At 39.0% G+C, this 144,179-nt stretch overlaps 6 protein-coding genes and 1 long non-coding RNA gene across 13 annotated transcripts; 3 read left to right on the forward strand and 4 right to left on the reverse strand.

Annotated features, from left to right (window-relative positions):
• The first annotated feature begins 3,013 nt into the window (after positions 1-3,013).
• LOC136264043 (uncharacterized) lies at positions 3,014-6,268 on the forward strand. Its single transcript, XM_066058724.1, has 18 exons — positions 3,014-3,117; positions 3,169-3,224; positions 3,279-3,397; positions 3,571-3,689; positions 4,078-4,222; positions 4,269-4,453; positions 4,503-4,582; positions 4,629-4,700; positions 4,748-5,101; positions 5,164-5,223; positions 5,286-5,345; positions 5,408-5,467; positions 5,530-5,589; positions 5,652-5,711; positions 5,774-5,833; positions 5,896-5,962; positions 6,021-6,111; positions 6,174-6,268. The coding sequence occupies exons 9-16, from the start codon at positions 5,085-5,087 to the stop codon at positions 5,954-5,956; spliced, it is 438 nt and encodes a 145-aa protein (XP_065914796.1). The 5' UTR covers positions 3,014-3,117; positions 3,169-3,224; positions 3,279-3,397; positions 3,571-3,689; positions 4,078-4,222; positions 4,269-4,453; positions 4,503-4,582; positions 4,629-4,700; positions 4,748-5,084; the 3' UTR covers positions 5,957-5,962; positions 6,021-6,111; positions 6,174-6,268.
• A 6,741-nt stretch (positions 6,269-13,009) lies between these two features.
• LOC136264309 (uncharacterized) lies at positions 13,010-101,933 on the reverse strand. 4 transcript variants are annotated; one of them, XM_066059025.1, is made up of 5 exons: positions 101,723-101,933; positions 70,426-70,498; positions 70,271-70,380; positions 51,090-51,211; positions 13,010-14,495 (listed from the first exon to the last, which is right to left on the reverse strand). In XM_066059025.1, exons 1-5 carry the CDS (start codon positions 101,921-101,923, stop codon positions 13,094-13,096), a joined length of 1,908 nt encoding a protein of 635 aa, XP_065915097.1. In that variant the 5' UTR covers positions 101,924-101,933; the 3' UTR covers positions 13,010-13,093. The 4 variants fall into 4 exon arrangements, with proteins under 4 accessions (XP_065915097.1, XP_065915099.1, XP_065915096.1 ...); XM_066059027.1 differs by lacking the exon at positions 101,723-101,933 and adding an exon at positions 87,094-87,244; XM_066059024.1 differs by having other exon boundaries at positions 70,271-70,498.
• On the forward strand, positions 30,222-32,878 carry LOC136263771 (uncharacterized). The gene is made up of 3 exons (XR_010704782.1): positions 30,222-30,715; positions 31,992-32,063; positions 32,575-32,878. It is a non-coding gene; the product is annotated as an uncharacterized lncRNA (long non-coding RNA).
• Positions 42,941-45,212, reverse strand: LOC136262708 (uncharacterized). Its single transcript, XM_066057070.1, has 5 exons — positions 44,823-45,212; positions 44,401-44,601; positions 43,516-43,700; positions 43,365-43,466; positions 42,941-43,311 (listed from the first exon to the last, which is right to left on the reverse strand). Exons 1-4 carry the CDS (start codon positions 45,006-45,008, stop codon positions 43,418-43,420), a joined length of 621 nt encoding a protein of 206 aa, XP_065913142.1. The 5' UTR covers positions 45,009-45,212; the 3' UTR covers positions 42,941-43,311; positions 43,365-43,417.
• On the reverse strand, positions 63,068-68,005 carry LOC136263778 (uncharacterized). 4 transcript variants are annotated; one of them, XR_010704786.1, is made up of 10 exons: positions 64,448-68,005; positions 64,309-64,398; positions 64,127-64,266; positions 63,902-64,072; positions 63,807-63,846; positions 63,607-63,764; positions 63,497-63,557; positions 63,377-63,443; positions 63,254-63,322; positions 63,068-63,197 (listed from the first exon to the last, which is right to left on the reverse strand). XR_010704786.1 is itself a non-coding variant. In XM_066058407.1 (10 exons), the coding sequence occupies exons 4-9, from the start codon at positions 63,902-63,904 to the stop codon at positions 63,290-63,292; spliced, it is 336 nt and encodes a 111-aa protein (XP_065914479.1). In that variant the 5' UTR covers positions 63,905-64,072; positions 64,127-64,266; positions 64,309-64,398; positions 64,448-65,495; the 3' UTR covers positions 63,068-63,197; positions 63,254-63,289. The 4 variants fall into 4 exon arrangements, 2 of the variants coding, with proteins under 2 accessions (XP_065914479.1, XP_065914480.1); XM_066058407.1 differs by having other exon boundaries at positions 63,497-63,552; positions 63,607-63,743; positions 64,448-65,495; XM_066058408.1 differs by having other exon boundaries at positions 63,497-63,552; positions 63,607-63,743; positions 64,119-64,266; positions 64,448-65,495.
• Positions 101,934-112,160: 10,227 nt separating the features above from the next.
• Positions 112,161-122,782, reverse strand: LOC136264940 (uncharacterized). The gene is made up of 10 exons (XM_066059707.1): positions 122,564-122,782; positions 120,832-121,221; positions 120,338-120,660; positions 119,959-119,962; positions 115,758-118,232; positions 114,967-115,552; positions 114,034-114,882; positions 113,340-113,929; positions 112,590-112,631; positions 112,161-112,292 (listed from the first exon to the last, which is right to left on the reverse strand). The coding sequence occupies exons 1-10, from the start codon at positions 122,780-122,782 to the stop codon at positions 112,161-112,163; spliced, it is 5,610 nt and encodes a 1,869-aa protein (XP_065915779.1).
• Positions 122,783-131,277: 8,495 nt separating this feature from the next.
• On the forward strand, positions 131,278-131,658 carry LOC136264941 (THAP domain-containing protein 2-like). The gene has a single exon (XM_066059708.1). It carries the CDS (start codon positions 131,278-131,280, stop codon positions 131,656-131,658), a length of 381 nt encoding a protein of 126 aa, XP_065915780.1.
• The last annotated feature ends 12,521 nt before the right edge of the window (positions 131,659-144,179 follow it).

Genomic DNA, 144,179 nt, shown 5'->3' on the forward strand with positions numbered 1-144,179 from the left:
AATGAGTTTGAAATACCATCAACTCCTACACATACTGATATATAGCTTAGTCTGTTATACACACTGTCAGTTACAATAGTACAGTAGTAGTAATGGCTGCTACCAACAAGGATGTTGCGTTGGTAGCTAGTTTAGTACTATCACTAGTTAGTCTAGTTCTACTGTTTGGTGTGACTTGGTATACTTCCAGTCATCACTGGATCTACTACAACAACAAGTAGAGTATGACAGGGAACTGTTGTTGAAGTTACAGGAACAAGTCAATGTGAGTCTAATGGGAAATGTGTATGAAGTATACAACTTGTAATATGTGTGAATAGTACAGTATAGCTACCTAGGCTTTGAGGATGAATCAACATACACAACTAATTTAAAATATACCAACCAAGTGTTTCAGTTTTACATTTTACACAATAAAGATTGCTTTCCATTAACAATAAGTCACAAAGCCATACAGGTTAACATTTCATATTCATTATTATATTGCATTCCTTATTCAGTCACAGACAATAGTCAACTATGATAACATCATTAATACTCATCATGATGTGAAGGGCAGTCAGGAAATGATTGTCAGTGTAAAGATGGTGCACCAGGTCCCATTGGTCCTCCTGGTGAAAAAGGAGATCAGGGAATACCTGGAGTATCAGGATTGAAAGGAGATGCTGAACTAAGAGGAGAACCTGGTGATGAGGGACAAAAAGGTTAGATTAGATTAGATTATCTATTTTTGTCAAAAGACAAGGGTACACAAAAGTCTAAGCCTGTAAACGTGCTCCCCTTCACAAAAAGCACATACAAAACAACACACACACATGTACACTGAATAAAAACAAACAAACAAACAAAAACACTAAACAGATGTATTAAAAGCTTATACAAAACTGAAGACATATAGTTGATGCTACACAAAAAGAAATCGACGAAGAGCAGAGTGAAAAGCAACACGATTCGACAGTTGAAGAATACTGTGAGGTATTGAGTTCCACAGAAAAGGAGTGTTGGCAAAGAAAGAGTGACGATAAGGGTTGATGGTCGATGAGGGAATGGAAAGTGATTGAGGGTGAGATCTTGTGTTTGTAAAAGAAAATTGGAAAATCTTGTTAAATGGGATTGAAATTCGATTGTGTAAAATATCATGAGCTATGCTAATAGAACTGAAGGATCTCCTAGAGTGGAGGGTAGGCCACTTAAGCTGATGCAAACATGAGTCAGAGGATTTAGTCCAGTTTCTAGTAGCAGAATTCCACCTGCTACCACAGACCCAGCGTGCAGCACGTCTTTGAATTGATTCCAGCTGCGAAATATCTTTAGAAGAATGAACACACCAAACTGGAGAGGCATATTCAAGGATTGGCCTGACCAAACATTTATATGCTACTGCTTTAACATGTGATGGATATGAAAACAAAGTGTGTCGTAGGTAATTAAGTGAATGAGTTGCCTTAGCTGTCAGATGTCGAACATGATGGTCCCACTTAAGGTGGGAGTTGATGAATACTCCAAGGTAGCGTACCACTGGCTTCAATGGAATGGTTTGACCAGCTAGGGTATAGTCATGTGTAAGCGGATGATGCTTATACGAAATACAAAGATATTCACACTTGACTGGATTCATGTTCAACTGCCACAGTTAGCACCATTCATAGATTGAAGTTAGATCTTCTTGAAGAAGAGACTGGTCATGAGGAGATATAATTTCTCTGTAAAGTGCAATATCATCAGCAAAAAGTTTGATGGTGCTGTGATGGATAACTTTGTTCAACTCATCAACATAAAGTAAAAATAAGAGGGGTCCAAGGACAGAGCCTTGCGGTACCCCTGATCTTACAGGAAGCCAGTCAGAGAGACAATCGTTGACTACAACTCTTTGGTAGCGCTTAGTTAAAAAGAAGTTAAGCCACGATAAAAGGTTTCCATGTATGCCAAGGCTTTCAAGTCTAAGCAGTAGACGACAGTGGGGAATTTAGTCAAATGCTTAAGCTAGGTCTAGCAGCAAACAATGAACAGAGTTGCGCCTTTCAAGAATTGAAGCCCAATCATTAACTGATGAGAGAAGAAGAGAAACAGTGGAATGTTTATTTCGAAAGCCATGTTGTGCTTCACTGATTAGATTTTTGCTCTCTAGGGCTGTTATAAGTTGACGATGAATAATTCTTTCCATCACTTTCACTATGATAGAGGTGAGACTGATTGGCCGATAGTTAGAGGACAGATGTTTATCACCTTTTTTATGTACCGGAACAATATTAGCGGTGATCCAATCCCTGGGCAGGGAACCAGAATTAATTGAAAGCTGGAAAATTCTTGATAGAGGAGTGCAAATAAAATCAGCAGTAACTTTTATCAATTGTGCTGGAATATTGTCAGGTCCACAAGCCTTATCACTTTGCAAATCAATGAGTTCCTCATACACATCTTGGGCGTGAATTTAATAGTATCAATTAGCTTTGGATGGAAATGAATAGAATCACGTAATGAATTAAAGTTCGAACAATTCTCACTAGTAAAGACGGAATTAAAATACTGGTTAAATATGGACGCTTTTTCAAAGTCGTCAGAGATGAATTCTCCTTTATGATTAAGTGGAGGTGGGGGTTGATGATGGCCTTTAACTGATTTGATAAAATTCCAGAATCTTTTGGAGTTGATTGAGGAAGACGCAGACAAGCTAGAAATATAATCAATTGTGTCCTGCCTGGTCCTGGAACGAACCAGGTTACTGATAGCTTTGTATTTCAACTTGATAGTTTCAGAGTTGGTGCGCTTCTGTATAACTGAGATTATACAGGTTTTTGCAATTGAATTCGTCGCCTTTGCAATTGACTTCCTCCTGTTTGCAGTAGAGTTCGTCACCTCTGCAGTAGAATTCGTCCTGTTTGCAATTGAATTCGTCAGTTTTGCATTTGATTTTGTCCCTTTTGTAATTGATTTAGTCACTTTTGCATTAGAATTCATCATGTTTGCACAAGAATTCATCCGTAACAAGATTGGCAGCTGCTGTAAACATGAAAACAAGATTTAGCAGCTGCTCCAGTGGAAACTTTGAAGGATGAAAAAGAACAGGAAAATAAGGAACCACCTAAAAAGAGGGCAAAGTTGCCAAGAGACCTGAGTGTAAGTGTAGTTCATAGTTTTGCACTGGACTCTTCTTTCTCTATTGTGTAGACCTTATTTAAAGAGATACATGATACCCTGGATGTGAAATTTGATGGGTCACTAAAGTTAGTGATAGTGTAAACCTATACAATACTTGAAGTTCATACACTTACGACTAGGTTTAAAGATTCTCACAACCTTGAAGTTTGCCAGCTGATAAAAGAGCGGGTTGAAAGTGACCAAGAAGCTGCTGGGACTAGTTCTTCCAAACCAATCTACACTGACCACCTGATTAGCCGTATGTTTTTATTTCCTTGTTAAGTGATGTACAGGATTCTACATAGACACAAGTATAATTATTATGATAGTGTCTATGTATAAAAAACTGGGAATTGGGAAATGTTATGTACCTGTAGAATTACATGTATGCATTGGAACAATATACATAATCACTACTATGTGTTTTTATAGGTGCTCTTTATAGATATTGGGAGTCATGGAGGTGAACTTTTAATGATAGCCAGCCTGATCGTGCAGAGGCTGTGGACCAGAATAAAAAGAACTCGAAGAGAAAATCATATCAAAGCCGAGTATGTTATCACACTGTTCATACAGTATACTACTATTGAGTATGGATCGTAATAGGTAAAAAAGTTTGTCAGTTGGGACCAGTGACAAGGCTAAAGTTACCTTTTACATCAACTTAGCAGTATTAGCTAGGTATAATAAAGGCAATTTATCACAGAAATGAGGTTCTTATGGGTGCATAAGTGCTACATAAGAGTGCTAGCATCTCTTATATAGCAAGCTGAATTTTTGTTTTATATGTATAAGTTAAAATGCCTAATAGCATCCATATAATGACCTTAATAAGTTACATTAGAACCTGAGGTGATGATTTACTTCTTTGTTAGTGTTCCACTAATTGCCAAGTATTTTTTATACTTGTTATAAGATTAAATGAATGGTGCTTATTAGTTGTATGAACGAAAAGAACGAGCTCTTCTCACTGAAAAGGAGAGAAGTCACTGGGGTTCGATAGATTTTTGGTATATGACAGAGGAGGAGACTGATGATGAGGGAGAAACTGTAATTCGCCATCCTCTACAATGGTGTTCAAATGGTATATAGTAATTTTTTTATTCATAATGTATGATTTGTCAACACAGCTCTACAGTCACTGAAAGCACTGCTGGACAGCCGGTTAAAAACTGCCGATTATGTTAGTGGCAAGTTCATGGCTAAACCAAGAATTAATGGAGCACCCTCTTCCTTACCACCTGTGCCTGGTGCTTCATCATGGGCCATAAAGAGGGGTTGCCAGACAACCCCAACATCTTCCAAGACTACTCGGGTGAGAATTGGGCATTAAATTTTGTATGTTTAGATCTGCATGTCAGCAGCAACCTATCAGGAGAGCCTTGCCAAATTCAAGGAATGTGGCAAATACATCATCCCCTATAAGTGTACCCACAACTATGAGGTAATTGTACCCTGAATAAACTTATATAAATGAGCATTGCTTAAAGATCCAACGAACAGTACCCTAGTGCAAGCGGTACTCCTTCCCAAAGAAGTACCCATTCTGCTAACCAGGACAAGTAAGCCACATTAGTTTTAATGTGTTTTGTGTTATCACTCTTTACAGTGCTTGTGATATTCCAACTTTGAGTCAAGAGTATGGTAGTCTCCAGTCTGATTCTGAAGAAGAGGAAGAATGGGAGCACCTTCTAAACTGTTAACTTATGACTGCTGACATAAATCTTTAGGATTAAACTTCAAGCTAGCTGCAATGAATCATTTCTAAAAAAAATGTTTGCACACTTTTCCTTTCGTTGAGATTCTTAAAAATCTTCATTTTGTGTGCTTCTTGGCTACAGCTACAAATGTAAAGTTGCATTTTTAGGTTGTTCTGTACTAGAATGTGATCTTTCTGTTAATGCCTCTAAGTTGACACTATGAAATAGTGAGTGAAGACACCTCAAATGGCGGCTGATAAATGGTGAGCATTATTTACATGTGTATTAACCAGTCAATAAATGTATTCTATCTGTTAATACCTAGTCAAGTTGATGACACTTTGAAGTACTTCCAGATGGGACCTCAACAGTTGGCTGACAAATGGTGAGAATTATTTACATTTGTATTAACCATTCAATAAATGTATTCTATCTTTTAATACCTAGTCAAGTTGATGACACTTTGAAGTACTTCCAGATGGGACCTCAACAGGTGGCTGACAAATGGTGAGAATTATTTACATTTGTATTAACCATTCAATAAATGTATTCTATCTTTTAATACCTAGTCAAGTTGATGACACTTTGAAGTACTTCCAGATAGGACCTCAACAGGCGGCTGGCAAATGGTGAGAATTATTTACATTTGTATTAACCAGTCAATAAATGTATTCTATCTTTTAATACCTAGTCAAGTTGATGACACTTTGAAGTACTTCCAGATGGGACCTCAACAGGTGGCTGACAAATGGTGAGAATTATTTACATTTGTATTAACCAGTCAATAAATGTATTCTTTCTGTTAATACCTAGTCAAGTTGATGACACTTTGAAGTACTTCCAGATAGGACCTCAACAGGTGGCTGACAAATGGTGAGAATTATTTACATTTGTATTAACCATACAATAAATGTATTCTATCTGTTAATACCTAGTCAAGTTGATGACACTTTGAAGTACTTCCAGATGGTACCTCAACAGGCGGCTGACAAATGGTGAGCATTATTTACATTTGTATTAACCAGTCAATAAATGTATTCTGTCTGTTAATACCTAGTCAAGTTGATGACACTTTTGAAGTACATGTACTTCCAGATGGGAGGTCTACAAGTGACTGACAAATTGTGAGAATTATTTACATTTGTATTAACCAGTCAATAAATGTGTTCTATCAATACCTAGTCAAGTTGATGACACTTTGAAGTACTTCCAGATGGGACCTCAACAGGCGGCTAACAAATGGTGAGCACCAGGAACAGGTGGCTGACAAATGGTGAGCATTATTTACATTTGTATTAACCAGTCAATAAATGTATTCTATCTGTTAATACCTAGTCAAGTTGATTACACTTTGAAGTACTTCCAGATGGTACATCAACAAGTGACTGACAAATTGTGAACATTTGTATTAACCTGTCAATAAATGTATTCTATCTGTTAATACCTATAGTCAAGTTGATGACACTTTGAAGTACTTCCAGATGGGACCTCAACAGGTGGCTGACAAATGGTGAGCACCAGGAACAGGCGGCTGACAAATGGTGAGCATTATTTACATTTGTATGAACCAGTCAATAAATGTATTCTATCTGTTAATACCTAGTCAAGTTGACACTATGAAGTATTTCCAGATGGGATCTCAACAGGCGGCTGACAAATGGTGAGCTTTATTTACATTTGTGTTAACCAGTCAATAGATGTATTCTATCTGTTCCTAGTACTGACGGATAGGACCTCAACAGGTGGCTGACAAGATTCTACAGTCAAGTTGACAAATGATATACTGTCTAGCCAGCTATTAATCCGTTTCACACTGTATTAAAATTAATTAATTTTGTAAAACTAGGATTTCGTTCATCCGCCATACAGGATAGGGATATAAGGGGCAGGGCCAACAGCAGGCGAGAGCACAGACCGTCGCGATATGACGGAGAGTATCGGACGCAGTTACGGATCAGAGCGAACGTAGAATGATGAGCAAAAGGCCAGTGAAACGCTACACCCCGTTGTTAATTAGTCCCACGACGGCGCAAACGGTCACAACACGAATCGAATGCACGGTTTCCGCGTATGTGCCCGTTTCAATGGAGTTGACGGCGAGTCACAGTCGCGCAAACGGTAGCGTTTACCTGACGCTGTTTTCCTGTGAATTTGTTTAGAACAAAACGAGCAGCCCGATGCTGGATCATTTCAAGTTTGTATATACTTGTGTTGTGGTAGGGATCCCAGGTAGCAGTAGTTGTTTGTATAGATGGTCTTTAATTTCTATTGGTGCAGTGTGCAAGGTCCTTTTTAGGAAGCCAAGAAGTTGGTTAGCCTTGCTGAAAATATAGTTGATATGGGGGTTCCAGGATAATCTGTGATGAAGACGGATACCTATGTTTCGATACTGTATTGAGCGGGATGTTGGACATTTTGTATGTAAAGCTGCTTTTGTTGTGATGTAATGTTATTTGTAAAATGTTACATTTAGGAATATTGAACTCCATCAGCCAGTCGCTTGCCCATTTGGTTAAAGAATTTAGATCATTCTGCAGAATGTGATGGTCATTTGGTGTTGCTATAACTTTGTAGAGTGATACATCATCTGCAAAAAAACTATTAGTTTTCACGCCTACTAGGCAAACCGCTTAGAGCAATGAGCTGAAAATCGGTGTGTAGCTGGAATAATCATCATAGAAAGTCCTTGCAGTAGTACAGAAGAATCGGATTACAAACCACTGAGTCATGATTCGAAAGCCAACTATGTGTTGCAAATGCGAGATCGAGATACTCTAATAGAACAGTCACCCTAATAGAGCATTCGGTTACGTTTATAACTTACTCCATCAAAGAATTATATTACATTGTAAGTTATTCTGTAGGGAATTCAGCTACAACCAGTTAATCTGATAGACAATTCAGCTACAGGCAAGTCACCTTGTAGAGAGTTCACCTAGAAACAAATCACCCTGTAGAGAGATCAGCTAGAAGAAGTCACCTTGTAGAGAGTTCAGTTACAAATAAATCACCTTGTAGAGAATTCAGCTACAAACAAACTGCCCTGTAGAAAGATCAGCTAGAAGAAGTTACCTTGTAGAGAGTTCAGTTACAAATAAACCATCATGTAGAGAGTTCAGCTGCAAAGAAATCACCCTGTAGAACGTTTAAATCACTCTGCAGAGAGTTCGGCTGCAAACAGTTCACTCTGTAGAGAGATCAGCTAGAAGAGGTTACCTTGTAGAGTGTTCAGTTACAAAGAAACCATCATGTAGAGAGGTCAGCTGCAAAAAAATCACTCTGTAGAGAGATCATCTACAAAAAGATCACCATGTAAAGAATTCAGCTAGAAGAAGTAACCTTGTAGAGAGTTCAGCTACAAAGAAACCACTATGTGCAGAGTTCAGCTGCAAACAAATCATCCTGTAGAGAAATCAGCTACAAACAAATTGCTGTGTAGAAAGATCAGCTAGAAGAAGTTACCTTGTAGAGAGTTCAGCTACAAAGAAACCACTATGTACAGAGTTCAGCTGCAAACAAATCATCCTGTAGAGAAATCAGCTACAAACAAATTGCTGTGTAGAAAGATCAGCTAGAAGAAGTTACCTTGTAGAGAGTTCAACTACAAAGAAACTATCATGTAGAGAGATCAGCTACAAACTATTCACCCTGTAGAGAGTTTAGCAAGACGAAGTCACCTTGTAGAGAGTTCATCTACAAAGAATCCATCATGTAGAGAGTTCAGCTGCAAACAAATCACCCTGTAGAGAGTTTCAGCTACGAAAAGATTACTCTGTAGAGAGTTCAGCTAGAAGAAGTCACCTTGTAGAGAGCTCAGCTACAAAGAAACCACCATGTAGAGAGTTCAGCTGCAAACAAATCATCCTGTAGAGAAATCAGCTACAAACAAATTGCTGTGTAGAAAGATCAGCTAGAAGAAGTTACCTTGTAGAGAGTTCAACTACAAAGAAACTATCATGTAGAGAGATCAGCTACAAACAATTCACCCTGTAGAGAGTTCAGCAAGAAGAAGTCACCTTGTAGAGAGTTCAGCTACAAAGAATCCATCATGTAGAGAGTTCAGCTGCAAACAAATCACCCTGTAGAGAGTTCAGCTAGAAGAAGTCACCTTGTAGAGAGCTCAGCTACAAGAAATCACCATGTAGAGAGTTCAGTTGCAACCAAATTACCTTGTGGAGAATTCAGCTACAAACAAATCGCCCTGTAGAAAGATCAGCTAGGAGAAGTTACTTTTTAGAGAATTCAGCTACAAAGAAATCATCATGTAGAGAGTTCAGCTACAAACAAGTCACTCTGTATAGAGATCAGCTAGAAGAAGTTACCTTGTAGAGAGTTCAACTACAAACAATTCATCCTATACAGAGATCAGTTTGAAGAAGTTCTTTGTAGAGAGTTCAGTTACAAACAAATCACCCTGTAGAAAGATCAGCTAGAAGAAGTCACCTTGTAGAGAGTTCAGTTACAAAGAAACCACCATGTAGAGAGTTCAGCTACAATCAAATCACTCTGTAGAGAGAAGATCAGCTAGAAGAGGTCACTTGTAGAGAGCTCAGCTACAAACAAATCACTCTGTAGAGAGATCAGCTAGAAGAGGTCACTTGTAGAGAGCTCAGCTACAAACAATTCACCCTGTGCAGAGATCAGCTAAAGAAGTTACCTTGCAGAGAGTTCAGCTGCAAAGAAACCATCATGTAGAGAGTTCAACTATAAACAAATCACCTTGTAGAAAGATCAGCTAAAAGAAGTCACCTTGTAGAGAGTTCAGTTACAAAGAAACCACCATGTAGAGAGTTCAGCTACAATCAAATCACTCTGTAGAGAGAAGATCAGCTAGAAGAGGTCACTTGTAGAGAGCTCAGCTACAAACAAATCACTCTGTAGAGAGATCAGCTAGAAGAGGTCACTTGTAGAGAGCTCAGCTACAAACAATTCACCCTGTGCAGAGATCAGCTAAAGAAGTTACCTTGCAGAGAGTTCAGCTGCAAAGAAACCATCATGTAGAGAGTTCAACTATAAACAAATCACCTTGTAGAAAGATCAGCTAAAAGAAGTCACCTTGTAGAGAGTTCAGTTACAAAGAAACCACCATGTAGAGAGTTCAGCTACAAACTAGTGACTCTGTAGAAACATCAGCTAGAAGAAGTTACTTTGTAGAGAGTTCAGCTACAAAGAAACCATCATGTAGAGAGTTCAACTACAAACAAGTGACCCTGTAGAGACATCAGCTAGAAGAAGTTACCTTGTAGAGAGTTCAGCTGCAAAGAATCCATCATGGAGAAAGTTCAGCTACAGTACAAACAAATCCTGTAGAAATATCAGCTAGAAGAAGCCACCTTGTAGAGAGTTCAGTTGTAAAGAAACCACCATGTAGAGAGTTCAGCTGACCCTGTAGAGACATCAACTAGAAGAAGTTACTTTGTAGAGAGTTCAGCTACAAAGAAACCATAATGTAGAGAGTTCAACTACAAACAAGTGACCCTGTAGAGACATCAGCTAGAAGAAGCCACCTTGTAGAGAGTTCAGTTGCAAAGAAACCACCATGTAGAGAGTTCAGCTGCAAAGAAACCATCATGTAGAGAGTTCAGCTACAAACAAATCACCCTGTAGAAATATCAGCTACAAGAAGTCACTTTGTAGAGTGTTCAGTTATAAAGAAACCACCATGTAGAGTGTTCTGTAATAAATATATGTATTATGTATATATGTAATTTATACATTTACTGATAAAATATTTAAAGTATTTAACACCTGCTTCATCTTTTCTTCTTCCTGTGGTAAAGATAGAAAATCCCCAAAGCCGGCCTATGGCCGGCTTTGGGGTATATAAACACAAAAAGAAGTGAAATCTAATCAAAAAACAGCTAAGCTGTAAAAAAAGGTGTGGCCCCAAAAAGGCCATGGTGAAAAAAGATGTGAAATCCAAGGTGGCAGCCAAGAAATGGCTGTGATGGTAGGTTAATGGTAAAAATTTTAATAACGACAATTCAGGCGAATTTTGTGCTAAGACCATATTCACCTGAATTGTTGTTATTAAAATTTTTACCATTAACCTACCATCACAGCCATTTCTTGGCCGCCACCTTGGATTTCACATCTTTTTTCACCATGGCCTTTTTGGGGCCGCACCTTTTTTACAGCTTAGCTGTTTTTGATTAGATTTGACATTTACATGAGATGTCCTAAGATTTCCTAAGTAAAGGACACATGGCATGCAGTGAAATTTCTTACACTATTCAGAAATTTCACATTTACATAAATTTCCTTATTCAAGGACCCATGGTATGCAGTGACATTTCCTACACTATTCAGAAATTTGACATTTACATAAATTTCCTTATTCAAGGACACATGGCATGCAGTGCACTATTCAGAAATTTGACATTTACATGAGATTTCCTAAGTCAAGGACACATGGCATGCAGTGAGATATCCTACACTATTCTTAAATTTGACATTTACATGAGATTTCGAATTCCTTATTCAAGGACACATGGGATGCAGTGAGATTTCCTATTATACTATTCAGAAATTTCAAATTTACATGAGATTTCTTAAGTCAATGAAACATAGCATGTAGTGACATTTTAGTCTGAGATTGTCACTCCAGCTGCTGTCATACTTGACTACTGTATCACTTTATTGATTAGGATAAGGTCTCTGTGTAACCTGTGTATTTGGAAATGCAATATATACAGTACATTATAGAGGCCAAGAACACGTCATGTAAATTTCAAGAAATATCATATTTTACTGGACATTTCCTACATTAACAGGAAATGTGATAACCCAAACCCACAATGAAATAATACCTTGGTAATATAGGTTTCTTATACATTTTGCAAACTCTATTAAAGTAGGTAAGCTAGCTAGTTCTAATGCACTAATGCTGTCTGTTTCTTGCCATTTAGGAAATGTCCATAAATGTCATGAAATGTCATGTGTCCTGAACTGGTTGAGAGGATAATGCACATTGGTACCATACTGTCCCCCATCTATACTGTGTTTAGGAAACGTGTTGACACATGACATTTCCTAGACAGGAAATTTGCATTTTGACAATACCTATCCTGAATGCAGGAAATGTCAAGAAATTTATGGAAATTTGATATTTCCTGTGTTTCAGAAATGTCAGTAAATTTCATCTATCCTGCATTAGGAAATGTCAAGAAATACCATCAATCCTGCTATTAGGAAATGTCATGGAAATTGTGCCCTATACTACTTCAGGAAATGTCAAGGAAATGTACAAATTTCATGAACACCTGAAATGTACAGAAATACATTTACTGGGGATTTCCGAATACCTGAAATGCAGCTTTTCTTCCTGTAATATTACATAATATTAAACTCATAACAAGTAACTGTATTACTTAGGTAACGCGTTACATTTGTAAGTAAGGTAATTTGACTGTTTTTATAGCGTATTTCATTTTATTACTTAGTTACTGCAAAAGTATTAATTATTATGTAACGCATTACATAAGTAACGTGTTACCCCCAACACTGCCAATGGTTATCAGAAATTAACTACACATAATTATATTTTCAAGTGACAGTTTTACTTTCTTGACTATGATGTAGCTATAGGCTGTATAGAAAGTAACAATAACCACTGAATAGCAAGCAAGATTGAAGAAAATTACCATGTAAAAATTTTTCATGATAAACATTTTCATGTAAAAATTTTTCGTATGATTTACGTAAATGACTGCTCAATTATTAAAGTAGTTCGATCTTGTATAAAAATTTTTGTGCAAGAAAGTTTCATACAAATTTTGCATGCAAAAATTATTTTACAACGAAAAAAAGCAAATTACGGTAATTCAACAAACACTTTCTAGCACCCAGGTTAGGAAATTGTGATCACAAAGAATGTCTATATAAACTGAAGTTATACCTTCTATAACTTCAGTTATGACATTATTGTACACTGTAAAAAAAACACATTTATGGGACTAATTAAGAAAACAAATGTGTATATACTGTAACTGGCATAAGAAACATCATTAAAACACACAACCATATTCTGTATTTTGTTTGGAACAAAATATGTGCAATGGTTGATGAGATAATCACCTGTTGTTAAAGGAATGTAGAAAAAAAATTAATGACAGATGGCTTTTCAGCTAATTAGATAGATTAATATACATACGTAATTTACGTATGCATGTGTGCTTGTGTTTGTACTATTACAATAATATCTATGTATGCATATTGCTTGAACAGTAAAAGTGTATAGTGTCTATTCAAGATCTTTATTGTGCAACCTCTTGTGGAATTTCAAAATATTTAACCCAGCTACAATCCAGGCTTACATCTTCTGAGTTCATTTGAATTTTCCTAATTATTTCATTGTCTTCCAAACATGTGTTTCCTTCTTCAATCACTTTAGAAATCTTAGCTTTTAGCTCTTCAGTGAGATTAGACCATTTATCTAGAGAGGAAAATGTGTGTGTAATGTTATCTTGGAAAGCCTCTTTAAGAAGTTGTGATATGCTCTTATTTTCATTGTTTTGATTAGATGTACTCATAACAATTGTTAGTTTTTGAAGGTTTTTGGTAAGATCATCTATAGTTTTTTGAAGAGTATCTATATAGCGTTCTAAAGCACTATCCATGTATTCACGTGTTAACACTTTGTAGGTATCTTCTATTACAATCTTTCTTTTATCTTGCAATATTTGATCAACACTCTTTTTTAAATTCTCATGTACCTTATATGCATGTTCTTTAATGCAGAAGCCCTCTTTAGGATGAAGTGTTTGTACGCTTCCATCATCGCTATCATATATTTGAAGCAAATGTTCATCTTGAGGAGGTAAAACAGCAATAATAGAATGTTTCCCTGCTTCAACAGGACTCAGATATTTATTTGCACTGTGTTTGCTACTTTTGATACCACTACCAACGCCATCTGGATGTGATGAAACTTTACTATCACCATCGTTTTTAGGAGACATCAAATTCATTGGTTGAAAAGTTACATCGTTACCACAATTGAAGCTTTCTGGATCATATTCCATTAAATGGAATTCTGGTACATGTACTTCGAATTTAGTGCCAAATTCAAATTTGAACTTTAAAGTTGGTTTACGAGTTATAACTTTATTTTTGTCATATAAAATTGTAACAGTACTAACAAAGATACTCTTTTCCAACAGATGACTGACATATCCCTGAATTCCCATTACTGAATTAATTAAGATTTTTGAACTGCAGGTTGGAATATGTGGAGGCACTGCAGTGGATCTTTTCCAATCAAAGCAAGGATTTTCACCATCCTGACACCAACCACAAGGAGGCTCTGTAATTAGCAAGTGAAATTCAACACCCTCCTTTAACTTAAACCTTTCATGTGGAAGATGAGTAAATATGGAATCCTTGCCACTTAAGCATTTGAGCATTTCCATTTGAAAAAATACTGGTGCTGTATCATAGCAAAGACTTTCTGCATGCATACTGCAGGGGGTCTGGTAACATTTTTTTTTACTATTCCAGTGAGTTCCTGTACAAATGGTAGCAACAAAAGCCCTTTTATCTTTGTCACATATTAATGCTGCAACACATTTGTGAAATACTGGGGGTTTAGATTTCCTCTGAAAAGAAAGAACATTTCCTACTTCATTGATATAGGCATTTTTCATCGTTGTAATATATCTGTAAAATAAAACACAAATATGAAAGGAATTGACTTTTTTTTTACCCCAGGCTAGATGGTTTGCCCTTTCCACCACCCCCAGCACCAGTTGGCATGTGCTACTTTCACAGGTAAAAATATCATATCAGGGCAGAGGAAATGGTCCGGTTGGTCAGACCCAAGCCGGACTAATAGAATGGATGACCATATTTACAAACATATTTTATAGATGTTGTTGAAAATGCATATTATGAGTATAGTTTCTCAGCATAATTAACTAAAGCACAAAACTACATGTATATAGTACTGTGTTTACAATTACCTTACAGCACAATATGTGACCTAATTTTAGAAAACCGTCAATATCCGCACAATTTTCAAAATGCATTTTATTTGTTCTTTGTTTTCTACAGGGACAGAGGAATGGACTAGCCAAGTTTCAGCTTTCTAAGTTAAGCAGCGTTGGAAATACAGCACTAGACAGCCGGACGAGCAAATAATTTGATATGTACAGAAGCTATAAAGAAAAGAATCTACAGGTGTTTCCATAAACCATCATAACTTACTGATACAATGACGTACGGAATTGCATCTTGACTCATAGTGTTCGCCATGAATTTGTGCATCCACCAAGGTATAGTTTTTTCTCCAGGCATGCTTCTTTGTTTGAGAAGGAAGGAAAATTCACTGAAAAACGATTGTCAGTAAATGCTTTCATCACTGCAACGTAAACAAACATCTGTAACTTTGGAATATTTTCATGTATGGAGATGAAACAACGATTTTTGTACTCCCTATGGACAGACGAACACAATGATGCCCAGGATTTATTCATTGGCGGCTTTATTCGACCACCAGCAAGGCGATGAAAACTTACATTTTTTTTTCTGGAGCTTGCATTTTTTACCCATAGTTTTTAAATACGTTTTATTACAAAAGTACTGTTGTGCGTATATCGACGGTTTTCCAAAATTCGGTCACATATAGTATTCTCACTGGTTTGAACACTAAGAAAATATCTCATCCAAAACAACTTATAGGTGTAAAAAAGTCTGTGTCCAAGTAAAGCAGAGTTAACTGCGACAAAAAGTAGTGATATACCAGGGTGCAGCCATATATGAGGTATACAAGTTGTGAATATTAATCAGATAGCACAATTGTTAAAGTATTAATGAGAACGAAGTGATTCTGCTAGTTTTTAAGTCCTGTGAGCATCTTCATAAATGCCATGAACTCAAATGTGATTCTCAATAAAGCAAAGTGCATAGATTCTATGATAGCAATAGATAGTTTGAGTTAGGCCATCTTTTCCTTGTTCATAGCATTGCTGTACACAGGAAAGGTGGCCAAACTCAGACTATTTATTGCTATCAGCTACACTTTCCTTCATTGAGAACTTAAGTGCATGGTATTTATGAAGATGCTTACAGGACTTTAAAACTAGCAGCATCACTTCGTTCTCATTACTACTTTAACAATTGTACTATCTGATTAATATTCACAACTTGTATATCTCACATGTGGCTGCACTCTGGTATATCACAACTTTTTGTCACAGTTAACTCTGCTTTACTTGGAGCACACTTTTCACAACTATAAGCTGGATGGAATTTCAAATTTTTTGTTAGAATAAACATATTCTCTATGTTCAAAACAGTAGCAGATCGAGGTTGGTTTCCTTGGTTTTGTTATAATATAGATTATAGTGACAGAATATTGCTGTATTGACAATTTATCATTGTGCAACACTGATCTTCTTCAAGCATTGACTAATTCAAGTAGAGGAGCTACAGTATGAGCTTTTGTGGAGAATTAAAGGGTACAGAATGGCGAGTATGTCCAGAGATAATAGAGAGGTGCGTAATCATCTCTGTCTTAATGTCTTAAATAAATCCCTTTAAAAATCAAGACACACAGTAGTGTTTCATGTGGCTAAAAAAGCTGGTGTGCCATACCATGAGTATATTTACAGGAAGAAACTAAATGCAATCTTCACGCATACATAGCTCTGTGCCCCCTTCTTGAATTGGAATCATTTTTATACTGCAAATGCCCTCCACCTTCAGCACCTCACGTACCAAATTTGAGTAAGATTGCCTAACGCAGTCATGAAAATATCAGTCTTCAAAGAGTGGCTTAATTCCTTCATTTTTTTTTCTTGTTTAGGGGCTTAGATTCTACTTTTCACACACTTTACAAAAACCATTATAAAATGCAAATGCGCTGCTCAATTGTGTTGAGCTTTGGTTCATTTTAAGAACATATTTTGGCACAATCATGTACCAAGTCCATTGCCAGCTGAATTTCTGATGACTACTAACTGAATCACTAAAATGCATCATATTACCCTTACCATACACAGAACTACTTAGCAACCATACATCTAAATACTCGCTATGAAATAAGGAACTTAATTGTGTTGTTTTTGTTTACATAATAATAACCACAATAAAGTTATTACTTGGCAAAGTCTAAACATTGGTAAAAACCAGCCCGAACAAACAACAGAATCCCAACTAACTATCTACAAAGGTGCCTTATATTCTAAAGAATTATTCCATACAGTTTACTTACAGTACAATCCATTCCACAGCTGGTTTCTTTGTGATTTGTCCCATTTTGCTGTTGCGCATGTGTATCTGCACTCGTGACCACCATGCATGCCATGTCTGGGATAAAGCAGCCGACTGTTGATATTACCTGTCTCCATTGATGTATAACACTTTCTTTGTAACAACTTGTTTTCAACACAAAGAACAATTTAATTCGCCTATGCCTATTTAATTTACCCATTATTACACTTTACGCTATTACATAACAAATGCGCACAAGTCCGGTAAGGATCCGGTTATTCCAGAAACGGGATGCCTATGGGCGTATCCGCTTTAGCACTAGCAAATTTCACTATTACATGCACAAAACAGTTTATAGCAAAGCTAGATTTTATTTCCTACGTGATTTATAATGCCATGCCGCCATATGGCGGCTACTGTCGTTAATGGGTAATAGTACTGTAGTAGAGCTATGATTAATTATTTGCATTAAAAAGGCCGAATTTATGTCATGCCTACAGGGTAAACCACTTATCAAACGGTATGGTAGTACCATTTAAGTAGGGATCCTCTTGAAAATTTCATGTGCCGAAAAAAATTTCCACCTTTAAATATCGTCCTAGAGACATTTTACACCACGCAAATCTTTATGGAATAGTAATAATTAATATCAAGACACACGATAATGTGTCGTGCGGCCCAAGAAGCCGGCGCGCCACACCGTGAGTATATTTACAGGAAGAAAGTAAACACGATTTTCACACCTTTGTAGCTCCGTGATTCCTTATCCGATTGAAACCAAAGTTGCTACAGAAGTGCCGGCTAGGTAGGGGAGTCCACATTCCAAATTTGAAGAAAATCGCTCCTTCCATTTCCGAGATACGATCAGCCAAATTTTGGGGTTTTTTCTTCGTTTTTTTTTTTCTTCTACTTCTTTTCGCACACTTTGCAAAATCCGCCATAAAACACGAATTCGTGCTCCAATTGGGCTGAAATTTGGCACACTTAAAGGGCTCTCAGTACTAGGTTTGGTAGGAATCCGATGTACATTCACCGAGTTATGGCCGATTATGTGCGTTAAAAAGGTCGAAGGTCTGTCACGCCCACAAGGTAAACCGCTTGAAGGAATGAGCTGAAAATTGCTATGTAGATGGAGTAACTATCGTAGGAGTGCCTTTTGGTGGTTTGAAAGGAATCCAGTTAAGGACCATCGAGATATGACACAAAACCCAACCTGTGTCACAATTACGCGATCGATTTTTATGAATAAAAAAACTATTAGTTTTCACGCCTACTAGGCAAACCGCTTAGAGCAGTGAGCTGAAAATTGGTGTGTAGCTGGAATTATCATCATAGAAAGTCCTTGCAGTAGTACAGAAGAATCGGATTGCAAATCACTGAGTCACCCCAATCAAGTCACCCTAATAGAGCATTCAGCTAATTTATTTACTCCATTATAGAATTCTATTACATTGCAAGTTATTCTGTAGGGAGTTCAACTGCAAACAGTTAATCTTATAGACAGTTCAGCAAGAAGCAAGTCACCCTATGGAGAGTTCAGCTACAGATATATCGCTGTAGTGATTCAGAAGAATCAGAACATTACAAGTCACACTGAAGAGAGTTCAGCTATAAACAAGTCATGCACCCTGTGGAGAGTTTGGCTACACTCTCTAGAGAGTTCAGCTACAAACAAGTCACTGTGGAGAGAGTTCAGCTACAAAGAAACTACCCTGTAGAGAGTTCATCTATACAAACAAGTTAACCTATAGAGACCAGCTGCAGACAGGTAACCCTGTATAGATTTCAGCTACAGACAAGTCACTTTATAGTTTATACAATGTTTAGCTACAAGTAAGTCACGCTGTAAAGAATTCAGCTACATACAAGTCACTCTGTAGAGAATTTTGCTACAAACAAGTCACAGTGTAGAGAGTTCAGCAACCAAAAAACCACCTGTAAAGAGTTCAGCTATACAAACAAGTTACTCTGTAGGGAGAACAGCTAGAAACAAGAGAGAGCTCAGTTAGAAGAAGTTGCCCTGTAGAGATCTCAGCTGCAAAGAAACCCTGTAGAGAGATCAACTACAAACAAATCACCTTGCAGAGTGTTCAGCTATAAACAAATCACCCTGTAGAAAGTTCAGGTACATACAAATCACCCTATATAGAGTTCAGCTACAAAAAAATCACTGTAGAGAGTTCAGCTACAAAGAAACCATCCTGTAGAAAGTTCAGCTACAAACAAGTTACCCTACAGTGAAATCAGTTTGAAACAAGAGATTTCAGCTACAAACAAATCAACCTGTAGAGAGTTCAGCTATGAACAGATCACCCTGTGGAGAGTTCAGCTATACAAGTCACCAGAGAGATCAGCTAGAAGAAGTCACCGTCTACAGAGATCAGCTAGAAACAAGTCACCTTGTAGAGAGTTCAGTGACAAAGAAACAATCCTGTAGAGAGTTCAGCTACAAACCAATCACCCTGTAGAGAGTTCAGCTACAAATAAATCAACCTGTAGAGAGATCAGCTAGAAACTAGACATAATATGAGAATTCGGTTACAAGCAAATCACCTTGTAAAGAGATCATCTACAAACAAATCACCTTGCAGTGAGTTCAGCTACAAACAAATTACCCTGTAGAGAGATCAGCTACAAACAAAACACTGTGTAGAGACTTCAGTTACAAACAAATCAACCTGTAGAGATTTCAGTTACAAACAAATCACCCACTGTAGAGAGATCAGCTACAACCAAATCACCCTGTAGAGAGATCAGATACAAACAATCACCCTGTAGAGAGATCAGCTACAAACAAATCACCCTGTAGAGAGTTCAGTTACAAACACATCACTCTGTAAAGAGATCAGCTACAAACAAATCACCTTGCAGTGAGTTCAGCCAGGGGCGGATACAGGGGGGGTCAAAGGGGGCTCTTGACCCCCCTCCAAAAATTTTTAGTATACCAAGATCGAGATACTCTAATAGAGCAGTCACTCTAATAAAGCAGTCACAGTATTAGAAGAGTGTGTAGTGAGCTATTTAAGGATTTTTATGTACTTTATCAGCTATAAATGCGTGGTTGGTGAGGTGGGCAGCTATTGTCAGCTGGCCGTGACCTTTTTTTTTTTTTGGTCTCACCTTATCAAACCAGAGACAGTGTAGTGCCTCAGTTCATTTTTGACCCCCCTTTTCTATAAGTCTGGATCCGCCCCTGAGTTCAGCTACAAACAAATAACCCTGTAGAGAGATCAGCTACAAACAAAACACTGTGTAGAGACTTCAGCTACAAACAAATCAACCTGTAGAGATTTCAGTTACAAACAAATCACCCACTGTAGAGAGATCAGCTACAACCAATTCAACCTGTAGAGAGATCAGCTACAAACAATCACCCTAACAGATCAGCTACAAACAAATCACCCTGTAGAGAGTTCAGCTACAAAAAAATCACCCTGTAGAGAGTTCAGCTGCAAACAAATCACCCTGTAGAGAGTTCAGCTACAAACAAATCAACCTGTAGAGATTTCAGTTACAAACAAATCACCCACTGTAGAGAGATCAGCTACAACCAAATCAACCTGTAGAGAGATCAGCTACAAACAATCACCCTGACAGATCAGCTACAAACAAATCACCCTGTAGAGAGTTCAGCTACAAAAAAATCAACCTGTAGAGAGATCAGCTATATAGACACTAGACACAATATAGGGAATTCAGTTACAAGCAAATCACCCTGTAGAGACTTCAGTTACAAACACATCACCCTGTAGAGAGATCAGCTACAAACAAATCACCTTGTAGAGAGATCAGCTACAAACAAATCACCTTGCAGTGAGTTCAGCTACAAACAAATTACCCTGTAGAGAGATCAGCTACAAACAAAATACGGTGTAGAGACTTCAGTTACAAACAAATCAACCTGCAGAGATTTCAGTTACAAACAAATCACCCACTGTAGAGAGATCAGCTACAACCAAATCACCCTGTAGAGAGATCAGCTACAAACAATCACCCCGTAGAGAGATCAGCCACAAACAAATCACCCTGTAGAGAGTTCAGCTACAAACACATCACCCTGTAGAGAGATCAGCTACAAGCACATCACCCTGTAGAGAGATCAGCTACAAACAAATCACCTTGCAGTGAGTTCAGCTACAAACAAATTACCCTGTAGAGAGATCAGCTACAAACAAAATACGGTGTAGAGACTTCAGTTACAAACAAATCAACCTGTAGAGATTTCAGTTACAAACAAATCACCCACTGTAGAGAGATCAGCTACAACCAAATCACCCTGTAGAGAGATCAGCTACAAACAATCACCCCGTAGAGAGATCAGCCACAAACAAATCACCCTGTAGAGAGTTCAGCTACAAACAAATCAACCTGTAGAGAGATCAGCTATATAGACACTAGACACAATATAGGGAATTCGGTTACAAGCAAATCACCCTGTAGAGAGTTCAGCTACAAACACATCACCCTGTAGAGAGATCAGCTACAAACAAATCACCTTGCAGTGAGTTCAGCTACAAACAAATTGCCCTGTAGAGAGATCAGCTACAAACAAAATACGGTGCAGAGACTTCAGTTACAAACAAATCAACCTGTAGAGATTTCAGTTACAAACAAATCACCCACTGTAGAGAGAGCAGCTACAACCTAAATCACCCTGTAGAGAGATCAGCTACAAACAAATCACCCTGTAGAGAGTTCAGCTACAAAAAAAATCACCCTGTAGAGAGATCAGCTAGAAACACATCACCCTGTAGAGAGTTCAGCTACAAACAAATCACCTTGTAGAGAGTTAAGCTACAAACAAATTACCCTGTAGAGAAATCAGCTACAAACAAATCACTTTGTAGAGAGTTCACTTACAAACAAATCTACCCGTAGAGATATCAGTTACAAACAAATCACCCCCCTGTAGAGAGATCAGATCACCCTGTAGAGAGTTCAGCTACAAACAAATCACCCTGTTTTCAGAAAGTTCAGGTATAAAAAAATCACCCTATAGATAGTTTTGATACAAACAAATCACCCTGTAGAGTGTTCAGCAAGATAACAGTCACCCTGCAGAGACATCAGGTTACCCTATAGAGAGGTCAGCTAGAAGAAGTCACCATGTAGAGAGTTCAGCAACAAAGAACCCACTCTGTAGAGAGTTCAACTAGAAACTAGTTACCCTATACAGAAATCAGCTATATGTAGAAACAAGTCATCCTGTAGAGAATTCAGCTACAAACAAATCACCCTGTAGAGATTTCAGCTACAAACAGATCATCATCCTGTAGATAGTTCAGCTACAGATACAAGTCACCCTGTAGTAGGAGAAGTCACCTTGTAGAGAGATCAGCTAGAAACAAGTCACCTTGTAGAGACCAGCTACAAACAAATCAACCTGTAGAGAGTTTAGCTACATTTCAAGTCCCTTAGTAGAAAGATCAGCTGCGAACAAGTTATCCAGTAAGGAATAATAGACATGTAATAAATATATTTATATAATTACTGATAAAATCAAAAACAGTTTAAGTATTAAAAATCTACTCTGTCTTTTTATTCTTTCTGTGGTAAAGAAATAGGATAGGTTTAAAAAGCCCCAAAACTAGCCTATGGCCAGCTTTGGTGTATACTAATACAAAAAGAAGTGATATCTAATCAAAAACAGCCAAGCTGTAAAAAAAGGTGTGGCCCCTAAAACGGCCAAGGTGAAAAAAGATGTGAAATCCAAGGTGGTGGCCAAGAAATGGCTGTGATGGTAGGTTAATGGTAAAAATTTTAATAACGACAATTCAGGTGAATTTGGTGGCATTTGGTCTTGGCACAAAATTCACCTGAATTGTCGATATTAAAATTTTTACCATTAACCTACCATCACAGCCATTTCTTGGCCGCCACCTTGGATTTCACATCTTTTTTCACCTTGGCCGTTTTAGGGGCCACACCTTTTTTTACAGCTTGGCTGTTTTTGATTAGATAATATATATTAAATACAGCATTAAATATATCAAAATACTTACAGGTGGCCGGATATAGAATTTTTAAAACAATTGCCAAAATTTGAGTTTCAGTCTACCTCACTGCTTGCTTTATCACAGTCGCAATGTTAGACGTCAAACAAAGCAGCGCACAGCCATCATATATGCCACAATAACAAACTCACTGGTGGGATGTGCCTTTTGGGGTTCCGACAAGTGTAGACCCTCTACGCCTTTTCTTTTCTTTTATCTTCAATCAGGCTGCTTGTCTTTTTCATCCAATGAATCCATATCGAAGTATTAATTTTCCATATCAACACTTCCTTTCAGCAGCATATTTAGATGCTGCAGATTTATTTCAGAGCTGCATTTCAGAAGCACTTCAGTTCTGGTGCTACTAAAGCACAAAGAGATATGCTAGCTAGATATCTGCTTGCAACTCCGTGATTGGTTACTTATCAGTAAACAAGATGACCTCACCCCAGCCTTTATTGGTCTAGCTAGCTGCACACCCCTTGGCTGACTTCTGATATACTTCTAATACAACAGTCACTCTAGTCATGTAAGATATTCTAATAGAACAATCACAAGTTACATTGTAGCTAGCTGTGCTACAACAAAAACTAAAATAAACTAGTATTTTAAATAAAAATTGTTTATTTAAAAATGAAGTAGGAATCTATACAATAAATAGTAGTGAAACAAGAGATGAATGATGCATCCTATATATTACAGCATAGCTTGATGGGAAAGTCACTACTTTGGCACATTAGCTATAACACAATTTCATTTTGTTCAGTTCCCATCGAGGTATGCTGTAATAGCATACATCATTCATCTCTTTTTTCACTACTTTTACTGCATAGAACCCTACTTCATTATTAAATTAACAAGTTTTAAAAATACTAGTGGGAATAACTTAAAAATCAGTATGTGTATAGGTTAACCATCACAGCTCAAACCTTTTATGGTTTAAAAGAAATCGCATTGACAGCTATAGAGTTACAAGGGAAAACCAAAAAACTGTAAATGGCAGGGTCAAAATACTCTAACAGAACAGTCACCGTGGGATAAAAAGGTACATGAAAAATGTCAAAAAAAGTTACTGACCAGCATTCGAACCAGGGACCTCCACACTGAACACCCAAATCCTTAACCACTGAGCCATTGCTATCACAGCTGATCACCTAACTTATTTTCTACTTTATAAATGCTAAAATCTACTCAATAGTGACAATTTCATAAGTTCGTACATCTAGCTAGCTCCCAATGGAAAATTTATATTGTTCTAGACATTCTATGTATGTTCTATTAGAAATCCTCAAAAAAATACACTCTATTAGAGCATTACAATAGTAATTTTAATAAACTCTGTAATACTGCACTATTACAACTTCTCGATGATTTCATCAAATCAAAGTCAATTGTCATTTTGGTACATGCAGATTGAGGTGGGGCAATACACTACTACTAAGACCTACTCGTGCCAATCATCATCATAATAAATGTTATGCTAATAAAACATTTGACAACAGGCTGCAAATTGTATTTTAGCATAAAAGATGCAGGATTTGCTTTGTAAAAAATGAGTAACTGCATCTTATCACGTTTTGCATGAAAAATTGAGATACTCTAATAGAACAGTCACTGAAAAATCTTAATTGACAAATACCATATATACCTAATTAACTTGGAAGGAATTTACTTTGTAACACTGTATATTTCAAATAAATATAGGCACTACATATGTTTTACAACTTTATAATAGTCATGAACAGGCAAGCACAAAATTATATCAAAACTTCTGACTCTGCATCACTTTTACACTTGCATTGTAATTAGATAATTGGTTTGTGTATTGTAATTCTTTTTTTCCTGAGCATGCCAACAGGGCTGACTGCTCAGCATAAATCATAAATGAATTAACATCAGTAGCTATAAATTGTCTTCAGTAGGTCTTTTTCTGTATTGGTAGAGCACTAGGTTTGATCACATCATCTTCATTGCATCTGTAGATAAGAACAATGATTTGTGTAAAAAAATTAAACTTCAAAGCTACTTTATGGTTGGAGGTGTCTGGAGATGATACTGTAATATCCTCTTGGCCTTTGCTAGGTTAATAGTACAATGAAAACATGTCATTGTAGGGACAAAATTTTCTTCTGACCTTCTTAAGGAGCTGGCTGCAATATGCAACCACTTTTTACACAGTTGGCACATGAGGGAATTTTTACAATGGCCAATTTAGAAGACCTTATTAAACTGGTTTCACTTTGTTTACACCTTACTTAAAGGACATATGAAGCTAGAACCATATAACAAGCAATTTAACTATGCAAAATTTATATTGTGCAACATTGCCTTACTTGGAACACCACAAACCCTCAAGCCAATTGGTAAGAAACATCTGCAGTGCAGCTGTTCTTGTACTAGACAGATTTAGTGATGGATTTTTAGTGTGTGACAGCTTATGAGACTGGCAGCAAAAGGGCAAGTGTTGCTTAGTAAATGCTAAAAAATGTAGGCTATTGCATCACAGATGAACATTTCAAGTTGGCTGGCAGCCCAAAGTGTAACACCTCCAGTACTTAGAAGCTGCTCCTGATGAACCAAATGATGACGATGTTATGTACAGGATATCCAGAAAGATATTTTTCAGGATATCCATTTCAGCTCTACGTATATGTGACCATCTCAGTGAAAACCCATCTATAGTATGTTCACGTTGAGCTGAATCCTCAAAAACATTTAATAACTCACAGATGCAGTTATACACGATCTTGAAATTTGGCTCATTTGTAGTACTGCTTGACCCGCTAAAAATATTTTAAAATCTTGTTGTTCAAATGTTTTACATAATATTTACGGCCAATCAAAAGTTTCACAATACATTTCCTATGGGGAAGCCATATAAGTACAGTGTCCATTATAGCCCTTTCCTGAACTTGTAATGGATCCAAACTGTACGTGTCTGTTGTTGACACCTTTGCTGTTACTAATAATCATCTAGTTGGTTGAAATGTTAAATCTTTTGAGAAAAAATCCACTTTTAATTTTTAGCTGTTTTTCAGGATTCAGCTCAACGTGAACATACTATAGTTTGTGCAACCTCCAAATATTTTTTTATTTTCTCAGCATTATCTGCATTTTCCAAGGAATAGTTCACCAAAGTTTCAGGTGAGTAGTTTTGGAATTACGGCACTAGACAGTACAAGGAAATCGATTTGTACAGTGACTATACTAAAAATAAACTACAGGCACTTACAATTGCAGCCATAACTTCAGTTTGGATTAGTCTACAATGTTGAAATTTGGCTTACAATGCTCACCATGGATTGGCAGATCAACAAAGGTATAGTTTTAGCCCTGGCAGACACTTGCACATAGGTGTATGAAGGTGGTTGTGTTGAAGAAATGGTGATGATTTTATTTATGTCTACAGCATCATAAACAAATGTACGTGACACACAAACCACTGAGGCTACAGAAATGAAACAAAGATTTTCGATCTCCCCAAGAGTAGGCTAATACGATGGTGTATATGTTTAATCAATTCAAGACTTTCTTTCCTGAGTTATGGCTTGATTAAACGTGTGTAATGTTTTTTCTGTAACACACATAATTTCACCAATTTCCTTTAAATTTCTTTTTTTCTCAAAACGCATGCTTTTGCAAACTAGACAGGTTTTCACTGGGACAGTCACATATATAGTAGCCAAGCATAAGACAAAAATAATATCATTCACCAGTGGTTCATTAGTGACCACAGCATTTCATGAGTAAACTGTGGTGGGTTTTCAGACAACCTGGAACATGAAATGCCAAAAATATCTAATGCCTGGCTTCCATCCTAAGTCAACTTGCTTTGGTGGCCACTTGTATAGAAGTCCACCTCTCTAAGAAGGCCAAATTTTAAATCGCCATGAGACATCTATATGGTTAAATCAGTGCCGTGCTAAAGCAACTACCTGTTTGAGAAATTTTGATCCAAAAGTAACTATCTTAAACAGGTCCACTGCACCTATACTTAGCTAATTTACTACTCAGGTATATAATGCTCTGCATAGGCGGATCTACTGTAGGAGACACTGCTAGGGGAGCTGAGGGAAGGGGGGGGGGGGGGGGGGGGGCAAGAAGTTACAGTGTTTTCTTTCCACTAAGAGGAGAAAAATGGAACTTTATACAAGTTATATTCATTTGCATAACTTTGTTTGGCATATAGCTAGCTGAATGAATGAAAGGCATACACTTCTAAGACTATATAGTTGGATTTCTGAGAACATTTTTAAAATTAGACCTCCTAGGTTTGAATTTGGGAACATTTTTGATAGCTGTTGGCTAACAAAATGCATGCTTTGCAAAGCATATCGGTTAGCTAAACCTGTTTGATGGTACAGTGTACTGTTATAATTTCTGAAAATTGTCAGTAAATGACATTAGAATTGTGACTGTTCTATTAGAGTAGTGACTGCTCTATTACAGTATATCTCAATCTTTAACACAAAATTCAAACTTATTTGTGACTGGCTCTGGGAAAACCGTTCTTATCGCCCATTTAAAAGTATCGAGAAATGTTGGTTTTAAATATTCAGAGTGTTGTAGCTGGCCAGTGGTGGTAGCTACGCATACCAAATTTTCTTATGTTTCACAGCAATTTCTTACCTTCCAGATCATCCACTGATGAAGTAGCCAACAGCCAAGTTTCCCGCCATTTTAGATAGGTTTTAAACCGAGGTTGTTTGTATCAGGCGAACTCCAGAAGGGTGGGAGGCGGGGGCCTGGGAGGCGGGCAAGATGATGTTCAAAAATTGAAAAGGAACTTGTTGGGATGAATTAGGCCAACTCATGGGTCATTCAGGGCTCAGAACTGGCTAAAATGAAAGGAAATTTACAGCACAGGTCATTGTCCAACACCACGGAGGTGTACAGCCACACACAGCCATCTCCTGATTGGCCAGGGCTCCATCAAGACTCCAGACCACTCGTACGACTCGCCACTGTGCTTGAAAGAAGCGGCCAGCAAAAGCAGACCACTTTACTCTGGTCGACTGTGACAGTGAAATTTTGATAGTACATTCATTAAGCTTTGTGTTTGTGTAAAAAAATCAAACTTTCTGTCTTGGGTGATAAGAACGGTTTTCGCAGATCCAGTCACATTTGTCTCATTTTCACAGTGTATAGTTTATAACTGTAAAGTGCATTTATAACTGTTGTCTTCTATTTGCCTGTTACCTTTCTGTAATTCTAAATACAGTGTGAATGCATGATTCCTGTTTCTGAAGCCACTATAATCCTGCAAGTCCAAGGGGGAAAGAGAAAGGCCAGGGGGTGCATAGCTCCCTTTTGCCCATCCTCAGATCTGCCTATTATGCTTAGTATGGTAAACTGCCTAGCGTTGACACTTTGTATATTTCATAGTATTTATGTTACAATACATCTAATCAAGCCACCTTGTCATCTGTCTAAACACAATCCCGAATGTGTCATATACTGTATGTACAGCAATCCGTCACCTGCTCAATGCAGTTGGCTGTAAAGTGACCAGGTAATGCTTTAATGTATATTGTTACTATTGATATTGCTTACCATTTTTCACTGTATATGCACTTTTACATTTATCTCTTCAATTTACTGATGGGTGCTGTGCAGTTTGTAGACTGGTCTGTGCATAATATGGTGATTTAGAATACTAAAACTACACAGTGTTTCTTGCACATGCTGTAATGTGTCCACACATCTTAGACATATGTATTGTCCCCTATAAATACTACTCAGTTTTATTTTTCCACTGGGTTGTAATTGGTTTGAGTAAGACATTTGAGTCGCATTTTGTCCTGGCCAAGTGGATCTCATCCACTCACAGAATGTACAGGATCAGATCATGTGTAAAAATGAATCCCATCCAAAAACAGCTTATAGCTGTAAAAAAAGTGCGCGTCCAAGTAAAGCAGAGTTAACTGCGACAAAAAGTAATGATATCATAATGCGGCCATGTGCGAGGTGTGCAAGTTGTAATATTAGCTAATCAGATAATACAATGTTATTGTTAAAGTGTTAATGAGAACTATGTGATGCTGCTAGTTTTGAAGTGTGTGAGCATCTTCATAAATGCCACATAAATTTAATTCTCAATAAAGCAATGTGTATAGATTCTCTGATAGTAATAAATAGTTTGAGTTTGGCCACCTTTCCTTTGTTCGTAGCATTGCTGTATACAGGAAAGGCGGCCAAACTCAAACTATTTATTACTATCAGAGAATCTATACACATTGCTTTATTGAGAATTAAATTTATGTGGCATTTATGAAGATGCTCACACACTTCAAAACTAGCAGCATCACATAGTTCTCATTAACACTTTAACAATAACATTGTATTATCTGATTAGCTAATATTACAACTTGCACACCTCGCACATGGCCGCATTATGATATCATTACTTTTTGTCGCAGTTAACTCTGCTTTACTTGGACGCGCACTTTTTTTACAGCTATAAGCTGTTTTTGGATGGGATTTCAATACTTTTTGTTAGAATAAGCAATGCACTGTTGATAACAGTAGGTGAGTCAGTAGTTTCCATGGTTTTGACAGAAACCCCAGATTACAGTGACAGAATATTAAAATATAACTGTAATTTTAGTGGCCAGGGCCGCCCACATTGGGGGTAACTGGGGTATTTTTCCCCCTACCACAGCCTGAAAGGGGCCACTTGAATACCTGTTTAAAGAAAGATCGATATACTCTAATAGAGCAGTCAGGATCTAGACCCTTCCTTGCCCCTGGGCCCCTCTTTAACTCTTTTCCCTGGGCCCTCTAATTTCTCTGGACGGCCCTGTTAGTGGCATGCAACTGCAGTCAACTAACACCCATTTTAACTAGTAAACCCTTAACAACACTTTGCCTTTCATCTTGTACTGCATTGAAACGATCAAGATACTCTATTAGAGCAGTCACAAAACAGCTGTAACACAGCCATAGGCGGCGGAAAGGGGGGGGGGGCTTAGCCCCCCCTCAGAATGATATCACACCGAAATTATCTTTCTTGGAGTGGGGCTGAAAACCGTGATAAAGATCGAGATACTCTAATAGAGCAGTCACTCTAATAAAGTATTCAGTGTGTAGCGAGCTATGTAAGGATTTTTATGTAGTTTATCAGCTAGAAATGGTAGCTGGTGAGGTGGAAGCTCTTGTCAGTTGGTTGCGACGTTTTTTTTTTTTTTTTTTTGGTCTCACCTTACTAAACTATAGAAATAAGTCTGGGTCAGCCCAGCCCCCCTCATATCAACTACTTGCTCCACCGCTGAACACAGCAATCAATATTTAGCATAGTTACAACTTCTGCTTAGCATCGGATTGTATAGTTTAAATTACTAGCTACTTACAGACTTTACAATATAAAAATATGGCACTTGTAGAAATGTGACTGTTTTATTAGAGTATCTCGATCTACTTCAAGCATTGACTAATTCAAGTGAAGAAGCTACGCCCCTGCCAAGAGATCTTGTGAAATGAAATGAGAATAGTAAAGAAAAGGCAAGTATGTACAGAGACAATAGAGGGGCGCGTAATTATGTCCTGTTGTAAATAAACGCCTTTAAAATTTATATTACTACTAAATAAACGCACCAGAATAGGCTTGTGTGGCTGTTGTCTCCAAGGTTGTCTCATTATTTGTCTTTTCGTGTTGAAGGGATTTAGTCGCAATTGGTGAGTTTAACTATACATGTATTTGTGTTGTAAAACTTAATTGTAAAAAGGCGATTAGCACATATCATGATAAACATGTATTTGTCACAGTAGAGTCTCTCACGAAGTCACGATTATTATGAGACATTGGACCAGGGTAAAAAATTTACTGCTATATTTAGAGGTTGTAGCGTTTGTATATCTTAGTATCTTAATAAATAATCCCCCATGATCACTAATCACTAATAGTACAGTGAAAACTGGTCATTATTCAGGCCGTAGGGACAAAATTTTCTAACCTTGCCTTTTAAAGAGGTGGCTGCATTATGCGGCCTTAAAAAAAGGTAAGAAGCATGCTGTTCTAACTGGCTATAGAGATGGATTTAGTGTATGACAGCGTATGAGACAGTGAGTGCTGGCAGCAAGGGGGCAGCCAATCTGTTAGAGCACCAAAAGCACTGCTTCAGACATAGGCAGTTGACTGTCAGCCCCAAGTGTAAAAAGTTTCACTGTTGGTCCTTATAAGCTCCTGATGAAGAAAGTGATGAAGTCATTATCCATAGGATATATTTTTCAGAGTATCCATTTCAGTTCTACAATATAGTAGCCAAGCATAAGATGAACATAACACAGCATTCCAGTAGTTTAGTGGTGACCACAACACTGCCTGAGTTAAACTGTGGTGAGATTTGAGACTACCAGAAGCCCTGGAATGTCTTCAACACATGAAATACCAAATATCTAATGCCTGGCTTTCATCCACAGTGGACCTGTCTTGGTGGCCACTTGTACAGAAGGGAAACAGCTAGTTGCCACACCCCTTAATTATCAATTTGTAAAATCGTTAGCAAAATTGTGTGTGCGAGCAAGTGCGATGTGGCAGTGCCGTGTATATGGTTGCTGCCTAGCAGTGACACATCACGAGTATTGAAGTCACAATGCGTTACTGTATCATCCATCTAAATACAATCTCTGAATGTGTCATTTTGTGTAGAGAGCAATCTTCCACAAGAAGTGACCTGCAGGTTTCAGTGTATATTGTTAACCATTAATATTGTTCACAATATTGTGAACTATATGTACAGTGAAACCTCACTTAGTGGCCACCTCTTTAATAAGACCACCTCATTATATTGGCCACCTCTAGTAGGTCCCAAATATAGCTAAGCATTACTTATGACCTCATTAATAAGGCCACCTTGTTATTCAGGCCAAATTTTTTGGTCCCACAGCCTGCCATATTAATGAGGTTTCATTGTACTTATGTGAATTTTTATTTTTCGTAACTTTTCTTCAGGTTTACTGATGGGCACTATGAAGCATTGTTGACTGGTACGTGTATAATGTGGTGACTTGAAATGCTAAAACAGTACGTAGCGTGTCTTGTATGTACATGTAATGTGTTGTAATGTGTCCACACATCCACACATCTTAGAAATAAATATTGTATTCTCTATAAATAGTCAGTTCCATTGTGCCACTGGGTCATAAGTTGGTTGAGTATGGATCATCCAGGGCACTTGAGTCACATTTTGTCCTGGCCAAGTGGATCTCATCCACTGACAGAATATACAGGATCAGATCACGTGTATAAATTACGGTGGAACTTGTTTATTGCCACCTTCACTCATTCAGCAGGTAACAGTGTATAAATTCTCAATTGGAATTGGCTTTTCAAGAGTGGTTGTCTTTCTATACTAGTGGCCATTAAGATAGGTTGTACTGATAGAGTGTACATACTAGAGATGCAACAATATCCTCCACTTAGTGTCGTTTGATAGTGATGCAATGGAGACTATGTATTATTGCATTTAAATACTATACTATTATATTGCAACTCTAGCACGTATTTATAACAGGAATGTTTGTTAACCGTTTAGACATACTGGAGCCACACCCACTCATCTGGATTCTACAAATGGAGTCATACCAACTTGTTGTCATCATACTCACTCGTTACTCCCATTGTGTTTGGATGAATATACATGCCGTCATGTGAGACTTGCTACCATGGCGGGCCACTGGAAAACATTTGCATAGCAGTTATATTACAGTCATTATTGTACAATTCTTACATTATTGTTGTGAAAAGTGTTTGGTATTCATGTGTCTCCTCTGTATGTTGTAATTACATGTGTAATTTTGTGTGGGGGTGCTATAAAATGCAATAATGCATGGTGACAATTGTATTAGGCGATTTTGCACACTTCCTTTTAAGCTAGCTACATGTGCTAATTACTCACAGCTTGTGTCAACAACTGGTAACCGCAGTTGTACTCTTGTGTCATTCTTTAAGCCGCGCCCTTAGAGGACAAATTATGTGGGGGCGACTAATTTCAAAACGAAGGATGGTATGCAGCACCATAGATTAGCTATATCTATGGACTATAATCTATGGCAGCACACTTCTTGGTGGCTATATGTACTGATTAACTACATAGAGCGCCAGTTCATCAATACCCAGAGACCGCAGTTGTGCTCTACGTCATTCTTTAAATTCCGAGTAAAATTCTTAGAGAGCAAATGACGTGGGGGCGACTAAATTCAAATTTCAAACTAGCCATTCTCGAAAACAAATGTTTCAATCTGAACGAAACTTTCAGAACAGTTTAAAGACACATTGCCCTACATGCCAAGCGAGTATTGCGGAAAACAACAATCTGGGATTTGTATTTGGCCTCTAGGTCGACTGAGGACGACTGAAACTTCGTTTGGTGCTGAAATCACGACTGTAGGGTAATCATGTATGGTGAAATCGATGATGTGAATCTTGAGGTGATTGAGTGAATACTGAAGCGATAACAGGGCGATCAATGTTCGGAATGCACAAAGGAACGCAAGGCATACACCTGCGGTTGCGTCTAACCGCATGCGATAAAAATAAAAAATAAAAAAAAAATGAAACGTCCCCTTTCATGTCGGCAATCTCGATCACGAAACAATCGGCATGGATTTGCTTCACTGCTTGTGTGGTAGTTACTAGTGACACGATGAGTTCAACTCCAGAGTTTCAGAGGGATAGCGTAAGTGACGGGTGGATTACAGGAAGGCCAAATTTGAGAACGTTCGTTCTTGTAAAATCCTCACGTAGTGGTCGCGTCATTTATTGTCTGCGGCGCGCGTTTCTGCTTTACTGGCCGCGCGACTCACTACCGTGAGTCTTGATTATAGTGGAACCCACCTTTGCTCAATAGTAGCAGTGTAAAATTTATCTCAATAAAGTGATTTGGAATTGGCCTTTTTAGAGAGGTTGCCCTTCTATACTGGTGGTCATTGAGACAGCAGCAAGCTTGGTTGTACTGATGGAGTGTACGTATTAGAGATGCAACAATAATATTATGCTGCTGTTAGTATCGTTTGATATATTGCTGTATCGTGATGTAATGGAGACTATGTATCAATGTACTTAAATGCTATACTGTTGCAACTCTAGTGCATACTTATGTGAACCACACCTAGTTATCAAGAATGTGTGTTAACTGTCTAGACATACTGGAACCACACCCACTCATCTGGATTCTGCTATTGTAGCTACACCAACTTGACATTGTCAGTAGTAGATTTACTCCCAGTTACTCATCTGTGTTTGGAAATGTATATACCATGAATACACCATCATATGAGACTTGCTACTGTGGTAGAATCTGCAGGGAAGTGAAGATATTGTTATCATAGCAGTTATATCACAGTCATACAATTCCTCCATTATTATTATGTACCTTTAATCTGTTGGGTATGCATGTGTCCTGTGTATGTTGTAACTGCATGTGTGTACGTACATGCTTGTACTCATATCAAATTTGTGTGTGGATAGGCATGAGGCTATTATGTTCCAAAAATTGAGCATTATGCTTTTGAACAGTGCTCAAAAAATCATCTATTATGCTTTTGAGAATTGCCCATTATTCCCAAAATTATGAGACTATAATTGGCTAATTATGCTGTATCAGACCATTTTCATTGATGTTTAAGCTTCAGATAATCTTGAATTCTTTAGCTGGTTGTTGTATTAGAGCATTTTATTTCAATGTGACTGCTTTATTAGAGTAAATAATTCCCAAAATTATGCCACCATAATTGGTGGCTAATAATGCCAGTTTATTGTTGTATCAGACCGTTGTCGTTGATGTTTAAGCTTTAGATAATCTTGAATTCTTTAGCTGGTTGTTGTATTAGAGTATTTCATTTCAATGTGACTGCTTTAGAGTAAATAATATTCACTGACTCTTCTATTGGGGTTTCTGACTGCTCTATTAGAGTATTACAATATTTTTCAATGGAATCGTGGAATCCACACATTTTCCTACTATTAAAGCTTTATGATCACCTCAAAGTGCTAGCATAATTGCTGATTCCCACACATACCTATTATGCCTGAAATTATGCTGTCATAATCGCCACATCCCTATTTGTGGATGCGGTATAAAATGATATGCATTGTGAGAATTATAAATAGTTGGTGTACAATGGCATAGTTTTTTTTGCGCACTTCTTTTATGGCTACATGCACTGATTAACTACACTTACATACTATTCACAGTCCATTTCAATAACTGGTGACCACAGTTGTACTCTGTGTCATTTTTAGCTGCACCAATAGAGACTGAGCAAATTATTAGTCCAGTCATTTTATGAGAAAATTTAAACTAATTGCAACACAAATGGTTTCAACAGTTCTGGCTCAGAAAATGTGCTCTATAACATATCAAAAGTCCCAGCAAATCCCATAAGGGGTAGTGACCTTTTGTGTGACCTCTTATAACACTTCTCATTGTTTTACTGTGATGTAATATCGTCCACTACTCCAGCTTGTTTCAGTACTTTTTATCAATGTGTTATGATCCCTACTCTAGTTGCACAGTAGGGATATAACACTTCTTATTGTTTTACAGTGATTTAATATCGTTGACTACTCCAGCTTGTATCAGTACTTTTTATCGATGTACTATGGTCCCTACTCTAGTTAAAAATTCCAAATTTTTCTGTGTACTTGTTTGTAATCTTTTTTTGTAAATATTATTATGACTGATGAACCCATTCATCTGAAATGGCACCGCGCGCCCCAGCTATATCAATTATCATCTAAAAAGTGAAGTATCCATTACGCTTCGTTGTCAGCTACATATGTTCAACCTGTTACACAGCATTTCAGATCTAGAACTGTTCGAAAAGCACCTCTGCAATTCATGCATACTGAAAAAAATGGTGCCAGCGCCCCAGTTATATCAATTATTGTCTGAAAAGTGAAGTATCCATTACGCTTTGTTGTTGGCTGTGTTCACCATTACACAACAGTACAAATTGAGAACTGTTCGAAAAGCACCTCTGCAATCAAAACAGCCACTATTAAAAATATGGATGATTTCCATTACGAATGGAAGTCATCATGTGCTACTGCCAAATTGACACCTTTCACTGTCAGCAAAGATGAATGGGACACAAAGGAGGACACTGGTAAGTCCATGAAGAATGCATTGTATGTACTGCGGCATGCCAAAAGGTACCTCTCGGGCTGAAGTGATGTCAAATAGTGAAAAAATTAAGCCCGAAGTCTTAGCTGGTTTCGAGGTACACTTGTCTGAAGGCATCAGTCAGTCAGTTAGGCAGTCAGTCTGTAGGAAATTCCTTTAAATGAATTATTTTTTAAATTCCGTAGTAACTTGTTGAAAGCATTTCAGGCTGATCTGAAAGCTTCTTTGGGCTTAGTTTTACCTAACCAGTACCGCCTCATCGTCATCAAGGAAAATTGAGGCTCGTTTTTGGGTGATGTTATTTTGTGGGCCACACCTACTCCTTTGTGGTCCCTACTATACAGTATGATAGTACTGTATGATATAGTTTGAGATTTTGTACTTTTTGTGAGAAAAGTATAAAATTTGGCACATAAACTGTACTTCCAGTGACATTAATTTTATTTTTGGATATATTGCCATGACCTTTGGCAATCTTTATGGCCATTTTTACATTAAAAATTCATCATTATTTGTCTTAATCTCCCTAAGGAATTGCTAATTTTTACACCCTTAAACATAGCTTAAAATTACAGTGGAATCTCCATAAATGGACACTCTCTACTGTATGGATCCAAATTTTCGTACTTTAAAATTTTTGTAAAATTCTTGATTTTTGACAAAAGAGTGTAAAAGCTATTTTCATAACCTTAAAAAAGTACGATAAATCGATCAATTTTTGCATTTTCAAATTGAAGCCCAAGCAGTGTGACTCGCGATCATGCAGCTTTATGTGTTTACCAGAACAGCATAGCAGCCATCACAGACCTCTTTAAACACAGTTTTTAGCACTTGTGTCAGGGAATACTGTGTCTACCAAGATGTATGGGTATCAGCAAGAGTTGAAACCCTCTTGTGTGTTCACAAGGAAGGAAATTCTCACAACGCTTTCACAGTTACGGTCATAAAGGCTGGGACATTTGTCCCGAAAGATCAGTTCTACTTGTTCTTTGTTTATTTTCAATGGAGGGTTGATATCCCTGAAGGTCAGAGATCCACACAGAAGGTATTTGAGTAATTTAGCGCAAGGTGGCCTTGAAATGCCATGCATTATTACACTACAAGAGACAATAGACAAGACCAAGAAATTGCTAGTTATTAGTAGCAAAAGCAATGACGAGAAGAAAGGCACATCGAAAGAAATTGATCTGTCAAAGTCATTATGTGCCCCAACATAATCTGAAGCAAAGAAATTAGAGACAGAAAATAATCAAATTGTGTGGGCTGTATTTTCAGGAACAAGAGTACAGCTTTATTGTGAAGATAAATATTGATGATCAAAGAACAACGCAGATTGAATGACTGGCATATCAACTTTTTCTCAAGCCATGTTGTTGTTGTTGAGGTCCAGTTTCCTCAGTGTAATGGATTAAGGAGCACACGTTTGCAAAATCAAGTATAGCTAGCAAATTTGTCCAGATTTTACACACCCGTAGTGATCACTGGGTAGTAATTTCTAATAAATTTTGCTCTGTGGATGAACTCACCTTGTATGACACTGTATAATGATATTAATGACTCCACCATGACATTGACACTCAGTGTTTGAAGAAGATGTGTTTGAGGAAGACATCACTGCAAGGTGATGTTGCATTAAATGTTAAAGAAGAGTTGTGTAAGTGCCTGTTTTGCTACATCAATATCTCAACAACAAAGCCTGTCTCAGCGAATCATTATGGTACCACTACAATTCATCTCAGATTTTACACTCCATTACGAGAAACGCACTTTGGCAATTTCTACACAATTTTCTCCACTTAATGATTCTAGTTTTGATGTTGTGTAGAATCAAGACTCACGGTAGTGTGTTGTGTGGCCCAAGAAGCCAGCGCACCACACCGTGAGTATATTAACAGGAAAAAAGAAAACACAATTTTCATACCTATGTAGCTCTGTGATCCCTTATCCGATTAGAACCAAATTTGCTACAGAAGTGCCAGCCAGGAAAGGGAATCTACATACCAAATTTGAAGAAATCATTCCAGACATTTCTGAGATACCCTGTACAAACGACCAAAATTTCATTTTAATGTCTTCATTTTTATTTTTCATTTTGCACACTTTGCAAAATCCACCATAAAACATAAGTGCATGCTCCAATTGGGCTGAACTTTGGCACACTTAACGGGCTCACTACAGCGGATGTCAGTTTCAAGTTTGGCAGGAATCAGATGAACATTCAGAGTTATGACCAATTGTTTATGTGAAATAAGGTTGAAGGTCATTCACGCCCACAGGGTAAACCCCTTGAAGGAATGAGCTGAAAATTGCTATATAGATGGAGTACCTATCGTAGTAGTGCCTTTTGGTGGTTTGAAATGAATCCAGATAAAAGTCATCGAGATATGATACAAAACCCAACCTGTGACAGTGTCACAGTTACGCGATTGATTTTTATGAATAAAAAAATTAGTTGTCATGCCTACTAGGCAAACCTCTTAGAGCAATGGGCTGAAAATTGATATGTAGCTGGAATAATCATCATAAAACGTCCTTGCAGTAGCACAGAATAATCGGATTACAAACCACTTAGTTATGATTCGAAAGCAAACTACTTGCAGCAGAAGCAAGATCGAGATACTTTAATAGAACATTCAGCTGCCAAGATTCTATAAAAGAACAATCACCAAGCAACTATAAATAAATTACTCTATCGATTCAGACCATTACAAGTCACCCTGCAGGGAGATAAGCTTGAAACCAATTCATCCTGTTGAGCGTTCAGCCACAAACAAACCACCTTGTACAGAGTTAAGTTACAAGCAAATAAGTGACCCTGTGGAGAGCTCAGCTAGAAACAAGTCACTCTGTAGAGAGATCAGCTAAAAACAAATCACCCTGTAGAGAGCTCAGCTAGAAAAACTCACCCTGTAGAGAGTTCAGCTACAAATAAAATACCCTGTAGAAAATTCAGCTACAAACACATCACTCTGTAGATAGATCAACTAGACACAAGTCACCCTGTAGAGGTACCCTGCATGCAGAGAGATGAGCTAGAACCAAGTCACCATGTAGAGAGTTCAGCAACAAACAAATCACCCTGTTAGATCAGCTAGAAACAAGTCACCCTGTAGAGTGATCAGCTACAAACATATCACACTGTAGAGAGATCAGTTAGAAAAAGTTACCCTGTAGTGTGGAGAGTTCACCTACAAATAAATTACTCTGTAGAGAGTTCAAGTTACCCTACAGAGAGATTAGCTAAAAAAAAGGTTACATACCTTGTAGAGTCAGCTACAAACAAATAACCCTGTAGAGAGTTCAGCTATAAATAAGCCACCGTGTAGAGGGTTCAGCTACAAACTTGAGAGTTCAGCTAGAAACAAGTGACTCTGTAGAAAGATCAGCTAGAAACTAGTCACCATGTAGAGAATTCAGCTACAAATAAATTATCCTATTAGATCAGCTAGAAACAAGTCACCCTGTAGAGAGATCAGCTAGAAACAAGTTACCCAGCTAGAGATCAGCTACAAACAAGTCACACTGTAGAGAGATCAACAAGAAAAAGTTACCCTGAAGAGACATCAGCTAGAAATAAGTCACCCTGTAGAGAGATCAGCTAGAACCAAGTCACCTTGTAGCGAGTTCAGCTAGAAGAAGTCACCTTGTAGAGAGTTCAGCTACAAAGAAACCACCCTTTAGAGAGTTCAGCTGCAAACAAGTCACTACCCTATAGTGATCAGCTACAAACATGTCAAGTAACCCTGTAAACTAGAACCAAGTCACCCTGTAGAGAGCTCAGCTACAAGCAATCACACTGCAGAGAGTTCAGCTACAAGCATTCACACTGCAGAGAGTTCAGCTACAAACAAATAACCCTGTATAGAGTTTAGCTAGAAACAAGTACTTTATAGAGAGAACAGCTAGAAATAAGTTACCCTGTATAGAGATCAGATAAAAGAAGTCACCTTGTAGAGAGTTAACCTACAAAGAAACCACCCTGTAGAGAGTTCAGCTACTGTGTAAACAAGTTACCCTGTGGAGAGATCGGCTCAAAACAAGTCACCTTATAGAGAGATCAGCTAGAAACAAATCACCGTGTAGAGAGTTCGGCTACAAACAAAATCACCTTCTAGAGAGTTTTGTTACAAACAAATCACCCACCCTGTAGAGACTTCATCTACAAACAAATCACCCTGTAGAGAGTTCAACTACAAACCGGAGACGTAGCCAAGGGGGGCAAGGGGAGGAATTTCCCCACCCCTCCATCACCGTAGTGTTTTTTTTTTTAAACCTCCGTCACGAGCTTACCAGTATTAAACTGACATGCAAATGACTATAAATTATGTGCTCTACGACGCAGTATCACCAGGGGTTGCTAGTGAATGCGCACACAACATTCAAGTTCAACTCATTCATGAATCCACCGAATGAAAATGTTAGAGACACACCTCTATATTTAGCCTAGATTACTCACGTGATAGAGCATTTCGAATCTAGAGAGTGACCCGCTCTAAGTGACCTTGTCACGGTAGGAGTTGCAATTCACAAGTGACAAAGGAGACCAGATGACGCTACGAACCTACTACCTACGAGGTGACAAAGTATGAAATGTACCAAGTTTATTTTCTGGAGTCGATCACACTGGATCTCTGTACGGTAGTGCAGTCTATTTTTTTACTTTGTCAGTCCGTCAGGCAGATCAGTCACAAGCTTACAAGTTCTGCTAGCAAGAAAGACTGGTGGGATTTCATGCAATACGTGGCATTTCAATTTCGCCAATCGAGTGAAGTGAGTGAACACGTCATCCTGTCCGTAGTGTGCTAGAACTGCAGCACAGGCTATGGCTAATGTAAAGTAACTTGTATTTGCACTAAAATATTAACAATATAGCTCTACCGGACTGTGGACGAATTTGTTGGAGTACAGTTGTGGCACGTACGATGATGCTCGACGAATATACCTCCATTGAATCATTGATAAGTGATAAGCAATCAGTACTGTAATAGTTACATAGCTAGTTGTGTAAGCTATAATAATAGAACACCGTATGTTGGCTAGCCCACCATCGGGTCATTAGCCTTTTTTGCAATCATGAATGATTTAGAGAGTTTCTTGGGGGCATGTCTGCCCCTCCGTCACCTTCTGGCTAGCTACGCCCCTGCTACAAACAAATAACCCTGCAGAGAGTTCAGCTAGAAACAAGTCACATTGATTTCAAGTCATCCAGTAGAGAGATCAGCTGCAAAGAAGTTATCCTGTAGGGAATAATTCACATGTGATAAATATAATTATGTATTATATATATATGTACCACTTTCACACCTCAGATCAAAGGAAAGCCAGTGCATATATATCACATATCGCACTGACTCAAAATGTTAACGAGATATATGCACTGCTAACAGTGCGTACATCTCGTTAAGGCAGTTCGTATATCTCATTATACACTGCCTTAACGAGATATATGCACTGCCACCAGTGCATATATCTCGTTAACTTGAGACATTGCATACCTAATAGGTGTGCACACTATATGTGACCCGATTTGCGAAAAGGCACCTTTTTCGCACATTTTTTAAAAACTGTTTTTTCTCATTAACGGGTTGGCATAATCGCTCGCTACGCTCTGTTAAAATTCTAGCGTGATACACCCAACTGTTATGGAGATATAGTGATTTTTGACTTCAGTACATTACAAACTAACTTTAATGAATTGATCAGACTTGTAGTACAGAAGATTCCGTACATTCTCCGTAACAAATCAAGGTGACAAATCTTCTCCAGGCTTCTCCTTAATTGGTAACAAATCACCATTCTTATAAACGAAACAAAATTACAAAGTTAAGCGGAATTGCTTCACGTGACCCTGTGCTGTTTACTTTAAGTTACCTCGTGATGATTTGTATTGCGACTCACTGCTGGGATTTCAGGTTGATTGGTGAGGTGATTGTTTATTTGTCAACAGTAAATGTACAATAAGCCTACCAGAAAGTTTCATTGTAAAGTTTCTTTTAGCGCGCACTTTAGCTTTACCTCATGGTGATTTGTATTGTGAATCACTGCTAGTTTAACTTGGATTTCTGGTTATTTGGTGAATGATAGTTTATTTGTCAACGGTAAACATGCAATAGGCCTACCAGATAGTTTTATTGTAAAGTCTTTTAGTGCACACTTTCTAGTGTTCTTTTGTTCATTTGTTTGGTAAAGACAGGAGCAATTACACGGAAGGAAATGATTATTTAATCGTGTTTAGTGAACCCTTTCCCTTTATTGAGCCAATTTACAACTTGAAAAACATTCACAATTGGAGAAGGTGGGTGTGGATTCACTTAGTTGGAATTTTTTCCAGACTCAGTACCAATTTTCAATATTATGTCATGTGATTATATGCAATAATTTAATAACTGTCTCAAGTCTGCATTATGCTATATTAAAATGTTCTATTATTTTAGGTCATGGATGTGGTTCTGTTGGCTTGGGACATACAACATCTTGTACCTCTATTGGACAAAACTCGCATACTTTGTCGAATAAATACCATCTCCTTTCCAAAGAAAGTCCATCAGGGACAATTACATGTGGAAGATCAGTTGGGGTCGGGTTCCATGATGATTCCTTCCGTAAATTGATGGATCGCTCCTTGTTGGACTTGCAGTTCTTGACAAACACTTTACCAGGATAAGCTGAACTGAAGCGGAAGTGATGCATCTGTGTTATCCTTTTCAATACCGTTTTGATGGTGTGTGGATCAAAATAATCAGCCCAATTGTACATTGGAACAATGTTTCTGCCATCCTGTGCTCCCACTAGATGAGTCTAGTTAGATTTAGCTGACTGATTTACTACTTTGACGATGTCATCAAGGCACCCAACAAAAGTCTTCTTGTACTTTTGTTTTAGTAGCCCAAACCCCCAGTCTGGTGAGAATTTTGTGTGGCCAACAGGAAGAAAGGAGATATTGATCTCATCATGTAGACCAGTGAGTATACGCCACATAAAGTAGTACATAAGAAATCTATTTTTGTTCTGTCCACAGCAGTTGTCAGCATGGAAATGGGCAGATGTTTCACCAAATGCATGATGATGGAGGAAGTGATGTAGCGTGGAGATGATGGTATTTCCTCCTTTGCCAACATTGGAAGCTTCGTCTATCAAGTAGTTGATCTGAAATTAGAACATTAAGGATGCAACTGTATGTGCCATACTGTCACCATTACTTGACGTGGAACTGCTTCACAGCAGACCCCAAATATTGTACATTTGCGTGGGGTTAAAAAATAGATTGGCCCAGGCTGAAAGGGCTTGCTTGGATAGTGAACCTGTAATGCATATGTATGCCATGGTGGTAAATTAGAGGAAATAAAATACCTGCTGAGCCATATCAAAACTGTAATGGATAGTTTTGTTATTGGATTTACAAGGAATTTGTGTTCCATTGTTTCCCCATGCTTATATATCTGCTCTAACGATTTTGTTCTGTCATTGCATGCCTTTCTGTAGTAGTCTCGCTCATCCTTAACATGTTTTATATGTGTTTCAGCTTCCTTGATGGCCTACAGTAGAAAAGTATGAAATCTTACATATGCAACACACTTACCGGGAATTTAAGCAGAGGAGGTTGGACGTGCTCTAAAAGTCCTACATAATTATATTACTGTAAATTGCATTATTTTATTTGGTGTTTCACGTGACCCTCAATAGTTGCAATACAAACAATGGGGTTCACTGGGGTTCATTAGATATTCTGAACGTGCTTCAAGTAAGCTTCAAGGCAATGCACTTCGTTTTGTAAAAAGTACTTGAATTCTGGGTAAAATTAATATGTTGCGGTTAGTGTATACAACTTCACCAGACTTGTCACGTACATATTCTTTAAACAAAACAATGATTATTGGTTGCAGATTGATGTATTACCCTCCTCAATGAGATGATTTTTGAGTAATTTGTTTTAGTGGCACTTAAGACGTGTCCAACTTCCTCTGGAATTTAAGTATGCCTTGCTAATGAAACCATGTCTACAGTTAAAGGCAATTTTAAAATGCTCATGTGCCAGCACTTAACCAGCCAAGGTTTTTTTGTTTTATACAATTTCATGCAAAAATGTTATAGATATTGCTGTGATGCTGATGCTTAATGACTAAGTCAACTAAATTGTAAAAATCCTATTAATGTGGATTAAAGGTGCTTTTGTCAAAATAGTATTTCTTGCCAGTTAAGATTAGTGTATCACTCATGTTTGTATATTTAATTTACCTGTGACTTTTCATCTTCAGGTTTGTTAATGGATCGCATGATTGAAGTGCTATTCTGCTGGCAGGTCCAGCATAAGTCAGTGCGTGGTCTGGCAATCAGAATATGAGGTAGTAACTTCCTCCAGTATGCATAGAAGGTGGTGTTTGCTATGTATCTTGTGCCAGCCTGAATACAGGAGTCCTTGTAACGCGTCCACACATCCTACGTGTATGTAAGTTTGAACAGATTAATACTATTTTATTGTGAGAGGTGTTACTTTAATAGAAATTTTAAGGTTTCAATTGTAAAAATTGTGTATTCTAATGTTTTGAGATAGTAGTCATATATCTTTTCAATCTGGAAAAGTAGTAACACCTCTCAAATGTATGATATTATGTGCACATACAGTACAACTTGCAGTGTGTGATTTAGTATATACGTACCATTTTGCTGCTGCTTGATGGTAACAATTTCATGTCGTCTTTTTTATATCCAGGTATGCGACCAGGCAAAAGGATGGCATGTTGTTCTGTGCAGTTTTGCAGAAACTTGACAGCAGCATTGATGACACCAAATGGCAGAGAATTGTGGTGAAGACTCTTAGTGTTGCCATGCACTCGTGGTGTCATACCGTTTTCCAAATAATGGGACCTGAGTGACTGGAGTCTCTTTTTGGATCCAATGCCGTAGAGAAAGCCAAAGGTAACTGTACAAACTGAGAGGCAGTTGTGTGTGTAGTTAGAGTAATCTCTCTCTCACTTTTTAGGCTTTTGTCTACCATCAACAATATTCTCACTCCTGTTCAGTGTTGTTAGCAGTGACCCCAGGATGACCATGTCAAGTTCATCATGTGTCAGCAGAGAAGCTTGTGCTCTCATTTCAATGATGTACTCAGCACTAAACTGTGTGCTACATGGTCTACCATTGATCTTTTTACAACCACAGGTATTTTCAGTGAATTTTTTGCAAAGTGCATTTTCCTTTTCGTCTACTAGAATATCTCCTGCAGGTGGTGTTTGTGGTGAAATGCTTCTGTCACTAATATCAATTCTTATTTTTCTTGCTGAAGATGGACCAGGGGCACTGCTACTGCTGTCGGTGACCGGTGTATCAGGAGTGCTAGTTATCAGCTCACTACCAGTAGACACCATGTCATTGCTGTTTGACTGCTGTGGAACACATGGAGACTCAGGAGTGCTCATAATCAGCTGACTTCCGCCTGAGTGAGTTGGAGATAGAGATTCCTGACTACTGTCAAAAGATGATACACTATTGCTAGTTGTCAGACATGGCTGAAGCAGTGGGCTGGCAGGAGACATCGTTACACTACTATGTGATGGCGTGTCATCAATCACCGGGATAAAGTTGAGTTGAATCTCCTCTTCAAAAAGACCTATTTTAAACTTGTACTATCATGTTGTTTTATGTATGTTGTAATACCTTCACTGTTATCTGCTTCTTCATCAATGTATTCATATTCAGTAGCATCATATCCTGTTGAATTTGTGTGTGAATTGTATAAATATTTTAATGGATTCCTTACCGCATTCCGACTCTACGTCACTTTCATCATCATCAAAATATTCTCCAATAAGCGCCTCAAACTCTTCGTGATTTGTATCGTTTATTCGTGAGAGACCGTCATTGCAGAGAGAGTTTAAAGCAGACACCACTCTGTTTCTACTACGGCTGGCCATTCTTTATCTTCGCGTGTAAAAGGACCGCCATTGAAAACAAATGGGTAATTTGTAAGTGATTCTGTGTTACGTCTTTTGTCTCATATGTACATGGTCCAATATTTTGCATTGTATCTTTAAATGTACTGCACCCACGAAGCTAAAACTTTGCAGTATAATAGATTAGGCTTGTATGCAACTGTATCTGCAATAAAAAGGGTGGGAGATTTTTTCAAAAAAATTCAATCGTTCATTTCTTGAGTTTTTGAAATGTGCAAGAAAGGTACCTTTTTGAAAATCGGGTAACATATCCAGAAATCATCAGATTTCTTTGATGTTATACTGTTATCCTCTTCTCTTATATAGGGAATCAAGCAAGCTGTGATTGTGGGATTGAATTCTGCCTAACAATCTGTGATTGTGGGCTTCTACATTAACAGTAGTTTGTTTTTTACTTTGTAAATGTAGCAATTAAAGTAACATAATTAACACTAGTCTCTTAAAATTGCTATATTAGCAATAATAAAATCGAACTACTATTTGATGTATTAAAATTGAATCCCACAATCACAGTTTGTTTGGAAAAATTCAACCCCATAATCACAGCTTAGTTGGTTCCCTATATAAGAGAAGGGTATAGCAACTAAAGATTTTTCCAATTAGGTGAGTCTACATGCTAAAGTATAACATATTAGTTATACCATGGGCACTCGTGCTTTGTCTGTATATACACGCACTCGCCCTCGGGCTTGTGCATATATATCAGGAAAAGCACTCTTGCCCATGGTATAACTATTACATATATATACTAGATGAATTAAAAATTGGAAATTTTAAAATGGGAATAGGGATCGCTGAAAAAAGCCACAAAACAAGAAGGGATCGCTGGGGGTGGTAATGTAAACCACAAATCCCTATTTTGACTCTGTCATAAATCTTTAGTTACATGCTCTGTCATTTTGAAGTGAGTAGGGATTTGTGGTTTACATTACCACTGACAGAGAGTCAAAATAGGGATTTGCGGTTTACATTACCACCCCCTGCGATACCTTCTTGTTTTGTGGCTTTTTTCAGCAATCCCTATCCCCATTTAAAATTTGCAATTTTTTATTCATCTAGTTTGTGTACTTTTTAATTAATCCAGTAATGGATTATGAGATTTCTTTTATTGATAATAAAGACTGTTGTGAATAGTGTAATTTTGCATTCTGCATAGTAACACTGTCAACATTTCAGTACACACATGAAACTGATCAAATTGCAATGTGCATACAGACTGAAAGTCTCCTAATATGAGCTACAATTTACATTACTGGTGTCTTTAATAGCTGTCAAATTCATTGCAAGGATTGTAGTTATACACTTGTCTGCATTATTAGAGTGTTTAAGTGACTTCTCTATTAGAGTATTTAATCTGGATAACCCGCCCACGTACAATAATCACGGAGTGAAAAAAACCACCTTGAAACAAAGTCATCAGCCCAGATTAAGCTTCCTGACCTATACTGAGTTTAATAAAGACAGATTCTATTAGCCACAATTAGCGCACACCAAAAAACTTAACTCTGAACGTGATCTTGTATGGCTTCTCGAGCGTAATGGAATTTTGGCAAGAAGAAACGGCCCGGTTTGGGCTGTTTCCATCCGAAAACGAAATCAAAAATAGGTCATGGACATGCACAATGATCCATTCAGCAAGCCTTGCTACTTTTTATCCCAGGATTCTCCTTGTAAACTTCGCTATGCCTGTGAAAGAATAATAATGATATTATGAATAATAATATGAACAAACTGGCAAATTTCAGTGTTGTCTGAAATACACATACTGTTTCCTTTTCACTTGATACTTACTAGTGGGCCTATACCCATTGTAAAGAACCACCAGAGGGTCATTTTGAGTTGAAGGATGCTTTTAAAGGTGGTTTTTAGGTGTGCGTTCTATAGGATTTTTGCAAAAAACATGGGCGATCCCTATTATGAACCCACTATCGTGGTTCATGATATATATATGTGACCGGATTTCATAACAAGGCTTCCACACACACAAAATCAAACTTACGTTTTTACCAGAAATGGATTGCTGGTCTAACACACTATCATATTCCACACTGTACTTCCTTCAGGACTGGCAAGTCTGGGTTCTGTAGCAGCTTTCTTCCGACCCTGTCAAAGCCATGAGTGGGAGATTGGCGCCATTAAATGGCCATGGCTTTGTGATAATGGTGTGTGGTGAGCTGGGACTTCACAGAGAGCTCGCCAATAGTGTTCCCAGCCAATTTGGAGAGATTTGAGGACCATGGAGGGCCCAAACTTGGCCTCTTGATTCCATTCGTCTTCTTACTTCATTTTATACCCCTATATTAAGCCCACCCACCACCCCCCATCCTCCCACCCTTTAACCGCCACCTGTGATATTATAACCCGCTCGAAAAAAGCTGCCCAAAACAGGGAAAATTTTGGGTATCAGAAATTAATACACCCACTCACTGATAGCTAGTAAATAGATAAATAAATGGTGCAAGTTTTGTTCGCACAGCTGTAGGCACTGGGAAGTTATTACACAATGATTACTTAAAATCGCCATATCTCCTAACAAAGTTTTGTGCGTCGAAACCTTGTTTTGTCAAATTCAGTCACACACACACACACACATATATAATTTGTACATTTACTGATAAAATCAGAATTAGTTAAAGGATTTAAAATCTGCTTCATCTTTTTCCTATTCCTGTGATAAAGAAAAAAAAGATGGGTTAAAATATCCCCAAAGCCGGCCATAGGCTGGCTTTGGGGAATACACATACAAAAAGAAGTGATATCTAATCCAAAACAGCCAAGCTGTGCCGTCCTCAAAAAGGCTATGGTGAAAAAAGATGTGAAATCCAAGTTGGCAGCCAAGAAATGGCTGTGATGGTAGGTTAATGGTGTAAAAATTTTAATATCGAAAATTCAGACGAATTTTGTGCCAAGACCAAGCGGCACCAAATTCACCTAAATTGTTGTTATTAAAATTCTTACCATTAACCTACCATCACAGCCATTTCTTGGCCGCTACCTTGGATTTCACATCTTTTTTCACCATAGCCTTTTTAAGGGTCGCACTCTTTTTCTACAGCTTGGCTTGATATTAATAAACAAGAATTGTGTGAGTGATTGTGTTTGTATTCTCATTCTAATGCATACTTTGCTAGTAGATGCAGTACAGTGAATGAAGTGTGTGCTGTGTATTGATCGGCGAAGGGCATATATACAGTGATTGTGGAACTGTTCAGTGTCTACTGTAAGACTAAATAATTGTGTTTCATGTAAGTTTTTACAGTGTTTTAAAAATCATATCTTTCAATTGAAAATGAATTAGGCTATAAGTTTTAATGTGAAACATCTACGTACGTGCACAGTAAAGGGCAAGTGATACAGTATGTTGGATAGACTTCTTTTAAAGGGTCAGGCATTTCTAGCTGCATTTAAATGAAGTTGTAGCATGGCAAAGAATGCTCCTAATTGGAAATTGCATCCCACTTGGTAGTTGTAACATGGCAAACAATGCACATAATTACTGGAATTTGCATTTGATTACATGAAATGCAGAAAATTTGAAGGTGTGCAGAGGGAAATTTTGGCAGGAATAAACTTTTGTGAATTACTCCAAATTCGCCCAAGTTTATTTTACTAATTAGCTACAATCTTGCCATGTACAGAACAATGTTGCTACATTGCCCACAACTACTTTAGACTCAAGCCTGGATCAAAAGTGACATCGACACCAAAGTCCTTAGATGATGTTCTCAAAGAGTTTACCAGATCATGATGGGACTTTGAGCAAGAGAGTTCTGTCATCAGCAATAACGATGAAGTGCTTACACTAGGAAGAAATTTGGGTATATCAAGTGACACAACTAGCACACACAGTGGTACTAGTATTTAAAAAAATTAAAAATGAAAGTAGGGATCTATGCAATAGAAAGTAGTGACGCTACAGCATAGCTCAGTGGGAAGTCCCTACTTTGGCACTGAACAAAATAATAATAGCTAATGTGGCAAAGTAGGGACTTTCCCACTGAGCCATGCTGTAACGCCATCATTTATCTCTTGTTTTACTACTTTTTGATTGCATAGATCCTTACTTCATTTTTAAATTAATAATTTAAAAAAATACTAGTTTGTTTAGTTGTGGCACAGCTAGCTACAATGTAGCTTGTATTAGTCCACTTGCATTTTTCATATCTGTAGGTATGGAGAAGGCAAATACCATCACTTATAAACATCTTGCCCATTTGCTCAGTGAGAAGTGGAGTTCCCCATATTCTGTGGTTATGGGCAGGCTCCACTGTAGTTTGGGGTTCTCCTTGCTGCGCTCTCAATAATGTGTATCAGGGGGATCGTGTTCTAGATCCAAGCATCCCTGTGTGCCTCCAACTGTTGACCTTGCTGTTGCTGAAGGGTACCTGTCTCCTAGAGCAATAATGTAATATACTAATTTTATATTGTGCTTGCTTCTTTTTCTTATAAAAAGCTATGTTTACTAATTTGTAACTGTTCTATCATACATGACTGTTGTATTAGTATATCTCGAGTCAGCCAAGGGGTGTGCAGCTAGCTAGACTAATAAGGAGTGAGGTGATCTTGTTTATTATTAAATAAATAGCTATATTGTTAACAGGTAGGGTCTCCATACTCTTTCTTTATTAGTCCACTTATTTGGTAGGCGTGGTCACAAACCTATCAGCTATCACAAATCACATCCTTATCGCGAAGTTGCAGATATCTAGCAAGTGTGCTGATTGTAGATACAGCATCAATGTGAATAGATATACATGTTTGATTATTATCTCGTCGTACAGAATACCCGCTGATAAAGTATCTTTGTGGCTTGTGCTGTCCATGAAAATATACCACAATGAATATATTTTACAAGTATACTGTCTCAAGCAAAACTTTCCTAATTAATGGTATACAATGAACACACAGAATAAACAATATGTGCAGCCTCTCTGACTCATACTTGAAATGGATGGAGATAATTTAACAGCTCACTCTTTTATTTTATCCTTAATATGTGTTGAATATACTGAAATTTGCTCTCCATGAGGATGTATTGATGTCATGTTTGCTGTAGAATTATTATCACTTACTCCTCCTGAATCACTGATATGGGTCTACATAAACACATGCATACACATTACATATAGCAGCAGTATGGCATAGTTATAGAAATGATATGCATGGTCAATATTTATGCTTCATACATTACTGCATGTTACTGTGGGTTCTAATAATTTAAAGGTATTTTTGATAGTGGACATTAATGTTGACTGGATTTGAGAGTAACTTGTATATTGCTGAAGGTGCATACATGTAGAAAGAAAATGAATTTCAATTCTCACTTTACCCATTATATTAATTTTGGTTTTGGCGACAGATTAGGTATCAACTCACATTTTAAGCCACAACAGCAGTGCAACAGTGTTTAAGGGTTTTAGTTTTAGGCATAGAAGTCCTGGTTCAAACCCTAGGCACTGGTGGTTTAAGTCACCAGTAGGTCTGGGACTTTTTTTCACAGGTTCCTAGTGGGATAGCAATATGCTTGGTATGAAGTTAGGTAAGTCCAATAATACGTGTATTATATACTACATGTACTTACTGCATGTTTTCTAACTTGTGCACTAAAAATATTTTTGACAATGAGGGTGAAGTAAAGACAAATGGATCACGAATAATTGTGGAAGTGATACCTTGAATTTTACTTTTGAAAGTGATCTGTAGCTAGGAAATTAAAGTATAATATTTAGTGGAATTTAGGAATTTTCTACTGATGGCCTGACTGATGAGCCTTCACACAAACATAACTCTATGTTTAAGGCTACAGGCTTGACTTTCTCACTGTTTGATGTTGCTCAGCCTGACTGGTGTTTATGGTATGACGTAAAATGCACAATGCATGCATCATGGACTTAACTACCTGTGTCCACCCATTCACATAATCTTTGCTGACAGTTCAAGGTGTTGATTTGCAGTAGCTGTGTGATGGTATCCCTACAGTTGATAGAAATCATCCAAGTTTTCCATTGTAGCTGGATTGATTGCAGAGGTCCTTCACCTAGTGTTCTTCATTAACTAACTAGAGATGTACTGATCTACCAATCTAGTATTGGATTAGTGCCAATCTGGAAGCAAAATCAGTTGAACCAATTTTCTGTAGAAGCTAACAATTTGATATTGATCTTTCTAACCACTATGTCTTCCCACACACAAAACTTATTCTCTGAAGTATACTATGGAATGCCCATCTAATCTTTGGAAGCATGGACTCTTGGACAACCCGAATATAGGCAGCATATATAATACTAGTAATAACAATTAACTCTTACAACTACAGTACACAATATTTATATTACAGGCATGTGTCAGTTTCTAACTCATAATGTTAAAGGACCAAGTCTTTTCTTTATTACTGCCTTTACATCTGGTGCACCTGGTATGTTACTTTTGGCCATGACTTCCTTCCCAACTTTAAACTCACGTACCACATTCCTTTTTGTGGTCATGATTCTGCTTTTGCTGTGCTTGTTGGGTAGCAGTAAATCTAGCCTAGTTCTGAGTTTTCCGTTTAAAAATTATTGAGCCGGTGTCTCATTGGTGGTTGTATCAGGAGTGGAACAATAAGTAAGAGAAAACTAGACAGTGTTTTCTGTAAGTCTTTGCCACATTCATTAGCTGCCTTCATAGCCTTCTTAAAGGTTTGAACTAAGCGTTCCACAGCCCCATTAGAGGCAGGGTGGTAGGGTGCACAGCAAATGTGCTTGATGCCATTAGATTTCATAAACTGAGCAAAATCGTCAGGAGTAAACTGAGGCCCATTGTTGGAGACCACCTACCCGTAAGCAGTGTACAACTTTCATAACTCTGTAATGGTTTTCTGGGATGTAGTTGAGTTCATCTCAATGATCTCTAGCTACTTGGAATGGGCATCTGTGACTAACAGATATGTCTTGTTCAAGAAGGGACCTGCGAAATCTACATGATGGATCCTTTGCCAAAGGTGTGCTGGCCATACCCATGGATGAAGAGGAGTTACAGGTGGAGCATTCTTCATGGCCTGACATGCTATACAGCTATGGGTTCGTCTAGCCCAAGATACCAAAAATAGCTGCAGGCCACTGACTTCATTCTTGAAGCACCCAGATGGTTTTTGTGTAGTTCTTATAGCAGAGCAGACCAAAACTTTTAAGAACAATTACATGGTTACCCCACAGTAAGCTCTATAGACAGTTCATTTTACATTTTTGAAATGGTTTGTACTTGTAATTCACCTTCATTGCTGTGAATCATTGGCTATCTATCTTGAACATAACGGAAAACTTGGCTCAGGATGAGTAGTTGCTTGAATTTTCTCAGCTGTAATTGGGATCTGACCAATTATGAAAGTGTTGATACAATCTAAAGCTGCTTCTTTGCAGTTACCCAGTGGAAGTCTGGAAAGACCATCAGCATTGGTATGCTGCTTGGTTGACCTAAATTCAATAGTATATGAGTAAGCTGATAATATCAGTGCCCATCGTTGCAATCGTGCAGCAGCTAGTGATGGCATGCCCCTCTCATGACCCAGAATAGTGGTTAGTGGCTTATGGTCTGTCACTAGAACAAATGATCGACAATAGAGGTACTGGTGGAATTTATGTACAGTATATACAAGAGATAGTGCCTCTTTCTGCATCTGGGCATAGTTACGTTCTGTTGCTGTTGCAAAAACCACTGGACGTTCTGTACCATCTCTACAGGGTTTCTTTGCAGCTGAGATCTCTACATGGCAACTTCTTTTAACTGAGTTCTCTCTTGTTTCTAGCTGTTCTCTCTACAGAGTAACTTGTTTGTATAGCTGAACTCTGTACAGGTGGTTTTTTGGTTGCTGAACTCTCTACACTGTGACTTGTTTGTAGTAAAATTCTCTACATAATGACTTGGATGTAGCTGAATTCTCTACAGAGTGACTTACTTGTAGCTGAACATTGTATAAACTATAAAGTGACTTGTCCGTAGCTGAAATCTCTACAGGGTTACTTGTTTGCAGCTGGTGTCTATAGGTTAACTTGTTTGTATAGATGAACTCTTTACAGGGTAGTTTCTTTGTAGCTGAACTCTCTCCACAGTGACTTGTTTGCAGCTGAACTCTCCAGAGAGTGTAGCTGAACTCTCCACAAGGTGCATGACTTATTTATAGCTGAACTCTCTTCAGTGTGACTTGTAATGTTCAGATTCTTCTGAATCACTACAGCGATATATCTGTAGCTGAACTCTCTATAGGGTGACTTGCTTCTTGCTGAACTGTCTATAAGATTAACTGTTTGCAGTTGAACTCCCTACAGAATAACTTGCAATGTAATAGAATTCTATAATGGAGTAAATAAATTAGCTGAATGCTCTATTAGGGTGACTGTTCTATTAGAGTATCTCGATCTCGCATATGTTACACGTAGTTGGCTTTGGAATCATAACTCAGTGGTTTGTAGTCCGATTCTTCTGTACTACTGCATGGACTTTCTATGATAATTATTCCAGCAACACACCGATTTTCAGCTCACTGCTCTAAGCGGTTTTCCTAGTAGACATGAAAACTAATAGTTTTTTTATTCATAAAAATCGATCGCGTAATTGTGACACAGGTTGGGTTTTGTGGCACATCTCGATGGCCTTTAACTGGATTCGTTTCAAACCACAAAATGGCACTCCTATGATAGTTACTCCATCTACATAGCAATTTTCAGCTCATTCTTTCAAGCGGTTTACCCTGTGGGCATGAGAGACCTTCAACCTTATTTTATGCAAATAATCGGTCATAACTCCGTGAACGTGTATCGGATTCCTACCAAATTTGGTACTAAGATTCGCCTTAATGAGCCCTTTAAGTGTGACAAATTTCAGCCTGATTGGAGCACAAATTCGTGTTTTATGCAAAGTGTGTGAAAAGAAGTAGTAGAAGAAGAAAAAAACGAAGAAAAAAACCCCAAACTTTGGCCGCTCGTATCTCGGAAATGGATAGAGCGATTTTCTTCAAATTTGGAATGTGGACTCCCCTACCTAGCCAGCACCTCTGTAGCAACTTTAGTTTCAATCGGATAAGGAATCATGGAGCTACAAAGATGTAAAAATCGCGTTTACTTTCTTTCTGTAAATATACTCACGGTGTGGCGCGCTGACTTCTTGGGCCGCACAACACACTACCGTGCGTCTTGATATTTGTGACTGGGCCTGCAAAAATAGGGCATGTGGACATAAACTACACCCCATCACATAATATGTCATATCTCAGTACTGGAATAGAATATTTCCGTTCTGTAACTTGTGTTGTAAAGCCAACTAAATGTTTAATAAGTTATGATACATCAAAATTTGTAAAGGTAGGCAATTTTTATGTGCCCACATGCCCTATTTTCGCAGGCCCGGTCACATTTTTAGTTGCTGACTGTGACCTTATAGACAGCTAGTAATTATTATCACTGTTCTGGAATAATGGTGCCATTGCATCATTATGACACTTAGGTGACTCACAATGCTTTACAAGCATTGTGAATCACTTAAACAATGTGGCATTATTTGCAGTCAAAAATATTGCCAAATTTCAATACTGAATAGGCCAAATTTTTCTGTGGGGACATGCCCCCAGACCCCCCCTAGATAGAGTATGCTCCACATGTTAAGTGTGCTTTGCACACTATAGCTAGTTGCATTAACCAGTTGTCGCTTTTCTTAGCCAACCAACCATTATGTTAGCACCCCCACTTCTGAAATGCTAGATCCGCCCCTGAAAGGGCTCATTACAGTGGATCTCAGTACCAAGCTTGGTAGGAATCCGATGAACATTCACGGAGTTACCAGGGCCGTAGTGGGTGGTTCGGCTGGACCGGCTATGGCCGGACTGGTTTTGGGCTTGCTAATACTTTATAAGTGCTTACCTTTTATATAATTACAAATCGAATTCATGATGCCAACAAAGCTCCCTACAGGTATGAGTACACGGGAATTACAATAATTATTAGGCTGGTCTCAAATAATTGATTGGGGACTCGTTTTTGTATCGTAATATTTTCATTTTCCCTTACTTTGTTCATAAAGTATCCTATCGTTTTATCGATTTGTATCACTTCAAATGCTATGGAAGAAACTGCTACTTTTTCTCTATATCATTGTGGCGAATGGTGATCAACTTTCCCTTCCAAAAATTGGTGAGTCTCACATTCAACCTACATAGCTATACGGCATGGATTTATTTCCACCTCTACTAATTTTGGCCGGACTGGTTTTTTATTGCCGACTACGGCCCTGGTTACGACAGATTATTCACGTAAAATAAGGTAGAAGGTCTGTCATGCCCACAGGCCCATGAAGGAATGAGCTGAAAATTGCTATGTAGATGGAGTAACTATCGTAGGAGTGCCTTTTTCTGCTTTGAAAGGAATCCAGATAAAGGCCATCGAGATATGACACAAAACCCAACCTGTGTCACAATTACGCGATTGACTTTCATGAATAAAAAACTATTAGTTTTCATGCCTACCAGGTAAACTGCTTAGAGCAATGAGCTGAAAATCGGTATGTAACTGGAATATTCATCATAGAAATTCCGTGCAGTAGTACAGAAGAATCAGATTACAAACCACTGAGTTGTGATTTGAAAGCCAACTACAAGTAGCAAATACGAGATCGAGATACTCTAATAGAACGGTCAACCTAATAGAGTATTCAGCAACGTTTACAACTTACTCTATTGTAGAATTATATTACATTGCAAGTTATTCTGTACGGAGTTCAGCTACAACCAGTTATTCTTATTGACAATTCAGCTAAAAGCAAGTCACCCTGTAGAGAGCTCGGCTACAAATATATTGCTGTAGAAATTCAGAACATTACAAGTCACACTGAAGAGAGTTCAACTATAAACACGTGTAGAGAGTTCAGCTATAAACACGAGTAGAGAGTTCAGCTTTAAACACGTGTAAAGAGTTCTGCTACAACAAGTCACTCTGCAGAAAATTCAGCTACAAACAAGTCACTATTTAGAGAGTTCAGCTACAAAGAACTACCCAGTAGAGAGTTTATCTATATACGTTAGCTACCCTATAGAGATCAGCTACAAACCAGTTACTTTATACAATGTTAAGCTACAAGTAAGGCACTCCATAGAGAGTTCAGCTACAAACAAATCACTCTGTAGTACAAACAAGTCACCACGTAGGGAGTTCAGCATCCAATCAAAAAACCATCCTGTAAAGAGTTCAACTATACAAACAAAAGTTTAAATTATCTCTATAGAGAGATCAGCTAGAAACAAGAGAGAGCTCAGCTACAAACTTAACAGATCACCCTGCAGATTGTTCAGTTACAAACAAATCACCCTGTAGAGAGATCAGCTAGAAGAAGCCACATTGTAGAGAGGTCAGTTACAAAGAAACCACCATGTAGAGAGTTCAGCTGCAAACAAATCACCCCGTAGAGTTCAGTTATGAACAGATCACCCTGTAGAGTGCTCAGCTAGACACAATTCACCCAGTACATAGAATAGCTAGAAACAAGTCATCCTGTAGAGAGATTAGCTAGAAAAAGTTACCTTGTAGACAGTTAAGCTGCAAATAAATCACCCTGTAGAGAGTTCAGCTGCAAACATATCATCCTGTAGCGAACAGATCTCCCTGTAGAGAGTTCAACTACAAACAATTCACCCTGTAGAGAGACCAGCTAGAAGAAGTTACCTTGTAGATAGTTCAGCTACAAAGAAACCATCATGTAGAGAGTTCAGCTACAAAGAAACCATCATGTAGAGAGTTCAGCTATGAACAGATCACCCTGTAGAGACTTCAGTTAGAAGAAGTAACCTTGTATAGAGTTCAGCTACAATGAAACCACCACGTAGAGAGTTCAGCTGCAAACAAATCACCCTGTAAAGGATTCAGCTACAAACAAATCATCCTGAAAAGTGTTCAGCTACAAACAATGAGAGTTTCAGCTACCGTTTAGTTACATAAGAAGTCACCTTATAACTACAGTATGTGATAATCATTCAGTATCAAATGTACAAAATTAATATTTAATCAGACAAACGCTATACACACGATTACTTCCTTTGTTCCACAATTCCTGCAGTAAAGAATTTAAAAAAATACTTTAAAGGAAGCACCAAAGCCAGTTTATGGCCGGCTTTGTGGCTTGCAATACAAAAAGAAGTAATATCTAAACCAAAACAGGCAAGCTGTGAAAAAGGGTGCGGCCTCCAAAAAAACCAGGGTGAAGAAAGATGTGAAATTCAAGGTTGCAGCCAAGAAATGGCTGTGATGGTAGGTTAATGACAAAAAATTTAAATGAAGTTTAAAATATTTAAAATGAGTTAATGTTGGAATCTAACAGATATAGTATATTCACCGTGTCACTGGTTGTTTGGAGAAGAGCGTTAATAAGAGTTAGTGCTATATTTAGAACATCAGCGCATGTGCATGCAGTAACACATGCAACCGTGAAGAATGGGTAGACAAATTGCTTCTGCTTCTCGCTAGTCTGCGGCAAAGAAGACACGATGATCCCAAACTTCTGGGGAGACGGAAGACACGCAGCCACCGCCAAAATGGAGCCGACGTTTAACAGCTACTCCGCGACCCCTGACAACGGACGACATCCCTGAGATTGTGGCAGCTATCCAGGCACCACTAACTGTCACGCCCACATCAGGAGGACTTACTACCATAATGTCTACCATTACAATCACTGTCCGATCTGGAGTACTTGACACCGTAACTACCACCGCATCCGGCGGATCTACAATTACCATGACAGCGTCAGCTGGATCTACAACTACCACGACAGTGTCGGCTGGATCTCCCACCCCTACTACAGCATCATATGACTCCCCCATTCTCCCCACTACAGCAGCGTCTAACCCCACATCTCTCACCACTATAGTGGCTGCCACCAGGACCTCCGACAGACTTCGAGATGGTGGTAACCTATAAACTTGTACATAACACGTTTATTAATTAATGAGCTGTTGCATTGTTGTTGCTAATTAACACATTGCCTGTATCATACATCAGTTGTTGGGCCTACCGTTCACTAGTCACTTAGTAATTTAATTAATGTGTTATTGCATTGTTGTTACTAATTAACACTTTGCCTGTATCATACAGTACATGCCATTCAGTTGTTGGGCCTACCATTCACTAGTATTGCCATCATGCATTCACCCATATGCAGCAACACCTTCACATTATACCCCACCCCTACATATATATTAGTCAGCGAGCTATGTTCTCTTTGTGCATGTATCACCACGCCTATGCATTTACTTCAATCTGCTATATACCCCCCTTCTTAACCTGGTCGCCTTCCTCATCTAATAACTCTCGGCCATCTCCCAAGTAGCAGTCAAATCTGGCACGTACCAGAGATTTAGGAAGTAATCCAAGCCTCTCGCCAGGCAGGTGCAACCTCTACTTCAAGATCACTCACCTCATCAAGCAGTAACGTGAATCCACCCATCATGGTTAGCGCTGGGCTCCCACCCATCCCTACTAAGTTGCTCAACAGAATTCAGGATGGGCTCTTCGTAGAAATGTCTGACCTACTATCTGATACATTAACATCAGCTAAATGCAATGCTGGCAAAGACCATGGTGACAGCCGAAAACCGAAGCACCACAGAAAGCTAAGCATTATGGAGTGGGTCCAGTCCTTTGGAGTGTACATGGCAGTGATGTCTTGCACGAAACCGCAGCGCATAGCAGATCTTCTGGGCTACCAACAGTGGATCATCCAAGCCACATACAATCATCAGCCAGGTTGCTGGGCAGTTTATGATCGCCAGTTCCGCTTGAAGACTTCTGCAACCTCTTCAACAGACTGGTTAACGATTGATCTCAATCTATGGCATGATGCTTTCCCCTACCAAAACATGACCCAGGCACTACCTCCATCGTGGTCACAGCAAAGACCCCAATATAGCACTCAGAGTCATGTAAGCAACCAACCCAGACGTACCCCTCCATCACAGCAACGCATTTCCTTGGACTGGAACGATGACCCCAACCCTGACTGCCCACATCCCCATTGTAAATATGAGCACACGTGCTACAGATGTGCCAGAATTGTTGATAAACGCCACAAGGCAATGTTCTTCCCAAATAAAGGCAAAAGGTTTCAACGCAAACCCCTCATCAACCAACCAAGGGGACAATTGTGAACTGAATCTGACTTTTATCATTACTTGATTGTAACTATAGTCCTAATTTGATGTTGTAATGACTAGTTACCGTTTCTGTTTGAACAAATGAGTTACACTAATCTGTATGTTTGTTTATTATGCTACGCAACTGTACTGCATGCCCCCCCCCCCCTTTATTGCATATTACACAATACTTACCCGCACTCCCCTTCCCGTCCTATGTAGCTGATGCATTGGATCTGGATGGACGTCCATGGATTAACCAATGGCTCTTACAGGTAGAAAAATCCTCAGATATGGTCAAGGTTCCTGCAGAGGCAATAGCCATTACATCACCCCTTATTGTCCAAAACTGGAGCAACCTCTTAGAAACACACCCAGATCAGTCCCTAGTAAATTTCTTCCTTGCAGGAATCTCGCAGGGTTTCTGTATAGGCTATCACAACCCTGGAATCTTGCAGGGTTTCCGTATAGGCTATCACAACCCTGAAATCTTGCAGGGTTTCCGTATAGGCTATCACAACCCTCAAAGCTCCCTGAAATCTGCCAAACGGAACTTAGTTTGTGCTCTACAACACCCTGAAGTAGTTGATCATTACTTGGAGGAAGAGCTGGCTCTTAAACGAGTCACAGGGCCTTTCCTCAAGGAATTAGTGCCAGAAGTACATATCAACCGCTTTGGAGTGATTACCAAAAGGCACCAACCCGGTAAACGGCACCTTATAGTGGATCTATCCCATCTATCGGGCCACAGTGTGAATGAAGGAATTCCAAAGTCACTCTGCTCCCTTTCCATATCACTGTGGATTCGGCTATTGCAGAAATTATGAAATTGGGAAGGGGAGCACGATGTTAAGAGTGCATTTCGCCTCTTACCCGTCCATCTAGCAGATCGTCATCTCCTAGCCATGAATTGGAATGCATAGGTCATTATTGATACTTGCCTTCCATTCAGCCTAAGTTCTGCACCAAAACTTTTCAATATCCTTGCTGACCTTTTATCTTGGATTCTTGAGCAAAAGGGCGTGAGTCCTCTTCTCCACTATCTGGATGATTTTCTCATTATATTTCCACCGAAATCATCTGCATGCTTTAACAACCTCCAAGTTATTCTTGAAGGATGCCTGTACCTTTGTATCCCCTTATTAGCAGTGGAAAAAATAAAGTGACCTGCAGGGACACTTACATTCTTAGGAATTACCCTAGACACCCAAAACATGGAGGCCCAACTTCCACCTGCAAGCTGCAGAACATTCGTAACGAGATTAAAGCATGGCTCTAAAAGAGAGATGCCAAGAAAAGGGCCATCCTATCACCTGTTGGTCTTTTACAACACGCCACGAAAGTTGTCAAGCTAGGCAGAACGTTTGTGTCGCGAATGTATACAACAGCTGCAAGAGTGAAGAAGTTGTCTAACCGAACCAGACTCAACACCGCATTCAAATCAGACTTGCACTGGTGGCACTTGTTTGTTACCTCTTGGAATGGAGTCAGTTTTCTGCACTCTTCAAAAGAAACTACCTTTGATTACTGTCTGTGGACGGATACTTCCAGTACGTGGGGCTGTGGGGCACGATTTGGAGACCAATGGTTCCAGTTCCGCTGGCCTCCCTAGGGGACGCTAACTACCATAATGGCCAAGGAACTTGTACCCATCGTAATGAGCTGCTCAGTCCGGGGTAGATTGTTAAACCGAAAGACCGTACAGTTCTTTTGTGACAATCTTGGGCTCGTAGATTCCATTCGGAAAGGCACTTCAAAAGACAACATAGTGATGCACCTCCTGAGATGTCTATGATTTTTTACAGCTCATTACGACATTCACATTACGGTCACCCACCTTCCAGGAGTCCAAAACACAGCAGCCGACTTACTGTCAAGAAATAAGCTTCAGCAATTCTTCATCCTACATCCAACAGCGTCTTGCTTACCAACTCCAATCCCATTCTGCCTTGCTCGAATTATATCACCGAGGCAACTTGACTGGACATCGTCTCATTTCCTCTGATACTTCAAACAAGTCATCCAGTTTTCCAAATAGTCATTCCACATCTTATCTATGCCATGTGAACTGTTACAATAGCTGCAAACACATTAAGTTATATACTAACATTGATATTTCCTTTGGCATTTCATATTCATGTATTTGTTCTCATGCCATACAGTCATAAGCGTAAGTATGTATCTCCACGAGACTAATTATGAGGTGCATAATATGCACACTTACATGCACACTCTCACAGGCATACCCCATAATGTATATTGTCACACTAAGCTTTCTCTTAGGTGCACATATCGCATCTCTTCTTTTATTTATGTATTAATTGTTTACATGGGCATGTTTGCTTCAAGTTTGCACTTACATTTCACCTCACCATGCATCCGTACACAATTTCCCCATGTATTGTTACCAGGCTGCCACCTTTATGGTCTACTGTCATCATCCTTGTAGTTGGGTTCCACCATCTCATGCCCTCACCAGATGCCGCACATTTAACTGATATCTACTGCAAGGCCAATGAACTCCTTACTCAAGGACTGGCTCCATCAACTATCACAACACAGCTAAATAAGAGACTATTACGGGACGAAATTATCCCATAAAGATACCCGTAGCTGAGCAAATACGCAACAACTACGGGTTTCGTACTTAACCCCAAGATGAGGTTCGACCTTACCTGTGATGGAACTACCTTTCAAGACGTAGACCCGTCTTTATACTCGTCTCAATCTCGAGATGCGTCGTCATGATGGGCGTAATTGTGCCATGCACGTGATCGCTAATCTATATTCGCGACTCCGGGTTTGGGTTATAAAATTCGCGTAATATTTTAATGCTTGCAATATAATATTTACAACACAATTCCCCCATAATCACTGTCACTCCCATTATCTCCGCTTAGTGTGTCAAAAACTTCTAGTCCTCCTTCCTCTTGATACTATAACGTGTACAGATATTAATAAACTGTTGCATATACAATAATTATGTACATACCACTGTCTTTGCATTCAAATGGTTCTCAACTATTGTTTAGTTGGTGCTATGTAGCTCAGCTGTTTCAGTCTAAACACAATTAATTTCATTTACCAACTTATCCCTTAATAATATTAGCCTTACTATTTTGCTGTTGGCACTTATGGTCCTGGCATTTTTTCTACCACTATGTTGGCTAGCTGTTTCACTCCTAGCACATAAGTTCATTGATCGACCAATTCCTCAAGAGAGTTATATACTTACCATTTTGCTACTAGCACTTTCTTTCCTGTCACTTCTGTCACGATGATGGGTACACGCTTCACTTTAAAGATACAATTTCACTCACAATTCCTCAACAATATTATACTTACCATTTGGATACTGGCATTTCTTTTCCTGCCACTTCCAACACGTCGAGGAGCCATTTCACTGTAAACACCAGTGGTGAATCTATCTCTTCTACTAGTGCTTTTCATCTTCCCTGGCATTCTTTCTAGCAAAAGTTGCTCTAAACACAATGTTTATGGTGCTATGAAGAAATCACTCACGAATGTTGTACACATCATCTCACCGTTTCGAGGTCTGTCTCTGTAATACGTCAACTTCCACAACTACACACACAAAGCCTTGTATTTTAAACTATTCCAAAAAGAATGTGGTACATACCATTTAATCATTCAAAGTCTTTTTCTTATCCATATAGTGCTACTGTTCATTCTGTTACTCTGCCACTACAGTCAACATTTCTTCAAACAACCAATCACAAAGATGTTATAATATAGATACAGTCCCAGTCTTTCTATTACTGTCGTCAGCCTTTCCAAGAATTATTTCACCCTAACCAAAATGATCACCCTACTAGTAAATCAAATGCTGTATGCACCATCTCACTGTTTTCAGGTCTTGCACTATCATCAGTATTTATAGCCGTATCCCTCTGAATCAAAAGCTCCCTTTTGCTTTGCCAGTTCTTCTTTTCCGTTTGTTCTCTGATCTGCTTTTCTTCTGCTTCCAACAATTCTTTTGTTGATCTAAGCAAAGCATTATTGAACATTCAAGAATTCTGTACTCACCATCTCATTGCTGATGTATCTACTGGGAGGATCCTAAGAACTGTTGTAGCTGATCACTTGAAATGTCAATTCATCTACGATCTGCTTGCTCTAGATATAAAATAATGTTGTAATTGAACAGTATAAAAACTAAACATACTTGGTAGTCTCTTAGAAATGGCTTTCCTGTCCAAATTTCTTATTAATGAGCGCCAATAGGAAGAAACTTTATACGCGACTAGCACATTCCATCCACTGTTACTACGTCTTTCAGAGGCATCATTCAAGTAAAATTACTTCTTTTCCACGTATCGTATTCTAAACACGTGAAGTCTTCAAATAATGGTGGACTACTAGTTGATCCGTCACTCATCCTTTGGTACGAGCACTTTACCATCTACAAAGCGCTTGATACGACGCGAACTTCACAACAACAACAAGAGTGGTTACTTCAGGCTGAGTTCCATCACCATGTTCAACAGTTACATCATCACGTGAGAAGCACACTGTCAGACAACTCTAATTAGTGCAGTAGGATAAGCAATCCAGTGCGAGCGTTACAGTGTGATGTAGTCCAATGCTGACCCGTGTTCTACAATTCGTGAAGATTACACTCTGTAGTCAGGTTCGTGTTCTAATATACATTTTAGTGTGTTGATTTTGTTAATGGCGAACTAGACGAGCTCCAAAGTATTGATGTTATCCATGTTGTAGTTGCGCAAACTGGTGACCTGTTCCCGGACCTTGTATGTGCGTCACCCTTGTTGTAATTCCACATACTGTTAACCTCTTGGTGTGTTGTTATTTATGGGCTGGTGTGTGTCAATTGTGTTGTGTATCCATGCACTGGCGACCTGTGTTCGGGTCTTGTAGGTGTGTCAATTGTGTTGAGTATCCACGCACTGGCGAACTGTGTTCGGGTCTTGCAGGTGTGTCAATTGTGTTGTGTATCCATGCACTGGCGACCTGTGTTCGGGTCTTGTAGGTGTGTCAATTGTGTTGTGTATCCACTCACTGGCGACCTGTGTTCGGGTCTTGTAGGTGTGTCAATTGTGTTGTGTATCCACGCACTGGCGACCTGTGTCCGGGTCTTGTAGGTGTGTCAATTGTGTATCCACTCACTGGCGACCTGTTTTCAGGTCTTGTAGGTGTGTCAATTGTGTTGTGTATCCACGCACTGGCGACCTGTGTTCGGGTCTTGCAGGTGTGTCAATTGTGTTGTGTATCCATGCACTGTCGACCTGTTTTCGGGTCTTGTAGGTGTGTCAATTGTGTTGTGTATCCACACACTGGCGACCAGTGTTCGGGTCTTGTAGGTGTGTCAATTGTGTTGTGTATCCATGCACTGGCAACCTGCTGCTATGCGTATTTTATTTCTAAGGGATACCTGTGTCATAGTCTAGGTGTGTTGGTTGTTTTGTATTTTCACACTGACTATCAAATAGTGCAAATACCTGTATTATATAGACCTTCATTGGCTAGTAAGAAAGACAGTGGAAGAAAGTATGACCCAAAGATTGGAGATCAGAACTTAGACAACCTCAAACCTCATGCTGAATTTAAAGATTGGACATTATGAGGATGAGGCCTTAGAAGACTTGCTGAATTTCCAGATGTTGTGATATATTGTGCAATATAATGCAACTGTAGTTTATTGACAATTTATGTAGTGTTTTATTTGCACCCGATTATAATGTTAGTTGGTGGATGACTGCTCTATTAGAGTGACTGCTTTATTAGCTAGGGTGATTACTCTATTAGGGACTACGTAACATTTAGTGATTTCTGGTTTCTATGCAACCACGAATCTGCCATTGTAGTGAAAATCACGGGACTTCTACACTCTTCGGCTATAGTGCTTGTGCGGTCAGTGTTGAACTAGTTATTTAGTGTTCACCATCATGCATGCTAGTATTTCCTTGTGGTTTAGTCCATGGTCCTAGGTTCTGTCGATGTTATTATCATGATCATTTCCAAGAACAGTATGTTCTCCATCAATATCCATGAACGGACATAAGCCGATATCAGTACATCCTTACCCATTTTCAGTTACAAAGATGGGCTACCGAAATCCCTGTATTTATCATGATTTTAGCTGTGTTGTACTGTCATACTCTGTCTCTGTCAGATGGGTTACTTCTGTCTGCAAAGTACATGCAGTGGTAAAGCTACATACCACTATATATTGTGCTATTATATTATTACCAATGTTATCCAACACCTCCACCACCAGACGTAGTGGTATAAATGGTGGGGATTTGACTTTTCGAAAAATTTAATTCTCCACCAACTGGGGAACAACCAATGGTCAAATCTCCATGTAATATGGCTGGAATATTCTTCAGGAAAATGATTAGCTAAATCTTATAGTTTTCAAGCTAAACAAATGCCTAAAGCAATCAAATACTAGCGGAGCAAAGTTTCTGATCAAATTGGGCCTAAATCCTCCACTAATCCCCTAGTAATCCGGGAGGGTAGTAGGGCTTAATGTTGATAGGTGCTTAAGAAAACCGGGATAATTAATTTAGACGCTCTAATAGATTTGCCTAATCTAGCTTTAAATTGCACTTCTAATATGTACCGACATCACTTGGAGTTACTCTGCCATTAATTCGTGTCCTCGGTCCCTTTATCCAGTATTTTAACCCGTCCCTTTACTTGGGCAGGTGCTAGTAGACATTTATAAGTGCCTCTTACATCGCTGTATCATACACACATTAGCTATGTGTCTTCCTCTTTACGATCACTTTCCTCCTTCTATATGGTGGGCTTCAACAACAAAGTTCTTCATCACTCGAGCTACTGCTGCTACTGATTAATGATGTCTCTTCGTCTGGCATAAGCCGGAATCTCTTGTGGCGGTGCCAAGTCGAGGTACTGAAACTGTTCGATTGCAATGTTCGCAATATACCCAAGCTCTCTTTCGCTGTTTCCTGTCACTCTGCTCGGTAGACATTCTTTAATACAATACTAGTAGAATCGTGACACTTTAACGAAATTCGTAATTGTCCATATACGAGGTTGAGTTAATAGTAGCACTTTAACAAACCTCGTAATTGTCCATATACAGGTATGAGTTTGTAACTGTTCGTAACTATCCCATTTCCATGCATAAATACGGGCTACCGCTTTACCCGTAATTATCGTGATTTAAGCTGTTCAACATACTCAGCTGGAAAGAACAAGTACATTCAATTCTGCACAGCATCTAGAATTTCCCCGATACCGTCATCAGAAACAACACTGATCCTGTTTGCTTCCTATCTGGCTACTGCTAACATGTCCCACACCACTATTTAAGTGTATCTGGCAGCCATCCGCCATATGCACATTGTTGCAGGCCTACATGAACTGTTCATTGAGCAGTTCACACCTCGACTTCAGCTAGTCTTACATGGCATAAAAAAGCCTCAAGCATCTACTTCTTCACCGAGGGTCTGACTGCGAATCACTCTCCAATTAATGCAAAGCATAAAAACATACTCTCTAACCAACCCCACTTGTACAGAAATATCATGCTTTGGGCTGCCTGTTGTTTGGCCTTTCTTGGATTCTTGTGCGTTAGCTAGTTTACCATCCCAAACCACAATGGCTATGACCTATCTCTACACCTGTCACTCCAAGATATCTCCATAGATAACAGAGATAATCCCAATGTTCTGAGAATCCATATCAAACAATCAAAGACTGACCCTTTTCGGCTAGGCGTACAAATTTATTTGGGTGCAACCAACACAAATGTTTGTCCCATACTAGGTATCCTTCCATACCTGGACACACAACCAGGACCTCTATTTCTCACAGAGAATGGCCAAGGCCTTACCAGACAAATTTTCTGCACAGCATTAAACTCAGTCCTGTCCGAAAATTGAAAGTTAATTGCAATTGGTACAATTCCCACAGTTTCCGCATTGGAGCAGCAACCACCACAGCCAAAGCAAATTATATCTGACGCATACATCAAGATGTTAGGCAGATGGCAGAGTGACGCTTACCAAAGATACATCAAGACACCTCCATGTGAGCTAGCCAAATTTTCTGCATTGATAGCTTCAGCTTTATCTAGTGTTCTACAGCAGAGTGACAGCACCTAGATAGCAGTAACAAGAAACACATGAATTGACTTGATATACAGCACTACACATTTATTGCACGCTTAAGTACAGTTTCATACATCACACAGAGTAATGTAACTTGACTGTATTCTATTTACTTGTACACACACATAATATGATTGTATTATAAATAAGCGATAATGCATTGAAGCGTCTGCGCCAGAATCCTTGGTGGTGAAAGATTCCCATGTATACATGGTAATCTCTCTATGGTTTCAGCAGCAAGAATTTGGACGGTCATTTGCTGATCCTGCTCCAACCTTCTTGCCTGCCTAAGTATTCGTCGCTTGATTTGTATTATTACTCTTGGCCTGTAAAAGTCAAAACAATTGAAATAAATTAAGTCTTCCCCAAAGCAGTTGGGGCCTTGTACACCAACCAACTCACCACTATCAACTTTAGATCGTGGTAGAGTCAAATGATCTCAAAAGACAACAGAAACTACACACAGATTGGGGGAAGGGTTAGACTACCACCAAAGACAGTTGTTCCCAGTAAAGGTTAGTGACAACATTAAATGAAGTTTAAAATATTTAAAACGAGTTAATGTTGGAATCTAACAGATATAGTATACTCACCGTGTCACTGGTTGTTTTAAGAAGAGCGTTAATAAGAGTTAGTGCTATATTTAGAACATCAGCACATGCGCATGCAGTAACACGTGCAACCATGAAGAATGGGTAGACAAACTGTTTCTCCCACCCACCCTCCCAACCACATCCTGGAATACACGTCCATAAAATTGTCATAGGCTTGCATTTGAATATGAACGAAGACTACAGTGTGTTATCGCCCATATAAACCTCGACCTGACATTAAAAAGTTCACTTGTACGGGTACACGCATATGCGTATACATGTACACACTACCACAGCTCATCTTGTCATTCTAGTTTATATATATATATACATATACGCGAACACTACACGCAGTATCTTACCATTATTGGTCCTATAATTGTTACATTAACATAACACATACAACCAGATTCTTACACCAAATGGCTGAAAGACTGGTGCACATCATTGCCTTTTATAACGTGGGTTGTTGAGCCAGTACTGTTGCCACTAAGGCAAATATTGGTTGATATCATTGTTACATACAGTACAGTCAGAGCCAACATCACTGCCTACTAAGGTATGTGTTGGTTCACATTTCAAAACAGACATTGTCAGTTACTGAGCCAATACAGCTGCCACTTAGGCAAATATTGGCCTGTAAAAGTCAAAACAATTGAAATAAATTAGGTCTTCCCCAAAGCAGTTGGGGCCTTGCACACCTACGAACTCACCACAATCAACTTTAGATCATGGTAGAGTCAGAAGACAACCAAAGCCACACACAGATTGGGGGAAGAGTTAGACTACCACCAAAGACAGTTGTTCCCAGTAAAGGTTAGTGACAACATTAATTATGGCAATTCAGGTGAATTTGGTGCTGAATCCTAGTGGAGGAGGCAACACAAATTCACCTGAATTGCTGTAATTAAAATTTTTGTCATTATAACCTACCATCACAGCCATTTCTTGGCCGCCACCTTGGATTTCACATCTTATTTCACCCTGGCCTTTTTGGGGGCCGCACTGATGCAAATAAATCTTACAATGATGCAAATGATAATAAATTATAATAATGGCTTTGTGCTTGTCAAAAAATAACATTGTTGCAGCCATTACATGGCTGATTTCACAACTTTTACACCCATACTTTTGAAGGCTACACAGATTTTTATACACCTTGGCTGTTTTTGAATGGATTTAAATTGCTTGCAAGATTTTACTAGAACATGATTATAATGAACACAGATGCAATCCAAATATCAACAATAAGTTATTTTGCTTTGTGCAAGTGTAAGTGTTCAAACCTACCTGCGGCACTTGAGAATGTGTAAGTTTTAAAAGATGGTCCATGTCATGTGCTGATTGATCTGTTTTTAACTGATCTGTTTTTAACAGATCCATTATCTTTTTCATAAATGCTATAGCACATGTTTCACTGTTCATCACCAGATGACATTCCTCACTTTCTGTGCTAAATGTTATGAGTTTGCCTTCATCAGAATTTTCCGGTACTTTTGTTGGAAAGCATGAGTAAACCTGGAATAAATTTGGTGGAGTATAACACATAAATGTATACTATCTCTCAATATATTAATCTGCAGTGGATAGCACTGTTCTGATCATGGATGGCATTAGCTTAGATTTAGTGAGGAACTAAAGTTGGTAATGCAATCATTATTGTACTCGGGCTGAACTTTTAAAATGCTTGTAACATAGTGGAATCAATTCTGTCCTAGTATAAATTAATTAACACAGAAAACTGAAGGAAATTGGGATATGCGAAGAACATTATTTAAGCCAAATTTTTAAGAAATGAACCAAAACAGCTACAATGCTTGCTGTTAAGCCAAAACCCTTGAGTACCCTTGTTGTGCATCAAATGTGTAGTGGTAAAATACAGTGAAGACTGCCACTTTTGATATCACATCTTAAATAGTACATTTTCTGTATTTATCAAATTGATTTGCTTGTATCAGGACACATGCAGTTTGATTAGGGCTGAAACAATCATGGTTTTTAGCATTCAAGTACTGTGTATAGTTAACGATTAAGTACTCATAAATACTAGTTACATGTAGTCATACCTATTTGACATGTTTTGTATCAACCTTAAACAGTTTACAACTTTTCAAGTAACAGCAATGATACACAGTCTGTATTAAAATACTGATGTTAGTGTTCCTGACAAGAAATTATGGCAATCAAACTCCTACAGCCTTTACTGTGTCACTCCCTGTTGGCAAATACATCATGTCAGCTGGGTTACGTGATTAGGGATGAGTCTATTCTGCTTTTTCCCACCTATTTTTCTTTCCAGCAATTCTTTTTTTCTAACTTATTTTCTATATTTTGCTGAGCACCAACAATAATTAATTGCAGTATCTTAAGCTTACAAACATATGTGATGAATATTTTGTACATAGTGACTGCTCTGTTAGAGTATTTCGATCTCGACTCACCATTCCCACAGGGTGTATGAGCATGTGTTGTCCTAATACTGTTCTATTAGAGTTTCTTGATCTTTTAAATACAAAATGTGCTACGTTTCCATTTCTTGGTGTCAATTTCTGTCTATTTTTTCCAGAATTTTTTATCAATATGGTTTTCCAAAATCTTTGCCAGTAAAATTGGCGCATCCCTACACGTGATCTTAATGAGTACTTGAGTACTAATTTTACTATCCGAGTACCAAATCTTTAATGAATACTTGTCAAGTATTAGTTTTTCATAATTTTGATGTGCAACAGACAAGTGTGTATTTAACAGGAACTATGAAAATGCATTATTCATCCTTTTGTACCTCAGTAATAAGTAATCAAAAGTAGCCCATTTTTTCAGTGAAACATTCCTCAGGGTAGAACATCTTATATCAAATTTGAGCTAAATTTTTCCAGTTGTCATTGAGATATGCACTTTCAAAATTTGTCTTATTTTCATCTTCCACTACTTTTTTTCTTTTTGCACCACTTTAATAGTTTCCATACTCATGCAAACCTTATTTTCAATTTTTGAGGGTATAATTAGCATATGTACATATCTTCCAATTTGTGTTCAGATTATTCTACTGCAACAAGCCACAGGACATGCAGTAATTATAATACAATCCTACAAAATGTTTTACAATACACTCTGTAAAATATTTCATAGTTGTTGTATCACTGTTTGTAAAATAGGAATACATTGTAGAATCATTACTTCTGTCACAATTCCACCATTAAATATTGTAGTATTTTTATACTACGTCCTAAGTACTGTTGTAATATATACATGTGTGTTCTGTTGTATATTAGCTATGCACCATTGTAATCATATTATACTGATCATGCTATGATAGTGATCTTATTATACAGAACACGCTGATTTTCAAAGCAGAGAGGAACAGAGCCAGCAACACACCAGCAATGCCAAGAACATGTCAGTAGTATATATATATATATATACGATGTGTTTACTGTGTAAATTATTAATATTGATACTGACAATTATATCGTGTGTCGTGCAGCCCAAGAAGCTGGCATGCCACAACGTGAGTATATTAACAGGAAGAAAATGCAATTTTCACACCTATGTAGCTCTGTGTTCCCTTTCCGATTGGAACTAAATTTACAACAGATGTGCCAGCCAGTTATGGGAGTCTACATACCAAATTTGAAGAAAACCAGTCCAGCCATTTCCAAGATACGAGTGAACAAAATTTCGTTTTAATTTCTTCGTTTTTTTTCTTCTTCATTTTGCACGCTTCGCAAAATCACCATAAAACACGAATGCGTACTCGGATACGGCTGAACTTTGGCACACTTGAAGGGCTCATTAAGGCGAATCTCAGTAACAACTTTGGTAGGAATCCGATGAAAATTCACGAAGTTATGACTGATTATGTGTGTAAAATAAGGTCAAAGGTCTGTCACGCCTACAGGGTAAACCCCTTGGAGGAATGAGTTGAAAATCGATAATAGTAGAAGGAGTAACCATAGTAGGAGTGCCTTTTTGTGGTTTGAAAGGAATCGAGATTAAGACCATGGAGATATGACACAAAACCCAACCTGTGTCAAAATTATGAGATCGATTTTTATGAATTAAAAAACTATTAGTTTTCACATCTACCAGGTAAACTGCTTAGAGCAATGAGCTGAAAATCAGTATGTAGCTGGAATAATCATCATAGAAAGTCCTTGCAGTAGTACAGAAGAATCGAATTACAAACCACTGAGTTGTGATTCGAAAGGTAACTACGTGTAGCAAATGCGAGATCAAGATATTTAATAGAACAGTCACCCTAATAGAGCATTCAGCTACGTTTATAACTTACTCCATCATACAATTATATTACATTGCAAGATATTCTGTACGGAATTCAGCTACAAACAGTTAATCTGATAGAAAATTCAGCTACATGCAAGTCACCTTGTAGAGAGTTCATCTAGAAACAAGTCACCCTGTAGAGAGATCAGCTAGAAGAAGTCACCTTGTAGAGAGTTCAGCTACAAACAAATCACCCTGTAGAGAGTTCAGTTACAAAGAAATCACCATGTAGAGAGTTCAGCTGCAAACAAATCACCCTGTAGAGAGATCACCTAGAAGAAGTTACCTTGTAGAGAGTTCAGTTACAAAGAAACCATCATGTAGAGAGTTCAGCTGCAAAAAAATCAATCACTCTGTAGAGAATTCAGCTAGAAGAAGTCACTTTGTAGAGAGTTCAGCTGCAAATAAATCATCCTGTAGAGAATTCAGCTACAAACAAATCATCCTGTAGAGAGTTCAGTTAGAAATAAGTCATCCTGTAGAGAGATCAGCTGGAAACAAGTCACCCTGTAGAGAGATTAGCTAGAAGAAGTCACATTGTAGAGAGTTCAGCTACAAAGAAACCACCATGTAGAGAGTTCAGCTGCAAACAAATCACCCAGTAGAAAGTTCAGCTATGAACAGATCACCCTGTAGAGAGTTCAGTTAGAAACAAGTCATCCTGTAGAGAGATCAGCTAGAAACAAGTCACCCTGTAGAGAGTTTAGCTAGAAGAAGTCACATTGTAGAGAGTTCAGCTACAAAGAAACTACCATGTAGAGAGTTCAGCTGCAAACAAATCAACCTGTAGAGAACTCAGCTACAAACAAATATGCCCTGTAAAAAGATCAGCTAGAAGAAGTTACCTTGTAGAGAGCTCAGCTACAAAGAAACCATCATGTAGAGAGTTCAGCTGCAAACAAATCTCCTGTAGAGAGTTCAACTAGAAACAAGTCACCCTGTAGAGAGATCAGCTAGAAACAAATCACCCTGTAGAGAGTTCAGCTAGAAGAAGTCACATTGTAGAGAGTTCAGCTACAAAGAAACTATCATGTAGAAAGTTCAGCTGCAAACAAATCAACCTGTACAGAACTCAGCTACAAACAAATATGCCCTGTAAAAAGATCAGCTAGAAGAAGTTACCTTGTAGAGAGTTCAGCTACAAAGAAACCATCATGTAGAGTGTTCAGCTACAAACAAATCCCTTGTAGAGAGTTCAGCTAGAAACAAGTCACCCTGTAGAGAGATCAGCTAGAAATAAATCACCCTGTAGAGAGATCAGCTAGAAGAAGTTACCTTATAGAGAGTTCAGCTATAAAGAAATCACCATGTAGAGAGTTCAGCTGCAAACAAATTACCTGTAGAGAGTTCAGCTAGAAACAAGTCACCCTGTAGAGAGATCAGCTAGAAACAAGTCACTGTGTAGAGAGTTCAGCTACAAGAAGTCACATTGTAGAGAGTTCAGCTACAATGAGGTACGGAACTGAACTATTCACCATCGTGTTCGCCATGAATAGGGGAATCAATTACTGGGTACGTTTTTCCTTTACTCACCTTCCTCACTGTATACAAAGGCGAAATTCGTGATGAAAAATCGATTGCATACTATCACTTCAACCAGATGTAAACAAACATTCGTAGCTTACGTATCCTTAGGTCTACTACAACGAAACAAAGATTTTCCAACTCCTCTTGAGCAGGAAAATAAGTTGATATCCAGGTTTGTATTGTTAATACCTTCCTTCACTAAAAAAGAGGCGTTCAAAAAAAATCACGTCAATAATACACAAGTATTTCACCCAATGTATTCAATGCTTTATACTGTAAATTTAGGCTTGTCCTGTTATAGTAGATCCAAGTCACATCCAATAAACTGAAATTCCATTATTTTCCACTGAAAAAACTGCTAAAAATACTCTCAGATACACCTTTATAGGACCTAATTTTCAAATATTTCATGGGAGGGGGGGGGGGGGGCATGCCCCCAGACTCCTCTAGGTTGGCATGCTTTGCATGCTAGTGTGTTTTGCGCACTAATGTACTCACTATTCTAAACAGCTAATTTGACCATGGATACTACATGAATCTTACAAATAGGGCCTTGTGAGAAAGCTTGGTATCTTCTAATGTCTGGATAGTTACATACAGTATGTCCCTGTCCAGCTTAGTCCCCCCTTTCAAAAAATCCAGATCCGCCCCTGAACTGGAACGGAACTCGCATGCACAAACTTTTAAATCATTTTGACAAGGTTCTACACCTTTGCCAACCATTGCAATTAGGTAAAACCTTACCTGTACTTACCTACAGCTACATTTGAAACTTTTTGCACCAAATTTCTATTTAATACCCAGTAGAATTCTATTAAACGCCCATCATTCTGCATGTTTTCTTTGGCGAATCCTTCCAATGAAGGACAATCATGGGGTAGAACTACTTCTTAGTTATACTAGCAGGTAAAATACTGTAATCACGAACCACGGTAGTGGTTCATAATAGAGATCGTCTATGTTTTTTCCAAAATCCTAATAGAACATGCAACTAAGTGCTACCTTAGAAACCTCTTCCAACTCAAATGAAGCCTTAGAAGTTTATTTAGAAGAAGTTTAGATTCACTAGCAAAGATGAAGTCAAAAGGACTTGATAAAAGTACTTTTTTAAAGAACTGAAATCTGCCATTAATTTTTGTTCTTATTATTCTTATTCTTTATATTATTATTATTTTTCTCACAGGGCTAGAGCAAAATGTGAGCACTTTTTGGAGATAAAAACTACATAACTTTCCTTCCTATGTCTTTCTTCATGTCTATGACCTATTTTTAAATGCATATTACAATGATAACACCCATTCTCAAGCAATTTTGGTTTTTTGTAGGTTCACTTTGCCATGACTTAGTTTCTGCAAGGGTAACCAATGTGTTAATTGTGTTAATATCTATCCAATCTATTTATGTTAACAAGTTCATTTGGAAACCTTATATCATTACCTATATTTAACCAAAGTATATTAAGTTCATACCAGAGAAACAATGTTGTTGTGTACCACTGTGTACTTGACTTAATTGCGATCACATAGCTGCACAAATCAGAAGCCATACTATTGCTGACCACAACATGCTATACACTGCCTATAGTTGGATATGTCAAAGCTGTATAGTACAAAGTACATTCAATAGTATGGAAACATGTTTGCTAACTCTGATAATATTAGCTGACTACTTAATTAGCGATTCCGGGAGAATTTCAAAATTAATGGAAATATTTATTATTTAGCATAGCCTTGTGCAGTACTCCCTGAGGATCTCATAAACACTTAGTTTTTAAAAATCCATTATAGGATGGTGGAATTATAGGCAATTTTGTCCTTTATAATAGGCTAAATTTTCTTCGTATCTTTCCATTGAAAAAGTCCCAAAAATGGCACAATTGAACAAATGCTTATAAATAAGCTTTGAAATAACATTTTAAACTTCTATTTTCTGCTATAAATACCTTAATACATGGACCACAGTGTAACCTTACTTGTAAGACCCTCTGAATAAAGGTCACCTCTATAGAAAGCCACTAAATAGTTTCATGTATTTAGCACCTTGCGGATGGCAAAACAGCATACACACGGTAAAGTGCAACCACTCTGTACCAGTCACCTCCACTCAAAAAGACAATGTGCATGCAAAGCAAGGAGTTGTACTGTTGATTTATAGCTGCGTATATGATTATTTTGTCTCTTAATGCACAGCTCTTTGACAGCTAGCAAAATGGTGCATCAAAGAGATGAGCTATTTGTGGTGCAAATTTGCTGACTTTTAGCATAGTAATATTGAAAACTATATGGACAAAAATGCTCACCTTGGTGTAACTAACATGTGCTGGGTCGTTTCTTGCAAACAGAACATAACATTGTGGTGGCTATATTGCAAAATAATCTTATAATTGGTATAAAACTCCACACAAACATTTTTATAGCAGGAAACTCACTGCACCATCGTATTCCTTGCCCCCAGAAGCCCTAGAAATGATCCAATTGTTTGATTAATCACCCATATGGCAGCAAAAGTATTGTGCCAACTCTCCAGATTCATGGAGAAAATTTTATGCTAAATTTACGGAATTCCGGAATCTCTAACTTAATAGCTACTTTACATGTAATAGTTGTAACTTGGGCAGTTGGGCATACATATCAGGCAAAGCCCAAATGCCCATGTTACAGCTAATATGTAACACTTATTAGGCTGATAGCCTGTACAGGGCGATCAATCACCCAAGCCAATACGAGTGCAGCCACTGGATATATTATATATGCATACCTAAATTTTCAATTATGGGTCAGCAGCTAGTACGTTCTGGTTACGTTCGGTTATGCATTTCTGATAGCGCTTGGTTTCAAGCTACTTTACCTTTTCGTATGGGAGGTTTGGGGTTACGTGACTCACAGCGTTCTTCTCACCCTTCTTTTCTGGGTTCATTGAATTCAGCCCGAGTTTTGGTGTCCCGCTTAATAGAAACTTTTGATGCTACTTTGTCCATGCCGGGAGAAGACAGTGCTCTTTCTTATTTTGATAATTTGTGACCGGATTTCACATAACAAGGCTTCCACACACACAAAATCAAACTTACGATTTTACCAGAAATGGATTGCTGGTCTAATACACTATCATATTTCACGCTGTACTTCCTTCAGTACTGACAAGTCTGGTTTCTGTAGCAGCTTTCTTCCGACCCTGTCAAAGCCACGAGTGTGAGATTGGCACCATTAAATGGCCATGGCTTTGTGATAATGGTGTGTAGTGAGCTGGGACTTCACAGAGAGCTCGCCAATAGTGTTCTCAGTCAATGTGGAGTAATTGGAGGGCCATGGAGGGCCATGGAGAGCCCAAACTTGGCCTCTGGATTCCAATCGTCTTCTTACTTCATTTTATACCCGTATATTAAGACCACCGTCCACCCCCACCCTCCCACCCTATTACTACCACCTGTGATATTATTACCCGCTTGAAAACAGCTGCTCAAAACAGGGCAAATTGTGGGTATCAGAAATGTATACACCCACTCAGTGATAGCTAGTGAACAGATGAACAATTGGTGCAAATTTTGTTTGCACAGCTGTAGGCACTGGGAAGTTATTACACAATGATTCCTTAAAATCGCCATATCTCCTAACAAAGCTTTGTGCGTCGAAGCCTTGTTTTGTCAAATTCAGTCACACATGAATGCATTATAGCCCATATAAAGTGTAACTTACCAATTGACGCTTGAAAACAGGGCCACACTTTAATGGAACACAGGGAATAGCAAGAGGCAGCCAAACAAGCAATCTGTATTGTTGTTAGATCACGTGATCTCACGTGATGCCTCTCATAATATTAAATGTGACCGGATTTCACATAACAAGGCTTCCACACACACAAAATCAAACTTACGATTTTACCAGAAATGGATTGCTGGTATAATACACTATCATATTTCACACTGTACTTCCTTCAGCACTGACAAGTCTGGTTTCTGTAGCAGCTTTCTTCCGACCCTGTCAAAGTCACGAGTGTGAGATTGGCACCATTAAATGGCCATGGCTTTGTGATAATGGTGTGTAGTGAGCTGGGACTTCACAGAGAGCTCACCAATAGTGTTCTCAGTCAATTTGGAGTAATTTGAGGGCCATGGAGAGCCCAAACTTGGCCTCTGGATTCCAATCGTCTTCTTACTTCATTTTATACCCGTATATTAAGACCACCGTCCACCCCCACCCTCCCACCCTATTACTACCACCTGTGATATTATTACCCGCTCGAAAAAAGCTGCTCAAAACAGGGCAAATTTTGGGTATCAGAAATGTATACACCCACTCAGTGATAGCTAGTGAACAGATGAACAATTGGTGCAAATTTTGTTTGCACAGCTGTAGGCACTGGGAAGTTATTACACAATGATTCCTTAAAATCGCCATATCTCCTAACAAAGCTTTGTGCGTCAAAGCCTTGTTTTGTCAAATTCAGTCACATTTATTGATTTCTACAACCAGTGTATCCTCCCAATGTGAACTACAGGCTTCTCTTGATAATCAGCTATTTTCACAGATTTTTAATACCTCAAACATTCATGATCAAGCACACCTACTTGCTGTCTCTTATTCTTCTGGGACTAGTAGTGGCTGGCTTGAAGGCAAATCCACATCCTTCTTGGGTTTGGCTTTGTCTTCGCATGATTTCATTATCACTCTTCGCATATGGTTGAGTGTTCCACCTTTTCTCTTGTCACCGCTGGTCTCGCCCTGGGGACATTTATCACTCTGATTTCTCATTGGGTTGTCCAGCATACTTTGACCTCTCTGTCAGGTGCACAACTCAGCCTGCTTTTATATCCTCTGCTGCTTCTCAGGCTGGGGTGGCTGCTGCTGCCGGTGAGGAAGCTAAGGACAATCGCTATTTAGATTCCGTTACCAATGATGGAGGTGACTTTATCCCTCTAGTATGTGAATCATTCGGTGTATGGTCTCCTTTTACTTTGTCCACTCTTTTTACAATTGCTGACCACACTACAGTTAAAAATGGTTTGCCTCGGAAGTTGGCTAGGAGGCAATTGTTGTAAAGGTTATTAGTGACTTTATGGAAATACAATGCCAAAATGATCCTCAGATACTATGCACTTTGCTCAGAGGACACGATAGATTTTGTTTAGGTTTTATAATGTAGTTAAGAAAGTGTAATTTGTAAGTCAGCGTTGAAACCGGGTCGGGTCATCCGGGTCACATTTTCTCCGGGTCATCCGGGTCTGACCCGGTTTACAATTTATCCGGGTCTTACCCGGATTGGATCACGTGAGAAACGAAATTGTTCGTTTGATGACGTGGAAATTTCTAAATGCTATCGCGTAGCTCTTTCATGAGCCACGCCCACTTATCGCATTATCAACATATGCGAGGGTAGCTATTGTCAGTAGGTGAAGACCTTTTTTTTTTGTTTGTTTTTTTGTCTTCAACCTACAGATAGGCTGAAGTTCCAATATTTACTGAACACGAATAGAATGCTCAAAATGTAGACTCGTTCGCTCGCTCGAGACTAGCCGAAACACGTCTTGGCTTTAATTAATCCAGGTCAATCCGGGTCACATCCGGGTCAAATTCGGGTCTGACCCGGATTGCTATTCGGGTCTGACCCGGATTGCTATCCGGGTCAGCAGTAGTGACCCGGTTTCAACATTGTTGTAAGTAGTTTAGATTATTGTATTTAGTGTGGTAGTTTGTAATTAGCTAGTCTTTGTATTCTTTTGTGTTATTTTTCTATACATGTTTTGATCAGTTTTACATATCTTAGAAAAATCATGGAGAATTTCCGTTACGTGAGTTTAATGTTTTAAACAGTGCTATTGAATCGTTTATGGGAATACTACACAGCCTAGACAAGTAAGCTTGCTTATAGAGTGGTTACTCCGTGCAGAGTGCAATGGCGGATCCAGGATGGGGCATTTGGGGCAAATGCCCCCCACCTTGTGGAGGAGCCAGCCATGCTTCTGACTAAAATATTTTATGCCAGACCGAGATCAGTTTATAAAACTCATGAAAATATGGACATTTTACTAGCATTTATTACAATCTAATCCAAAACAGCCAGCTGTAAAAAAAGTGTGTGGCCCTCAAAAAGGCTATGGTGAAAAAAGATGTGAAATCCAAGGTGGCGGCCAAGAAATGGCTGTGATGGTAGGTTAATGGTAAAAATTTCAATAACAACAATTCAGGTGAATTTTTGTGCCGCTTGGTCTTGGCAAAAAATTCACCTAAATTGCCGTTATTAAAATTTTTACCATTAACCTACCATCACAGCCATTTCTTGGCCGCCACCTTGGATTTCACATCTTTTTTCACCATAGCCTTTTTGAGGGCCGCACACTTTTTTTACAGCTGGCTGTTTTGGATTAAATTTCACATCTTTTTGTATTTGTATACCCCACTTTTTTAACCTGTCTTTTTTTCTTTTCCACAGGAAGAAGAAAAGATGAAGCAGATGTACTTTAAATATTTCTGATTTTATCAGTAAATGTACAAATTATATATATAATACATATATTTATTACAGAACTCTCCATGGTGGTTTCTTTGTAACTGAACACTCTACAAAGTGACTTCTTCTTGCTGCTCTCTCTACAGGGTGAATTGTTTGTATAACTGAACAATATACAAGTAACTTCTTCTAGCTGATCTCTCTAAAGGGTTGTTTGTTTATAGCTGAATTCTGTGCAGGTGATTTTATTGCAGCTGAGCTCTTTACAGAATGGTTTCTTTGTAGCTGAACTCTCTACAAGGTAACTTCTTCTAACTGATCTTTCTACAGGGTAATTTCTTTGTGGCTGAATTTTCTACAGGGTGATTTCTTTGCAGCTGAATTCTCTACATGGTGGTTTCTTTGTAACTGAACTCTCTACAAGGTAATTTCTTCTAGCTGATCCCTCTACAGGGAGATTTGTTTGTAGCTGAGCTTTCTACAGGTGATTTGTTTGCAGCTGAACTCTCTACATGATGGCTTCTTTGTAGCTGAACTCTCCACAAGGTAACTTCTTCTAGCTGATCTTTCTACAGGGTGATTTGTTTGTAGCTGAACAAAACTTCTTCTAGCTGATCTCTCTACAGAGAGATTTGTTTGTAGCTGAACTCTCTACAGGTGATTTGTTTGCAGCTGAAATCTCTACATGATGGTTTCTTTGTGGCTGAACGCTCCACAAGGTAACTTCTTCTAGCTGATCTTTCTACAGGGTGATTTGTTTGTAGCTGAACGAAACTTCTTCTAGCTGATCTCTCTACAGAGAGATTTGTATGTAGCTGAACTCTCTACAGGTGATTTGTTTGCAGCTGAACTCTCTACATGATGGCTTCTTTGTAGCTGAACTCTCCACAAGGTAACTTCTTCTAGCTGATCTTTCTACAGGGTGATTTGTTGTAGCTGAACTCTCTACAAGGAAACTTCTTCTAGCTGATCTCCCTACAGGGAGATTTGTTTGTAGCTGAACTCTATACAGGTGATTTGTTTGCAGTTGAACTCTCTACATGATGGTTTCTTTGTAGCTGAACTCTCTACAAGGTGACTTCTTCTAGCTGAACTTTCTATAGGGAGATTTGTTTGTAGCTGAACTCTATACAGGTGATTTGTTTTCTCTACATGATGGTGTCTTTGTAGCTGAACTCTCTACAAGGTAACTTCTTCTAGCTGATCTATCTACAGAGAGATTTGTTTGTAGCTGAACTCTCTACATGGTGGTTTCTTTGTAACTGAACTCTTTACAGGGTGACTTCTTTTAGCTGATCTTTCTAGAGGGTGATTTGTTTGTAGCTGAACTCTCTACAGGTGATTTGTTTGCAGCTGAACTTTCTACATGGTTGTTTCTTTGTAGCTGAACTCTCTACAAGGTAGCTTCTTCTAGCTGATCTCTCTACAGGATGACTTGTTTCTAGCTGAACTCTCTACAGGGTGATCCTTTCGTAGCTGAACTCTCTACAGGGTGATTTGTTTGCAGCTGAAGTCTCTACATGATGGTTTGTTTCAGGCTGAACTCTCTACAAGGTAACTTCTTCTAGTTGATTTCTCTACAGGGTGACTTGTTTCTAGCTGATCTCTCTACAGAGCGATTTGTTTGTAGCTGAACTCTCTACAGGTGATTTGTTTGCAGCTGAACTCTCTACATGATGGTTTCTTTGTAGCTGAACTCTCTACAAGGTAACTTCTTCTAGCTGATCTCTCTACAGGGAGATTTGTGTGTAGCTGACCTCTCTACAAGGTGATTTTTTTTTGTAGTTGAACTTTCTACATATAAAGTGACTTGTTCTAGCTGGTCTCTCTACAGGATGACTTGTTTCTAGCTGATCTCTCTGCAGGGTGACTTGTTTCTAGCTGAACTCTACCGGGTGATTTGTTCGTAGCTGAACTCTCTACAGGATGATTTGTTTACAGCTGAACCATCTACATGGTGGTTTCTTTGCAGCTGAATTCTCTACAAGGTGACTTCTTCTAGCTAAACTCTCTATAGGGTGATCTTCTCGTAGCTGAACTCTCTGCAGGGTGATTCGTTTGCAGCTGAACTTTCTACATGATGGTTTGTTCATAACTGAACACTCTACAAGGTAACCTCTTCTAGCTGATCTCTTTACAGGATAACTTGTTTCTAGCTGAACTCTCTACATGGTAATTTGTTGGTAGCTAAACTCTCTACAATTCGATTTGTTTGCAGCTGAACTCTCTACAAGGTGGTTTCTTTGTAGCTGAACTCTCTACAAGGTAGCTTCTTCTAGCTGATCTCTCTACAGGATGACTTGTTTCTAGCTGAACTCTCTACAGGGTGATCCTTTCGTAGCTGAACTCTCTACAGGGTGGTTTGTTTGCAGCTGAAGTCTCTACATGATGGTTTGTTTCAGGCTGAACTCTCTACAAGGTAACTTCTTCTAGTTGATTTCTCTACAGGGTGACTTGTTTCTAGCTGATCTCTCTACAGAGTGATTTGTTTGTAGCTGAACTCTGTACAGTTTGATTTGTTTGCAGTTGAACTTTCTACATGGTTGTTTCTTTGTAGCTGAACTCTCTACAAGGTAACTTCTTCTAGCTAATCTCTCTACAAAATGACTTGTTTCTAGCTGAACTCTCAACAGGATGATCTGTTCATAGCTGAATTCTCTACATGGTAGTTTCTTTGTAGCTAAACTCTTTACAAGGTGACTTCTTCTAGCTGATCTCTCTATAGGGTGATTTGTTTGTAGCTGAACTATCTGCCGGGTGATTTGAACTCTCTACAAGGTGATGTTTTCTAGTTGATCTCTCTACTCAGTCTGGATGACTTGTTTCTAGCTGAACTCTCTACAGTGTGATCTGTTAAGTTTCTACCTGATCTCTCTATAGAGTTATATCTTGTTTGTATAGCTGAACTCTTTTACATGGTGGTTTTTTGATTGGTTGCTGAACTCTCTCTCCACGGTGACTTGTTTGTACTACAGAGTGACTTCTTTGTAGCTGAACTCTCTACAGAGTGACTTACTTGTAGCTGAACATTACATAAAGTAACTTGTTTGTAGCTGATCTAGATGAACTCTCTACTAGCTAGCTTTTTTGTAGCTGAACCCTTTACGCAGTGACTTGTTTGTAGCTGAATTCTCTACAGAGTGACTTGTTGTAGCTGAACTCTCTACAAGATGACTTGAATTCTCTTCAGTGTGACTTATATATAATGTTCTGGATCTCTACAGAAACATATTTGTAGCTGAACTCTCTACAGGATGACTTGCTTGTAGCTGAATTGTCTATAAGATTACCTGTTTGTAGCTGAACTCCCTACTGAATAACTTGCAATGCCATATAATTCTATAATGGAGTAAGTTATAAACGTAGCTGAATGCTTTATTAGGGTGACTGTTCTATTAGAGTATCTCGATCTCGCATATGCTACACGTAGTTGGCTTTGGAATCATAACTCAGTGGTTTGTAATCCGATTCTTCTGTACTACTGCAAGGACTTTCTATGATAATTATTCCAGCTACACACCGATTTTCAGCTCACTGTTCTAAGCGGTTTGCCTGGTAGGCATGAAAACTAATAGTTTTTTTATTCATAAAAGTCGATCGCGTAATTGTGACATAGGTTGGGTTTTGTGTCATATCTCGATGGTCTTTAACTGGATTCCTTTCAAACCACAAAAAGGCACTCCTACGATAGTTACTCCATCTACACAGCAATTTTCAGCTTATTCCTTCAAGCGGTTTACCCTGTGGGCGTGACAGACCTTCGACCTTATTTTACGCAAATAATCGGTCATAACTCCGTGAATGTTCATCGGATTCCTACCAAACTTGGTACTGAGATTTGCCTTAATGAGCCCTTTAAGTGTGCCAAATTTCAGCCCAATCCAAGCACGAATTCGTGTTTTATTGCGGATTTTGCAAAGTGTGCGAAAAGAAGTAGAAGAAAAAAAAACAAAGAAAAAAACCCAAACTTTGGCCACTTGTATCTCGGAAATGGCTGGAGCGATTTTCTTCAAATTTGGTATGTGGACTCCCCTACTTCGCCGGCATGTCTGTAGCAACTTTGGTTTTAATAGGATAAGGAATCACGGACCTACAAAGGTGTGAAAATCGCGTTTACTTTCTTCCTGTAAATATACTCACGGTGTGGCGCGCCGGCTTCTTGGGCCGCACGACACACTACCGTGTGTCTTGATATGAAATAGTCACCCAGCACCTTCGTGTGTACTAAGAGCCTCTAAAAATAATTATCGTGTTGTTGTTGTTTAACACATGTAGGGCCTTTTAAGCAGTTTTTAACACTTCACAACCATCTGCAAAGGCCAAAATGGCAAAAGTTAACAGCGAGACACTACTAAGAGGTGATTATTTGCTGTTTCAAAAATGCAACAACTAACAAGAGAATCTGGCTCTCCCCAACCACCTACAACTTAGCCTGTTTGTGCCCCTCCCCTTGCCAGCTCCTGGATCCGCCCCTGGAGTGGTAGCTTCATGATGGGGGTGTGTCTGTATTCAAAAACGTGCGGAAGCGATTGAATGAATAAGCTATAGCACTAGTTTTCACCTTAGCCCAACGTTTTTCACGCTCTCCGTCAGTGTGGTTTTCATGGTGAAATCCAAGTTGTGCATCCTAATCACGTGAGTATTATTCAATCCCCACAATCGATTTCGGCATCTACATCTATATAATCAGTGCCCAGTTGTAGCCTGGCTACATTTTGTATGTAGCCTGGCTAGCTGGGCTACATACAAAATGTAGTCTAGATGGTTCCTTTGATCTGAGGTGTGAAAGTGTTACATGATGACTAACTTGATATCAGACATGGGGCCAAGTACATTTAAAAGCACTTAAGTAAAGTACAAGTATTTTTGAGTTTTTGAAGTATAAGTACAACTACTCCAACTGAAATCACAAGAGTACTTGAGTAAAGTACAAGTACATACTGAAAGTACTTAGGTAAAGTACAAGTACAGTACATTTTCCTATAGCAACAGCCGTGCATAATAACTTAAGCTTGAGGTACAAACATGAAAGGTACAGTTTTTATATTCACAGAACTATTACACTGCATAATAATCATTTTTAGGTCTACTACGCTCGGATTTAAATTCTTTTCCTGCAATGCTAAATAACCGCTTAATTGGGGTAAATAATACAAGTACTATTTTGCCACAATGGAAAGGGAAGGATGGTGTCTGATGTAGAAGGATACTATGCACTATAAATGATAATTTCTTACCACCAATTCAACAAACCCCTCATTACAGTAGTTTTAGCCTTACAGTCTCCTTCAGATAAAACTTCAGGAATTGCAAAATATTTCATGACAGCAGGTAGTTTCAGGTTTTTGTCAACCATTCTCTTCAACTCCCAATTTAAATGACGGCATTTCTTTTATTATATAAACCAGAATTCCTATTAAACAGCTGCTTGTGGCTACATGATACATAGTAAGGTTGTACAAAGTACCATGAGGTTGAAAACTACAATTTAATCAAATTTATTTTTATTGATGCTCACTGTGTACAAACTACAATGTTTGCAGTACTTAAAAGTACTTAAAGTACTCAAGTACATACAAGTACTTAGTGAAGTACTTGAGTACAAGTACAAGTAGATCGTGGTAATTAAGAAAGTATTTAAGTAAAGTACAAGTACTTTCAATCTTGTACTTAAATGTACTTAACCCTTAAACGCGCATGCAGGTTTTGAGAAATGCGTGTTTACCAAAATTGGTTTTATATTGAAAGTGGTGAGAGTTTGCTAAACTGAATTAGCCTAACACCTTATATAAACAGAAAGTTTATTCAATAGGCTATCAGGGGAAGTTTAAATAACCACTGTAACAACAGGTGCTCACTTGTTATGAAGCGATGAAGAACAGTGTCTTGACTTTTCGCGATTTCGTATTCTTTCCGGTGGCAGCCATATTTGTAATTGGCTGAGTCACGTGACTCATATATGGCCTGAGGCATAATTGAATGGCGAATCGATCGGCGTTTATTGCAGAACAATAGAATGAACTGGGAAGGAGATACGAGTCTTTTTCCAAAGGTATCTAAACAGTTTTACGTGTTCATTTCGTAAAAAGTTAGTTTCATGGCGAGTTTTGGCCCTGTGTTTCAGTGTAGGGTAAAACCCTACATATCATTTCATTCGCTATTACATCACGAATTAAATGATGGCAGTTGCGTAGCCATAGGGACAATGGTTCGGAAGTTACAGCACTTTGTTTACTGCCATGTGTGAGGGCCACTATAATGGCCTTTGCGCGTTTAAGGGTTAAGTATAAGTACTCATGTACTTGGCCCCATGTCTGCTTGATATACATGATTAGTACTGCGTAATATCAAGCACCTCCTGCACCCTTATTAACATGTTAGCTATCCATTTAATTGTATTTGTAAAAAGCAAACAAACTAGTGCAAAAATAATTTTCAAAAATTAAAACATGGGAATAGAGATTGCTGAAAAAAGTAAAGAAACAAGATTCAAACAAGCCAGCATGTTAAACACACAGAGATCTCTATTTGGACTCAAATAAACATTTATACAGAAGCATTCTCAGTACTTACTGATTATTATAAAACTACTCACTTTCCTTAGTCTCTAGCTATGCCATATCAATTGAGTCCAAATAGAGATCTCTGTGTGTTTAACATGCTGGCTTGTTTGACCCTTGTTTTTTTACTTTTTTCAGCGATCTCTATTCCCATGTTTCAATTTTTGAAAATTATTTTTACACTACTATTGTTGTGTTGTAGTGTGTATCCAAGCTTTTTCTCATAATTAGGCTGGTTTTCTAAGCTTGCTATTATTTTAGCTTATTGGCTATAGTTTTTGCATGGAATATATGTTTATTACGAAGAATTGTACATTAGGAGACTTGAAGATAGCCTTTTGCAGTGAAAGCTAAGGTGTACACCTGAAATAAGAATAAATATTTGTGTGGTGGGTGTTCAATAGAAACTACACAGAGATAACTTCTATCATGTCTGAGATGGAAACAACAAAGAGTATGGTTAGAATAGCTATTGTTTAATTGTTGAAAATCTCATTGAAAAACAGTTTTAAAGTCATTGTGCACCCTAATTGGTTCTGTTCCATTCCAGTTCCATTCTGTTCCAGCTTTTATACACTGTAAATTCAGAAGTGTGAAGTTCATAATGATGGTATGACTCCTGCGGTCGCTTAGTGTGGTTGTCATACTTCTGAAGTATGAGCATCACACTAAGCGACCGCAGGAGTCATACCATCAGTATGATGATCACACTTCTGAATTTACAGTGTACCTTCCCAATTTCCTGAAGGTGGGTTGAAACAGTTTTCATAAGGTTTCAACAGTGTTATGCAAGCTATCACATTAGCTATGAGGCTTAAATATAATCATTACTGTGGTTGACCACCAGTTTCTGTCATTTGCAAATGAATAATTATGTTGGATAAGCACACATCATCACAGCATTTAATAAGATTGCAGCACAGATTATTACAAGCCTCCGTCCATACAAAAATGAACTAGTTTCCGGTTTTTCAAGATACGACTGTTGAATTTTGGATGGGCAAGCAGTAGTAAATAAGGTGCAATTGTGTGGAAGCTGATTTTTAATATGTGACCCAGTCTGGGAAAACCAGTATTATCGCCTGTTTAAAAGTATCGAGAAATGCCAGTTTTAAGTATTTAGTGTGTTGTAGCTTGCCAATGGTTGAAGTTATGTGTTCCAAATTTTCACACATTTTACACCAATTCCTTACCTTCCAGAGCATCCACTGTGCAAGCAGCCAACAACCAAGTTTCCCGCCATTTTAGATAGTGTTTAAACCGAGGTTGACTGTACCAGGTGACCTCCAAAAGGGGTGGGAGGCGAGGGCCCTAGAAGAAGGGCAAGATTGTGTTCACAAATTGAAAAGGAATGCGTATGGATGAATTAGGCCAAGTTTTGGGCCATTCAGGTCTCAAAATTGGGTAAAATGAAAGGAAATTCACAGCAGAGGTACTTATTCAACACCACAGAGCTGTACAGCCACATACAGCCATCCCCAGGCTGACCAGAGCTCCATTAAGGCTCCACATTGCACGTACGGATCACCACTGGGCTTGGGAAAAGCAGCCAGCAAAACCAGACCACTCAAGTCTAGCTGATTTTGATTGTGGAATTAGATAGTTTATTCATGTAGCTTTGTGTCCTGGGTGAAAAATCGAATCTGCTGGCATGGGCGATAAGACCAGTTTTCCCAGACTGGGTCAGATATCATTAAATGGCCATGGCTTTGTGATAATTTCGATTGTGGGAATGGTTGTTATTAACTCCTCTGAGATTTTTCATCTTTAAGGCTCCTTTTAGACGCTAAGACACTCCTTATCGTAGACCGTCATGGCGAATATGGTCTGAAGGGCTAAAAGGAAGCTTCAAGGGACATCTCCACACAAAAGGAAGACTAAAGGCGGCAAAAACAGCGAAGCTGATTGTCTACTCTGCAAAGAACCGATTTTGGAAGCTGGCGGACACTGTGTGGGTGACGATGCTGTGTTCTGTGAAGGAAATTGTCAGGGCTGGTTACACAGAAAATGTGCTGGATTGACTGGTCCCACCTTCAAAAAATTGGGTGAGCCAAACACACAATACTTATGTTCGTGCTGTATGATGGTAAGCCAGAACAATCAAATACATGTCTCTAAGCTCACAAATATAATAAAGGATCTCAACTCTGCCATCATTTCATTGACAGAAACCATAACATCATTAAAGTCTTCTGTCACAAAATATACTCCTACATCTGTTCAGGAAGCAGATTCCACTACCAACATATCAGTAAAGAGAACTGTAGATGACAGAAGCATGAATATTGTTGTGTATGGTATCAATGAATCTCCCCCTAAAATCGCTAAGCCTGATAGAACCAAAAATGACCTACTCAACTTACTTCCTGTACTAAATGCTGTGGATTGTTCTATCCAGAATGCATCAATTAAAGATCTATATCGACTGGGGAAATTAGACCCAAGCCAAACTCGACCAAGACCCATTTTAGTGAAGTTTCTTCACAGGATTGATGTCAGTACTATTTTATCAAACAGAAACCTAGTTAAAAAACCTGTCATCATCAAAGCTGATATGTCTAAGGATGAAAGAAAGATCGAATCCATGCTTTTACAGGAACGCTGGAGACTTATACAACAAGGCACAAATCGCAAATATATTACTATCAGAAAAAATGAAATCTTTGTGGGCAAACTACTTCATGGAAAAGTCATTGACCAAAACTTTGTAAAATATGGACCCCAGGTCAACACTACTGAAAATAGCTCAGCATCATCCATTTCTGTTGAAACTGAAATGGATCAAAATGGAACAACCTCATGACTAGCAAATCCAAATCATTACCCTGCACCTACTAACCTTAACCACAACTGTAGTGCAACAAATCAAGAACATTCAAATCATAATGAAATATCACTAGTGATTGCAAACTTGTAGTGTTTACAATAAGCAGGCAGAACTGGAAGCCTTCCTATCAACAAGTAATATTGACACACTGCTTGGATCAAATCCTCATCTTGAAAACATCATACTAAATAGTGAAATATTTCCAAATATATACAGAAAGGATAGAAATAGGCATGGTGGTGGTGTATTTATCTTGATCAGAGACTCTTTTTCAACTTCAGAAATAACTTTAGAGTTGCTATTGGAAATTGCTTGGGTCAAAGTGCATATTAAAAACTATGATGACCTTATAATTGGATCGTTTTACTGTCCACCAAACTCTCCACCAACAATATTAATATTGATGATTTAATGCAAAAGTTTAGTGAAATCAAGGAGAAACATCCTCACACCAAGATTATTATTGGAGGTGATTTCAATTGTCCTGGCATAGACTGGTAACATGGTTTCTTATCAACAGAGTCATACACATCTACATTACTCCGAGAAAAACTTCTAACATTTCCACAAGACTTTCATCTCAACCAGATTGTCAACTTTCCAACCCGTGGCATAAACATCCTAGACTTGTGTTTTACATCTCACCCTAGTATCATCTCCACTTGTAACTCCATACCTGACTTTAGTGACCATGACGCGTTGATTCCATACTGGCCAGTCTATCTGTCTCATTTTATCAACAAAAGCAAGAGCTATGCAGAGTACCTCTTTACAAAAAAGTAGATTGGGACATAATATGAAGTAGACTATCTGATCTGTCGCATGAATATTTAAATTTAAATAAACAACACCTCAGCCAGAACTGTCAATGAAAACTGGTCCTTTTTTCAAGAAAACTTTCAGAACATTATAGATGATCATGTCCCTTTTAAAACACTACATAAAAATACTTGCCTCTCCTGGATGACAGCCGAAATCACATGCCTAATAAGAAGAAAGAAACGAGTATATAAGAGAGCTAAACTTCATAAGCGAGACTCAGATTGGTCAGAATACAAAGATTTACAACATAAAGTACGTCCAATGTTAAAACATAAGCACAGGGCTTATATTACTAACATTTTTTCATCCTCAAACGATAACAAACTGTTCTGAAGATATATTAAAGCTAAACAACTACATACTACAGGAATTACTACCTTAAAGGGTCCTGATGGTGAAGCTAATAATAGTATAACAGAGTCAATAGATAAAGCAAAAATAATCTTAAATGAAGATTTTAAATCTACATTTACCACAGAACAATTTGATAACTTTCCTTCTAAGTCCAATTCTCCGTATCCAACTATGCTACATTTTGAGATTACCACACAAGGAGTTTACAATATACTAAATGAGTGTAATTCAAACAAATTTCCAGGTCCTGACAAGTTACACCCTTGTGCCCTAAAAGCCACAGCAGCAGAGATATCACCTATATGCTTACCGACATCTTCCGACAGTCTCTCAGTTATGGTAGACTACCAACTCAATGAAAGCATGCATATGTCACACCAGTTTATAAAAAAGGAGACAAATCAGATCCCAAAAACTACCGTCCAATATCACTAACTTCAGTAATCTGCAAAACCATGGAGCATATCATTGTCAGCCAATTAATGAAACATCTAGAGTCAAACATCTTAACAGAAAATCAATTCGGCTTCAGAGAACATCACTCCTGTGAATCACAACTGCTTGTGACTGTCAATGATATAGCCAAAGCAATAAACAATAAACTATAGGTAGATTTGGCAGTACTATACTTCTCCAAGGCCTTTGACAAGGTTGCACATGCTCGACTTTTACACAAACTGGAGTATTATGGTGTGAGAGGAAGTTTGCTGGAATGGTTTGAATCCTTTCTACATAACCGAACACAACAAGTAGTAATAGAAGGCGATTATTCCATATCTTGTGACATAACATCTGGTGTCCCCCAAGGCTCAGTCCTTGGACCTGCCCTTTTCCTAATATATATCAACGACATAACTACAAACATACATAGTGAGTTGCGACTGTTTGCAGATGACATTTTAATTTATAGACCGATACACTCACCAAGTGATCAGAAGATTCTGCAGGATGACATAACTACTCTTAAAAAAATGGGCAAATGAATGGCAGATGGACTATAATGTATTTAAATGCAACATCTTACAAGTTACCACACACCACACACCACACCACCAAAACATTTACATATCAAATGAATGGAGTACCCTTGAAATCAGTAGAAAAGATTAAATATCTTGGAGTAGGCTTGCGCCAATTATGCCAGCATAATTTCGAGCATAATAGGCTAGCAAAAGCATCAAGCATTATGCCAACATAATAGGACAATTTTCAAGAATTTTAATCAAAACGTGCAATGCGTATGCCAAAAATACTGCACAACATGAACACACTGCAAATTATTACTGCATTTCATTTCAAAAACCTTGCAGTGTTATTATTTTTACTTTTTCTTGGCTGATTAGTCACACTTTATGGAAATAAGATCGAGATACTCTAATAGAGCAGTCACTTACTTTAATACAGCAGTCAGAAAATGCAGATATACTCTAATAAAACAGTCAACTCTCCAGCATAATCTAGATTTTGAAAGCATAATTTTGAGCATAATAGGCTGGATTTTTGAGCAATGCTCAAAAGCATAATAGGCAATTTTCAAAGCATAATTGGCAATTTTCAAAGCATAATTGGCAATTTTCAAAGCATAATTGGCAATTTTCAAAGCATAATTGGTTCAAGCCTATCTTGGAGTTTACTTGAACAATAAACTTTCATGGCACGATCACATTGACTACATATGCAACAAAGCAAATCAATTACTTGGTTTCCTAAAGTGAAATTTACATTCCTGTCATAAACACTTCAAAGAATATGTCTACAAACAATTTCTGCTGCCATTTATTGAATATTGTTGTGCCATCTGGGACCCACACCACCAAAATGACATCTCTAAACTTGAAATGATTCGACATCGAGCTGCTCGTTTTGTCTTAAATAAGCCTTGGAACAGACACCACCGTGACAGTATCACAGACATGTTAAATGAACTAAATTGGCCATCTTTACAAGAATGTAGAAAGCAAGCACGCCTCATCCTATTGTACAAGATCGTTAATCATTTATTACTGGTCCCAAATCGCTGTCTGCCATCATTAAATCAAACTGCTACCAGAGCCCATCACGATCAGAAATTTAATCATAAACAATCTTCAGTAAACACGTATCTCTATTCATTCCTACCCAGAACTATTCCCCATTGGAATGATCTATGTATCCCAAATCTATCTACCATTGATCTTGAAACATTTAAACAATCAACTACTCCTACTTTATAATTGTAACTTAGCACTTATTGTATTTATTGTAACTTAGCACTCACTGTAATTTAGTACTCATTGTAATCTAGCACTTATTGTAACTTACCACTTACTGTAATTTAGCACTATTTGTAACCTAACACCTATTGTAACTTATCACTTACTGTAATTTAGCACTAATTGTAACCTAACACCTATTGTAACTTAGCACTTATTGTAATTTAGTACTAATCATTATTGTAACTTAAACTATAGGCACTTATGTTATTGTAACTTAAACTAGGCACTTATGTGTACATACCGCGTACATTAGCACAAAACCCCGTGTACATTAGTGTAAAAACCTGTCGGGTGTTTGCTAATCAATAAATAAATAAATAAAATAAATTTGCTTCCACCTGACAGTGGCGAATGTAACAAAAAAAAACCGTTTCAAATCTTTGTGTGACATGGGTAGAATTAACAAGTGAGCTAAAGACCTGGTAGGAAAAGTAGCTCCGCACAATGATAGATAATCATGTAAATTGTGTCTAAAAGTGAATCCAGCCACATAGCGCCAAGCGCAGAGGAAGAGTTCACTCCGAGCGGGTTCACTCTGAAGGGCTAAATTTGTAACTTGCACTACACGCATCCCAGAGAGCTCCTGTTTGCTGTAAACGGTAGAGAACAAATTGCTTCATAGATTTCTGTTAGTATAATGCACTTCGTGAAGATAGCTTGTTTGTTTTAGGCCCTATAAATGTCATGGTGAAGCCATACATAAATTGTTCCCAGCCACATACCGGCAGATTAGTCTCCAGACCCTATTTCTCCGCACGGCACTTATCGATTGGAAATTATAAACGCCTGCTTCGAAATGGTCTAGGGACTCTACAATAGAAAAGTTCTGCCAGCAAATCACCTCTGGATGGGTGAGCGTTGATTGGCCCTAGACCACTTCCAATGAGGTGTGGATGACCACAGTTGGCTTCATACTCAGCTAAAGGCAAGGCTTCAGCCTGTTCAGACTCTACAACCAAGGAATAAGAGCTATTAAATGTGTTTTAACGAGCGTGATCGTGTCTGAGATGCAAGGTGAAATATACAGTTTTGCCTCCAGACTGGCATGGAACTTGCAGAGAAAACAACAGATGTAGCTGGTAAGCCAAGAAGGTAAAAGTTATTATAGCTATGCATACTGCCATTTTCTCTGCTCAAGCTGTCTGCATGGAGGTGAGATTGCGCATATCACACACTCGTCAGCTCTGTCGAGAACTAGTAGCTGACAATGTTATTATTATTAGTAGTAGTTGTAGTGATTACGTAATTCATGTGTATGTATCACGTGTGTTGTATGCTGATTAGTGCGCTTCATGAAGAGTGAACACGTGTAAGTTGAATCGATCCGCTATCGTCGAGATTGTCCATTCGGATAGCTTCGAACCTCCGTTTCGTTACTAACTCTAGACTATCTATCACATTTTGGTGCTGTGACCAGGGATTTCGAATGGATACCCTTCAGCGCGCCCGTGCCTCCAGACGTGGCGGGCGCTGCTTCGTGACCAAGCTTCTCACCAAAGCTCAGGCGATCACTGAAACTTACACCGACGACACCCGGGAATCGATTTCGTCCGAAGACAGGGAAGGGATAGAACTCGTCCTCACTCAAGTCTCGTCGAAGAAACGCCAACTGGAAGAACTGGACCAGACGATCGCAGCAGCACTAACAACAGAACAAGAACTGGAAGACGAAGTTGGGGATACTGAGATGTACCACTTCAACCTAACTGAACGCATGGCCAGTTTGCGGAAGTTCACCATTTCTCCTGTGTTGCTAGCGAAGACTAAGGCCCATTCAGGAAGTCCTCAGAACCGTCCTATCTCTGACAACAGTACTGATCTACAGCCAGAGGACAATAACACTCAACCAGAGAATGCTGATCATGAGCAGGACTATTCATCAACAGGGCACACAGCAGCTGCTGGAGTGGTGAGTAACTCATTGCCGCATACACATGTTGTACGCAATGTGGGTCAGTCTGTGGGGCAGTTTGTAAGCCGCTTACCCAAACTTACCCTCCAAACATTTAGCGGGGAACCACTTCAATTCCAGACTTTCTGGGATTCCTTTGTGGCGGCTATCCACAATGATGAGGGTTTAACAGGGGTCCAGAAATTCCATTACTTAAGGGCACAATTGCAAGGGGATGCATACAATGTAATCGATAACCTCCCGCTCACTGACCTGAACTATGAACATTCTGTGGCTTTGCTCAAAGAACGGTTTGGGCAGCCTTATAAGTTGGTTGATGCCCATATGAATGCCCTAATGCACCTTCCAAAACCCGTTAATAGCCTGACTAGCCTACAGAATTTTCATGACAAGCTGGAAAGCCACATGAGAGCTTTGATGTCTCTGGGAACGTCTCCAGACACCTACAGTACTATGCTGACCCGCATGGTCTTAGGAAAGCTTCCTGCTGACCTTAGAAAGCAGTTTGCTAGGGACAATAGTGGTGGTGAGTGGACCATCAGGGATGTCATGGCTTGCATCCTTAAGGAAATCCGCGTCCTTGAAATAGGACATTACTCTAATGACTCTAACAAAGAGTTCCACTCCACAGCTGCATCCCTCCACACCGGAGCAGCTAAATCTGCAGGCCAACGAGAGAAGAGGGAACCAGTTTGCACCTACTGCAAGGGCTCGCACACAGCCAACCAGTGCACTGTTGTTACAGACCACCAGCAACGCACGTCTATTGTAAAGGGAGCAGGTCTGTGCTTTAATTGCCTGGCACACCATAGAGTGTCACAGTGCACCTCCCGCAGACGTTGCAAACAGTGCAACCAGAAACACCACACAAGCTTGTGTCATTCTCTCATTGCTACAACCAGAAATCCACAGCCACCATCCCCCTAGCACCCCTCAGCTACTCCCTGCCCCTGTAGCAAACCACATTCAGTCAGTGCTTCCTCCGCAGGCCCCCCCTGCTGCTAGTACAAGTGCACTTACCACTGTCTCTAGGCCCCAAACCCCCCTTGAGTATATTCGTAGTCCCTGCCTGCTGAAGACTGCTATCGCCACAGTCTCTGCAGGTCCGTATAGCACAGAAGGAAACATTCTCCTTGATGAAGGCGCACAGCGCTCCTTCATCTCTCGGGACCTCGCAGATAGACTTTGCCTGAAGACAACAAACAGAGAACGGGTATCTTTGTCATCCTTTGGAAACCGTGCATCTTCTGCCAGACTCCTTCAAGTAGCTACAATCTCAATACACACAATTGGTCAGAGCCCCATTCCTATCTCAGTTTTGGTTGTACCTCAGCTGGCGGCTCCACTACAGAACTCCATGCGGATGGAGCTTACCAAGTTACCCTACTTGAAGGGCTTGCAGTTAGCTCACCCTGTCACAGAGGATGACAACTTCGAGATTAATGTTCTTGTAGGTGCCGATTACTATTGGACATTTGTCCAAGACCAAGTCATACGTGGCAATGGCCCTACAGCTGTCAAGTCCCATCTAGGCTACTTATTGTCTGGCCCTCTACTGCAGCCATCAGCAGCTGCTAACTTGATTCAAGTAAACTTTACAGCTGTAGATGACCTTAGCCTTGACACCTTCTGGAAAACAGAGTCAACTGGAATTTCCTCAACTACCATGGACAGCGATAACCATTTCTTGAAAGACTACATGCAATCTAATATCAAGCGCCAACCGGATGGAGCCTTGTCCCTGAAATTTCCTTGGAAGGAGGATCACCCCCCTCTGCCTTCCAACTTCTCCATATGTGCCAAGCGTACCAGATCCTTGGCCAAGAGGTTAGCTAAGACCCCAGAACTCTTGAGCATGTATGGCCAGATTATTGCTGACCAAGAGTCCAAAGGCTTCATTGAGAGAGTCAATGATTTCAACACCAAACAATCTCATTACATCCCCCATCGACCTGTTAGGAAGGACTCGGCTACCACACCAGTCCGCATAGTGTATGACTGCAGCTGCAAGCAGTCATCCCACTACCCTAGCCTCAATGACTGCCTTCAGGTAGGCCCACCCTTCCTTAACCATCTGTGTGCCATACTGCTACGCTTTCGTTTGTTTATGTATGGTCTGTCTGCTGACATCGAGAAAGCGTTCCTTCATGTACAGCTTGATGAGTCTGACAGAGACTATACACGCTTTCTCTGGTTGTCTAACCCGCTTGACCCCAACAGTACATTTCAACTGTATCGCTTTAAGGTTGTCCTGTTTGGAGCTAGCTGCTCACCGTTTATGCTCAATGCAGCTATCACCTTTCACCTACAACAGCATCAAACACCAGTATCTGCCAATCTCCTTGACAGTCTATATGTCGACAATGTAGTCACTGGCTGTGACACTGAACAAGAGGCCACTCAATACTTCTTAGAGTCACGTTCGTTGATGAACTTATCGAAGTTCAACCTCCGCACCTGGGCGTCTAACAGTCCAATGCTCAGGAATCTAGCACACCAACACAGTGTAGCTGAGACTGAAGAGGTTGTCAAGGTCCTTGGGCTATGCTGGAATGTTCAGCTTGATGAATTGTATCTCTACTCCAAACCTGATCTTGCCACTTGCACTCCAGTGACGAAGCGTGATATCTTGCGGTACACAGCTTCAATCTTTGACCCACTTGGTCTAGCCACTCCAGTAACAATAACTGCCAAGTTGTTACTTCAAGAACTTTGGCAAGATAATGTATCTTGGGATGCGGAATTGGCTAAACCCTGTCAGATCAGATGGGCTACCATAACAACAGATATCTCAACTGCTTTACAACAAAAATTTCCACGACAGTACATACCTATGCTCCAAGCAGCAGACCTTTCTTCTGCTGTCCTACATGTCTTCGCTGACGCCAGCCCAAAGGCATATGGAGCTGCTGTCTACATCCAATGTGGCAACTATTCTTCACTTGTAATGTCAAAATCTCGTGTAGCTCCCATCAAGCAACACTCGCTGCCTAGGCTTGAACTTATGGCCGCAGTTGTAGCAGCTCGCCTAGGCCCCTTTGTGGTGGATTCATTCAAGCTTAGTGCCACCATTTACTACTGGTCTGACAGCCAAATAGTTCTGTGCTGGCTCAAAAGCAAGAAGAAGCTTAAACCTTTCATCGCACATAGGGTGAAAGAGATTCAGTCCAAATCATCACTATGGCAATATTGTCCAACAGCTTCCAATCCTGCAGATCTTTTGACCCGTGGATTGACAGCATCACAACTGGCCGATTCAGTGTTGTGGCGAAATGGCCCCTCTTGGCTGTCATCTCCTGCCAAGTGGCCCATCTGGAATCCTTCTGAAGCCATGATTATACAAGCTGTCACTGCTGATGACCCGCTATCAACTGCTGGGGTCCACAACACAGCTATATTGCCACCTACCACTGGCTTGCACAACATTGTTGATCCTTCAGCTTACAGTAGCTACACCAAGCTGCTAGACGTAACTGCGTATGTTCTGCGTTTTGCCCATAACACCAGGCAAAAGCTCTTTAAGCTCACAGGATCACTAACCCCATCTGAAATATCCATTGCCAATCTTCGATGGGTGGGTAATGTGCAGCGCAGGTGCTTCCCAGAGGAACTAAGCTGTCTACAGTCGACTAATCGTGCATCAAGACTGCCACTGGTGAGGCAGCTCCGACTCTATGTGGATCACACTGGCTTGATCCGTTGTGGTGGTAGAATACATAATGCACCGCTCGCAGAATCAGCTAAATTTCCTCTTCTTCTACCACAAAAGGACCCATTTACCTCCCTTCTCATCTGGCACATACACAAGCAACAATACCATGCTGGGGTTAGCATGACACTGACATCCCTCCGCCAAATGTATTGGGTGCCATGTGCAAGGCAAAGAATAAGATCCTTACTGAGGAAGTGCGTGACCTGCAAGAAATTAGCTGGTAAACCATACTCTGCACCGGATCCTCCCCCACTGGTGAAGGCCCGTGTACAACAATCCATGCCATTTGAAGTCACTGGGATCGACTTCTCAGGTGCTCTGTATGTGAGAGGCATTGGAGGAGAACACAAGGTGTACATTTGTCTATTCACCTGCGCTGTAAGTCGGGCAGTACACCTTGAGATCGTAACAGATCTCACGGTCGAATGCTTTCTACAGGCCTTCCGTCGCTTCAGTAGCAGGAGGTCCTTACCACGCCTTGTTTTGTCAGACAATGGCTCAACCTTTCTTTCAGCGGCAGCGGAATTGAAGGCCTTATTCTCCTCACCCTCACTTACAGACACCTTAGCTAGGACTGGGGTAGAATGGAAGTTTATTCCCAAGCGAGCCCCCTGGTTTGGGGGTTTCTGGGAGAGGCTAATCGGGTTAACAAAGTCGGTCTTGAAGAAGGTCCTGGGGAGAGCATTCACAACACTAAACAGCCTTCAAACTTTAATTGTTGAAATAGAGGGTATTCTTAATAACCGGCCCCTTACTACTGCCCCCACAGACATAAATGACCCAGACCCCATCACTCCTGCCCACCTACTGTATGGCAGGAAAGTTGCTTGTGTGCCCTACCATGTGACTACTGAGTACGACTACAGTGATCCTGACTTTGGAGACACCAATATTCAGACAAGAGCTAAGAAACAAGGAGCATTGTTGCAACACTTTTGGACTAGATGGAGGCAAGAATATCTCACTGGGCTTCGAGAGTTTCATCAAACAAGTGGCTCCAATGTTCAAACAATCAAGTCAGGAGCTATTGTTCTAGTGCATGACGATACTCCCCGTCTCACTTGGCGTCTTGCAGTAGTTGAGGACTCTATTTCTGGACAAGATGGTCTCATCAGAGCTGCGAATATTAGAACATCAACTGGCAGGACAAACCGTCCAATAACCAAGTTATACCCCCTGGAAGTCAGTACAGCAGAATCCAGTTCCATTCAGAAGCAAAATTACCAACATAAGGAAAAGTTATCAGACAGTGTTGCCCAGAATCCCACAGTTGAAGCAGCAAGTGGTAGTTCCAAACACACTCGACCCATCCGTCAAGCAGCAATTCGAGGAAGGCAACAAGTTCAAAAGTGGACGAGAACACTATGTGGCCCCCCGGAGGATGTCGAGAACTAGTAGCTGACAATGTTATTATTATTAGTAGTAGTTGTAGTGATTACGTAATTCATTGTGTGTATGTATCACGTGTGTTGTATGCTGATTAGTGCGCTTCATGAAGAGTGAACACGTGTAAGTTGAATCGATCCGCTATCGTCGAGATTGTCCATTCGGATAGCTTCGAACCTCCGTTTCGTTACTAACTCTAGACTATCTATCAAGCTCTTTTACCTTTGTTGTAGAGTCTGAACAGGCTGAAGCCTTGCCTTTAGCTGAGGATGAAGCCAACTGTGGTCATCCACACCTCTGGTTTGGGGCCAATCAACGCTCACCCATCCAGAGGTGATTTGCTGGCAGAACTTTTCTATTGTAGAGTCCCCAGACCCTTTCGGAGCAGGCGCTTATAATTTCCAATCGATAAGCCACGTGCGGAGAAATAGGGTCTGGCTACGCGGCAGGTTGGTGTGGTCTTACGGCCAGATCGCATTTTTTCCTTTTTTAGTGATGGTCAGTGGTACCAGAGACACAACCACGCCCATGATGTACCCAGAACATAAAAGACACGCCCAGTCATGTTGATTCGATAACCGGCTTTATAATTCCATTCAGCATAAATTATACAATTCGTGTATAGATATAGCTATGCATGCAAGTATCTACTGTTATACCTCACTCTCATGCTCGATTGATCCTTCCAATTTCTTTACCAAGAACGTTATTTGGAGGCCACAGTTTCCTTCCGCAATCTTCCCGTTGACTCGTGTAACGCGTACGTGAGAACACTCCTTTTCATTCCACTTTTTAACAAGGTCAGTATTTTTTTGTTGTCTATGAACAGCCGAAACTGTTCCCAAAAGGGCCAGATTCATTTTAGCAATACGTATACTATCACTTCACGGAAATGGACGGAATAAAACCACTTCTTTTGTTGTGGCGCGCACCAGTTTTTAATTTGTCCGGCTTTGTGCGCCCGCTCTTAAAGCCGCATGGTATAGACAGAGGCTCCAATCTTGGATCTTTCTTGAGAGTGAGATTCACAAAGTGAACAATGGAGATGCAGTCCTTCAGCCGCAACCATGTAATTCAGCAGTTATATTATAACTGCAATTTTCTTAGATATGTCCAAAGCCTTTGATACCATACCTATAAACAGACTCTGCAGCAAACTTAGTCACTATAGTATTTGTGGAAATGTATTAAGATGGATTAACAGCTTTCTGATGAACAGGTCCCAACAAGTTGTTGTGAATGGTGAATATAGCCAACTGTCAACTGACTTCTTCTAGCTGCTCTCTCTACAGGGTGAATTGTTTGTAGCTGAATGATCTACAAGGTAACTTCTTCTAGCTGATGTCTCTACAGGGTGATTTGTTTGTAGCTGAACTATCTACAAGGTAACTTCTTCTAGCTGATCTCTCTACAGGGTGATTTGTTGGTAGCTGAACTTTCTCTACATGATGGTTTCTTTGTAGCTGAACTCTCTACAAGGTAACTTCTTCTAGATGATCTTTCTACAGGGCAATTTGTTTGTGGCTGAATTTTCTACAGTGTGATTTCTTTGCAGTTGAACTCTCTACATGGTGGTTTCTTTGTAGCTGAATTCTCTACAAGGTAATTTCTTCTAACTGATCTCTCTACAGGGAGATTTGTTTGTAGCTGAACTCTCTACAGGTGATTTGTTTACAGCTGAACTATCTACATGATGGTTTCTTTGTAGCTGAACTCTCTACAAGGTAAATTCTTCTAGCTGAACTCTCTACATGGTGTTTTCTTTGTAGCTGAACTCTCTACAAGGTGACTTCTTCTACACAGTAAAAACGACTTTGTCATACTAACATATTTCATGTTATTTCAGATGCAAAACCAAGCAAACACGGTTCAAAAACGGTATTTTGCATTTCAGATAACATAAAAATTGTTATAATGACACAACTGTTTTTACTGTGTAGCTGATCTTACTACAGGGTGATTTGTTTGTAGCTGAACTCTCCACAAGGAAACTTCTTCTTGCGGATCTCTCTACATGCAGGTTGATTTGTTTGTAGCTGAATTGTGTACATGTAATTTGTTTGCAGCTGAGCTCTTTACAGAATGGTTTCTTTGTACGTAGCTGAACTCTCTACAAGGTAACTTCTTCTAACTGATCTCTCTACGCGGAAATTTGCTTGTAGCTGAACTCTCTACAGGTGATTTATTTGCAGCTGAACTCTGGTTTCTTTGTAGCTGAACTCTCTACAAGGTAACTTCTTCTAGCTGAACTCTCTACATGGTGGTTTCTTTGTAGCTGAACTCTCTATAAGGTGACTTCTTCTAACTGATCTTATTACAGGATGATTTGTTTGTAGCTGAACTATCTACAAGGTAACTTCTTCTAGCTGATCTCTCTACAGGGTGATTTGTTTGTAGCTGAATTCTGTATAGGTGATTTGTTTGCAGCTGCATGAGCTCTTTACAGAATGGTTTCTTTGTAGCTGAATTCTCTACAAAGTAACTTCTTCTAGCTGATGTCTCTACAGGATCACTAGTTTCTAGCTGAATTCTCTACATGGTGATTTCTTTGTAATTGAACTCTCTACAAGGTAACTTCTTCTAGCTGATCTTTCTACAGGGTGATTTGTTTGTAGCAGAATTCTGTACAGGTGATTTGTTTGCAGCTGAGCTCTTTACCGAATGGTTTCTTTGTACGTAGCTGAACTCTCTACAAGGTAACTTCTTCTAACTGATCTCTCTACAGGGAAATTTCTTTGTAGCTGAACTCTCTACAAGGTGACAGGTGATTTGTTTGCAGCTGCATGAGCTCTTTACAGAATGGTTTCTTTGTAGCTGAACTCTCTACAAAGTAACTTCTTCTAGCTGATGTCTCTACAGGGTCACTAGTTTGTAGCTGAATTCCCTACATGGTGATTTCTTTGTAACTGAACTCTCTACAAGGTAACTTCTTCTAGCTGATCTTTCTACAGGGTGATTTGTTTGTAGCTGAATTCTGTACAGGTGATATGTTTGCAGCTGAGCTCTTTACAGAATGGTTTCTTTGTAGCTGAACTCTGTACAAGGTAATTTCTCCTAGCTGATCTCTCTAATACAAATGTAATTCTACATAAGGCATGCTTAAATTAATGCCAGTTGGGGTGACAATGGAGCTGTTGTTGTGTGTGTTACAGTTTACTGAATTACAATTTTATACATAAATTCTTATAAAATAGCACAGAATACATAAGAATTTAATACGTTAGCTGTACTGTGCCCAAGTAACCATACCAACAAGCTGTGGTAAGCTATACTACATTTGTATACCTATATCTATTACATATGTACACATGACATATATGCACCAGTGTATAGCAGTCAATTTGTAATACACAGGATATACAATTATAGTATATCATATTCATACATACCTGTGTAAACTGAATATATAATTGAGTTATGCCTACTAGTGTGCACCTGAGTATATCAAACTTTTTGCACAGTGTATTTTTGCAGGTCCAGTCACATATTTCATCAAAACTTCGGTTGTATGCAGATGATACTTTACTCTACAGAAGTATTCATTCTGAACAAGATGTGGTAGTCCTTCAGAATGATTTGGATACTTTATCACAATGGGCTGATGTTTGGCAGATGTCATTTAATCCTTCAAAGGCTGAATTTTTGAGAATTACCAATAAAATTAATTATGTTCAGTCATCCTATTACCTATCTAATACCTTAATACCATCAGTAAGTCATACAAAGTATCTGGGTGTCATTATCGACAAAAATCTTAAATGGACATAACATGTTAACATGATCACTGCAAAAGCAAACTCAGTAAGAAGTCTTTTACAATGGAATCTAGCAAAGTGCTATAATACATTTGTTCGCCCCATTCTAGAATATGTCAGTACAGTGTGGTCCCCATACCATGAACATAACATCTATAAATGAGAAATGGTACAGAGAAGAGCAGCAAGGTTTGTGATGAATAACTATAGCAGAACAGCTAGTGTGACAGAAATGTTGAACAGTTTACAATGGCACACATTGGAGAAGCAAAGAAATAATTTGAGAGCCTCACTAATGTATAAAATAATTAATGGCATGGTAGATATTAATGTGCACCAACAGTTTAGACCAAGCAACACCACAACTAGAGGTAACCATCAAAGATTTCTGCAGTTGCCAACAAGGGTAGATGCTTATAAGAACTCCTTCTTTCCTTTTACAATAAAATTATGGAACCAACTAGATGATCATATTATCCAAGCTCCATCTCTTGATTTATTTAATAATTTTATAAATTTGTAAATAAGTAGCTAGCTACATATGTACGAATATACTCATGATTGAGTTTGTACATTAACATATATATATATATATATATAACTAGCACTTAAGGATTTCAAGAAATTATAATAGCATGGCCTCCTTGTGCTAGTTATATTTGAAAGTGTTTACACATAGTTAGACAATTGAGAAGTTACTGACTTTTGGTAAAAAGCGAGGGGTAGCCAATGCCTTGGGACTCTTGTACACTATGTGAGAAATCCAATCAGAAATACACAAATATTTTAGAAACCAAATGGTATACAACTTTCTGTTTCTGCAGATGTGTTCAATGAGTACTTTCTTTCAATTCCACACAAAACAATTGCTAACGTGACTGGTAGTGTGCCAGCTTGTGAGTTTCTAGAAAAATTTCTGGAGAATAAGTCTGTGCCTCAGATGCGGTTCTCTTGTGTTGATGTTGGGACGGTGTCATCTGTTGTTACTAACCTAAATGTTCATAAAGCTACTGGAGCTGATGGGGTCTCTGCTCGGTTTGTTAAAGCTTCTCCTTTTATGGTGAGGGTGATTACTGTGTTGATTAATCGATGTATTGAAAGCTCCACTGTTCCCAATCAGTGGAAGCAGGCTATTGTGACCCCAGTGCCTAAGGTGAAGCACTGTACTAGTATGTCTCACTTTCGTCCAATTTCTGTGTTGCCTACTTTATCTAAGATACTTGAGCGTATCCTGTATGATCAAATGGTTTCACATCTGAACAAGTACAATCTACTGACACCTCATCAGTCAGGATTTCGTTCTGGTTATTCCACTCATGATGTGCTGCTGTATGTAACAGATAAATGGATTAGGGCTATTGATAGAGGTGAATACACTGGAGCTGTGTTTTTGGATCTGGCTAAGGCCTTTGATACTGTTGATCATGCGATTCTGTGCTCTAAGTTGCAGTGTTATGGTTTTCACGGAGCGTCTTATGCCCTGTTATGTGACTATCTGTTAAATCGACAACAATGTCTGGTGTTTAATGGTAACACATCAGACTGGGGCACTGTTACAATTGGTGTGCCCCAAGGATCTGTTTTAGGTCCATTGCTTTTTGCTTTATACATCAATGATTTGCCATCTGTCGTTGATTACTCTACTATGGACCTGTACGCTGATGATGCTGAGTTACATTATAGCCATTCAGACTTGGGTGTTGTGGAAGCACAAGTTCAATCTGATTTGGACAAGGTAGCTCGGTGGATCAGTAGTTCTCATTTATGTCTTAATGTTGTGAAGTCAACTGCCATGCTCATTGGAAGTCGGCAAAGAATTTCGGGCAAAAGTTTTAATGTCTCAATTGGGGGTATGGCTTTAAGCCAAGTTGACTCTGTTCGATATTTGGGTGTTATAATTGATCCCACATTATCGTGGTCCTTACATATCACTAATATAGCCTCTAGAGCTAGATCAAGACTCTCATCAATCTTTCGGTATGGAACTTTGACACCTGCAGTGCTATGTTTGCTTTATTCAGCTTTTGTCCTACCATTGTTTGATTACTGTGATGTTGTGTGGTGCCCCACCACCGCTAAGTTTACTGCACTGATTGAAAGAACTCACTCTAAGTTTATGAAAAAATTGCCAGCATTGTACCAGAGCAAGTTTTCCTTTACTTTGGTGGAACGTCGTAAGTTTCATACAGCTATACAGATCTTTAAATCTATTCACCAGAAGCTACCTTCGTATCTCCACAATATATTTCACTATTCCAGAGATATCACAGGTCATATTGGTCGAAACATTAATAGACTCTTTGTTCCTAGAGTAAACAACAATTATGGGAAAAGAAGTTTTTATTACAGGGGAGCTATGATATGGAACAGTTTACCATCAACTGTTACTGAAGCAACCAACTTATCTAAATTTGTACGGTTATATCATGATAAATTTAGTTGATTGTATCTGTGTAGTTTTGTGTACTGTTCTTTGTATACCCTTTTGTGTTGTATGTTTATGTATGTATGTATGTATGTATGTATGTATATATGTATTTGTGTATGTATGTATGTATGCTTGTTTCGCAGGGCTCCACTGAAAATCAGTGTTTTTCACTGAGTGGAATCCCTGTTTAAATATTACAATTACAATTACAAACCAAATCCTAAATCCAAAATCACGTAAAAATAATGGAGAAAGTGAGTTTAACAAAGCAGACAATGATCGATTACGAATAGCTAAAACAAGATCTAGATCAACAACTGTACAGGTAGTTACTAGTTAGCAATCTCACTAAATGCTTTTAAAATACACAAAGATTGGGACTCTCGTACACACCATTTGGGTGCTTTGCGTGGGCGTTGGCAACCCCTCTGGTACACCATTTCGGTGTTTTGCATGGGCGTTGACTACCCCTTGAAAAAACAAAAACAAAAAGACTATACAGAAGATGAGCCCTGCACAACTACGTGGGTTTCTTTGTACAAAGCATACACTCACCTTATTTGCACAGTGCCCAATCGTCATCATGGACGCTTCCACCTCCCACCGTGCACTAAAGTAATAGAAACATCATTAAAATAATAATATAAGCATTAATATTATTATAGCATAACACAGCAGCTCAATATTACAGCATGATAAACAAACCAAACTCAAAGTATTTATACAGAAAACTACGCCCTAGACATTTAATCGTCTTTGAGCAAGGCCATTTTAACGAAGGCGCAAATTGTGCGTGGGTGGGCAATTCATTACATTCTGTTCGCCGTTTATAACTATCACTGGCAAACTAATGTATATACAATATCAAAGAACGTATATATTTAAACAGTTGCATGATACTTATAGACTGTTTTTTCACTGTCAACCACTTCTTGTGCGTGGGCGGCCCACTACTCCTCCCCTCCGCACCCTCCACCCACCCACCCCCTATATGATATATGTGCTATACAGGTGAGCATATAAAGTTGCTAAAATTAACAGGTTTCTGTAGAATCAGTTTTTAAAAAAAAATATTCTAATTGAACAAACAGTACATTTTCATACTATAGCTGAATGACATTAAAATATATTGAATTGTTCTGATATGCAGTACTAAAATGATGAGTGTGAGGAGTGGAGTAAGTAAAAACTGACTTCTAGTGATTTCACCTCTATTTATTATGTTCTTCTACAGTACATATACTTATACTCCTTATCAGTATGTTGCAGGGAATGTACTAGTTATAGTTAACCAACAATAACATCTGGGAGATAGTAGCAAGCTTGTACAATGCTAACAATTTGGTCACATATTATAGTACACCAACCAGCACATGTAAGAACTAATCATGATAGTGGAAAAACCCCTACAGTTGTGCAGTGAATTTGTATATTACATGTAGGAACAAATTTAGCTACAATAGATTGTCTTAGGAAGGAAAGGTTGTGTCTGAGCTATTTAGTTCAAGGATACAGTGTATCATAGGTAGCACAAATATAGTAAAATGATTTTTGTTTAGCTATTGCTATATATTACGATCTCCAAAACACAATACTGAAAAGTGTATAAATGCTGTAGAGCATAACAAGTAGTGAGAAGTCAGTTTTTGCTTACTCCACTCCTCGCATTCATCATTTTAGTAGCAGACTGCAAGTTTTCTGAAGACCCTTAGCTAACACGACACTATAAAACCAACCTCAGAATGTAAAAACCAAAAATATGTCAGTCCAGTAGTCCAGTCCAGTGTTCCAGTCCAGTAGTCCAGTCAAGTGATTAGTTACACCAGTTTGTTCTTGCATTTGCCCATACTTTATGTGCTGGAGAAAATGACATACAATCAAAATGAGCTTATGTCACACTTTTTATGTTGTTAGGTCTATTACTAAAAAACCTACACGTGTTGACTGCCTGACATTTGGGAAGGAACATGACAGTAGGAACCAGGCCAATTGTGTGCTTATAATTGTTGTGAGTTACGTACATTTATTATATTGTTTGTATGTAATCCATATTACAGTTGGTGCTGGTTATTTATCTAAAGTTATGGTTATTCATGTTGACTGCAGAATTCTCATAATAATGCATTCATTAATATTTTCCCTGCCTCCACATGCATAAAAGGAAAAATAAGTGGTCTAGCTACATGAGACTAGCAGGTTGTATGGAGATAAGCTAGCCATCCATTTTCAGATCTGACAACTTTAATGTGGTCAGATTGAACAGCCAGCCAGAATTGGGAAGGGATGGTCATAAAATAATCTAATTTGATTGATGATGTAATTAAAGTTTCAAAATAAGTAAATCTAAGATATTTTTTTACAACTTTTCTTAATTTTGCTATGCATAGCTACAAACATAAAAAATGTGATGGTTGTACAATGAAAATACAGTCATGACATAGATGTGGGAAATAGTAATATTATAGATGGCTTGCTGTAGTCAATCCATATCAGAAAACGTTTATACTGATCCCAGCTATTGAGAAGGTACCATAGTGGGACCGGCATTGGCTACCTAAGTAACACAGCTTCTCAAAACGCATTATAATTTATTAATGTCTGGATGGCATGTCACAGCACACAGTAGATTTATACAGTATCAACAAACATTGGTCATATAAGCACATGTACAACTGATCACAATTTTCTCAGTGAGTGAGTGTGTTTTCCTTAATCCTTCAATATGGCCTGTCTCTGCAATCATAGGTTGTTGGGGGTAGTGTTTTTAATTTTCAAAGCAAGCGTATTATTTTAACGTTTTCTTCTTGTTCTCATCATCCAGGTGACATTGTTGAGGAAGACGAGCAATTCCACCTGTAGTATATAGCACATTGTACAGTTAATTTAGGGTAGCATGGACATTAATTTTAAGTATATGTATAGCAACTTCTTTGTTGCAAAAAATTGAAATTGTAAATTATTTTGGATAGAGGCATAACTTGTACATCCAAATCATACGCACAATTAAGTAGCTATACCCACTTAAAATCATACATTATACTATAGTGTCTATCCAGCAGATGCTAGGGGAGTTGGAGTCAATCATTGATTGGGGTAAAGAATTCCAACCATTAATCACTCTAACTGAAAAGAAAGATAATCTTGACAAGCAATTTGTATGTGCATGGCTTGAATAATTTCATGTTATTCCCTCTTCTTGTTGTTGTGATTGTGGAGAATGACAAAAACCTCTCTGTATTTGTTACAGAAATCGTTGATCATTTGGTACTAAAATAGCAGATCTCCTCTGAGCCTTCAGTACTACTGTAAAGACGGTAGATTTAAATAGTGCAATCGATCATATTAAGACAAATCACAACAGGTGGTAATCATTCTAGTGGCTCTTCATTGTATAGCTTCTATCTTATGTTTATCCATGATGTAATATGGCTCCCAAATTGCATTGTTATACTCAAGCAGTGGACGGACTAGGGATTTGGCATGTCATCCAAGTCCATACATTCAAATACTTTAGAAATAAGACCAGTGTTGGGAGTAATGCATTACATAATATTATTACTTTTGTGGTAACAAAGTAATTTAACGAAATACGCTATAAAAACAGGTAATATAACTTAAGTTATTTTACTTACAAATATAATGTGTTACCTAAGTAATATAGTTACTGTAACGAATCTAATATTATTACTACAAGTAACAAAGTTACTAATCTCGTTAGTAATCCACTGAGTAACGCCTAGCCACAATGAAGTAATGAAGCCTACTGAATGAAGCTTATTGACCAGCTTCTTACTTATAACCAAGATTTGCACATTGTCCAACAACGCAATCATGTCACGTGATAAGGTGGTAGTTTCACATGTGACAACTTAAGGCTGTGGACACAAAGTAATATAATATGTAATATTATTATAGTTACTTTATTTTATGGGTAATATGTAACTGTAACTAAATAGTTCAGTTGCAAGTAATATGTAATATGTAACTAGTTACTTTTAAAAAGTAACTTGCCCAACACAGAATAATATCTAAATTACAGTTAACCTTCTTTGCAGTAAAATTTGTGTGAATGTAGAATTTTAGTTTAGAATCCATGTAAATTACCACTGATACAAAATAGTGCTAAAAGACCAATGGGTTCAAGTTTATACTGTATAAAATACTATCCTGTAGTCATCTCAATGCCAGCTTTTCACAAGTTATACATAATTGAATGATCACTTTTTCACATATGAAATTGGTACATGTCTATAATTATGTAAACAATTACATATTCAATTAATCAGCAAATATTGTACCTTCTTTAGTTCATGGTTATGATCAGTGTTAATTAAAGTTACAACAAAGTGAGATATCCTCTGAAGCACCGTTTCACTTTAGTCAATGATTTTAGCTTAGGTTCCCTGGCTCGTGATAAACACCTCATACAGGTTTTTCCTCTAGTGTTCACCCTCCACTGCCTAACTGGTAAAGCAGATTAAAAAACATAAAAATGGAGTTTAATTTTTTCAACTAAAACACCTTTCCTATTTACAAAACACACATATAATATAATTCACACAAATTGTCAAAATTTTGTCATATAACTAATACCAGGTTCTTCCCTATAGAGCTAACCAGCATGTGCCATATTTTAAGTTTCTACCTACAACTTATTAATTTATTAGCAAAACCCTTAGGGGTAACATGCTAATGTACAAGCACAGTAATAATCATTATGTAAATAAGTACAACTTAAATATTTTTGTCAACTTCATATAGATCAGGGTAGGGTAGAGAATTTTGTTCAATAGTTGTCTTTGGGGAAAAAGAGTTATGGTAAATTTCTGTACTGGGTTGGTAGTGAGAGAATTTTGGGTGATATTAGCTCTAGTGTTTGTAAACGACGGCGACAGCAGGTAGTAGTACAGCTAGTTACAATGGAATAATACTCTCTTGATCCTGTTCAACTGGTGCACTATCATTTATTAGTTGGATGCAGTAAGCGCTACACACTAGGATATCAATCTCCACTTCCACCTCCGTCCCATAGGTGGCATCCCTCACCTAATCAAGGGATGCTATAGTAACCAATCCACAAGCTTTGAATTTCTGCCTACTAATTAGAGAACCTCTAGGAAGGTGGATGAGCTGCAAGTAGATGATAGCTGGGAACCACAGAAGCAGATGCTTCTCCTCGTGAGAGGTGTGCATAAAGCAACTCAACTTTAAGGAAAGCCGGGGAGGCCTATGATGCCTGGTCTCAATCACTAAAACAGGGATATGGAGTGGTGCCATTAGACACAATGAAGTGGTGTGTTACCAGCCCATGACATGGATGTAGGAGTATAGAGCCAAACATACAGGCTCCTTGACATACATACAGGCTCCTTGAGCCTTCTTCACCTGTAACACAAATACTAAATACTATCACACACCCACACACAGAGAGGCAGCAATCACATATTATCAACTGAGCTTACAGCTGTTTAATTGGGTATCATTTCAACTAAACACTTGTGGTTTAGTTCTTACTCTCTTTCTAGCAGCTTCAATCTCGCACAAACCCGGCCTTCTCGTATCTGCTAATTTTTTCTTCTAATTAGGAAAAATCGCGAACCTATCGCCAACAGGACACATAGTCATAGGATTCCATCTGCATCTTCCCACCAGATTGCACACAAGTTCAGGATAGTTCAAGTATACTAACGCCGTATTATGTTAAAAGAGGATCACGTGATCCGAACCGGACGAATAGCGTGGTGAAATTGGCGTCCGGAACCGGACGAATAGCCACTACCTGTAGCGGGGTTATGATGGTATAGATGACGTACCTGTCACAGCACCAAAAATGTGGCGGGTCAAGATGGGGTACGCCAATCGCGAGGTTCGACCAAGGATGGACGAGACAGGGAACGATTCGGATACACTACGCACACTATGAAACTCGTGTCAATACCACAATCGCCACTCTCAACATGTACACGCATGCGTACAATATACTAAATAATAATATTACATCATAATAAATACCTATACAAGTTCTACAGTTCGTCCGTTGTGACATCCTCCGGGGGGGGGGGGGGCAGAAAGAAGTTGAACCCACTCTTTCACTCTATCAGTAGCCTTTCTAGCAGAAGCTCTCTGTGGGCAATTATCTTTACTCCTGGGTTGATCTGAATCACTACTAGGTTGCATTGTAAGAATTCCTTCTGGTTCAACTATGGCGTCATCTGCTTCATTAAGTTCTATGGGATACAGCTTGGTGATGGGTCTGCTTGTGGTTCCATTACTGGTGCGTATGGTAGCTGCTCGCACAAGTCCATCTCTACCAATAATCAATTCTTCAACTATGGCCATTTTCCAGGTTATTCGTGGGGTGTCATCGTGAACAATGACGACATCGCCCTTCTTCACACATTGTTTGTTATCCCCTGATGCCTTGTGGTACTCCCGTACTGAAGTGAGGTACTCATGACACCACCTCTTCCTAAAGTCACTGAGCACAGCTACCTGTAGTCTAGCTCTCTTGCGTAGCTGTACTGCTGCTCCATAATTCGGGTCCGCAAGCTCATCAATGTCAATTTGCTGGTGTGGGAGGCATGTAATTCTGCGTCCATGTAAAAGATGCGCAGGTGTCAAGGGCTCTGGGTCTCCAAGGTCTGAGGGAACGAACGTCAGTGGGCGGTCATTGAGTATCGCCTCTATTTCAACAATGATGGTTTCTAATGTTGATAGTGGGACGTGGCGTCTTCCAAGCACTTTCTTGATGGCAGTCTTGGTGAGCCCAATTAAACGTCCCAAAAACCCCCATACCAGGGAGCTCTCTTGGGTATAAATCTCCACGAGACGCCTCTCTTGCCCAGCTCCTCCTTGACTTCTGGCAACTGCATTAAGGAGTGTAACTCTTCTGCCGCTGATGAATAGGTCGAGCCATTATCGGATATCATTATTCTTTGGAGGGATCTCCGTGCTACAAACTTGCGGAATGCCAACAGAAAGGTTTGAGCTGTTAGGTCCTGCACTAGCTCCAGATGAACTGCACGAGTAGTGGCGCAAGTAAAGAGACACAAGTACACTTTCACCTCCTGCCTTCCTTGCTGTACATACAAGGCCCCTGTGAAATCCACTCCTGTGAATGTAAAGGGGTGTACATCATGTGTTCGCAATTTAGGCAGGGGAGGGGGGTCTGGAGCGAAATAAGGCTTCCCAGATACTTTACGACAGACAGTACAGTGATGTAAAATTGACTTTATGTACTGTCGAGCAGCTGGAATCCAGTAGGATTGTCGTAAGGCTGTCAATGTTGCAGTGGCACCTGAGTGACAAAGTCTCACATGTATATCAACAATAACTAACTTTGATAATGAATGTCTTGGTGGCAACAGGTATGGAAACTTGGTCGTCTCATTTACTGGAGCATTATGAATGCGTCCACCACACCATAGCAAGCCATCTGTATCTAAGAATAATCGGAGCTGCCTAACGAGTAGTACTCTGGGGGTTCTGGGTTGCTTCATAATCAGCTGGAGATTGTTGACTTCTTTCCAGTATATTGCTTGCTGTGTATCCTTTACCCACTTGAGGTTAACCATATGAAGTTCTTCAGCAGTGACAGGACCAAATTGCCTTCGCTGTGGCTGTGCCTTCAGATTGCCTACAAAACGAATAACATATGCACTGATACACAACAACTTGTTAAGCGAGCTGTATCTGTCAGTAGAGATGACACAGTGTAGACCTAAGTTTGGTGGAGGTCGTTGAGTGGGGATAAATTCTGTTGCCACTGCCGCTGCTAAGACAAGTGGTGGTAAGGGTGGTGGCTGGAATGATGGCCACTGGCTTGGTGTAGTGAGCCACTTAGGTCCATAATTCCACAGTGATGAGGACATCAATGTTTCAGTGCTAGTACCCCTTGATAACAAATCAGCTGGGTTCTCAGAAGTAGGACAATAATTCCAGTTGGCAGACGGCAGCAAGGAGTTCATCTCTGTTGTGCGATGACGTACGAATACCGGAAGGGGTTTATGGCTCTTAATCCAGTGTAGCACGATCTGACTGTCAGACCATATGTAGATTGGTGAGTCATCAAAGGGGATTGCCTTCAGCACGAAATGTGTCAGACGAGTGGCCACCAGTGCTGCCATGAGTTCCAGGCGTGGTATAGTTATTGACTTCAGAGGTGCCACGCGGGCTTTCGCTATGACAAATGACACTTGGTTGTTCTGGGTAAAAAACACTACAGCTCCATATGCTTGTTGGCTAGCAACAGCAAAACAGTGGATAGTTGGATGTGGCATGCGTGCATCAAAATAACATCGACTTAGCTACGGGAAATTTGGCTGTACTCTTTAAATCAGTAGCAATGTGTCTCCACTGGGTTTGCAGATCATCATCTAATGGCTCATCCCATGTGATCTTTAACTGCCATAGCTTCTGCATCATTATCTTGGCTTGTATGACCACAGGCGCAACAAATCCCAGGGGATCAAATATCTTCGATAAATCCTGCAAAACTTCTTGTTTGGTTACCAAGTGGTCATAAGCTAGAATAGATGGTTTTTCAGCCAGGTGAAGTATATCTGATGTGGGGTTCCAGCGAAGTCCCAATACATTAACGGACAGGGCTCCTTCAGCAGTGTTGTCCTTGGTAGCTGCAGCTGTAAGTTCAGCACTATTGGAAGACCAACTACGCAAGTTGAGCCTTGCTTCGCCTATGATGGTTCTGGCTTGTCTATAATAAGCCACTGCTGCTTGTTCTGTATCACAGCCAGATATGATGTTGTCCACATAGAGGTTAGAGAGCATATCTTTTGACACAGGTGAGTTGTATTGCTTGAGATGGTATTGCAACACGGCATTCAGCATAAATGGTGAGCTAGTAGCACCAAATGGTACAACTTTAAAGCGGTAGACACAAAGTGGGCTGGAAAGATCTGTTGGATCAGAAAGCCAAAAGAAGCGTGTATAGTTCCTATCATCCGGGAGTAGCCGTACATGTAAGAAAGCCTTCTCAGTGTCTGTTGATAAACCAAATGTGTGAGACCTGAAGCGGACAAGAAGGGTGCATAAATCATTGTCACATGGTGAACCAATGATCAGACAATCATTGAGGCTGGGGTGTTTCGATGATTGTCGACAACTGCAGTCAAACACAATACGCATGGGTGTTGTAGAATCTTTTTCCACAGCGTGATGAGGAATGTAGTGAACACCAGTGTGTGTTGTAGATTGGTCATCTAGGTGCTCAATGAAACACTTAGCTTCCTGCTCTGCAATGATTCGGCTGTACACCTTCAGTAGTTCAGGGGTTTGGGACAAACGCTTCACAAGTTGATTGGTTCTCTGCTTGGCTACAGTGAAATTAGTAGGGAGATCAGGGTGGTCTAGCTTCCACGGAAATCTAGCAACATAAGCTACATCATGATCACGTGTGACACAAGAGGTTGAGTAGTTGTCTAGTACCTTGTCTTCTGAAATTTCATCAGGAGGGGTCACACCTACAGATTCTAAGTCCCAAAAATGTTCCAAGTTCAACTCATTAGGTAAAAGATTGAGCATCATGGCACTGTTGGTAGTAGTAATAAATTGTCCAGCTGTGATTGGAGCTGGTCCAGAGATCAAATAACCTAATTTAGACTCCACTGCTTTGGGTCCATCACCTCTTACAATAACATCTCCGACTACATCCCAATAGTGGTCCGCGCCCACGAGAAGAGAAATGTCAAACTCCTTATCTGCACTGAGTGGGTGGGCTAGGGGGAGATTCTGAAGGTGTGGGAGATGAGCTACATTAAGGGTCACTGTGTTCTGCAATGGTGTAGCGATGTGAGGTACCACAAGCACAGTCATTGGTATGGTTTGGCCAGTCAGAGTATCTAGACTGATCACTGCAACATTGACTTCCTGGTTTAGTTTACGGTGTGCCGCAAAGGATGATATTACAATGTCTTCCTTACGATGAGGTTGTAGGGCCAAGGTATTTGCTACGCCTTCAGTGATAAATGACCTCTGGGAGCCTTTGTCGAATAAAACATTAGCCTTTGAATGGTAAATTCCGTTTCTGTTGGTTGCTACAGCTGTTTTGAGAAGGCAAACGGTATTCTGTGGTAGTGGAACAGTCACTGACAAGGAAGCGGTGTCCACTGCATTAGTGTTTGTAGCAGTGGCTGGCTGATGTGTATGGTTCTGTGTTGGAGTCGCAGGTTGGGTGGACCTGTCTGAGGTGCCACCATGTTGGCCATTTGTGCACAGACTAGTGTGGTGTTTCCTCTGGCAGTTGTGGCAACGATGTCTGGAATTACACAAGGACACTTTGTGGTGTCCTAGACAGTTGTAGCAGAGCTTATTTTGACAAACTATGTCACACCGCTGCTTAGAATCTTTGAACGATTCACAGAGAGATGGATTATGAGGGCCTGCACAAAATGGACATCGTTGTTGTTTGCTCTTAACTGTTGTAACAGGTTTCCTTGTGTCAGTATGAAATGCTGCTGTTGGGAGAGTTACAGAAATATGGGGTTCTGTTTGTGATCCCATCTCAAGTATGTATATTTCATTCAGAATAGCTGTTTGTAGTTCTGACAATGTCCATTCCTTCTTGCCATGTGCCCTTACTAGATTCTGCTTGGTCTTGGATGGTAACTTATTCAGAAGTATGGTCACAAGGAGACTGCCATAGAAGTCCTCTGGCTTCCCAAGGGTTGATAGACTACGAATGTGTCCCTCAGTTGCATCATAAAATTCACGCAAGCTAGAAAGAGAGTTGCTTGGACTGTTAAGGTCAATCAGGGCTTGCATGTGGGCATCCACCTGCTTGTATGTCTGCCCGAAGCGTTCTTTCAATAAGGTAACTGAGTGTACGTAATTGTCAATGGTTAACTGGAATCCAGCTATGACACGGGCTGCATCTTCAAGGAGCTGTGCTCGCAGGTAGCTGAGTTTCTGCACTCCAGTCAAGGTGGGATTGTTGCGGACTGCAGCCTCGAAGCAGTCCCAAAATGACTGCTAGTAGAGGGGATTTCCAGTGAACTGTGGTAGATCTAACTTGGGAAGTCGGGTGAAATGTTCATGAACTGGCACTGACGGTGATGGTGGTAGTGGTTGAACATCAGTTCTCTGTGGAGTCACAGCTAAAGCGGAAGTAGTGGGCGTAAGACGTTGTTTGATCTTAGCCTTTGCTGTTGATATTGAAGAGCTGATTTCTTCGGTTTGCAGTTCTATCTCAGTATCATCTGTAGTGCTTTCGAGGATTTTTGCATCTAGGTTTGAGATCAATTCTTGCTTTCTCTCGAGTTGCTCATATTAGTCCTTTAATGTAGCGATCTTATCTTCACTAAGAGGAGGTTGCGCTTCATTTAGAATATCCGTGAGTGTCTGTAGTAACTTTGTGAGGTGAACCCTGTATCCTCGTCGGGATGAAACAAGCCTCTTCAGTTCTGCCATCGTCCGAATTAAATGATTCACAGCACCAAAAATGTAGCGGGGTTATGATAGTATAGATGACGTACCTGTCACAGCACCAAAAATGTGGCGGGTTAAGATGGGGTACGCCAATCGCGAGGTTCGACCAAGGATGGACGAGACAGGGAAGGATTCGGATACACTACGCACACTATGAAACTCGTGTCAATACCACAATCGCCACTCTCAACATGTACACGCATGCGTACAATATACTAACTAATAATATTACATCATAATAAATACCTATACAAGTTCTACAGTTCGTCCATTGTGACACTATCTTTCTTGTATAAAGGCTGGACAATACCATATTGAAGTAACAGAGGAATTAAAAAGACTTTCAGCATGGTCGTCCAGCTTATTTTGATGTGTCTGTTCGTAGCACTACCCAGCCTTCTCACTGTTAAAATGAGGTGTTACAGGTGCACCCATCGTAAAGGTGTTCATGTACACCCATGGTATTTACAACATCCTAAGGGAGTACTGTAGCACTAGGGGTGTTATTAAACACCACAAATGTCACTTTATTCCCCATAATAGCTAAGCCACTGTAAGGGTGTTTGCCTACACCTTGGTATATTGAAACCCACAATCGGATGCTTCTATTAAAAATTAGGTTATAAATACATTTTGTTAACTTCTATAAGAGTGACTTGGAAACAACCATGTGATAAGTATAAAAGTGTTGCAAAAATATAATTGTGTACTGCTAATGTGGTTTGTTGTTGTTAATCATTGCGTATAAATTGAAATCAACATGAAGGTTACTGAAATGTTATAGCAAGCCTACATTTCTTTTCAACAAAATGCCACCATGGAGAGCACTAGAACACCTTTAAAGTGTACTGTGACGCCTTTATAGCTATTCCTAAAACACCCTTAGGGAGTATTGTAACGCCTTTGTAACACCTTTTAGTTGCTCCGAGAGCACCCCTGGGGAATACTACAACTCCCTTCAAAGGAGTTTAATTTACACGGCAGTTAGAACTCCTCTAATGGTGATTGGATTACACCCTATTTTTAACAGTGCGATCTCACATTTCTTTTTCTTCTTGTGCTGGGGTAGCTACTGCAGCAGGTGAGTTAGCCAAGGACCAGAGACATCACGATGCTGTAGAGGAGGCAGGGTGTGACTTTGTCTCACTTAGGGCTGGGCGGTATTGAAATTTTACTATCACGATATATCATGGGAACAATATCACGATATTACTATTTATCACGATATTTTTTGTATGTTTTGACAAGTGCTCTACTATCAAACTGATACCTGCCTACACCAGTGGCATAAACTGTACCAGCATGAATGGGTAATTATATCATCGTACGATGAGATACAGACATCAGAGATAGACTTCAATTTCTGTAAACATAATTGTTAAAATACCATACACTAAATGAACATTGTGTTTTTGATAAAAACGCTTAGAAAATCCCTTGAAAAGGTAAAGTTATAAGGACATGGAGATACAAGCATGAACTGTACAGATAAACAAAATTAGTCCAAGTTTCTTGACAAAAAAGTGAGCTGATTTATCTTTTCAGGCTTTAAACAACTTCTTAAATTGGAATTAATGTATCCAGCAGCACTAAAAACTTGTTCCGATGCTACACTTGTAGCACAAATGCACAAATAGTTTCTGGCTAACTTGCTTAATAAAGGAAACTGCAACTCTTCCTTCTTCCACCAATCCAGCGGAGACTGATCGGTGTTAGCCACTGGCATCTGCATGTAAATATCAAATTCATTGTTAACTTTTTCAGCTATAGTAGTTTGGACTGACACTGCATGTTCTGGTTCATCATCTAAAATTCTGCTGAGGGCTGATCGCTTGCGAGGAGGTTCCATTGAAGTTATTGTCACTTCCTGACTAGTTTCTCCTTCGTCAAGTTCCATGAGCTCTTTCTTCAATGCAGCAATTGTAACTTGCCTAACATCTTCAGACAATCTCTTCTTGAAACGTGGAACAACCTAGCAACATCTAGATAACAGCTTATCTATTTCTGGCTCACTGTATCTCTGAAGTAAGTCAGACTTGATCCTGGACTTCATTTCTTTAGCCAGGTCAGTATCCTCATCACTGAGTGCTAATACTTTATTACAAATGCTCTGCACTAATGGCTTCACTGCTGAAACACTCACCCTTTTCTCTGCAGCAAGTGCATCTGTTAGTTTTTGCAATGGTTTCAGCACAGAAATCATTGAATCAATGACGTCAAAGTCTAGAGATGATAGTAAATTGACAGATTTTCGATCAGTTGCTAACACAACACAAATGGATCTCTGTTGCTCAGAAATCTGAGCAATCATGTCATAAGTTGAGCCCCATCTTGTTGTACAATCTGTCTTCAATTTATGAGCTGGTAGGTCATTTTCTGCTTGAGATTTTGCTAGATCACGAGTTTTTTTCCAACTATGCAAAAACTTCGCAATAACTTGATGACACACTTGTAGAACTTCTTCAATGGAGTAGTCTCGGAGGCCTTTAGATATGGCTAAGTCTAAATTGTGGCCAAAGCAGCTTAGCCTTGTCTACCTCAACAGCCTACATGCTAATTTGATATTCGAGCCACTGTCAGTTGTTATGCAACTTGTTTCTCTGCATCAAGACCCCATTCATCAAGAATCTCCAGCAATGATTCTTTTAAATTCTCTCCCATGTGATCCTCTACTATATAACGAGTACACAAACAAGCACTTCGTAATTGCCACTCAGGTGTTATGTAGTGGACTGTGTAGCTTAGAAATGGATCCTTAGCACATGAAGTCCAGAGATCAGTAGTTGCTGAGAAGAAGCTGGCTTCAGTACTAGAAAATGTACGCTTAAGTTTATCATAAGTTTCACTAAATAATGTAGGTATAGCAGTGCGACTGAAGTAGTTAGACCAGGCAGCTCATACCTAGGAGCAAAAGCTTTCAGCATACGTTTAAATCCGGGCTTTTCAATAGCATATTCAGGTTGAGAATCTTTTGCAAGCCAATAGGTCACACTTTTAGTCAACCTTGCACGTTCCCTCCCTAGAATTGGTTGCTAGTTTCTGTCCCCTCAACAAAGCTTCTTTGATTAATGGTTGATTTGAGTTTTGTTGGATGCTACTCTGTTTTTTCGATTGTGATGATTTCTGAAGGTCAGCATACAAATCAGGGTGTTTGGTTTTAAGATGAGAATATAAATTGCTAGTGTTACCTAGCTTCGCACGTACCTCCGCAAAACACTCTCTGTAAACAGGCTTGTCCACTTCCACAATCCTCCCGTCTATTTGTCTTAACCCAAAATGGCGCCAAACGTCTGACTTTGTGTTCTTTTTCGCAACTAAACTGCACGCATTGCTAGTATTACCAGTGTTGGAAGTAACGCGTTACTTATGTAACGCGTTACGTAATATTGTTACTTTTGTGGTAACAAACTAATATAACGAAATACGCTATAAAAACAAGTAATATAACGCAAGCTACTTTACTTACAAATGTAACGCGTTACCTAAGTAATATAGTTACTGTAACGAGTCTAATATTACGTAATATTATTACTACAAGTAACGAAGTTACTAATCTCGTTAGTTATTCCGGAGTAACGCTTAGCCACAACAAAGTAACGAAGCCTATTGAATGAAGCTTATTCACCAGCTTCTTACTTATAACCAAAATTTGCATATTGTCCAACAACGCAATCATGTCACGTGATAAGGTGGTAGTTTCACACGTGACAGCTTAAGGCTGTGGACACAAAGTAATATAATATGTAATATTATTACAGTTACTTTATTTTATGGGTAATATGTAACTGTAACTAAATAGTTCAGTTGCAAGTAATATGTAATATGTAACTAGTTCCTTTTACAAAGTAACTTGCCCAACACTGAGTATTACTCACAGACATTATAGAATTGATGACAGCTCCACTTGATACGTGGTCGATAGAGGTACTACTATTACCAGGGTCATCTAAGTATTCTTCTTCATTTTCTTCTTCAAACTCATTATCCGCATCAGAACATGACGACGATAACCACTCATCCGAGTCGCTGCCTCCATTATCTACTGCTGACAAATAACTCGCTACAATGGCAGCGGTGTGACGCTGTCCCGCCATGTTTTAGTATTGTTTTACGGTGGTATACGGATGGTAATTATGATAGCGCGATAATATCGTTACCAATAATTTTTCGCAATACTGGTATCGTGTCAATGTAATATAGCAGTTATGCGATATAACCGAGATACCGCCCACCCCTAGTCCCACTTGTTGTAGAAACTTTTGGTTTTTGGTCACCATTTGCGCTTCAGACCCTTCGTACCATCGCTGAACGCACCACAGCCAGAAGTGGTGCATCAACCAAACAGGCTCATAAACATTTGTTACAACAACTTTCAGTTTCTTTATGGACGAATAATGCCCGTATGATTTTACGGTACTGGGCTTTGCAGTGTGAGCACTCTGATTTTCCTTTCCCCAAACCCCTGTTGTAATTAATTGTGTTTGTAGTTTAGTTGTAGAGTAATTTGTATTGTAACTGTAAAAAAAAAAAAAAAAAAAAGAGAGAGAGCGAGGTTACTAAAAACGTTTGTAGGGAAACAAGATAGACGCTCTGATAGTGTCTGGAATTGACCTGTGTGTTATACCAGTTTGCTCACAATTTGATATTTACGTTAAGTTTGCTGTAGAGTTAATATCGAGAGATTTCCAGGTTGATTTCTGCTGATTTCCGCCACATAAGCTATAGTTTACGGAAAACCTTTTCAATTTACAGAGAAACACGGAAGTTAGAGGCCTTAATTTCTGATTTCTACCGCAGGAGCATACGAGATTTCACTAAGTGTCGGACCCCTCGGTTAATATCGCCCAGTACCTCAGAAGAAATGATGTCAGTTTAATATTCTTGTGGATTTGAACTGATTTGTTGCTACTGTGCAAAAGGTCATGTCAGAAGACGTTGTTAATCTTCCAATGTGTGCAGACTGTAAGGAAGAGAGGAAAACACCCATCAAGAGACCCAAGACTAAGGAACATACTTAAACTCGAGGAAAGAATTCTATAGTTTATTGTGTGTAAGTAAAAGGTGTGTTATAGAGATGTATTTGAAACTGGCTGTAAATTATTACTTTTCATTGTATTGTATTGTAGATACACTAACTTGTGTTTTACCGCAGTTTTTTATAAGTATCATTTTCTAAGGTTTGACAGTAGTTGTTAATTAAAAGTACAAAATAATAAAATTCTAGTTATTAATAATAATAACCGCCCGCACTCACTAGTTGATGGGTTTCAAGGTGATGGGAAACAAGGAATCTTATTATGTTAGCCTTAAGTTGACTCTAATAGCAGAGGCTCCAACTCTCACGTCTTAGGCATGATTCTCGTGATTTGGCCGTCAATCTCGCGCTCTCACCTTCAATCTTACGCTCTCACGCCCAATATTTGTATTCTCACACTTACAACATTTCCATTCTATGTCCAGCACTTTCTACCATCCTTAATAACACTTATATGCTGAACCTGTTCGTCTCTTTGCTGTTGGTGAAGGTGAAATACCATCATGCAAGGGAAAGACTCTAGGTGACCCCTTGCCATGGCGATGTATACCCTGGCTGTAGTTCCTTTGATTCGGCAGCTCCGTACAGCGGTTCCTGAAGCTAAGCAGATGTGGTTTGCAGATGATGCCACTGCAGTTGGAACATTACAAGCCTTGATGTCTTGGTGGCAGCTACTGTCCTCCTTGGGGCCAGACTATGGATATTTTCCAAATGATTTGAAAACTGTATTGATTGTGAAGCCTCATCTGTTACCTGTTGCAAATTCCATATTTGGTGGTACCAATGTTCAGATTACCGATCAAGGCCAGCGCCATCTTGGTGCTGCACTGGGTTCTCATAACTTTGCAGAGGAATATGTATCTAAGAAGGTTTGTACTTGGACTGCTGAAGTGTCTAGTTTAGCTAGTATTGCTGCAAATCGCCCACATGCAGCCTATTGTGCTTTCACACATGTGATGATAGGTAGGTGGGTGTATATCATGAGAACCATTCCTGATGTTGGCCCCTGTTCCAACCTCTTGAAGATGCCATTCATTTAAAGTTGATTTCTTCATTGACTGGCCACAGTGCCTGTTCTGCTCTGGAGTGGGAAGTTCTTTATTTACCCTGTCGTCTGGGTGGCCTTGACATAGTAAACCCTATACACATAGCAGGTTCCCAGTTTACTGCATCTGCCAAGATTACAGCCTCTCTTCAATCTCTTATCCTTGACCAGGCTGTACAAGCACCATTACCTGATGTCCACTCCATGAGGCTCAGGTTCATGGTGGGGTCTATTATACGGAATGGAACGGAACGGAATGGAACGGAATGATGGACTAAACTACGGAACGGAATACTTTCTCAGATTGAAGCTTGCAGTTTACCATTGCTGTACAAGTTATCAGTGGCACTTCCAGCAGGTAATCAAACGTACCCCAAGAAAGATAAAATGAATTTAAGGATCGATTGTGGGTTCTTGTTGGTTGTCATTAGTAACGAAGTAGAGTTCTACTAATTGTGGGAATAGCTGACTCTCATCTTCGGATGTATCAAGTAAGGAACTTAATGCATGAGTTGTTACTAGTATGTGAGTTGTTTTTGCTTACTTTGACTTCAGAATGTACAGTCTGGGGCCCAGCCTATCTAATCGGCATAAATCAGTATGTAACTACACTACATAGGAAACAAGTATGGTGAGAATAGTCTAAGCAGAATCTAAAGGAATTTTGTGCAGTGTGTGAGGAGCAAACATTCAGATACCTCAAGGAGGCTATATTGTGTGAACATCAATGATTCATTAACAAAGTAGTGGACTAATGCCAGATATCTCAGCCTGAGTAGTGCCAGGATGGGGTCTATTTTACAGAAAGGAATGCTTTCTGAATCAAAACTTGCAGCTTGGCTAGCCGCTATCATTGCTGAAATTGCATTTTATCAGTGAAACCTCCAAGAAATGGAATAGGATAATAATAAAATATTAATAGCTGTCTCATGCAGTGATTGTTCTACTACCTGATATATCAAGCAGGTCTCTTCGATTCATTTATTGCATGACCAAGGCAAGTTCTGTTACTACAATACAGTAGCCGATTGGATGTCAGTTGTTTCTGCTGATCTTGACAAGATAAATAGTTTAGAAGACCACTCAATTTCTTCAGTTTCAGAGCATAATATCTACAGAGAAATTAACTAGAAAGCTACTGGTGACAGGAAAAGGCTAGGTGATCATGACTTTATTCAGTTTAATAAACAGAATAAATTATATGGTTGATTGAGGGAGGTATCACTTTCAGAATGCTCAGGCGACCAGTGATGAGATGCATGGATTCATCAAATTTTTGTTGTGGTGGAGACATTATCCAAAAGCAAACTGACTGTATAACATTAATTCACTTTCTTTATATTTTCTCAATTTTGAGCCTGTATACAAATAATTAAATTTTTCTCAGTCCTAGAATAAGATGGGAGAGAAAATTTATCTTTGTTTACCTATACTGTACAACTTCAAAGGAAATGAAGAATAAAATTAGTAAAACCACAAGGTGAATTACAGATTTAAATACTAAATATGAATTAGAGCCTTTAGATAATTATTGTTCCAAAGCAAAATTGTAGATAGAAAAAACAAGGACTGGTGAGATCTTGGTTATTTAATGACAGCGGTTGGAGATTAAAAGAGTGGTAACTTCTTGTACTTGAATATGTTGCAAAGTGGAGGTTCAAATCAAAATGGTATATCAATTTCATTATGAAAAATTTGTATACTTAAATAATCTAGCATTACTGTATTCATTTGTCCTCCACTTAAATATGCTACAACAGTGTCGTACATTGGCAGTCTACCTTGAAATCTCAACTCTAGAGTAGATCCAACACAGAGCAGCCCACACTGTAACAAATACATGTGATCCCACTGTAATTTCATGGACCATGCAGCTGGACTGGGAATCACTTGAAAATAGATGAACAAATTTAACCTGTTTTGTTTGAAGTGAAGCATGTGAAATGTTACACTTAAGAAATCCTAGGATTCTTAGGTGGTATGTAATTAATGAGAGCGTTCGATTTCAGGTCTGACTAGATACCTTGAAATTACACACGCATCTTGGTCCAAATCACATTTGCCTGGTGGCTATATATGCATAGGCATGGTTTCACATGCATAGAAGTCTTATATTTGAGATTTGGTTGATCTTGGAGTTTTGGCATTTAGCCTGATTCAAGGCTAGCAGTCAGACACATCCTTGAATTTGTGCAACAGAAAAAATAAGCTCACTATTGAACACATGTACAGCATTACTCCGCTGCACCGGCTGCTAATAACTTCATGCATACACTTCAGTGATGTTTGCAGAATATAGCCTCCTTGCAGTCTGCCAAAATATTTGCTCCTCACACACTGCACAAAATTCTTCAAAGTTTAATTCAGCTGGCTCTTTCCTGTTACCAGTCACAGTTCCTGCTTGCTTTATTTGTACACTGACTTATGACTTGAAAAGCCAGCCCAGACTGTTTTCTAACATCAAAATAAGCAAAACAGCTCACATAAAGTGCCCTTCTTGATATATCCATAGATGAACCATGGATGAACATCACTGATACAGCTCATCCCACAATTAATACTTCGTTACTAATGACAACCAACAAGAACCCACAATCGATCCTTTAATTCTTTTTATCTTATGTTTAATCACCCACTGGAAGTGCCACTGATAAATTGTAAGGGCAGTTTCAGCAATGGTAAGTTACAAGCTTCAATTGAAGAAAGCGTTCCGTTCCGTGGTTTAGTCCATCATTCCGTTCCGTTTCGTTCCGTTCCGTACAATAGACCCCACCCAGGTTCATCAAAATCATCGCTGTGCTTCCAAGGTACGAGCATCAGAGATCCGATCTGATCTTTCTGCCCAATTCCAGCGGGTGATGGATTTGAACAGTGAATCAGGTGCTTCTTCCTGGTTAACAGCACTACCTTTAGCTGAGCAGGGGTTCCAACTGTCTAAACAAGAATTTTGTGATGCCCTGCACAGTGGCGGATCCAGGATGGGGCATTTGGGGCAAATGCCCCCCCCTCCCCCCTTCACGAAATTGCATACAAGATCGAGATACTCTAATAGAGCAGTCAATTACTCTAATAAAGTAGTCACAATGTTCATGAGGCAGTGTAGCTTACCTATGAAGCTATAAATAGGATTTTATTTTACGTAACAGACGTGATATAGTTGGTAAGGATAACTAGCTATTATTGTTGCGACCTTTTTTTTTTTTTTTTTTTTGGTCTTCAACTGGTTTTCAGTAAGTTTTTTTGGTCTTCAACTGTTTTTGAGAAAGGTGCCCCCCCTCTTTCCAAACTCTGGATCCGCCCCTGCTGCATTTGAGATACGACTGGAAGCTTGAGAATATACCAAGTCACTGTGTTTGTGGGGCCATGTTTTCCCCAGACCATGCAATGATACAATGGCGGATCCAGGATGGTGCCCCCCCCCACCCGTGGAAGACCGGCCAGGAAGAGCCAGCCATACTTGATACTAAACTTTGTCAGGCCAAGATAAGTTTAGCTATATAACTCATGAAAGTATTTTTACTAGCACTTATTACAATTTTACCTAAAACTGAAGTAAAGCAATAACAAACTAGCTGCTAAATTGTTACCCTGCACCTTCGTGCGTACTAAGCGCCTCTAAAATTAATTGTCGTGTTGCTGTTGTTTAAGACGTTATTATTAATTTTTTTTTATATTTTATGATTGTAAGACTCATATGCATGAGCATAGTACAATGATTAGTTACAAATTAAATTAGAATGTAAGTAAATAAGTAAGTAAATTAATTAAGTATAAGTAATTAAGTAAGTAAATTAATTAAGGATAAGTAATTAAGTAATTGAAGAGATCACTAGTGTACAAGTGTAGAGAATTGTTGTAGAGTTGGTGCATTGACAGTGACACTTGGTAAAGCATTCCACTGAGGGACTACTCGTAGAAAAAACTGTACTTATAGCTATTAACTGTTGAAGATATTGTAACAAATCTTTTGTTGTGACCTCTAGTGATAAGAGAGTTTTTAATCATACATTCTGGGAGTGAAACATCTATTAAACCATTTAAAATTTTATAAAGGACACATAGAGACTGAATATCTCGTCTTTTCTTCAAGCTGTCCCACTGTAAAGTTGATAACATTTCACCAACACTGCTGTATCTGTTAAAATCAGACATCACATATCTAGCAGCTCTCCTTTGAACAGATTCTAATTTGTTAATGTTAATGTTGGTATAGGGGGACCAAACAAAAGCTGCGTACTCCAAAATTGGTCTGACATATGTACAATACGTTTGGAGCCTTCTAACAGTTTTTAAGACTCCACAACCATCTTCAAAGGCCAAAGTGACAAAAAATCATCAGTGAGACACTACTAAGAGGTGATTATTTGCTGCTTCAAAAATGCAGCAACTAGCAAGAGAATCTGGATCTCCCCAACCACCTACAACTTAGCCCAATGGCAGATCCAGGATGGGGCATTTGAGGCAAATGCCCCCCCCCCCCCTCACATTGTGGAGCCATACTTCTGATTAAAATACTAAACTTTATGCCAGGCCAAGATCAGGTTATAAAACTCACGAAAATATGTTTTACTAACATCTTTGTTATGAATTCACCTGAAATTAAAACAAACCAAAATCAAACTAGCTATGAAACTGTCGCCCAGCACCTTCGTGCGTACTAAGCGCCTCTTAAAATAATTATCGTGTTGCTGTTTAAGACATTCAGAGCCTTTTAACAGCTTTAAAGACTTCACACCCGTCTGCAAAGGCCAAAATAGTAAAAACCAACAGTGAGATACTACTAAGAGGTGTATTATTAATTTTGTTGCTTCAAAACGCAATGATGTCAAATTGGTGTCCTCCCTGATGAGTGGAAACAGGCACACGTTGTTCCTGTTTTTAAAAAGGGTCAAAGAAACCAAGCTTCCAACTACAGGCCAATTAGTTTGACATCTTTAGTTGTTAAGATCCTGGAATCTATTATACATTCTGAATTGGTAACCTTTCTTGATGGGCAAGGCATACTTAATGGTGAGCAACACAGTTTTGTTAACAGGAAGTCCTGTTTTACTAACTTTTTATCAACTTTTGAAGAGTGGACTTCTGCTTTGGATCAAGGATTTGGCATTGATGTCATATTTCTAGACTACAGTAAGGCATTCGATTCTGTACCTCATCATAGATTGATCTCCAAGTTGGAAGCATTTGGTGTTCGTGGTAATTTGTCTTTGTGGCTATCAAACTTTCTTTCCAACCGCTTCCAGAGAGTTGTGTTGAATGGTCACTTGTCGTCTTGGGCTCAGGTGGTGAGTGGAGTCCCCCAGGGGTCTGTTTTAGGGCCCTTGTTGTTTATATTATATGTTAATGACATCCCAGACCTTATTGAAAGTAATGTAAGAATGTTTGCTGATGATACAAAAATTTATTCTGTTATTCAGAGCTTTGACGATCACCTTAGGCTGCAAAGTGATGTTGACCGATTGTTGCAGTGGTCTCACACATGGTTGCTTCGGTTCAATATAGCTAAATGTAAGCTGATGCGGATTGGTAACTCTGCTCCGTTCACCTACTCTATGCTGGACAGTTCCACCAACTTACCCTTTGAAATCACAGAAGTGCAAGAAGAAAAAGATCTTGGTATTTGGTGCACTGAAGACTTGAAACCATCTCTACAGTGTCGTAAGGCTGCAGCAAAAGCTATGCAAGTTCTTGGTTTGCTAAGAAGGTCCTTCAAACTTTTTTCTGTTGACTTGTTGACTTTTTTGTACAAAATGTATGTCAGACCTCACTTGGAGTATTGCATCCAGGTCTGGAGCCCTTACTTGGCGAAAGATATTGATCTCCTAGAGAAAGTACAGAGACGTGCCACCAAGTTATTACCTAGTTTATTTGATTTACCATACGAAACTCGTCTAGAGAGACTTGGTTTATATTCACTGTATTGTAGACGTCAAAGGGGAGATCTAATTGAGACCTACAAGATATTTAATGGTTACTATGACATCAACCCTACCTCATTTTTCACTTTGAGTAATACGGATACCACCAGAGGTCACCACCGTAAACTATTTAAATTTCGATCTCGGCTGCTAGTGAGGCATAATTTTTTCACCAACAGAGTAGTTAATTTGTGGAATTCTCTTCCAGCAGATGTTATTTCTGCACCAACCGTGGCATTGTTTAAAGGTCAACTGCAGTGAAAACTTTTCTTACTATTACACTGTAGTATATTGTTGATAAAAACATGTGATACTATTAGTTTTTAAGTTTCTGACATGGTTTGGCTAATAATCACAGTCCTAGTTTAGCTAAGTGAGCCTAAGTCACTTGTGGCTACACTTTGTGGTTTCATTTCGGAAGTCGCATCATACACTGTCATCATCAGATCCGGTGTACACCCGTACAAACTGAAACACACGAGAGTGCGTGAGTAGCTACAAGTATAAGTACACAACTACAGCTGACAGCTGCCAGTATTTCGCTTGTAGAGGTGGTTTGCAGCTGTTTAATTAATTGTTCAACGAAGAAATATGCCCACCCGTTGTGTAGTAGCTGGTTGTAATGCTGCTAGCGGATTCGAGAGTGGGAAAGGCTGCAGTTTTCATGCGTTTCCAAAAGATGAAGGGTTACGAAGAAAGTGGACCAGTGCAGTGAAGAAGCAAAGGAGTGACTGGGAAGGCCCAACTTCGACTTCAGTATTATGCTCTAAGCACTTTGAAGCCAGCTGCTTTGATACTGAAGGTAGTCGTTACAGAGATCAAATGGGATTGCCAGCAGCCAAGCGCCTGAAGCCAGATGCTATTCCCACTATATTTCCAAGGTCAATTGATAGGTTTGAGCCACCTGGAAGTACAAGCAAGGCACCAAGACCAGCTTTTGAAAAGCGTCAACAGAAGTCGATATATCACTGAACAGGAACAAAACACGTTCTTTCACATGCGTCAGAAACGGAACAAACATGTTACAGGTTCTCATGCTTCTGAACACAGTTAAAACACACCAGCTGTAATATTTCACTACAAAACAAGACCAGAGCAAGATCATTCACTCATTCGCCATTGGTAATTAGCGTAGTCAGCAGTTCACCGGATCTGACTGTAACGTTGCAATCGACATCAAAGACCTGTGGCTGAATTCTAGGAAGTGACGTTTCAACATCTTTGCGGGTTTATATCTCGTCAACACAACAACATATCATTATAAAAATTGTTGTTTTGTGCACTGTATGAGTAAATAAACATACACAGACATTAAAAAGGGTAGGTAAAATTTCCACTGCAGTTAACCTTTAAGAAGAGTCTTGATGATTTATGGAGAACAACAAGATATGGCCAATTTTGGAAGTACGTAAGGGCCAAACGACAGGATAAACATGATATTCCCACCCTAATTGTTAATGGAAAACCTGTTAATAGTTCAAAAGACAAAGCAAAAGCTCTGAATAATCATTTCCAGTCTGTATTCACAAAAGAAAACCTATCAACAATACCTACAATAAGTAATACTATTAATGCTATACCTGACATGCCTACTCTCTCCATCTCACAGTCTGGGATACAACAACTACTTTCAACACTTGACGAACAAAAGTCTAGTGGACCTGACCTTATTTCACCATACATACTAAAACATTGTGCTAATGAAATTGCTCCAATTTTACAAGTGATCTTTACCCAGTCCTTGTCTACCAGCTCATTACCGAATGATTGGCTATCAGCTAACATTTGTCCTGTGTATAAAAAGGGTAACCGCAGTAGTGCCATCAATTATCGACCTATATCGTTAACATCCATTTCTGCTAAGACTATGGAACACATTATTTACCACTCCATTATGAACCATCTTAACCAACACAACGTTTTAATTGAAAATCAACATGGCTTTCGATCACAGCACTCCTGTGTCACTCAACTCATCACTTTGACTGAAGACATATCCCACGCTCTTGACCATCAAAAGCAAATTGATATAATCCTTCTAGACTTTTCTAAAGCATTTGATACAGTTCCACATCAACGACTTCTGACTAAATTAAGGCATTATGGAATTAGCAACAGTACTCTAGCATGGATTGAATCCTGGCTCACTAGACGTTCACAATGTGTAGTTTTGGATGGTGAAACCTCAAATCCTGTACCTGTTTTGTCAGGAGTCCCTCAAGGAACTGTCCTGGGTCCCCTGATGTTTTTACTGTATATAAACGACATAGCAAATGATATTGATTCTCCTCTTCGGATGTTCGCAGATGACTGTTTACTTTACAGAATAATCAATAGCAGAGAAGACACCATCCAGCTCCAACAAGATCTGAACAAGTTATCTGAATGGGCTAACACCTGGCAACTGAACTTTAATGTCATCAAATGTGCTGTAGTGCAATGCAAAAGGAATACTTCACCCATCACACATAATTACATACTGAACGGCCATATATTAGAAACATCTGAGCAACACTCTTATCTGGGCATCTTAATTAACAAGTCATTATCCTGGTCTTCACACATATCTACCATAGCAGCAAAGGCGACAAAAACCCTCAACTTTTTGAAACGTAATCTTAGTAGTTGCTCACAAAGAGTTAAGAAATCTGCATACATCACAATGGTGAGGCCACAAATGGAATATGCATCAGCTGTGTGGGATCCATACTACAATTCACAAATTCAGCAATTAGAGAAAGTACAATGTCGTGCAGCCAGATGGATTTATAATGACTATAGTAGATTTAGCTCAGTTTCAGCAATGTTAAATGAATTATCCCTGCCATCTCTTGAGACTCGTCGCAAGATATCTAGATTACAAGTCCTGCACAAGGCACTCCATCACCAGCTTGCCATCTGCATACCATCATATTACTTACCATCAACGAGAGAAACTAGATCATACCATCCATTGCATCTCATAATTCCATCATCATCCACCAGATCATATCAGAGCAGCTACTTCTCAAGAACTGTTAAAGAATGGAACACCTTGCCTGTTAACATCATTGAAACATCTGATCCAGATTCGTTCACATCACTTTTACAATTATATTACCACACTAGTACTAGCTTGTAATTAGTTGAACAATTGGTTTACTGTATGTTAAGTTAGAACTGTTTTTTTTTTTTTTTTTTTCCTGAGCATACCAGCAGGGCTGACTGCTCAGTATAAATAAATAAATAAATAAATAAATGGGCACTCTCAAAGGCCTGCGGCCTAGCTTGACAGTCTTGTACTGCCAAGCAATTTTTGTCCATTAAATAATAATAATAATAATAATAATAAAAATGCAGCAACTAACAAGAGGATCTGGCTCTCTAACCACACTTCCCTGTTTGTGCCCCTCCCCTTGCCAGGTCACCTTGTTCTTACTGTACATAAATGATATAACTGAGGGTATTAGTAGCCAAATGAAACTCTTTGCAGATGATTGCTTAATATACAAAGTTATTCACAGTTCAACAGACCATCAAGCACTCCAACAAGACTTGACAATACTGTCAAAGTGGGCAGATAAATGGCAAATGGCTTTTAACATCAGCAAATGTAAGATAATGCAAATTTCTAATCACCATAACAAAAGTTTATTTTCGTATGTAATGAATGGCACCTCACTGGCAGTTACAGAACAACATTTGTATCTTGGAGTAAAGTTACATCACAGACTTTCATGGAAGCCACATATAGATTACATCTGCAATAAGGCAAACAGAGCTGTTGGTTTTTTGTGACGAAATCTTCAGCATTGTCCTAGCCATCTACGTGAACTAGCATATAAACAATTTGTCTTGCCTATTTTGGAGTATTGTTCCCCAATATGGGATCCATATCACCAAACCAACATAAATCAAGTAGAGATGGTCCAACATAGAGCTGCTCGTTTTGTCACAGGTCAACCATGGAGACGAAATAATAGAGACAGCATCACTAACATCCTTGAAAACTTGCAATGGCCTACACTACAAGAACGTCGCAAATCAGCTAGACTAGTTTTACTATATAAAGTACTACATGATTTATTAATTATACCGAACTGTTATCTCCCATTTAAATCTACTGTATTACGGACCCGACACTCACACAACTTTAAACTAGTACCTTACCAACCAAGAATTGGTGTATATAAATATTCCTTCCTCCCAAGAACTGTACCAGAATGGAATAGATTAGATGCTGAGATTATTGAGACTGACTGTGTTGAAGAATTTAAGCAAAAAGTAGCCCCTTTTATGTATATAGTTAAGTAACTTATCGTAATTGTATATATTTTTATAGTTTATTATTGTAATTGTACATATGTATATAATTAAGTAACTTGTCGTAATTGTACATACTTATATAGTTAAGTAACTAATTGAAATTGTACACATGTAATTGCACATCAGCATTATACCCCTGGAGGGTCCTGCTGATTAACAATTAAAAAAAAAAAAAAAGGTCCTGGATCCGCCCCTGCAGCCTGTTTGTGCCCCTTCCCTTGCTGGCTCCTGGATCCGCCCCTGATGATATGCAAACATGGTAGTCTCACTTTCATTCGCCAATGATCTTCGAAACATCACTGCTGAATCGCTTTCTAAGGTTTGTTATGATGTGGCCATTGAACCTCCTCTACAACCACTTACTGGGGAAAGTATTGAGCCAAGGTCTGCAAACCGACAAGATGAAGCTAGGGCTGATATTCATGCTAGGGGATTCTGGGGGCAGCGACAAAGTGCCTTTTATGATGTAAGGGTCTTTCATCCTAACGTACAGAGTTACTGCCAATCCAGTATCCCATCACTGTATCGGCGCCACGAACTACAGAAGAAGCGAGAATATGGAAACCGCATGATTAGGGAGGTAGAGCAGGCTTCTTTTACCCCCTTGTTTTTACTACTAGCTACTGGGGGTATGGGAAAAGAGGCAGTAGTTTTCTATAGACGTCTGGCTGACCTACTGTCCCGCCGAAGTTCAACTACATATAGCCGTACTCTGGCCTGGATGACGTGCACACTGTCTTTTTCACTGTTGCGCTCTGCGACCGTGTGCATTCGTGGTAGCAGGTCCATCTCACTTCGATTCGATCAGCTGATGTCTCTTCAGAGATGGGCCGCTTTGATGGGCACAGGGACTACTGAGTCCAATCTGTTTTATCCTCTAACAGTTGTCTAGCACATGCCAACTGGTGCTGGGGGTGGTGGCAAGGGCAGATAAAAAAATTCTCATGCCTACAATTTCTTTGTTCCTCACTCCCAGGATTTTTTATGACTAGATATGTTTTTTACTTGACGTGTGAGACTTAAAAGAAACAGAGTGCCGGAATGTGGAGGTTTTAGCAGTCACGTGATCTCCCGTTCAAAAATTCTTTTAGCGGTTGGAGCTCTCAATGGCGGTTGATTGATTTATTTTAGACAATGACTTAGATGGGTTGTATAAAGAAAACAAACAGGGTTACCCGCTAACTATACTGGAACATTGAAAGGTCACTCGAAATCCAGGCGGCTCGCTAGGCGGGATATTAATTGTAAAGTTCAGTGATTCTGTCGCTGCAAGATAATAAAAAATAAAATCACGTGATTACGTATGGCGGTTCTTCGACAAGAGTGCTGTTTCGTTGCTTTAATTAGCGATTTCCAACCTACCAATTTTTCACACATATTTTTGCTACTTACATTATACACCTTCAATAAACGTTTCACAAGCTGCCGTTCCAGTAAATGGTAGCCAATGCTTCGTACTTTGTATTGCACTTTACTGGATTAAAATCCATGCGGTATTTATTGAAATACAGCAAATCAAAGTTTGAGAAATAAAAATCCCCATAGGAAGCCCATACAAATAATTGCGTACGTAATTCTAATTGGAAGAATGTGGCACCTGTGATAGCCGAAGTTTCCGAGTGTTTCCGCGTGAATCTGCTGCTGATGAGGACGAAGAAAGTGGTTCTGGGCAAACCGTATATGCTGATTTCGATATTTCCATGTGTTTTTTGATTGGAGGACGATTGATGTTGGATTACGATGGAAATATGGCCCTTTTAAAGGTAAATCGCCATCTAACACTGCTCAGAATTCAGCATTACAATCACCCTGGGCTTCAAGGCATCCCCCTGCATCGTTGCAAGTATAGTTTGAAGGTGAGCAATTTGTTGTCTTGCGCGGAATTGCAAAATAAGGTTCAAGGTTGAGCATAATCTTTTCAAACGTGGAGACTGGCATGTGATACCAACCTTACATGGCTTCACACGTACCTGTTGTTATATTCTGGTGTGTTTACTGCTGTTTTGATCCATTTTATAGCAGCTTCAGTGATTGTAATTTTGATCAGAAACTATTTATAATTTCTCTTTGTAGTACAGTGATGTCATTGTGTTATGTAATAATTATCATCCTTAGTGCTTACAATGTGACAAATAAAGCTGAGCAATGTCCAAACAAATCTATTTTAAAAATTATGTTGCTCTTACATTGTGTTATCTGATTGTCATGTTTCCGAAGTACGTGTTAATTGCGACTTGTGATGCCAGTACTTGCCATTTATAAAATATTACCAATTTTTCTAGTTAGTTATCCTTGAAAATGCATTAAGTACCTGTGTATATATATTTAGTATTACATAATACACAGTTTTATTTATGCATCACTTGCTTTATTCATGTAATATTCTGAGTGGTCAGTCTACAAAGAAGTGGTCACTTTTGAGAAGTTTTACTTACTTCATATGCTGTTCGTCATAAAATAGATATGTGGTGAAAATTTCATGTCGTTATTAGTTTCCTATCTAGATTTATGACACTTTGTATATTGTGTTTGGTGCCATGCAATATACATAAAAAGCATTGAAATGCTGTACACAAAAATCATCACACTGTCAACTTCTTTTCCTTATATCTTTTGATAGGAACCACTGATTGAGGTAGGGTTTGCACTAAAATGACCTTGACAAAATGCACAATATTGTTCATACCAATGAATGTATGGAATGTTAATTATTTAATTTAGTTGGAAATCTCTACTTTAATAGCTCCCAGAAGCATATTTTGAACGTGATTAGGCTTCTTTTAATGATTGTTTTACCAAAGTTTGTTCGTCTGATCACTGGTGTGGATATCCTAGAGATCTTACTCCAAGTAACGCTCGCCACTAAACGCTCCACCTTGTACCGTGGTGTCCAACGTCTCTATGTCTGGTAAAACGGTACCACAAAAGGCGAGACTTCAGTACTTGTTTGTTCTGTTTTTGTTGTGGTGTTTCCTATAGTTTTATTGTGAACAACAATTTTGAGTATGTCAAAGCGTGGAAGAGTACCAGGGGGAACTCCACCGTCCAAGGAAGGGAAGAAGTCAGCTAGTTTGTGTATTAATTGTAGTAAGGAAACGCTAGCAGATATATGGGATCATCAGCCCACTGAATCAAATGTCATGTTTTTTTGTACTGTGTGTAAACCAAAGGTCACACTAGCCCTGAAGTTCTTCACAGACATACAAGATAAGCAGGATGAAATGGAGAGAAGACTAACGGAGATAGAGGACAATCTGAAGAAATTACAACCTGTAGATTCAACAGAAGAAAATCCTAGTGACCAAACACAGCCCACTCTTCAAACACAGCCGGTTTCTCAGACTAAAGAACAAATATCTGAAATGGTGTCTTCCTACATTAATGAAGAAAAAGAAAAATCTAAGAGACATTTGAATGTTATAGTACATAATGTTATTGAATCAACATCTGAGGTTCCTGAACTTAGACGTAAGCATGACATTGATTCTGTGTCATCCATCTTTCATAAACATCTGACAGTCCCTGCCACAATAACTAAAGCAATCCGGTTGGGCAAGAAAAGCGATAGGCCAAGGCTCTTGAAGGTTTCGGTTGCATTTGAGTCAGACAAGGCATCAATTATGCAAAATTGTACCAAACTTTGCAATGTTAACCTTCCTAGCATAATTCAAAAGGTTTTTATCACCCATGATCTCACACCTAGGGAACAGGAAGTTAATAAGAAGCTACGTGCTGAACTTAAAGAACTAAACAACGATGGGAACAAATTTAAAGTAATAAAAAACTGGAAAATAGTGCAGAGGAGCCCCTAGCCGGGCCCTCCTGCACTGATAATTTTACCCTAAATCCTGAAATTTTGAATTATTCCGATATATGAGATGTAGCTGTTGTCAACTGTCAAAGTGTCTTTGCAAAATGACTTGAATTTCAGAACTTTATAAACTGTCACTCACTAAAAATCATCATTGGTTGTGAATCATGGCTGTCTCCCTCCATAGTTTCAAGTGAAATTTCCCCCCAACAATATCAGGTATACCGTAAAGACAGATTCGATGGTTACGGGGGTGTATTCATTGCTTGTCACAATTCATTGTTGTCTACTGCACTTGAATACCATAGCACATCTCTATGTGAATTGGTAGTATGTAAAATTCAGTTAGCCACAGGCCCTCCACTTATTATTTGCTCTGTGTATCGCCCACCAAATGTAGATATACCATATTTAAAAATCTTTGCACTGTCCTACATGATATAATGGATCACAATCCTGATTCTGTTGTGTGGATTGCAGGTGATGCAAATTTCCCAAATATAGATTGGGAATCCTACTCAGTTAGTGGTAACAATTATCCTGTACATCTGTGTGAAACTTTTCTCAACTTCATTGAGGATTGTGGCCTAACACAAACTGTCAACTTTCCATCTAGATATGCAATACTCTTGATATTTTCCTAACAAATCGACCATCATTAGTACTTTGTTGTAAACCATTGTCAGGGATTAGTGATCATGATATCGTGTATGTGAAGTCTACTGTAGAAGTCAAACAGCAAAGCAATCCCTCAGTGCGATCTTATAAACTCTGGAACTGGGCAAACAATGATATCATCAGTGAATACATTACAAGATCTAGTGAACAGTTTTTAGAGGAACATGATATGGATGCACAAGTTGATGTCTTATGAAAGTGTTCAAGGAAATGTGTCAAAAGCAGTGGCGTAGCCAGGGGGGGGCAAGGGGAGGCACTTGCCCCCCCCCCCCCCCCTCCCCCCCATCACTAAGTAACAGAGATGCCAACCTCTGAACAATTTTAGGAGTGAGACCTCAAATACTACTAGCCATGTGGACCAGACTCCAGTGCAGCTCCAGGATTTTTGGTAGTGAAGACCAAAAAAAAAAGGTCGCTACATGCTCTAACTATAAAAATAAGCATAGGGCGCTGTCCAATTTTAAGCACAGAGCTAAAAATGAAGCGTGACAAATGCGTGAGAACTAAGCTGATAGAGTGAGAAACAGAGGGTTAGGCGTGAGAGCGTGAGATTACTAGCCAAAGAGTGAGACTCACGCCTAATGCGTGAGAGTTGGCATGTCTGAAGTAATGTTTTTTAAAACTTCCGTCACAAGCTTTCCAGTAACTGACACGCATCCCAAATTACTGTTTGTGCGCTACTACGCGAGTGTGCACAACATTCAACTCGTTTGTGAATGGTGATATTAACACGATGGCTTCTTGCGCGTTACAAGCAATTAATAAAACGATGCGCTAAAATAAGGTATGCCCGAATCCCCAGGGGTTCCCCCGTGTAGTCACCGAACGAAAATATTACTATTAGACTATTTACCCTACACCACTCACGTAATAGTGCATTTTTCGAATCTAAAGACAGATTACCCGCTCAAAGTGACTTCGCAAGAGTCGCAACTCAGAAGTGACAAGTGATATGCAATGATGCTACAAACCTACGAGGTGATAAAGTGATAAATGGACCAACTTTATTTTCCCGAGTTAATCACACTGGATCTTCGTACAGTGTAGTGGCATGCCAGTTTAACTTTTTTCACTTTGTAGTCAGTCAGTCAGATGATCCGTCACAAGCTTACAAATTCTGCTAACAGGAAAGGTGTAGAGTTGGGATTTCGTGCCAATACATGGCGTTTGAATTTCGCCCGCGCTGAAGTGAGTGAGCTCGTCATACTATGCCAGTGTGCTAGGACTGCAACACAGACTGTGGCTGACATAAGTAATTGTGACACATTGTATTTGTACTAAAACATTCATAATATAGTTCTACTGGATTGTGGACGAATTTGTTGGAGTACAGTTGTGGCACGTGCGATGATGCTCGACGAAAATATTTCCATTGATAATTGATAACTGGAGCAATCAGTAATGAAGTAGTTATGTAGCTAGTTACATAAGCTGTAATAATACAACGCCGTATGTTGGCTAGCCCATGCATCATTGGGTCATTAGCCTTTTGTGCAATTATGAACAATGTCGAGTGTTTTGTGGGGGATGCCTGCCCCCCACCACCATCTGGCTAGCTACGCCCCTGGTCAAAAGTGTCTAGATATGATTCCATCCAGAACTTATAAACCTGGCCATAGTCCCCCTCGGACGAATCCTGCCATTAAACGTCTATCTCACAGGAAGCAAAGACTATATGATTTGGCCCTACATTCCAAGTCTAGTGATGCCTGGCAAAAATATCGACAGATAAAGAAAGAAGTTCAAAGGGCATGTCGGCAATCCCACAACTCCTATATTCAACACTTAGTCACCCCTGGAACATTCTACAACTAAGAGGTTATGGAGTTATATTAAGAGTCAAAAGAAGGACTACTGTGGCATACCACCATTACTAGAAGGAGACACTCTGATATCTGATACAGCAACCAGAGCAAACTTACTGAATGACCATTTCTCATCTGTCTTTGTTAAAGAAGATTTAAGTTCTGTACCACATATTGAAAATTTACCTATCCCACTAATGGAACCTATCAGTATTAATCCAGAAGGTGTTAAAAACTTATTAGAAAACCTGGAGGTAAACAAAGCTCCAGGTCCAGACCAAATTCCACCCTGATTTTTTTAAAAACCTTTGCAAGCTACATTACGCCATTTCTTGTGCTGATCTTCACGGCCTCTTTGCATCAAGGTCACCTTCCATCTGAATGGAAACATGCTACTGTTGTGCCTGTTTTTAAAAAGGGAGATCGTAAATTACCATCTAACTACCGCCCAATATCCTTAACATCAATCTGTTGTAAAGTTCTAGAGCACATCATCTATTCTTCAATCAGCTCTCATTTGGAAAATCATCAACTCATTCGAGAAGAACAGCATGGTTTTCAGAAAAATAAGTCCTGTGAAACACAACTGATCTACACAATTCATGAATTTGCAACAATACTTAATGACGGTGGAGAAGTGGATGCTTTATTTCTTGACTTTAGCAAAGCTTTCGATAAAGTTCCACATGTAAGACTTCTTCAAAAACTTGAGCACTACAGAATTTGTCCACAACTTGTCAATTGGATAAAAGATTTTCTTGGACAAAGACAACAGCAAGTAGTTCTGAATGGTGTAACTAGTGAGCAGTGTGAAGTTATCTCTGGCATACCACAAGGTACAATACTTGGTCCTTTACTATTTACTTGTTTTATTAACAACCTACCAGCTCTAGTGAACTCTTAGATACGACTCTACGCTGATGATATACTTATTTTTAGACCGATTTATTCAAATGAAGACACTTTAGTATTGCAGAGAGACCTTGATGCCATAGTGAGGTGGAAGACTGGTAAATGTTTTTCAACCTCAGCAAATGTGTACACCTCAAGATCACTAACAAGATATTAACAACTAACTCAACATATTTTCTGAAACAACATCAAATTTGTAGATCTAACAATGCCACTTACCTGGGAGTAACAATAGATGAACACCTGAAATGGACAAACCATATCCCACATGTTACCTGTAAAGCAAACTCAGCCGATGCCTTTTTGCGACGTAATATTAGCTCTTGCACTCAACAAACTAAGAAGCTGTGTTATCAAGCAATGGTACATCCTATCTTAGAGTATGCATCAACTGTCTGGTCTCCATGCACTAACAGTAACATCTACAAGTTAGAAATGGTCCAACGAAGAGCTGCAAGGTTTATTACAAATAATTATTCACCCTGGGCTAGTGTAACTGAGATACTAGATCACTTGAATCTACCAACTCTTGAACAGCGACGGAACAATTTGAAGCTAGTCATGATGTATAAAATGGTGCATAGACAAGTTCACATTGATAATGGAAACTATTTAATCCCAACAGCAAGCCAAACACGAGGTCACGATCAACGATTTTTGCAGCCACACTCCAGAATTGATTCTTACCTTTACTCTTATTACCCCTCTACAATTAAATTATGGAATAACCTATCTAGCAGTACTGTGGAATCACCTACCTTAAGCACATTTAAACAATGTATTAATTATAGCTAAGTACAATCACTACAATTTATTCTTAATTTAATCTGTTGTACTATATACTCCATATGGAGGTTTCTGTACAGTAAACAAATAATAATAATAATAAATGATAGCTACACTGTGTGGACATGATAGAAGCCAGATAGTTAAACTGGCAAGACATCTCTTAGATACACAAGATGATCATTAATGTGTGTAGTCCAGCTGATCATGTGAGCCAGTCACGGATGCCATGTTAGTCGTAATGAATTCATACCTAGTACACACACACAAACACACACACACACACACCTTGCAGTTATTGATATTGTACACTAGTAACTGGTAATAATATTTATTTGATTACATTTACAAAGTAGGATCATGTGATCAAAATAGCATGATGTACATTGACTATTGACCATTGAAAAGTTGATGAATTAAACATTCACGAAAGGAATGCTTCTCCATTGCAACTCGCCCACGCAATATAGCGCGCGCTTCACTAATAATTAGTGCTCAGCCGGGGTATGCGACTATTGGATTGAGATGGTGATTTTTATAAAATTATTTGTATCATGTATAACGTTCGTCATGAACGGTATAACTAGCTGAAGTATTCAAGCAAGGAGTGATCTAGCCTTGTATCACCGGGATTAGTTAAAAATTTCGTGCCTGGATTGTTGGGGTGAGCCAATATTTTCATTGCCAATGGTTTTATGTGTAATGTTAAACCCCCTACTTTGTACCATGAAAAAGGCCGTATTAAGCTGTTGCGTTTTACATGAAAGTAGATGTCATCTTGGCCATTCCTGCTAGAACCGGGGAAAGGTTTAAGAGTTATCTGACGCTCCATGACAGAGCCTTGAAAACCTGCTTCCAGTGTAGACGCGTGTATCTTGTAAACGAAAAAAAAATTTTTAAAGTCGCTTAATTGTTTGATATGGAGCAGAATGCAAGTTTTCTGAATGGCTTTGGCTAGCAAGATTCAATAAAGCCAACCTCAGAATGTGTAAAAACCAAAAATATGTCAGTCCAGTCCAGTCCAGTGTTCCATCCAGTAGTCCAGCCCGGTCCAGTGATTAGTTACACCCAGAACAAGCAATCCACAGACAGAACCACCTGTACATCCAGAAACATTAGGGACAAGTACTTTCCAGGTGTGAATGGAACACTCCCATACAACTGCTGCCATTAATGTTAACTAGTTTAATTTTGCA

The sequence above is a fragment of the Dysidea avara genome, chromosome 8, assembly GCF_963678975.1.
Source record: "Dysidea avara chromosome 8, odDysAvar1.4, whole genome shotgun sequence".
Lineage (NCBI taxonomy): Eukaryota > Metazoa > Porifera > Demospongiae > Dictyoceratida > Dysideidae > Dysidea > Dysidea avara.

Excerpts from the sequence above, each read along its gene's own strand:
- LOC136264940 (XM_066059707.1), bottom strand. The coding sequence starts at position 122,782 with ATGGCGGGACAGCGTCACACCGCTGCCATTGTAGCGAGTTATTTGTCA. Across the intron at positions 121,222-122,563 it reads TCATCAATTCTATAATGTCT|ACAAGGCTAAGCTGCTTTGG; the intron begins GTGAGTAATACT and ends CTGTTGAGGTAG. Across the intron at positions 114,883-114,966 it reads ACGACCTCCACCAAACTTAG|GCAATCTGAAGGCACAGCCA; the intron begins GTCTACACTGTG and ends TTCGTTTTGTAG.
- LOC136262708 (XM_066057070.1), bottom strand. The coding sequence starts at position 45,008 with ATGACACCACGAGTGCATGGCAACACTAAGAGTCTTCACCACAATTCT. Across the intron at positions 43,701-44,400 it reads CTGAAGATGAAAAGTCACAG|GCCATCAAGGAAGCTGAAAC; the intron begins GTAAATTAAATA and ends TTTCTACTGTAG. Across the intron at positions 43,467-43,515 it reads GTTTTGATATGGCTCAGCAG|GTTCACTATCCAAGCAAGCC; the intron begins GTATTTTATTTC and ends TATGCATTACAG.
- LOC136264941 (XM_066059708.1), top strand. The coding sequence starts at position 131,278 with ATGCCCACCCGTTGTGTAGTAGCTGGTTGTAATGCTGCTAGCGGATTC.
- LOC136263778 (XM_066058407.1), bottom strand. Across the intron at positions 63,744-63,806 it reads CAGAGACAGACCTCGAAACG|AGCAACTTTTGCTAGAAAGA; the intron begins GTGAGATGATGT and ends CATTGTGTTTAG. Across the intron at positions 63,444-63,496 it reads AAAGTGCTAGTAGCAAAATG|GAGTGAAACAGCTAGCCAAC; the intron begins GTAAGTATATAA and ends CTTATGTGCTAG.
- LOC136264043 (XM_066058724.1), top strand. Across the intron at positions 5,468-5,529 it reads CAACAGGCGGCTGGCAAATG|TCAAGTTGATGACACTTTGA; the intron begins GTGAGAATTATT and ends TTTAATACCTAG. Across the intron at positions 5,834-5,895 it reads CAACAGGCGGCTGACAAATG|TCAAGTTGATGACACTTTTG; the intron begins GTGAGCATTATT and ends GTTAATACCTAG.
- LOC136264309 (XM_066059024.1), bottom strand. The coding sequence starts at position 101,923 with ATGAATCTGGCCCTTTTGGGAACAGTTTCGGCTGTTCATAGACAACAA. Across the intron at positions 70,499-101,722 it reads CAATCGAGCATGAGAGTGAG|GTTTACTCATGCTTTCCAAC; the intron begins GTATAACAGTAG and ends AATTTATTCCAG. Across the intron at positions 14,496-51,089 it reads ATTAAGGATAAAATAAAAGA|ATATATTACAACGATGAAAA; the intron begins GTGAGCTGTTAA and ends TTTATTTTACAG.